The sequence below is a fragment of the Cynocephalus volans genome, chromosome 18, assembly GCF_027409185.1.
Source record: "Cynocephalus volans isolate mCynVol1 chromosome 18, mCynVol1.pri, whole genome shotgun sequence".
Taxonomy (NCBI): domain Eukaryota; kingdom Metazoa; phylum Chordata; class Mammalia; order Dermoptera; family Cynocephalidae; genus Cynocephalus; species Cynocephalus volans.
The window spans coordinates 16,437,380-16,581,558 of NC_084477.1; positions in this window are offsets into that span (position 1 = coordinate 16,437,380).

Here is a 144,179-nt window from a genome sequence, read left to right on the forward strand (position 1 = left end):
ATTGAGTCCCTCCAAAAAGGTATGTTGGACCCCTAACCTGCAGGACCCGAGCAGGTGACCTTATCTGGAGATAGGGTATTTGCAGATGTACTTAGTTAAGATGAGATCATAGTGGGGGAGGGTGGGTCCCTAATCCAAAATGACTGTTGTCCTTATGAAAAGGGGAATTGTGGATAGAGATGTGCACACAGTGAGAACACCCCGTGAACATGAGATCTACAAGCCGAAGAGAGAGGCCTGGAACAGACTCTTTTCTCAGAGCCCCCAGAAGGACCCAACCCTGCCAACACCTCGGACTTGGACTTCAGCCTCCAGAACCCGGAGACCATACATTTCTGTGGCTTAAGCCCCCCTAGTCCGTGGCACTGTGCCACGGCAGCCTGAGCAGAGTAACAACTTCTAAGCTGTAACAGCTCTGTGGCTTCCACAGGACATGGTTCTCCTGTGAAAACAGCCCTGCGGCTGGAATCCAGTCAACTGCTTCCAGAAGGAACACTGCTGAAAATGTACGTAACACAAAGAAACAAAGAAAACACGGGCACAGAGAGATGAGTGACGGTTACAGGCACAGGATGTCTGTAGTAGAAAGATGGCTGGCCTCAGGGTGGGAAGATACCGGGTCGAGTCTCAGTTCTGCCACCTGCTGCTGGGGCGACTTTGCAAAAGTCACTTCACGTTTCTCTGTTTGTTTGTTTGTTTGTTTGTTTGTTTGTTTTTCTCTCACTCTCTCTCTTTTCTTTTTAGCTTATAAATCACAGAAATTTATTTCTCACCGTTCTGGAGGCCAGGAAGACCCAGGTCAAGGGCCCGGCAGCTTTGGTGCCTGGTGAGGGTCTGTTCCTCAAAGACAGCATCTTCTAGGGCCGGCCCGTGGCTCACTCGGGAGAGTGTGGTGCTGATAACACCAAGGCCACGGGTTCGGATCCTGTATAGGGATGGCCAGTTAGCTCACTGGCTGAGCGTGGTGCTGACAACACCAAGTCAAGGGTTAAGATCCCCTTACCGGTCATCTTTATAAAAAAAAAAAAAAAAGCATCTTCTTACTGTGTCCTCTCATGGTAGAAGGTCCACTCAGAGGTTCTCAACATTAACTTTTTAAATTTTGTAAAATAGTGCTAAAATATTTCAACATCTGGGCTTTTCAATCTTAAATGTTTAATAAATGGTCAAGGATTGAATAAATGGCAGGTGTGACTGTGAGTGTGGCTTGGTGGTCAAGTCTTGAGTAAATGGCAGGTGTCACTGTGAGTGTGGCTTGGTGGTCAAGTCTTGAGTAAATGGCAGGTATCACTATGAGTGTGGCTTGGTGGTCAAGTCTTGAGTAAATGGCAGGTATGACTGTGAGTGTGGCTTGCTGGTCAAGTCTTGAGTAAATGGCAGGTGTCACTGTGAGTGTGGCTTGGTGGTCAAGTCTTGAGTAAATGGCAGGTATCACTGTGAGTGTGGCTTGCTGGTCAAGTCTTGAGTAAATGGCAGGTGTTACTGTGAGTGTGGCTTGGTGGTCAAGTCTTGAGTAAATGGCAGGTGTCACTGTGAGTGTGGCTTGGTGGTCAAGTCTTGAGTAAATGGCAGGTGTGACTGTGAGTGTGGCTTGGTGGTCAAGTCTTGAGTAAACAGCGGGTGTCACTGTGAACATGGGTGGCTGCTCAAGACCTTCATGGTTTCCCCACCCATCATGGAAGCAGACGTCTGCACACAGCGCTCGTCCCCGAGCCTCGGGGGGCCTCACACTGGTGAGACTCCTGGCTGCTCTGGCTTCTCGGTCCCTTCTTACATTCTAGCTGCAGGTCCCAAGATATCTTAGTTTATTTTCAAGGAAGAGGGACTTGTTCTGACTCGGGCTCAGTAGGATCCAGCGTACGAAGGGCTCTTCTTTCTCCAAATGCCTCTGCCAAGCTTATTCCAGAGGCAGCGTCTCGTAAAAGTGTAATTATGTCAAGACTACGCTTCAAAATCCTGTAAACAGAGAGTGAAAAGAAAATGTGTGCGGTAAGAGGAGGGTCTTCCCTGAGGCTTCCTGGGTGAGGAGAGGCAGGGACTGAGTGGGATGCTGACAGCCACTTGCCCAGTTTTGTCCCTCCAGGTGATGGCCTTGGGTCCCACGCCCCTAGGAGCAGCCTTTCCTGGGTAGCTAGGAGGAGGGGAGATACAGAGAGACTCACCGCACTAGGTGAGTCACATACCAGAAAAGTGTCCCGAGGGGGCACGGGGACTGCGCTCTCTGGGCAGCTGCGTACCTGTCTGAATTTTGCTCTTTCCTGCACAAAATCCAGTTGAGTGTGTTCTTTCTGGCATCTGGTTCGCTGTGAACCCATGTGCCTTCCCAGCTGAGGGTCCACTCCAGAGAGCAGCTGGTCCAGATCCTCCAACAGGCCTCTCAGGTCCGCTGGAACTTGTGTGTGTTTTCTCCGTGGAATGGCTGTGACCAGGTTCCTTGCAGAAGTGACTGCACAGCATGACCACTCCACACTAGTTCTCAGGTGAGCGCAGACCCTCAACACAGTGTTTGCTGGAAAGGGACACTGCCACGTGATGGCTTAATGCAAATCCCCACTTATTTACAGAATATCAAGCAAGCAGCAAACCAAATCCCTCAGACACAGGCCGGCTTTCTCTGTTCTCACACGGCCAGCCTGGCTCTGCTCATCGTCTCTCCCGCCTCCTACTTGCTCTGAGTCAACAAAGACTCTGCAAACAGTGATTCCACAACGGCCTTGTCTGGTTGTTCCAGTAGTTTCTCTGTGAGCCAAGGACGATCTGCAAGGGCACGAGCAGGTGACAGGAGATTGTCTTGGGACAGGACTGGCTGATGACCCTAAAGCTGAGCTGTGAGTCCTGCTGTTGGTGCCTCAACATGGGTTGCATCAGGCCAGTCCCTGGGGCCTTGCCCCAGCCCCCCATGGGGTCTTCCGTGTGAACATCACATCACGTATGTGGTGGGATCATGGTACGTGAGGGTGCACAGGAGACTGTCACTTGGTATTCCATACTGGAAATCCTAAAGCTTTCAGGAGAAACACGATGGAGTGGAATGCTCATGTAAGACCCGTGCACCATGCACAAATCCCACAGACCGGGACGGCTCACTTCACAAAGACCATGAGACTGAGACCAATGCAATCAAGCAAGAGGGACTTTATTCCAGCATGCTGGGGTCACTTAGTCTCCTGGACAGAAGCGACCCCGGGTTTACAATACAAGCACCTTTTATACAGTTTTTCTGAACAGATCTTTGTGACAGGATGAGTTGTTGGTTATCTGTGGCGCCTTTAGATTTACAGGTGGGCTTTAGCAGGCTGGCTGGCACCCCGATAAGGAACAGCGTATTTCTCAATCGTTTATCTTCCCTGGGGTCTGGCCAGGTGGCCTTTAGATAAGGAACTAGTCAGTTCCTGAAACCGGGTGGGGGTCACTCCCTTCCTGGAATGTTTAATGTGCTCGGGCCCGCTTGACCTCTATATGGGCCCTTAGAAGCTGCTTCACTTAAAATGTTTTTACAGAAGCAAACTGTGTATATTGAAGCTATATTTTTCTTTACACTCAGAAGGCTGACCTCACAGCCATTTCAACTTATACTTCTGTTAGGTTTCTTGTCATGGACACATTTCTAAGATATAATTCTGAGAAAATGGATTAGCTGCAAACAGTAAACTGTTAACTAATGTAGCGTTCCTTAGACCACCTACATAGGTATCTCCTGGAATGCTCATAAAAAAGCAGATTCTATTGCCCAGTTTTAGACCTTCTGAACCAGAATGCTGAGGGTGCGGCACCCCAATCTGAATCAGAGACAGGCTCCCCATGTGATCCTTGCTTAACTCAGAGTTTTAGAATCATTAAAGCAGCACATTTGACCCCCATCCTCAAACCCTTCTGAATAATAAAAGGATTTAGTGTACCTGGAATATAATGAACTTGCACACACAAGAAAGCTTTTTAAACAGATGAATAACGAAAACCGTCCTTGAGGAATCCCCACATGGAGTTTAAAGTGGCCTTGTGAAAACGTATCGATTCCTTCAAAACCACCCATTGGTTGAGAAGGACTGGACCTGATCAGCCACCCCTTTCACCTCCCAAAGCCAAGATCTCCAGCAGCTTGGGGTGTCGGGGTGCAGGTGGGGGATGAGGGGTTGGGGTTGGTGGAGGGAGTGCAGGCACATGGGTACAAGAGTGCGGCCAGCAGGTGGGATGTGGCCCAGACAGGGCTGCAAAATCAATGTCCAGGTGCAGAAACCAAAACTTCTCCCCCCACCCGGGAAGATGGGGACAGAGACCCTGGTGGGAAGGAAGGACCGTCTGCTGGGAAGTAGCAGTCAGTCCTGGGCCACGCCGGACTTTGAGGTCAACGTCTGTCAGTCAGAGGCTCTCGGGCAAAACAGCCCGAACTACTGCCTGATCTCACCCCACAGTCATCTGACCTGTCCCTCCCCGTGGAATCCGAAGTTTGTTTAAGGCTCAAGAGTCAGTGTGTTATCTTTTTACAGGGTATAGACAGCTGTGTTTGCCAAGGCCCCAGGCACGTGAAGGTAATTGAACAACCCATTACATTTATTATGGGACTGGGAAGTGACAAGATTGCCTTTGGGGCCAAAGTCTGATAAAGAAGAACAGGGCTCTGTTGCAGGTGTGAAATCACACCCCTGCCAGCATGTCGACAGGAGTTCGGAAGGTGAAGAGGCTGCTTTAAAATCCAGGACTGCTGAGTAAATCCACCCTTTCAGACCTTTCCACTTAGATCGTTAGGTTGGGATTACCAAGGGGTCTTAGCTGTGCTTTTGTATGTATTTGTGTGTGTGCATGTGTATGTGTATGTGTGCATATGTGTACATGTGTGTGGTGTGTGTGCATGTGTGTGGGATTACACAGGGATCTTAGCCATGCTTCTGTGTATATGCGTGCGTGTGTCTACGTGTATGCTTGTGCACGTTTGTTTGTGTGTGTGCCCCTTCAGTCTTGGGCTTTCAGTTTTCATGGTCAATGTTAGAAAAGTGTTAGAAATTGCCCCGAACTGTGCCAAGAGGGGTCTTTGAAACAGCAGTGAGCAGTCAGAAAAACTGGGAGAGGAATGTGTGGTTTCCTCAGTTTGGGGACCAAGTCTAGTTGTCCCAGCACCTCGAGCTTTCTAAGCCAGTTTGTCCCCAGGGTCAGAGCCATGGCCTCATCTCCCCATGTTGTTTTGCAGAGCAGGCTGCAGGACAGAGGAACTAGACAGGCTTTCCCTGGAGGGAAGACTCCCGTTAGCTCCCACCCTGCAAGCCCCAGCTGGAAGGAGCCTCCCCAGCCCTCCTTGTCCTGGAAGGCTCTGCATTGCGAGCTCAGCAAGCCCCGCAAATCAACAGAGCAGGGGACGAGCTGCCTTCGGGGGGGCATTAGTTGCCACTCTGTTCAGTCTGTGATGAAAAGCAAGAAAAAAGAGATGCATTTGCTGCAGAATCCAAGCTTTTCTTAAAAAGCAGAGCCGGAGGTCACGTTAGGTTTGGGGTGAGGGGGAGGTTGTATCCCCTCTTCCTTTACACTTGAGTCTTGAATTCCTTTCCAAACACCTCCTCCTTCTGTGAATCTAGAAAAGGTTTCTGGACCAGCTGCTTTCAGGCTGAAACGATGATGAAACCTGGGTTAGCACGTCATTTCCCTAACAGATCCCCAGGAGACTTGATCCTTATTTTCAAGTAAATCGCCATCTGAATAATTTATCAAATACAAAGGAGCAGTCTGTACCCCCTGATTTATTTAATATCCATAGTCCAAAGCACTGGGAGAGACCTGCCTTGCATCCCCCACCGATCACAGCAAAAACTAGTTGACATGTCCTGCAGTGACTTAGTTCACATCAACCCAGGTGACTTTGTCAGACCTTATGTGCCTAAAGGTCTCTGTCTCATTTGCGGTTAGCTGTTTTGCTGAAAGCCTTTAAAACGGGTGCATGTGGGGTGTTCGGGTTCAGTCTAACTTAGGAAGAGAATTCTCTTCAGCCTCTCCCTGGAGACCTGAACTTCCCTCTGCATCTCTGCTGATGTGGAATAAGGGAACAGTCTCTGAGATTCAGGAAAATGGTCTTAGAACAGGACTTCTACACCACCCTTTGGTCATGCAGCCAAACCTTGATACCAGCAATGACCAGCCAGTGTAGGACAAGCTCAGCCAATTGATGCTTAATAATTGTGAAACAGACCCTAGTTACTTGTATTAGGTGGTGCCGTCCAGAGAAATAGAACCAGTAGGATGTGTGTGCGTGTGTAGTGCACAAAAGATTGTGAAAAATATGTACATACACCTATATGCATACACACACACATATATCTATATATAGAGAGATTTATTTTAAGGAATTGGCTCACGAGTTTGTAGGAGGCTGGTAAGTCCATGATGTGCATGGCAGGCCAGCAGGCTAGAGACAAGGGAAAATTTGAATGTTGCGGTTCAAGTCCAAAGGGAGTCTGGAGGCAGAATTCCTTCTTTCTGGGGAGAGGTCTCTTTTTTCTATTGAGGCCTTCGAACGACTGGCTGAGGTCCACATGCATTAGGAAGCACAGTCTGCTCTATTCAAAGTCTAGTGATTTCATGTTAATGCCATCTAAAATATGCCTTCCCAGAAACATTTACAGTGACAGTTGACCACATAGCTGGGTACCGCAGCCCAGCCAAGTGGACACATAAAATTAACCATCACATTATGTTGCTGCTGATTAGATCACTAGACAAAGTCATTGTTCTTAAGAAAGTCACCGTCATTCCTAACTCAGTGGTTATTGTCCCAGACTGAGTGGCAGGACACAGCAGATTGCTAAATGGCTGTGGTCTAGGAAGGTGTGTTTTGTTCATGACAAATGGATCACAGAAAACATTTCTTGCTTTTCCTCTCTATTTCTCACTGACTCTTGCTGGATGGGCAGGGAGTGGCCTTTATCAGAGAAGCCATCTAGATCCTCGAAAACTTAGGGAAATCACAGGAAATGAAATTCCATTTTGGTATGGGGGTGTCAGGGACGGCAGGGATCAGATTCTTTTATTAAATAGAGTTGGAATTAAAGTGAGGTTATCAAGCATAAAGTGAGGTTATGTGTCAGAGACAGAAAGTGCGATTTCACCATCTTTGTTTATAGGCTGTGAAAGTCGTCATCAGTTATGCCTCTAAAAGTAGAAAGACTAGAGAGAGGGGACACAAAGACAGAAGGGAAACAAAGGAATGCAGTTAATGACGGAAAAACGGGCTCCCAAGGATATTAACATAAATAAAAATCCATCATGAGAAACAATGACCTCCCGCTGGCCCTCCCTCCAGTTCTCTTGGGCACGGAAAAATAATGGGAATGTTAACACATTTCTCACATTTCTAAGCTGTTATTATTTCTTGCTCACACGAAAATTACATAAAAGCCACCGCTTGGAATCTGGGAGCAGACGACATGCACTAGACTCAGATAAAAGCTTAACCGAAATAGAAAAAGCAATCTGGCATTGCTGACAATATTGTCACAAAAATATTACATTTTAAGAAGGGAATTTCTCAGACATCAACAACAACACGTTTAGCAGCTAAATGGAGTCATATGTATTTCACTGTGGCAAAGTGAAACTACGATAATCTCGTTTTTGCTGTCTGATAGGATTTCCCAGGGCTGGGTGGCTGGGAGGCATGGCCTAAGCCTCATTCACCTTCCTCTGGCTTCTTTTTCTGCAGAAATCCTTTTCTCCCGTTCTCCCCCACTCTATTCTCACTTTTCTCCCCATCTCACAATCTCTTTGCTTTTTTCTTTCCATTATTTTCTTATTCCTAAAAAGGATTCTGACTGACCACTTTTAACCCGTGCGTGAGTATTAGCAGAGAAAATAATCGCCATTTCTACCCCCCCTTCTTATTGGACCTTCTTTTACCTTCAAGTCTGGCATTATTATCATTCCTGTTGTTATTACTATTATTGTTATTGTTATTTCCCCAGTTACCTCTTTCTACATCAGCTCACAAGAATTAGTGAACTGGGCCAGTCTCTAGGAGCTGCAGATAAAATCCTGCCACGTTGCAGAAAAAGAGGATTGTAAGATTACTGAAGTCGTGTGCACACACGTGTTTTGGTTATCAGTTTCTCCCACTTTGCTGCGGTTGTTTGGATAATCACCCAAAACCCTCAGGACCAGGATGGCTTGTTGGTTAAGAGGACGCTCTGACATTTTCTTGCCTGAGCTCAACCTCAGGCTCTACCACGTATTAGCTTGAGACCATAAACCCTGATCTTTCTGTTCTTCTGTTTCTGTATTATGAAGTCAGAATGAAAATAGCCTCACCTGTGGTGCTGCTGGGGAGATTCAGTAAGATGATGAACCTAAAACACTTAACAGTCACCTTGCACAGAGTGGGCATGGCAGGTGTGAGCCCCAGGCCACTCACAAAGCAAGGCGTTTGAGAAATGTCACATTTCTCCACTTGCAAATAAACCAGCTCCTCTCCCTAGTCTGTAATTCCATCTCATATATTTGGACATAAAGTCCCTCGGGTTCTAATTTTAAGATTCTGGGCTCACAGGAGGAGCCAGGGCACTGATGGTCACTGCCATCTGCTCACCTAAGCTCCTGCAGGGTGTCCACAGTCCCTCCCGCCCATCGTGAGCTCCCCAGGTCAGGTGACTCTTAATGTGGAATCACGGGAGAAACTTGGAACCACTGCCCCGAAGATCTCATTTTGCCACTGCTTTCTGCGATCTGGTCACCCCTTGGAAGGTTGCTAGGTAGCAGAGGACGGGCATCCCATTGCCCTGTCACCTGCATGCCTCACCCCTCCTCCCAGTGTCTTGGGCAATGTCCTGCTATCTTTCTTTTATTAAAATCAGGGACAAGTGCCTCCCTCCTCTGAGCTTGGCCTGTTGAAAACAGCCCAAGCCACCTTGCAGGCCAGCAAGCCTCCCTGTGCCTGCTGCAGAGGTGCCTTGAAGCATGGAGCACGGGGCTTCCACCCTATCTGGATGGCTCAGGAGGGGAGGGAGAGAACACAGGGGGAGAAAGAGAGAAAATACAGGGGGAAACCCATAAATTAATTGCAAAATGCTATCCAGCCACATACGTGTTTACCAAATATTAGTTTTTATTTTTCACCTTGCTGAAACTGTCCTTGTCCTGAGCTTTTCTTAGGGCCTGTCTCAGTGTTATGTCACATGCTCTCCTTCTAGAAACACAATCTTCCCGTCTGCCACTTGTCCATCTCCTGGTTTCCTCTGACTGCCGTGGGTGCTACTTCTGTGTGTCTTGGGGGCTCTTTGGGGATCTGTGTGGGGCTCTGGATTCTGGGCTCGCTTCTTCTCCCACCTGCTCATCTCCCTGGGAGAGGGTGCCCGCTCCACTGCTCTGGTTATCCTCTGCACGCTGTGACCTGTATCTCTTCCCCATCTCTGCACTGTGTCACAAAGCCTGACTGACATATTTCCTGCTCCTGCATCGACAGGGAGAGTCTCTTTCTGCAACCTTCGCCTCTGGCTGCCCTTGGGGCTTGCCCTAGAGAACAGGATGCATCAGAAATGATGCTGGACAGCTCTGAGCTTGGACCTCAGGGGTTTTGCACACGTATGCATTCATCCTGAGCACGCTGCCCTGCTCTCCTGTCACAAGCTGAGCCATGCTAGTGGAAGATGTCCTGTCACCTTTTCTCACCATAAGCGAGCTGCCAACCCTGTGAACGAAGCCCCCTGAGAACGGATGGTCCCCTGCTGAGCCCTCAGCTGACTGGTAGGTACGAGAACCAGGTTGGCCCAGGTCAGCAGAGCCACCTGGCCGACATGACATTATAGACATTAGTAAAGGGGCTGTGGAAAGCCACTGAGTTGTGGGTTGTCTTGTCACACTGCAAATGGTACACGACACAAGTTCCAACAGCTCTTCTGAGCTCCCTGGGCCACAGGTGCAGTGGCTCATGGATGTCTCCACTTGGGTGTCCTAAATCCAACCTGTCCCCCACTGACCTCAACATCCTTCCTTGTCCCCTGCCCACACCCACTTGCACACAGAGCTGCTCCTTTCCTGTCTTCTTTGTCTTGGTAAACAAACTGTCATCTACTCAGAAACCTGGGCAGCATCTGACCCCCAATTCCTTTCCTCCTGCGTGCAGCCTCCACCGAGAGCAGCCTGTCACCCTTCAGGAGGCTCCCCTGCCCCTCCTCGCCTCCCCACCTGCCCCAATCCTTCATGGCGTCGGCTGCTCTCCCTGCAGCCTGCATTCCACCTGCACCGCTGCCTTCCCTCCAATCTCTTTCCATTTTCATCGTAGGATTACGATCTGGGGGCATCGGCTGACTAGATTCCTATAATAGCTGAAGATCTCTCATTAAGTCCACCAGCGTCCGCTGGACTCATGAGCCTTGACTTTCACCAGCATATAATTGGGAGCCATTGAAGATTCTTGAACAGGAGCACTAAGGTACCTGGGCCCTGCTTCAGGAGAAGAGGTCTGCTGTCATATTCAGCACAGCTTACGGGGGAACACTCGGATGTCAGGTGGAAACGAGGTCCTGCATAGATCCAGTGAGAAGGGGTGGATCTCGACCAAAACTGGGGGGAACCTTACATGTCCTTTGAAGGAGCGTCCTGGGAGGACAGGGTGGACACAAGTGGAACTTCAGAGGCAGGTTGTGCAGGCTCCGTCCCAAGCAGGTGTCAAGGGAGGGAAAGAGAGAAGCAAAACCTGCCGGTGATCTCAAGCCCGGCTGAGAGATGTGAGTGGGACCATTCTTTGAATAGCAAAGAACAGAGGAGAAGGCTTGTGGAGTGCAGGAACGGTGCACACTTGAGGACCATGTCCCCTGCTGTCTGATCCCAGCCGAGCCTATCACTTCTGCGTCTCCGCACATGTCATCTCTCCTGTCCAGTGTCCTGACCTGCCCATCAGAATCACACTCCTAAGACCTTTCTCGTGTCACATCTGTCTTGGCTACTTATTTGTGTAGTAAATGTTGATGGAGTGATTACCATATGTCAGCACTAGTGCTACCGTGGTAAACTGAGCTGTCCCAATGGTCCCCTGCCTTTCTCTCTGAGGATCACTTATGACAACTGCCCTGGGTCATAATCATCTCTATGGCTAGTAACAGTAACTTGGAATGACGAGGTTGGAAAAACCCTCCCCAGACACTAGATCCTAAGTTCCCTTTTGTATATCCCAGAGCACACAGTAGCTATACAATAAATATTTGATGAATTAATGAATAATAATGCTATAAAATATTCAGAGAGATGGTAATGATAAGATCTTATTTAAATGATTACTAAAACCACTATTTTCAATGTTAAGGCCTAGGGATGAAATAGAACTGAGGGTCTCAAGTTAATTAGCAAGTGAAAAGAACTAGTCTGAATTTCATTAGAGGAAAGAGACAGGTATAGATGACACGTATCAAGCCTGCACCTCACCCTAATTTTCCTTGTGGAAGTCCATTGATATCTTCTGGTACTTATTTGTTTTGATAGAAGGTTGAGCACTCCTAGCCCATGATGGTTACACGTGATGTGGTTTGAGAGGAGTCCCCTGATGCCCTCTACGCCCTACCTACCCACTGGCTGCTGTTTGAAATTTCGTTGTCACAAAGGACTCCGTCCTCTCAGTTTGAGGCTTTGATCCTTGTTAAACGACAGTCTGCATGGGACGTGTCACAAGATGAGAGTAAGGACTTGACAGTGGGCTTTGCAAGCAAAGGCTTAGAAGAAAACATTCAAGTTCATAGTGAAATGCAGCATGCCCTCTTTGGGAGTTAGTGAGTCTTTTCCTAAGTGGCTGAGAAGTTTGGAAGAGAGACGGGTGGCAGGTGAAGAAACGTCTTGACGAGAGGAAAAAGCGTTGTTAAAAATCGTCACTCGACTCTCTTTTCTGTGACTTCTCACATTTTTCCTTTCCCAGATCCTACCTGTGAAAACAGTAAATAATCAGTTCTGCAGTTGTTTTCATCTAGAGAGTGACTGTTGTATCGATAAGGACTCAGAAAAGTACGTGCATCTAGGTCTTAGTTTTTGTTCTTTTTCGGTCGTACAGACTTATTAAAAAATCAACATTGTTTTTGTGGCCTGTTCTTCAGCCAGTGCAGTGGGTTTTATTATAAAGAACACCTTATTGTAATAGTATTTCTTGCATCAACCTATTTTAGCAAAGCTCGTGGTATTACGTGCCTACCTAGTGAACACAAAACCCAAATTCCACAAAATTCAGATATGGTGGAACGTCTAAATAACACCAGGGGCATTTACATAAGACTTGGGAAAGTAATAACCCTCTAGAATGTAAGCACAGTACAAGCAGGAATTTCTGTCTGTTTTCACCCCCCTCTTTATCTTTTGTGTCTAGAGTAGCTCCTGACACATTAAAGGTACTCAGTAGGTACTCAATTTGTGGTCTTTAAATGAATGAATGAATGGAGTACTTTTTATGGTGCAGCTTTATGAGAAATACACTGTGGTGTAGGCACTGATGTAGAAGCTGGAGCTCTAGTGTAAAGTCCCGTTTCTGCTACTTACTCAGCTGTGGGACCTGGCACAGGCTCTTGAACTCCCTGGAATCTCGTGTCTTCATTTGGCAAATGGCTCTCGTGTTACATTACAAACTCCATGAAGGCAGAGACTGGACCTGATTTGTTTCCTGCCTATCACTGTCCCAGCATAATGCCTGGAATATAGGAAGTAGAAAAATAAGCAATCTATAAAGAGAATTGATTTACTCCTGTCATCCAGTAATGTTCTACGAGGACTGGATGAGAGTACCTAAATATAAAAGTGTTTTTAAACTCTGTGATGCATTTGGGTGGTGAGGGGAGATCTCGTATCGGGCTAGCTTTCTTGTAGATAACAATGATAGATGTTGGAAAAAATATTTAAGAAACAGTATTTTGAAGGCACTGGAGAATAAACAAAAATATGCAGAAGCTGGAGGGGATGTGGTCTTGAAAGAGGGGAACTGCGTGGGGGTAAAGGTTGTATTTAGGCAGCTTTTCCTCCTCGGCTGCTCCTCAGGACACACTGCTTTGGATAACTAAAAGTCACACTGAAAGTCACATGGTCTTACTGGCATGAGGAGTCAGAGGACAGAGTTCTAAGCTACCAGAGAAGCTGGAAAGTGGGGGGAGAAATGATAGGAAAGAGAAACCCACAGAAGGAGGATCCCCCAAACATGTATGTAAACAGTACCCACGCCTTGGCTAACTTCTGAACTACACACATCTGGTGAGCACTCAAAGGTCGCAGTGAGAAGTAACAGCTGTGAGGCTGAAACAGCTGGACAGTTCCCTGCTTCCACGGCAGGGAAGATTGAATGTGGGGTTTGAGTCCAGCATTTAAACTGTACTGCACACAAGAACAAAAAGCAGTATTCTTCCAAGGAAGATAACAGAATCCAGAGTCTGTACAATGTTTTGCCACAACATCAATATACAATAAAAACTAAATAGATGAAGCAGGAAGATATGACTGATAACCAAGAAAAAGAACAGTGACATACACCAACATGTGATGACCCTGATGTTGGACTTCGAAGACAGGGACCTTAAAAAGGCAAATATAAATGTGTACAGGGACCTAAATACAAATATGCTCATAATGAATTAATACATGGACATTTCTGCAGAGAAATGGAAACTATAAACATTTTAGAGTGTATATGCATAACAACTGAAATAAAAAATTCACTGGATGGACTAACTAAAGACTAGAAACAGCAGAAGCAGATAAATCAACAGAAATGATCTAATCTGGAGAACAAAGAAGGAAAAAAATGCAAAAAATGAACATAAGCTCCATGGAACTGTATAAAGCAGTCTAATACACATTTAACTGGCATACCAGATAGAAAAGCAAGAGAGAGAACAGGACAACAAAAGTAAATACAATGGCCAAAAAAATTATTAATTTTGATGAAAATCCTTAACCAACAGAACAAGAAAATTAAAAAATCCAGAGCAGGAAAATACTAAGAAAAACACACCTAGTCATATCATAGTCAAACTGCCGAAATGAAATATAAGGAAAACAAATCTTGAAAGAAGTTAGAGAAAAACAACACATAACACACGTGATAGGAAAAATGGCTGAATTCTCATCAGGAAGAGTGGAGGCCAGAAGACAACGAAATGAGATTTTTAAAGTGTTAAAAGAAAAAAAAAGTCAATTCAGAATTGTATCCCTTGCAAAAATATCCTTCAAAAATGAAAGCAAAATAAAGAAAAAAAGGGTCTTCAAAAGGTTCATGGAAAGATTATCTTTTAATTCTATTTTTCCATGAGTTTTTTGAAACACCCTTCTATTTTCACATAAATAAATACTGCTAAAATTTGTCATCAGCCGACCTTTATTCTAAGAAATGCTAAAGTTTTTCAGGCTAAAGGGAAATGACACCAGATGTTAGATCTATAGGAAGAAATGAATGAAACTGGAAATGGTAAATATTTTGGTTAAAATAAAAGGTTATAATTTTTCTTCTATTCCTATTTTTAAAAGACACATATCTACGTAAAGCAAAAATTGTAACTACATTGTGCATTTATAATATAAGTATATGTGATATATATGACAATGATAACACAGAAGATAGGACATAAATGAAATTACACCATCGCATGATTCTTACTTTCTACATAATATGGTACGATATTAACTCTAAGGAGACTGTGATCATTTAAAGGTACATATTAAAATTCTTAGAGCAACCACTAAAAAAGAATGAAATAATCAAAAGAGGTATTGTACAAAAAATACATTAATTAAAATACAATATAATTTAAAATATTTTATTAACCAAAATAAAGGCAAAAAAAAGGAAGAACAGAGAGACAAAAAAGAGATAGAACAGTTAAAAAATGGGAAGCAAAATGGTAGACTTATATCTAACCATATAAGTAATTGCACTAAGTACAAATGGATTAACCACTTTAATTAAAAGGCAGAGATTATTACACTGGATTAAAAATAATGCTCAACCGTAGGTTGTCTACAAGACATGAACTTTATAAAAGACACAAATAAGTTGAAAGTAAAAGCATGAAAAAAGATGGACCATGCAAATATTAAGTGCAAGAAAGCTATATAAATATCAACAAGGTGAGAACTATCACCAGAGATAAAGACAGGCATTTTATAATGATGAAAAGGGAAATTCAGAAGGAAAACAAAACTATAAAAAATTTGGGTGTGGCTAACAGGGTTTCACAATCCAAACTAAAGAGGAAATAGACACTATGTTAGTGAATTTATCTGTTTAAACACTCCTGTCTAGTAGGTGAAGAAAACCTGTACAAAAATCATTAGAGAAACAGATGAACTGAACCACTAGCAACCACCTTTACCAAATTGATATTCACAGAACATGACACAGGATATCTTTAGCAAGTTAGATTGTATGCTGAGCTGTAAAATGTCTCAATTAATTTCAAAAAATTAAAATATTGGGCCGACCCCGTGGCTCACTCGGGAGAGTGCGGTGCTGGGAGCGCAGCAGTGCTCCCTCCGTGGGTTCGGATCCTATATAAGGATGGCTGGTGCGCTCACTGGCTGAGCGCGGTGCGGCCGGTCACAAAAAGAAAAAAAAAAAAATTAAAATATTACAGAAAATAGTGTCTGATCCCCAGAAGAAAATTTAAAAATCAAATACAAGAAGATATTTCTTTAAATGCCCAAGTATTAAAGCCTACTTTTAAATTAAAAATGGGTCAAATAAGAAATCACAAGTGAAATTAGAAAATGTTTTGAACCAAATGGTACTGAAAATAACCTCATCAAAATTTGTGACATGCAGTGATACTGTGTTTATAGGGAAATATATAACACTAAGTGCTTATAGCAAAAGTAAGAAGTATTTCAAATCAATTACCTAAGTTTCCATTTTAAGAAGCAAAACAAAGGAAATTCACGTAAGTAGAAAGAAATAATAAGAGGAGAAATCAATAAAATGAAAAATAGAGAAAATTAACACATATCATCCTAATTAATAAATAATGTATAAATTATATAAAAGACTGTAAGACAGATCAAGAAAAGAAAAAATAGTAGACAAATTCCCTAAAAATACAGCTTAACAAAAAACAATTGAAATCGAAAATCTAAGTAACCTGTTATCTATTAAAGGCATCGAATTTGCAGTCAAAAACCTTTCTACACAGAAAACCCCAGACCCATATGGTTTCACTAGTGAATTCTATTAAACATTTAAAGAAGAAATTTATCAATCTTAGGGGGAAAAGTCTTGCAGAAAACAGAGGCGGAGAGAGCTCTCCCCAAATTGTTTTCTGAGGCCAGCCGAGCTCTGACAACAAGATGAGAAAGCTACAAAGTCATTCCTCGTGAACACAGACACAAAATCCTTTAAGAAATGCCGCAAATTGAATCCGGCAGTATGGAACGGAGAGAATGTTACGCCTGACAAAGTGGTTCTGCGGGAGAGTAAACCCTCCCAATTCTTGCAATGCTTTCCTAATCCACTTAGGATAAAAATACAGAGAATCTAAAAAACGTAGACAGACACTGCAGGACTGTGTTTCTGCACTACCACACCCTTGCTCAGAGTCACGCCAGCTCAGCCAGCCGTGGGGTCTAGCAGAAATACCCATGCCCAGAAATACCCAGGGACAAGTAGGGGCTGGGCAGCTCTTTTGGACCTCAATTCTAGATTGACACACAAGCCAATAATTCCTGTGTTCATTCAGGAAGCATTTTGTGAACTTGGACTACATTCTCATCTATGTGTTGGTACAGGAACAAAATTCAGAGTGACAAATACCCAATCTTTGCCCTCGTGATGCCCACACTGTGCGGAGGAGGCACGAGGATGAGACAGTCATTTGGATAAAGGTAAATGTCCAGCGGAGATGAGGGCCCAAGATCTTCGCAGAAGGGTGTCCAGAGATGGTGTGGGCGCTTCCCTGTGGAGGCCGGAATTGGCCCGGGGTGCAAAGATAAAGGGGGAGTTAACTAGGGGTTGGGGAGCCCTGAGGAGATCATGAGCTGGGGTGGTGCGGTGGAGAGATGCGAGGGCTGCCACCACCCTCCCGGGCTGAGTGCCACGGGGGTGTGGGGTCTTTATCCTGGGTGTTGCAGTGCAAAGCCACCGGGGATTTTAAGCAGCAGAGGATGGGGGTCAGGATGGCTTCTAATGTCAAAAGATAGCCCGGCTGCAGTGTGGACCTGGGCTGTGGTGCAAGGCTTGTTGGGCCAGCTGACGGAGTGGCCTGTGCAATGGGATGAGTCCTGCCATCCTAATCGAAGGCCGCATAAAAGTTACCATAAACATTAACAGCTCCATGCCTCACAGTTTCCACAGGTGACAAGTCTGAGCATAGCACAGCTGGGCTCGCTGCTCAGGGTTTCTCCAGCTGACATCCATGTGGTGGCCAAGCTGTGCTCCCACCTGGGACTCCGGAGCTCTTCCATGCCCATTCTGGCTGTGCTCAGGGTGCAGTTGCTGGAGGTGGCAGGACTGAGCCTCTGCTTTCTGGGTACTCTCAGCTCCAAGAAGCTGCCCTCGGTCTAGCTACGTGGCCCTCTTAAAACATGACAGCTTACTTTTCAAAGTCAGCTGGAGAAGCTTTCCCAGGCCAGCTAGGAATGAATCTCATATAATATGACGTAGGGGACGGGAGTAGGCAGGGTGCGTCCAGCTGTACAGCCGTGGGGTGCAGTCAAGGATGGACCTGGTTCCACAGGTCATAGTGGAACTGAAAATTCCTATCACCTAGTGTCACTGCAGCCCTTGTGTCACGATCACCTACAGTATTCAGTTCAGTAACATGCTGCACACGTGTGCAGCCTAGGAGCAGTGAGCTGCATACACAGCCCAGGTGTGCAGTAGGCTATGCCGTCAAGGTGTGTGTAAGCACACTCGGTAATGTTTGCACAATGATGGAATTGCCTAACACAGTTCTCAGAACACAGAACATAGTCCTCGCCTCCTTATTAAGCGGCGCATGACTGTACTAGAAACTCCAGACACTGTGTTCACCCTCCAGGGCCCAAATCTGTCTTAGAGGTGAGCCCAGTGATAAAGACCCTCTTGACACTGTGTCCTGGTCACTGAGCCTTCTGGATGGAGTCCCTTGGGGATCACGCTCCAGCCAGCTGGTGCGTTTCTCTGCGGCACGTTTCCTTGTGGAGTCGTGGGCTGTGAGCACACCCGGCTGATTTTGTGGGGTAAAGCAGCACTCATTACAGTAGTCCACTTTTAAAAACTGGCTTCTTATCACTTTGGCAAAACCTTTGGTTTGCAAAGAAACCATTGTAACTGAATTTCTTCGGATTAAAAATGCATGTTTTTCAATTTGTGTGTGTAGATATATATCTAAAAAATGCAATGCCAAATTGGAGTGCTTGAAAAAGTTACAACAGTCGGTTTCTTTCTGCCATTCAATTCAGGTTTCCTCTGGCTGGCCTGAGTACGTCTTGGCTTATTAAACTCAGAGGCTCTGCCCTTCCTCCTGAAAAGATTTCCCTGGCGCCGTCTTCCTGGAATTCTATTGGATTAAGAAACTTTCAGGGTTGCTGTTCCTTTGGCATTTATAGATACGAGGGCAGTTAAGAGAAAATCGACTGGCTCGCCTCCCACCACATCTTTCTTGGACGTGTTCACTCCTGTTTCCTCTTGCATTTATTACAGATGGAGTGCTTATTTTCACAGCTTCTGTGCATTTTTGCCAAACCCAATAAACAGCTCTTGCGCCTCTCACTTCCCAGCTGGTTTGCAGCCCCCAAGTCCTTTGGTCTCTGTGGGACTCAACCCAGGAAGAGACTAGGAGTAGTGTGGGGGAAGGGAGGATCTAGAGGCAGGGAAAGGGCTGAGGAGGGGTGGGAGGGTCCTCTGCAGTCATTCCAGCTGAGCACACTGACCAACCGTGACAGCTGTGCTGTTTTCAAGGCTACAACTCTCCCTGGTTAGCTAGGGGAATTAAATCAGAGCTCCTGGGAACCCTCGATTCCAAGCTCTTTTGTTTAGCAAAAGGAGGGTCTGGCAACTTGCCCTCCCTTGACACAGGAGAACTGGAAATGAATTTTTTTCCTCTCAGGGGGCAAGGAACAAAAGAGAACAAAGTCATTAGCTGGAAACCACCTAGACGTGCCAAAACCATCTAAGTACAAGAATGTTCAGGGATGTCTGCCATCCCCACCCCCCTGTGGCTCTCTTCCAAAAATATCGGGAGTTGAAACCAATTGGCAGAAGAAGGTGCCGTGTTGCCCCGGGTCCTGGTACCTCCCCAGACCTGTCTGCAGCAGACCTGCAGCCAAGCAACCCTCTGCATGGGCCGTGAATGTCCGCAGTGCTGTGGGTCTGGTGCCTGCTCTGTTGGAAGCCACGCCATGGGGACAATTTCCACCTGTCCCTGCTAGGAAGGGTCAGAGACTGCAGCACAAATGTGCTCTCTCTAGGCAGCACCTTGCCTCCAACTTTCGCACCAATACCTGGAGACCTCCTTCCTCGGGCTGACCACCAAGTGGCCCACCTGGCTGCCAAGCAGCAGGAAAACAGGATGTCATTTCTGTTCTTGGAGAACCAGGTTTACACCACACAGCGGGGAGTCTGGGAGGGGAGAGGGGCCTCCTCTGGGACGTACAGTGGTCGCCCCAGGGAGTATCGCTCTCCTGGAGGGGTGAATGAGGTGCTGAGGCCCCAGGCTGCCACCCAGTGCTCTAATGCAGAGAACATCCCTGGAGGTCGGCCAGACGTTAGCTAAGTGCCTGCTGGTCCCAGCGAAGAGCTGAGACTCAACTACCTCAGGCCAGGCCCACCCGAATGCCCCAAGGCAAGCCAGTCCCCAACCATATAAAAACACAACCCCATAAATAAAGTTCTCATGGGCAGCCAGCTCAATTAGAAACAAAAATCCCCTGGGAATGACTTCTCAAGACAGACACTGGAACAGAAGTCAGAGGAAGCTTTTAAAGGAGCAGACAAGAGTGAGCCCAGGGCAGGGCCTGGCTTCAGGGTTTGCCCCTCGTGTCCAGGCTCTGACCCCACAGGACTTCCTCTGGGAGCAGGAGGCTTGCTGGAATGCACCAGGGCCTCTGCATGCTGGCACACGGGGGAGGAAGAAAGGGGGAGAGGGTAGGGTCCCTGCCTGGGGATCACGATCTGGGATGGGGACAGGCAATAAATGGGTAAACAAACAAACAAGAGACTTTTTAGGGAGCATTTTTAGTGTGCTTGACCACACACACACACACACACACACGCACGCACGCACGCACGCACGCACACAGACCCCACTCCTCTGTGGGTGTTTGCCCAGGTTCGGTTTATACCCTGAGCATATACAAATGGACAGAATATCTCTGGGATTCTGTCCTCTAATAAACTGTGGAATCATTGACTTCGGTCCCCCCTGTTTTGCAGCAGATCACCACCTAAGAAATCCCCCTGAGTGCTTGTCACTTTAACAATTCAAGGTCTCCAGGGATAGCTTCCCCACTCCCTGGTTGCTGTCCGTCTGACCAACTCACCTTCCAGGCAGGGAGCTCTCCCCTGCATCGAAGACTCCCCTTCCTGCAACTCAGACCCACAACCCGACTCTGGTCCTCGCGGGGGGTGGAGGATAAACAGCCAGCTCCTGCTTCTAATGGTCCTCGGTGAAGACCATGGTTACGTTGCCCTGAACAACTTCACTTGGCTTCATCTTGCCTCCGGGGACTCTAAGGAGCAGCCCAGCCATGTAGGAGAGAACAGCGGGAGAGACAGGAGCAGAGATGGAGAGCGGGAGGGATCACTCCCACCGGGGCCATCTATGCACAGTTCACAGGCTCCGAAACCCGCAACGATCACAACAGCAGGCAACGCTTGTCCAGCACTGGCTCTGGGCCAGGACTTTGCAAGCGTCACATCATATCATTTGCAGCAGCAATATTTAGTGGGCACCAGGGTTCCCACTGTGCAGAGCTGGGACAGGGCGGAGGACTTTCCCAGCTGAAATCTGAACTTAGTTCTGCTTCCAAAGTCAGTTCCGTAACTGAGTAGTTTAAAGCCACAATTAGCCACTTGCCATTTAGAAAAAGTCTTTTATTTTTCCTTCCAGATTGCAGTGGATTGAATGTCCCCCAAAGTCACTGAAGCTTCTTTCCCACTGTAACTGTTGAGGGTGAGAAACCCTATATGGCCACTGAAAGGTGGGGCCTTGAAGAGGTGATTAGATTGTAGGACTGTGCCGTAGTGTGTGAATTAATGATGGTGGTCAGGGTGTGGTTCTGAGGGCTTTAAAAGGAGAGTCTCTCACTCCCTCTCTCTGGTCTACCATATACATCATGGGATACCCTGAGGTGCTGTAGTCACCACCAGGACAAGGCTCTCACCCTGCATTGCTGTAGAGTCACCTCACCAGACGTGTTCCCTGGACTTTGGACTTCCCAGCCTCTGAAACTGTGAGCAATACATTTTGTTTTCTTATAAATCACCCAGTTCCAGATATTTTGTTATAAGAAACAGAAATGGGCAAATACACAGATCCAGTATGCTGAGCAGCTTTGACAAAGAGGAACGTGTTGATACTAGACACTTAAGTATGAAAGGAAAGAACTCCAGCATTGGGATAATAGCTGCCATTTACAGAGACTCTCTTTAGGGCCAGGACTTTATCTGCATTATCTCATTTATGCTCTCGATGCCACAGCAAGGCAGACATCGCTACCCCCTTTTAAAGTAAAGGAAATAGGGCCGGCTGGTTAACTCAGCTCAGTTGGTTACAGCATGGTGTTATAACACCAAGGTCAAGGGTTCAGATCCCCGTACCAACCCGCCACCTAAAAAATGAAATAAAAAATAAAGACAAGGAAATCTGGGTTTCAGTTGGTTAAGTAACTGGCCCTGTTGAAGGGCTGCCACTTCTGCTCTGGAGGGGGTGGCTCTGAAGCTCTCAACCACAGCACTGAATGGCACTCAAGGTCACTTCTGGTGGAAATATGTGCCCCGAGTCACATTTTATCATCAGGACCAAATGCCACATACCAAGTCTGTGAAGACTTGCTGTTCATGCCTAGAAAGCCACACACACAGAGAAAAATTAGCATGAATGGACAGTGCTATGTACAAATAAAAGGAAAAAGAGTAACCACATTTCTCAGTGTGTGACTCTCTCTGCAGAAAACCCAGGGAGCCTGTCATTTTTCCTTGGTGTGACTCAGCACAGCAAACACATACGGACTCAGGGCTGAAGATCTGCTGTGAGTCCTGGCTTTGACACTGACTGACCATGTGAATGCGGGCAGGTTGTGCCACTTGGCCAAACTCTGATTTCCTCTTGGATAAAGTTGACATAATAATAATATTACATCACACTATTAAGCACAACATATTATTGCATAACCATAATAGATGATGATATTTGCCTTGAGTACCTCGCAGATTGTTACTAAGATTGGGTGATGTCATGTATATGAAACATGTTATGAGCTCGAACCAAATGTAAGAGGCACAGCCATCGTCTCCTCCTTGTCACCCCACAGACTGCCCTGGGAATCCGCGGAACAGAGGCCCCAGCAGGGGCAGAGCGAGAGCCCCAGACAGCAGCTGCCTTAAAGAGCCAGCCTCTCGCAGGACGTTGGGCGCAGCGCTAGCCCTGTCTCCTTTGAAGCCAAGTGTGTCTCATTGCAGGATAAACACTGTGTGAACACTGGGACACTTTCTGGTGCACCTGCCCTCAGTCAAAACCAAATCATAATAATATATTCCACTGTAGCTCAGCCTCCTGTTTGTTTTTCCCATTTCCTCCTCTGCCTCTCCCACACTCTTGCATCCACGTGTTGACCCATCTGTGCTGGATGGGATGTGCCTGGTCATCAGGAGCATGTTCATTTCAGTGTGCTGGTATGCACGCTTGCAGCCGTCAGAGGCTGGAGAAATAACCAGACTCAGAACTTACTACAAGGATTACTAGTGACACCCATGCCACAACTCACCTACTGTGTGTGAGATTGTGCTTCTGTGACAGGGCACGGATGGGAGGGCTGGGTGTCGGGCATGTGCTATGGGAGCTGTTACAGCCCTTGAAGCCAGGGAGACCCGGGTCACAGCCTAACTCTCAACAGATCAGCTTTGTGACTCAGTTACTGGATGTCCTTGGCTTCAGCGTCCTTCCTTTTGGATGCTGAAACCAGGCTCTTCTGATAGAGCAGAGACTCGAGCAAGATGACCAATGCCACGTGCCTGGCGGTGGTGGTTCTCATGGACATGTCCCTGCCCTAAACCCTCCAGCTGCTGCTGCCCTTGGTAGAAACGTCTGCTGCCTTACTCTCCTGAGGAGAAAAACCACGTACTATCTCCATTCATGTCCTCAATGTCTCTGCCACTATGGGAACACGTGGGGCAGGGACTGAAGTGGGCATCTGCAGAGACTTGCATGGCGGGCATTGGTTTGGATGGAGTCTGAAGTGGTTTTTCCAACTTTCCCACGAGCCTTCTCCATGACTAATGTGAAGTCACACGCTGTAGTTAGGTCTTGGCAGGCTGGAAGGGCAGCCCTCGCAGGGTGTGCAAGCCTCTCCGGGAACCAGGGCTAGAGTGCGACCCATGAGCGTGGTGTTGCCACCGCGCCGCACACAGGGGAGAGGGCAGTCACCAGTCCCAGCCCCACGATGCCCTCGAGGGCTTTGCAGAATGTGTGACTCAGATCATCGTCGTTACCGTTTCTCATGTTGCCCAGTCCTACCCATGTTCTAACACAAGGTTGTTGGGAGGGCAGCATTTGTGTGCATTAGTTATTTTTTCAGAGGAGGACTTTTGCCTTAACCCCTCTTAAGCATCCCGTCCCTTTTAAGCTTTCGCACCTGCTGAATCCGAGGGGTGGGCAGCCTTTCCCTGTCTGACCCCTCGATTTGGGAAAAGCTGGTGCAGCTCCACTGTCCTCCGGTGGCTGTTTTCCATCACAAGGTTCTCTGTCCACCCTGGTTTTCTCCTGCCATGTGATGCCTCACGGGAGGCCAGGTCCTGTTCAGGAGAAGCACAAGGCTGGCAAGTGGGTGGACAGGGAGGGTTTTTCTCTCTTTCTTGATCACCAGGTTTCTTTTCTTTTTAAGACTCAGCCACAGCCAAGCTGCGTGATATACGGACAGTTCTACGAGCTGCTGTACTGCTCTGCTTGACTTTTGAGGACGTTGCAACTGGGACTGTCCTCTCCCAGGCTGGCAGAAGAAAACTGTTCTCCTGAAAGCACAAAGATCATCATTCGGTCTTTTGCTCATTGCTGAGACAACAAATGATCCTTTTGGCTAAATGAAACAAAGTGGCGATGGGTTTCATTGATTATGATCAGACCCACCTAAGGGACTCGTTGCAGGAAGCAGCAAACAGTATTGTGGCAGTCCTTAGACTTCGGTGGAAGCCACAAAATGAAGCTATTTAGAGCTTATTTGTTTAAATATTTTAAAAATAATTATTTTTAAATTTCAGAAAGGAGATGGGCACGTCCCTTTAAAGAACCTATTTTTAGGACGCATATCGCAGAGCGGTTAAGCACAGAACTTGGAGGCCCCACTGTTTGGCTTAGGCACCTCTCTCTGTTACTTCTTGGGGAAATTACTCAACCACACTGTGACTCAGTTTCCCAAGCTGTAAGATGGGATGGTAACGGTACCTACTTCAAAGGGTTCCTGTGTGCTCTATAAGGATTTGCTATTATTGTTATTATCGTTATGGAAGATAACTAGGAATGAACAATTACTCTGAAGTTGCATCTGGAAAGATCTTTAGAACGTACCACTAAAAAATGGTTAGTCGTGAGATACTTGGCTTTTACTGCCCAAGAGTTTCAGATTAAGGACAGGAGGAAAGAAGGATACATGTTGTTTAAGATCTTTTCCAGGAAGGCAGAAGACAAGGAAACTCAGAGCTCCCAGCCTGCCCAGGCTCAGAGCTTCATGAAGAATGACACTGACCACGTTATGATTTGAGGGCAGTGCCCCAAGGACATTAAAACCGACACATGGATCAATTGCAGGCACTCAATACAGGCAGCAAAAGCAGAGACTCTTTACTTGATAAATCCAGTGGTCAAACGATTTGGGCCCAACACCTGCAAGACTAAGTAGTGGTTCTCTCACCAGCCACCGGGGTCTCCCATTGCTCAAAGTTTCATATCATCGCCGATTTTCCGTCTACTTGTTAAATCAATTATTGAGAGGGGTAATAAAATCCCCAACTATAATTCCGAATTTGTCTACTTCTCCTTGTAACTCTCTGAGGTTTTGCTTTATATATTATTTTTCTGGGTATTCTGAAGCTATGTTATTAGGTGCATATGTTTTCAGGATTGCTATGTCATTTGGGTGAATTTTCCCCTTTATCATATGAGATGATTTCTTTACCCCGGATGCTGTTCTTTACTTGACATCTACTTTGATATTAATATAGGCACTCTGACTTTCTTTTGGTTAGTTATAGCAAGGTCTTTATTTCTCCATCCATTTACCTTTCGTGTATTTGTGTCTGTTTATGCAGTTATTGAATACTTGCTCCATCTATAGCATTATTCTCGGGCCTAGGACACTCATCGTGAAGTGGGGACTGACATGGTCAAACTCCCTTTTAGACAGATCATTCTGACAGCAGTGCAGGCAGCGGAATGAAAAGGGACAAAATTTGAGGCATTAGGACCCATGAGAGATTGCCACCATAATTCAGGCTGGAGATCATTGTGGCCTGAACTAAAGTATCCACAGAGGGAGAGAAAGGAATGGGTGGATTATATTTAGCAGGTGAGATCACCATAATTCTGACAACCCTGTCTACCCCACTATGGATGACAGCCTGGCCTGAGCAGCAAAAGATTACTGCAAAATTCATGTTTTCTTGCCTCTCCTTTGTCTGGAGTAACGTTCAAGTAGATATAATAATCTCGAATCTCTCCCTCTCTCGCTCCCGTCCTATGTCTGTGGAAGGCTTGGACAAGCACGTTTCAGAACATGTGGTCCTCTCGGCAGTAGCCTGTAAGTTCATACTGAAGGTTCAATCTCTCTCAGCTAATTTCTCTTGTCTTACCCGCCTATCATTTTATCTGATCCTCCAAAGAACCCTAAAAATTAGGTGGGATGGGTTATTAGCATTATTCCCATCACCAGGTTGACATCGAGGCCTGATATCAAATAAGTAGTGTGGATAGGTTGGGGGTTGGGACAGAAAGATTGGGTGTTGGACATGTGGAGACTGAGGTGCCTTTCCAGATGAAGATACCAAGTAGGTAACTAAATGTGTAGACAAGATACGTGGGATACAGGTTGGATCTGGGGATAGAGATTTGGGAACAGTTGGTTTAGCAGAGCAGTTAAACAGAAAGACAGGAGCAAGCAACTGAAATGAAGCAATTTGCTACACTCATGTTTTCAGCTAAAGTAGAAGTAAAAACATGTGGCCTGTGGACCAAATTCTTCACACAGACATGCTTTCAGGGGTGAGATTGGAAGAGAGTTTTAAAAATGGAGAAACATCACATAGAAACCCAATTTCCAGCATTTCTTTGGAAGCAGAAGCTTTGGCATCATAGGGACCATGTTCTCACATCTCGGTAACATCAGGGGTTGAGTCACCTTCATCCCCTTTAAACAGAACGTTCCTGTTTGGTTTGCCGCAGTCCCCACTAGCCCTTATTGTGGGCTGCATCACTAATTTATCTTTCTTGAGTTTGTGATCATCACCAAGGGCCCTATTTGGTCAGAGTGGCCCAATTTGGGCTATTTTAGTTCTTTCTTGAGGTATATCCCAAGACCCAAGGCAGCTCCAGAAATCTTCTCCAGTTCTCTGAATCTCCAGAAATAACTCCAAACACTTAGCATTCTCATCTGGTGCTTAGAAATACTGTCTTAGAATGTCGATGGTCTTATCTGCATAGCCTGTCTCCCTACCTAGACTCGAAGCCACGTGAGAACAGCACTGCACTGATGACATTACAGCGTGTCCAGCATTAGCATAGAGATCTACATAGAACTGACATTCAAAACATGCTCATGTGCTATAATTGAACACGTGTCTGCAGTTCAGTTTCCAAAGGTCTCTTACACTCGCCAGTTTTTCCTCTTAAAGTGCCCAGGGTGACCCAGGTCCTACCAGGAGCCAGCACTCCATCCAGGGCTCTAGAGTCCTCTGGGGTCCTGACAGCCCTCAGCTTCGCTCTGTGGATCCCCTAGTGTGACAGTCACCCACGGGCTGAGACAGACTCAGAGGTAGGAGACTCTGGCCATCGGATGCCAGGGTAACATCAGGAGTGCATTTATCAGAGGTGGCTGAGATCACTCTCGATTCCTCTGAGAGAGGAAACAATTCAATTCATAAACATTTACTGGGGCAGACATGGCTGGTCACTCAGCAGACGGGTTTGTGAGCACATGGGACTTCTCTGAAAGAGCTGGGGAAGGGCTGTGCCTCAGAGTGGTCCCAGTCAGAGAGGAAGGGAAGGGACCTCACCTCCGGGGTCCTTTCCTCTCGCACTTCCTGTCATTGAGTTTCCTCCCATTGGGAATAAACAACCTGCATTTGTGAGTCACATCCTCTGGTCCCCCAGCGGCCATCAGGGAGCAGATCCTACCCCTTGCGGTGTGGTGATTTACCTAGTTCAATAGAAAGGACAGTCATTGCCCAGTGCCGGAGTCCAGCGTGGGACCCTCCTCCCATGAGGCTGAGAACACAAGTGAGACGGACCAGGATAAGGGAACTCCACCAATGTCCCACCACCCCTGCCCCTCCCAAGACTGCAAGGAAATTCCCTTGGCACTGAGCAAAGCAGGGGTTAAGACAAGAAAGTCCCCAAGAAGTTGTAAGTCTCTCTCAGGTACTTGCAGCCCAGAACCATAGCACATGTGAGGTCCCAAAGCCTCGAGCTATGAATTTTGGCACTGGCAGAGAGCTTCCTGGCATCTGGCAAAGCAAATGCAAACCCCTCTTGCAGAAGGAACTTTCTTTGTTTTATTTTGTTGTTGTTGTTGTTTATTGAAACATAATCGATTTTACATATTTGTAGGGTACAGAGTTGACCATTGGTATTTATGTACCGATATGTGAGGATCACATCAGGATAATTAGCATGTTCATGATTACAGAACATAATGACTCTTTGTGTCCAATAACCACTTTCTCTCTAAACCCTTTTCCCACCTTAGTAACCACAGTGCCACTCTCTCCTCCTGCAAGTTCAATGTGTTTATTGTGTTTGTTTGTTTGTTTGTTTCTTTCTTTCTTTCTTTCTTTCTTTCTTTCTTTCTTTCTTTCTTTCTTTTCTTTCCTTCTTTCTTTCTATTTCCCACTTATGAATGAGGACACTTTATTTCTCTTTCTGTGTCTGGTTTATTTTGCTTAACCTCATTTTCTCCAAGCTCATCCCTGTTGTTGCAAATGGCAGAATTTCATTCTTTTTTATGGCAGAGTAGTACTCTGTTGTGTGTGTGTGTACCACATTTTCCTTGTACAGTTGCCCATTGATAGGCATTTAGGTTGGTTCCATATTCTCCAAGGATTCAAAACACAATTTTCCATAACACTGAGCAACTTACAGTAATCAATAACCACATGCAACCATTCAATAATTGAAATTTCAAATACAATATATGCCTATAACAACATAAGAAATCCAGATAAAGAGACAGTTGGTAATCTGAAAGATGGAAGAAGTTAACTAGAATGCAGCCCAAAAAGCATGAGAGATTTAGAAGGTGAGAAGCCAAGAGCTGTGGAGCATGGAGTGAGAGGGTCTAACGTACATCAAGTCAGAGTTCCAGAAGGAGAAGAGAGAGACAAAGGGACACACACAGTATTTATAAAAATCATGCCCGAGGATTTTCCGGAACTGATTGAAGACACTTACACACAGATTCGAGTAGCCCAGCTAATTCCAGGTGTGACAAATAAAAAGAAATTGAGTCTTAGACCCATTCTGGTGAAATTGTGGAACCCCCAAATACAGAGGACCTTAAAAACCTCCAGGAAAAAAGATTCTCTTTAAAGGAGTGATGGACCAACACCTGATTTAACAATGACATCTTGAGAGTTACAATGGAAACCAGAAGACAATTGGAATTACAGCTTCAATGTGCTAAAAGAAAATGGCAACCATTGTGTAATTCTGTAAAGTAAATACATTGTTCAAAAAACGAGGACAAAATAAAGACACAGAAACTGACCATTTTCCACCCATAGACTCTAGTAAACAAATTCTGAAAGACGTATGGCAGACGGGAGGTCAGAAATACAAGAAGGAACCAGAAGCAAAGAAAATGGTAAATGTGGGGTGATCTGAAAAGGACACGGAGGGAAGGGAGGAAGGGGCAGAGTCAGGGGGTACCAGCGGTGGTTCTTACAACGGGAAGAAGGTGGGATCTTCTTGTTTGGCTACAGGTCACCAGGGAGGTTCTTCACAGGTGGCAGGTGGTGAAATGACCTAAACACACCCCAAGGAAGACAACCAATCAACGGAATAGAAAGTTGCCTTTCAAGTCAGGATTTTTTTTTAAGGTAGGTCCCTGCATTTCCCGTCCCCCCCAAATAAATCTGTCACACTTCATAGACTTTCTCTAGTCCTTTCGCCTCAGGGGATGGGCCAAAGCACTTGGGCATGGGGTGTGGGAAGAGAGTTGGCTGGTTTATCTGCAAAACTGGCTTCGTTCCCTTTTTCACTTCACTAGTAAAAAAGTCACATCTTTTGTCAGACTGTTGTTCGGGCACCGCGGCAGGTGGCCTCTGACACAGAACCGAAGGCAGCTCAGGTCCGGGCCTGCCCTGCTAGCAAGGAGGGCGTGGGGAACACACGGGCAGCCCCGCCTGGGCGCTGTGTGGCTGTTATTGGCGACATCCCAGCACCGGGCCCACGTTGTATTTGTCCTGGATCCTGTGGGGAGATCAGAGAAGCGCCCCAAGGAAGGCGGAGGATGTGTGTCTGCTGAGCACACCCGCGGCTTGTCCTGGCTTGGCTTCCGGCACCTTCTCTCCAGCTGAGGTTGAATGACAGGGAACAAGCGCCAGCATCGAGAGGGGTGGGCTCCTGCTCCTAGACCTCGGGGATGGCTGTTTTGGGTGATGCTGTCTCCCCTGGATGAGTCCTTCTTGTAGATGCTTTTCAATGGCAAGGATGAGACTGCACCAAAGAAGTGCAGAAGGGAGGAGCCGGGACGTGGACATGTGGACACCCACGGTGGGGACGGCAGAGGCGAGTCAGCCTCCCAGGGAAGCATCATTGAATGACTCAGGCAGGCCAGAGGGAGCCATCTGAGGGTGACTCTGGGAAGGGAGAAGGGGAAAGGACCATGAGCTCGGGCAGGGCTGCCTGAGGGTAAAGGAGTTAGTTTCTCCCCAACTGGGATCCGCCAAGAGCCCTGCAGAGATTTCCTCCGGTCAGAAGGAGGCAGTTTCCCATGCTGGCTCAGAAGGGAAGAGTTCTTTGCTTGGTGGCAGCTATACATGTGGCTTTGTCTAGTCCTTGTCCCCTCTTACCCACTTTCTGAACTCACACACAGGGGCTGCTCGTTAAGAACTTACGCTCCTGGACTGGCCGGTTAGCTCGGCTGGTTAGAGCACCCCCTTGCAACACCAAGGTCAAGGGTTGAGATCCCTATACCGGCCAGCCGCCAAAACCCAGCAGCAACAGCAACAAAAAGTAACTAAAACATATATTCACAGAGCTTATGCTGCTGACCACAGGATCTACTCAGAATTTCTAATTTGCTCCAAGACATTTTCTGAAAACATCCCGAAGGAAAGCATCGTATGTAAAAGAAAGACGAGCTGGACAGATGTTTGTATTTTAACTTTTTTTGGTGTTGTTCAGGAAGATGTGTTTATTTTAGAGGCAGAACATTTTTGGTACATGGACAAAAAATGGTGGATGGGATAGGGCTGGGCTTTTTCTGAACGCCTGATCTGTTGTCTTTGAACTAGCAAATTCACCATGAAAACAAACTTCTCAGATTGCTGAGGTTACATGTGAGCTCGGCTATCAGGACAATAATGTAAGAAATAATGTAAAGAAAATGAGCCCATATTTCTTTGGCTTTCCTCCAATAAAACTGCGATCCATTTTAAGGAAAATGTTATAAATGGAAAGGGAGGTGTATGAGTTGGCGGTCCATCATGACACACAGCCAGGAAGCGCCGCACGTGGAGGTTAAGACACAGAGAACACTTGAAAGAACCGGGGACTGGATCCCACATGGACAGCAGGTCAATCTCTAGTTTCTTCTCTTGGGTCACTGTGAGATACTATTATGCCTGTCCACCGTGGGGCCAGTGAGTCCCACACTCCATGAAAAGGACGGACTCTAAGTCTGGGTTTCCTGGAGGTATTTCTTGAGGCATTTGAAGTTCATAAATGAGTTAGGAGCAAGTATTGAGCCCTCAGCCTTGGAGGCAGTGGGAAGTGCATGAGCCACAGAGGGCTCCCAGCCTTCCTGCACCTGTCCCTCAGCTCTGCAGAAGTCCCAGGAGAGCCCACACCCTTGGCTGCCACTGGTAATGTAGGACGACATTGCCACTGACCAGTGACATCTCTGCAGCCCTCTTTGGGAGGTGACATGATTACAGACGTTCTTACACTGGACTTGGCTTGGATTATTGGCTCCTACTTTGTAAGTGGCCACTGAATTGCCACTGAAAACCAAATCAACTTGGACGAGCTCTTATGTACTCTTTCCTGATGATTACATGAAATGGGAAAGAGTATTTCAAATCATCTCCACTTTTCCAACATATAAACATCTGTGTTTAGTTCCTACCATGTGCTGGGCACTAAACTGGATACGGATGCTCCTGTCTAGACTATTGCTTATGTATTAATTCGACCAATATTTATTGAACATCCACTATGTGCCAGATACTTCTTTAGGCACTAAGGATATAGCAACAAAAACAACAACAACAAAAAACTGAACAGACCAAGTCCTTGTCCTCAAGGAGCTTATACAAAGGTCCTTCAAAAAGTTTGCAGAAAAATGGAATTAAAAGATAATACGAATCTTTCCACTAACTTTTTGAAGACGCCTTGTATTTGAGAAGCGCAAGACGGACAATAAACTCATGACACGTAACGTATCAGGGGGCAATGGACAATAAGGAAAATTATGGGAACGGAGGACAGAGTGACAGGAGTTTGGGGGCCTTCTCTGAGAGAGTAAAATTTGAGAAAAGCAGCAGAGCAGAGATGTGGAGGAAGTGCAGGGACAAGTGACACGGATTTGTGGGAAGAGCATCCTCAGCAGAGTGACAGGAAGTGAAGAGGCCATGCACGTGGGTCCCTGCTGGCCATGCTGGGTGGTGACCAGGGAAGTCAGCATGGCTGGGGCAGAGGGGCTGGCGGCGGGGAGCGAAGATGGAACCAAAGAGGTCGCTGGGGCAGCTCTTGCAGGGCTGCAAGGACATTGGCTCATGTCCCCTGGGTCCGAGGAGAACTGGGGTGCAGCTCAGTGTCAGGGGAACAGAGTCAGGGGAGGGGCCTTGCGTTGAGCAGGCCCTGTCAGGAGGCAGCACCGAGGGGTTCAGAGCAGTGGCCGGAGGCAGGTTGCCCGCATCTACCTTCTGCTTCTCACCTGCAGAGTGAGTTGCTCTGAAACTCATCACCTCCCGACTGGACTTTGGGTCTGACCAAGCTGGTTTCTGTTCCAACTGCAACGCTCACAGCTGGAAAGTGACCTGGAACACTGTGCTCACCACTATGAATCTGTGTCCTCTTCTGTTAAATGGGGGTCGTGGGGGTCGAGCACAGTCACACACGTGCAGTGCTTATCAGAACGCCAGGCCCACGGAGCCGACTGGAGATTCCAGACAGCACAACAAGGAGCCACAGCTGTCACACAAGCAGTAGTTGTCCATTCTGCAGGACACGCACGGATGTGTGTTGAATTTGACAGTATGCGTGGTGGGGGTGCAGAGTTCATTCTGCAAGGGGGGGCTGGGAGATACCTTTGCACACGCCATGGCACTGGGCCCCCGATGCACTTCTCCCATTAGACAATGGGACAGGCCAATGCATGGGTGCATAGGCTGGCCTCGACCTTAACTGCCTGGCCGAGCTCGGGTGGCGGGTGTCTGCGTCCCCTTGCCCTCCTTTGAAGGAGAGAGCTCGTGCTCCCGGCGGGAGGTGCCTGCATCTGTGTGTGTGCCTTTCCCAGCCTGGCCGGGTCAGCACTATGCCCGTGGAATGCCGGAGACCAAGGCCTTGAAAGCCTGCATCTTACGACATGAAAGGCTGAGGCGCTGAGGATATTCTGTCGCTCGGTCACTCTCATACCATGGAGATGCTGAATAAGACGATTATATAAATGTTTCCAAGTTAAAATTGGATTTGAGGCTTCATGGGACTCTCGCACCAAGTGCAGACTGTCCTCTTTCTCTTGGTTCACAGTCCCTTGGTCATTCTCAGCAATTTCAGTAGACACTGAAATGTCATCCTAAGGAGAGCTGCTTGAAAAATTTTATTAGTTTGGACAAATTCTTCCTTCCTTTTTTCTTTCCTTGTTTAAAATTGAGGGCACTTTCCCTGTCCTGCTTTAATCTCTCCACTTTCCACCGGGCAAAGACAGGGAGCAGCTTGCAGTGCACACTTTGTGCGGAAAGTCTTGCTTCCAGTGAAACACACCAGGGTCCCAGTGACTGCTATTGCTGATCAGGCCAACTGGACCAGCATCTCCAGTCTCCATGCCTCGGTTTCCTGATCTGTAAGAAGGAGCCAGAACTATATTCTCCCAGCTTCTCTCCTACAGAAAATGTAAAACATGGGCCTGAAAAATTATCCTCCATGAAGCATCCAATGCCTTGGAGGGTGGGACTGCAGCAATGAAATTAACTGTCATCCTTTCCTCTGAAAAATGTAGGAGGTTTGAAGCCGTCCAGCTCAACCTTCCCAAAGGCCTGCACAGCATATAAACATGAGTGTGACTCAGGGAGAGGCCACCAGCCTGGTCACATTTTGAAATTTAGGAAGATGCTCTCGCAGCACAGAAGAGAGGAAGCAGTCTGCAGACGCGGGATCCCTCATTTCCTCCTAGATAGAAATGGCGTGGGACCGATGCTGGAATGCTCCCATTTTTGTCTCCCCTGCAGATGTTCATATCTCGGGGTTCAGGTCTCCCATCAACGTGCTGTTGGCTCTCTTTGCCTCCGAGCCAGCTGCTCTGTGTCCTTCGTGGGTTCCCTTCCTCACTGTTCCAGCTCCTCCATGTGGTGGGTATATTGAGGGTTAAATACAACCTTGTCTTGTACAATGATAAGGGGAGGTTGAATATGGGGTTGAAGCACTTGGGATAGATTTATAGACTGTTAAGGCTGGAGGGGCTGACAGACGAGCCATCTAAAATTTGATGCGGGCAAGCTGGGGAGGGTGCTGGTTCTGCAGAGAACCTGGAGGAGGCACAAAGTGTGGGCAGCCCACTAAGGAAGGCCAGAGCCCTGGGGCCGGAGGAGGCAAGCCAGCAGGGGCAGCAGGAGAGGCAGGGCCCCACGCTGCAGCCGGGGGAACTTTGCCAGGCCAGGGGCTCGCCTGGCCCAGCTGCCTGAGCACCTGCCCCAGCCTCCACTGGCCAGGAAGCACTGGGCAGGGAAGCCAGGCTGGGTGGAAAAGGGATGGACCGCTGAGAGAAATCTCTTTCTTTGTGAGACTTACAATCTGGCTGTAAAGACAAATTTTAAATAAGTTGAGAGTCAAATCCATTCAAGAGAGGAAGGGAAGAGAAGTCATACAGGAATGTGGGATGGATGGCTACGTGATGGAGACAGAAGAGCCCTAGAAGCAAGCCAGTCCCTCCAGCATCACAGCTGAACCTGTGCAGGGCACAGACAGGTCCATCAACCAGGTGTGTTCATCTGTTTCTGTTGCTTATAACAAAATATCTGAAACTGAGTCATTTATAAAGAAATGAAATTAATTTCTTACAGTTTCAGAGGCTGGGAAGTCCAAGGTCCAGGGAATACATCTGGTGAGGGTCTTCTTGCTGTTAAGGTGTCACACGGCAAACAGGTTGAGCATGACAGAGATACTAACCTGCTCACGTGCTCTCCTTATAATGCCACCAGAACCACGCCCATGACTCCGTGACTGGGCGTGTCTATTTACAAGAGCACAGTCCTCACAATCCAGTCACCTCCTGAAGGCCTCACCTCTCAATGACCATAGTGGGATTTCCCACCCTCAACACTGTTACCAAGGAATCAATACATGAACCTGTGGGGACACATTCGACCTGTAGCGCCCAGGGCCACCTTCTTTCATCACAAGCAGTGGGAGCTGATACCCGGAGGAGTGAGCACTTCCTCAGAGAAAGACACTGTCTCTCATGGTTTTTCAGACTCAATGTGAAATCTCTGAATGTTTACATGTGGGCCTCCACGTTTTTTTCACTATAAGCCAAATAGAACCTGTCGATGGCCACCAGCTTGACCTGTTTTTGAGACAGTCAATCTAATTTGAGTTAAGAGATAAAATCTACACTCCAATCATAACGATAGCATGCTGCCCTAAAATGCGGCACCTTGGTATATTGAGTATTTTAAGCTGAAGGATTTAAGAAACAGCAGGTGTAGGAAGGACTCTGACCTTCCCCTGAAGCAAGTCATGAGACCCTCTCGTGAGAGGTGCCCTCTCTATACCTGGAGGAAAGGAATATCCTCGTCTCAAAGAGGAAGGAACACAGAAGATGTGAACAGACAGTCCTTGCTAAGTTCCCTCAGCTGACTTCACCTGCTTCACATGCTAATCCATCCTATCTCTCCACAACTGTCCACTCTCCATCAAACCTACTAGAAAACACACTCAGGTTTCCCTGTTTCTTTGGGTCTTCAGTTCCTTATGAGGACTACCGTGTCATGGAAAACCTATGTTAAATAAATGTGTTTGCTTTTCTCTTGTTAATCTGTCTATTGCTACAAGGCCCCAGCCATGAACTTAGAGGGCTAGAAAGAAAAGATATTTTTCCTCCCCTACAGCAGTATTGCCTTAGAAAGAAGGAAGGTGCAATGTAACTGGACACCAGCCAGGGACCATCCTGCTCTTTGATGTATCGGTGTAGGAACATGAACCAGACAATTCTATGTCCAGTGGAATTCCAACAGCATTCTGAAGATATCAGCAGCATAGGAAAAAGGCAGAGATGGTGACTTCTGTACGTGTTCCATAAATGTTAGATAAACGAATGAACACACCAGCTGCAGTGGGAAACTTTGTCTCCACAGCAACAGCTACAACAAAAGAATCACGCCAGGGATTCATAAACTCACCGGAGTTTCTAGAATATTCCAAGTGGTGAGAAAGGTCATATCACATGATATCCACATTCATTCCAGGTCCTCCTCTGCTCTGGCTGCCCCCACCTCACACTTTGCTCCTGTCCCCCCTGCATACCCTGGGGACTCCAAGAGCTTCCGTCTTTCATGCAGGGCAGCTCGGCTCTCCCGTCGGCAGCCTTGGTACCATGAACATGCATGTCCAAGGGGGTCCTGGGAAGCCTTTACCAGGGACCTTTCTCAGGTAAGGACAGTTCCCTTCCCAAGAGGAGTTCTTGGACCAAATATTCAGACAATAAAAACTTTCTTAACTCATTGCAAAAACTAACAGCAGACATTGTCACAGCTCATGGTCTTCACATTTTGATCCCAGTGGCAGTGCAGTGGGTTGAGGAAACACATGAGAAGATAGGCTCCAGATGTGGACATAAGTCATCAGGCAACTTACGTGAGGTCGTGCAGCTTATGAAGACAGATGGCCAAGCCACCAGTACAGGGTTTCTGATGTGATGGCTCCCGTACGGACCGCAGCTGGAACAAGACATTCAAAGCAGCAGCTTCCCGTGATGGCCCGAGCCTTGTCCTCACTTTCTCTAAGTCAGGGTGTGACTGTCTGTGTAGATCAAGAGTCGGCAAGGTCTCAAGGGGGAGCCTTAGGTGGGGCTCATGCTGTGGATTGATTGAATTGTGTCCCCAAAGTCCATATATTACAAGTTTAATCCCCACTGTAACTGTTGAGGGTGGAAAGTCCTATTATGGTCATTGAAAGGTGGGGCCTGGAAGAGGTGAATAGACTGTGGGATCATGCCATGGTGCATGGATTAATAATGGTGGCCAGGGGCGTGGTTCTTAGGGCTTTAAAAAGAGAGTGCATGAGATGTGAATCTCTCTCTGCCCCACCATTTCTGCCATGTGAGACCTCTGGGTCACTACCTTCCCACCCTCTGAAACTGTAAGCAATAAATTTTGTTTTCTTACGTATCACTCAGTTCCAGGTATTTTGTTATAAACAACAGGAACCGACAAATATAGCTCACAAGCAATGGTGGAGGTCTGTCCCGCTGTGCTGACCTGGCCCCACAAGTCAGCAATGGGAAGGTCCCATTAGAAGCTGACCCTGGATCGCTAGGTAGACACCCCCAAGTGCCAGGAGCCAACAATGACCCTTCACTACAGCGACCCTTTGCCTTTCCCAGTGTGTGATGCTAATGGTGGATTTGACACTGTTACATAGACTCTGTGTCTACCTCTCCCAATGTATTAGTTTCCCAGGGCTGCCATGACAAAATACCATAAATGGGAGCTTAACACTCCAGAATGCACTCTGACACGGTTCTGGAGGCTGCAAGTCTGCAATCAAGGTGTCGGCAGAGCCAGCCTCCCTCCAAAGGCTGCAGGAGAGGATCCACTCTTGCATTTTCCCGGCTTCTGGTGGAGCCAGCGGTCCTCGGTATTCCTCGTCAATCACCCTCCCTGCTGTCACACGGCCTCCTTCTGTCTCGAAATGTCCCTCTCCTTATAAGGACACCAGCCATTGGATTTAGGGCCCATCCTTATCTAGCATGACCTCATCTTAACTAATTACATCTGCAAAGGTCCTATTCCCAAACAAGGTCACCTTCCAAGGTCCTGAGTGGACGTGCATTTGGGTGACACCATTCAGCCCAGCAGCGCGGGCGTCTGTCTGCTTAGTTCTATCTGCTGAAAATGCCAGAAGCAAATTCAGAAGTGTCTGGAGCCCGCTTTTCAGTGAGGAATTCTTGCTTGAGGATTGGTTTTCCTAAATAACGTTCAAGAGCTGGAATCTACTGACTCTCCGGGCTGGAAGCCAAGCTTGTCTCCTTAGGGCTTAACTTCGGTTGGAATCATCAGCTCCAAACACATTTGGGTTGGGAACAAAATCTGTCTTACTCAGCAACACTGAGACAAGGTTATTAACCTCCACATTAGACTCACGCTGTTATCAGTGCTTCCAAAGTAGTTCTGGAAGGGCCAGAAGACAGCCCTGTGTCTCTCTCCTATCGGAAAGCCTCAGCGACGTTGATTTTTCTTGTAAAGGCAGGGACGTTGAATTAATGTGTGCTAACCCCATGTTACTAACCACACCGTTAATGAAACAGTTTTATTCCACAGAACTCGTGTTCCATGCACATGTTATGATGCGAAGCAATCATGAGAAGGATGTTTATGAATAAGCACTTGCCAGACTTCCTTCCACGGGACACCCAGACCAAAACCATGATTTAGATGTAAAAGACGGAGAGATTCTACTTCAGCGCCTGTCATCCCCCGGAGCTCCCACCCACGTCCCTCCCTTGTCCCCGCAGGTGGCTGCTTTTCCCTCTCTTTATTTTATTGTATGGCCCTCTCTCCATTCTCACATTATCAGCTCCCCTGTTCCCACCTCCGTGAGGGTTTGGAGATGGGAGAGAAGAGCTTATGTGCCAGGAGACCTGAGTCTCTGCGCCTATCCTGAGAAATTGCTAAAGGGGTATCAGGTGCCACGTGCTGGACTGAGCCTGTGCTGTAACTTGGCCTCCTTGACACGTATAAAAAATATGTTAAAATGTATTGTAAAGACACAGCCATGTGCTCCAACAAGGAAAGGAAACCTCTGCGCACAAGGAACAGGGTAGCCTCTCTAAGTGGCAGAGGCAGAAGGAAACCCTCAGTGTCAATGGGGGCCTGGCCCACGCTCCTCCAACAGGCGGGCCCGGAGCCAGGCTCAACCAGCAGGACAGGGGAGGGGTGGTCTCCATGCCGAGGTGGGCATGGGGGCTGGGATCAGAGCTCAGCTGTGTTGGCCTGAGCAGGACTGAAGCCATGTTCGTACCTAAAACTGCACGGGCTCGAAGATATTTTAAAAGGACACAGTTTTTTTCTTGGCATGCATTTCTCTGAGTTCCCTCCTTTCCCATAGTTGTTTGATATTTTGAAACTTGGTTATGGGGCAAGATGACATTATTTACATGAATGTAAAGCTGTTTTCCAGCCACGCTGAAGTTGCAGACTTGCATGAACTATCCAGATCCTCGAAAACCAAGGAAGACTCAGTAAAGCTGTGCTGATTCCACCCTCCAGCAGGACCCTGAGATAACAGCAAGGACAGGAGCAGAAACCAGATGGAGCCTGGGCAAAACCGTGCACCTGGCCCCTTGCATGGAGCCCCTGTGGCTCACATCCCCCTCCCTCCTGCTTTTCATGTCCCACGCTCCATTCCCTCAGCCCCCTCTTTAAAAACTCCTCAGTAAATCTGAGTCTCTGAGATGGCTTTAGTCTGGCCACCCTCCTTCAGGTTTACTGGAGAGATGGGTTAGCCCAACATTTCTCCCCAGGTCACCAGTATTCCTGAATGAAAGCTGACCTCCATTTTCACCAACATTTGACTTCCGAGTGGTTTACTTTTGAAAGGGGGCAGGCAGCCAGACCTGTGCCTGGTGACAGCTGGGGCTGGAGCATTGTTTCCTACAAGTTGTGGGAGCCCAGAATCCCGTCCTCACCTGGTCCATGCTGAAACCACGATGAGACCGTCCCATCAGTAGTCCTCTCATCCCACATAAGTAAGGGGAGGCCACCTGCAAAAGGTCAGCATCATGAGGGACTCACAGCAAGGCTGAGGACCCAACATACACCTGAGAGAAGTATCTTCAGATCCCCAAGGAAATAAAGCAGGAAACAGCATCCATCAAGCATGAATTGATGGTTGTAGGAAAAACATTAGAAATGTTGCAACTGAGGAATATAGCCACTGAGACAAAACCACAGTAGATTTGTTCCACATTAATTTGAGTTCAGTTCAAGGCCACGTTCATAAAACAGAAGATCGAACTGAAGCAATCTTTCAGAATGGATCACAAAGAATAAGAAAATATAAAAAAAAATATTAAGGGACATGGAGGACTGATCTGGACTTTTCCATATTTACCCAATGAGTTCTACAGACGGAAAAAAGAGAGGATCCTCGAGGGTCAATGTTTGAGACGTAATGCCTAAGAACTTTCCAGAAGAAAAGAACAAGGCCTAAGTCCTTAGAAAAACAAATCTCACAAAGTGCCAAGCAGGATGAATTTTTTTTTAAACTCCACATTTAAACACATTTTTGTAAAAGTTTGGAACATATAAGGGTAAAGAGAGAATCCTAAACTCTGAGAGAGAGAGAGACAGATACGGGCTGGGCCTCATAAAATTTCCTCTAAACGCGCACATTTAAAAAGCAAACAATTCCTTTGTCTCGAAGTTGGATCTTTTCAGGGAAACATTTTGCAATTTAACGACCCAGTTTCCGGGTCTTGAGTGCACGGGGCCACCAGCTGTCTCATGTCCTCAGCCTCTCTGTGAATCGCCTGCTCCGTGTCCAAACACCCCCCTTTCCCAACACGAAAGGACACCTCCTGACCCTGAGCAAATAAGTACATAAGTGTCCCGTGAATTGCTATTTTATCAAAAACAGCATTTTCCCTTCAAAAGTTCCGAGGACCATTCTCTTTTCTTCTCTACTGTAAAGAGGTCCTGGATATATTCCTGAAGGCAACTTCCCCCCAAATGATATCTCTGGAAAGCTTTTCTCTCATTTTTTCTTGCTGCTTTCTCTATAGCAGAGTGTGGCATGGGCTCTGTAAGCAGTTTAAGTAAATCTAAATTTAAGCACATTTACATAAAAATTTAAGATGTCATTTTTCTTCCAATGGTCCTATGAACTTTTATCCTAACGATGATATCTAAAATCATATGTCAAAGAGCACATTTTCAAAGGGTGCGACAGACCTAATATCTCAGCTATAACACTGAGGGACTTAAACTTTCAATGAGCTTTGTTGTGGGACCACTGGGGACACATCTCCATCTTCTGATGATAGAGGAAAGATTGAGTGGATTCCAGGAAAAGCCACACAAGAGGAATATTGGCCAGTGCAGTAGTGACGGTGTCACTTGGGAAGCGACACCTTCCTGAGCTCAGCTGTCTGGAGCATTCCCTCTGCACCTATGCCACGCTTCTTGGGATCACTCGATGACAGCATGGCCGAGTGACCATGACCGTGGGGAGATCACTCTAGCAGGAACTAGGGATCTGGCACCCACAGAACATTTCTCTCCTCGGCCCTGCTGGAGATTTTTTGTTCTTATTTTCTTCTCTTCTGGAGGTAAACACAACAGGAATTGAAACTCAAAAATGCACAAGGCGTTTGTTCAGGCAAATAAAGGATCCCATTTAAACATCCCTCACGCCAAATTCTCTCTCATTCACACAATCAGCTCGATCCATAGAGGAGAATTCAGTTTATTTTGCAGATATGATGCCTCTTGGGTTTCCTGGACCAGGCTTGGTCTGAGCCAGTGCCCTTCCCCAGAACCATGGCTTGGTCCTTGTTAGATTCTCCCTGTGGCCTCCACTGCACAGTTGGAGAACTTGGGCCCCCGTGAAGCCAGACCACTGACTGACCCTAATGGAGACCCAGCTAGGCTGAGGCCTCTGGAAGCCACTGAGAATTTGCATGAAGTCTTAAGAACCAGAGGATCTGTCATAACTTTTGGAAGATTCTCATTAGTTGTACGTAATCCTCACCACTCATGAAACGCCTGCTCCGTCTAAGGACTGAGGGGGTGGTCAAGAAGACAGACCAGGGCCATTCAGTGCTCAGACCTGGTGAAGCAATCAGCAGGACTGCTTTCATCAAATCCTTTCAACATCCTCTTGTATTCATCAGGGTTGAGAAAATAAAACCCATCCTAGGTCCATGGGCAGAAAAGGAACTTATTAATGGATATTAGGAAACTCATTGTATGAGTCCGTTTCTGTTGCTCATAACAAAATAGCTGGAACTGGGTAATTTATAGGAAAATGAGATTTATTGCTTACAGTTTCTGAGGCTGGGAAGTCCAGAGTCCAGGGAGCACATCTGGTGGTGGTGACAGTGACCCCTCACATTGCAAGGTAGAGGCAGAGAGAGCAGAGAGAGAGGCAGACTCCCCTATTCTTTTAAATCCCTCAGAACCAAGCCCCTGACCACCATTTTTAACCCATTCACTACTACATGGTCCTACAATCCAATCACCTCTTCAAGGCTCCACCTTTCAAGGACCATAATAGGACTTCCCACCCTCTTAACAGTCACAGTGGGGGCTAAATTCCTAATACATAAAACTTGGGGGAAACAATTCAAGCCTCAGTGAGTTTGGGGGGACATTATTCAATCCTCTATACCCATGGAATCTCCAGAGATTGGAGCTGGGAGTTCTCACAGCCAGGACGCTTGTGGATGTGAAATCACGGTCTCTCTCCGGTGCACTCTACCCCCTTTGCTAGAAAATGACACTTTCTGGGCACCTACTTCCTGTCTTTTAGACGGATGCCCGATTAGCCAAGAGTAAGTCATGCGGCTGCAGCGTAGGTGCCAAAGAGGCTGGGAAAGATTTCACTTTGATCAAAGTCCCAGCTTCCAACTAGAAAAGGCTGGCTTCATTCCAATGTTCCCCAAACATGGGAAACTGGCAAGGATTCTGGCACCCACGCAGTGACAAGCATTCCCCTGTCCACTGCAGTCGTGCTGGCTGACGACCGTGTCACTTCATTCCTGGTTGAATGTGACAGCCTTCCAAATGTTCCCCCCTTTCTCACTCTTCTTTCTGTATTCTTGACTTGGTGCGATTTCTAGATTCATTTTTCTAAAATGTAGCTCTCCTGTCCTTCAGTGACTCCCTATCAAAATGACAACATTGCCAGCAGGGCTAAGCGTTAAACAATAACATCACTTGAGCCTATGGGATTAATCTAGACAGCAGGCTCCACCCGAGAGAATGGAACACAGCATAAGTAAGATTTGCAAGAGGTGGGCAACAGCCCAGAGGAAGGCACGGACCCCTGAGCAGGGGGTGGAGAGAGTGCAGGGGGCAGAGGCCTGTCACCGGGCACGTACTTGGCACTGAGCCGGTTCTGGGACCACAGGTGAGCGAGACGCAGTCTAGCCCGGGAACCTGGGAACAGGAGCTGGCAGGGTCAGTCGAGAGGAGGACAAGCCACTCAGTAACTCCTAGTTAGTTGCTCCTAGAACTCAGCTGTATGTTGCACCACTGCCCGTGTCCCCACACCAAAGCTATACTTGGAGTCAGAGTCATTTTGTAGCCCAGGAGGAAGGCATCCTCGATGTCTGGCTATTTAGGTCAAACATGTTTTTGCAGAGAGGGGCAGGGACGCATGTCCATGAGTGAGGAAGTTGCATGCTCCCTCTCATTACATGCAGGATCTAGGGCATAATTTGAGTAACTCTTCAATTGATTCCGTTCACCTTTTACTCCAACGTTTGCCAAGACAGAAGCTGTAGCTTATGATCGCTCCACCTTCCTGTGGCTTGGTTAACACTGAGACCAGAGTACGCTTGGATACTTGTGCCGTGTCACTCCCCGTGGGAAGGGCCAGGAGGAGCACACCTTGACTCCATAAGCACGTGGAGAGGCAGACCTGACTGGCTGCCCTGTGGCCTGCCCTGAGCCTCAGGGTTTTTCTCAGCCTTGGTGGCCAAAGCAGCTGCTCTCCTGTGGCTGCAGAGGAAACTGAGAAGACGTGTCTTCAGCCTGGACTGGACAGACCAGCCCCGCTTGGCTGCTCCTTAGCTAGAGGCAGGGAGGGGTAAGAAAGATCTTCCAGAAGCTCAGCCTGTTCTCTTCGTCTAGGGCGTTCATTCATTCATTCGACAGACCCATCTCCATTTGTCACCAGCCCAAGTGCAGCTGCCTGCTGCAGACAAAAGCAAACCCCTCAAGTCAAATGTAGGTGAAAATGGAAGTCAGCTTCTATTCAGGAATACCAGTGGCCGGAGGAGAGATGTTGGGCTAACCCATCTGTCCAGCAAACCTGAAGAAGAGTGAGCAGGCTAGAGCTGTCTCCCCAACTCAGATTTACTGAGGGGGTTTTAAGAAGGGGCTGAAGGAATGGAACATGGGACATGAAAAGCAGGAGGCAGAGGATGTGAGCTGCAGGGGCTCCGTGCAAGGAGCCAGATGCACGGTCTCGCCCAGGCTCTGTCTTGTTTCTGTTCCCATCTTTGGTGTTATCTCAGGGTCCTGCTGGAGGGGTTGAATCAGCATAGATTTATTGATGTCTTCCTCAGTTTCCCAGGGTCTGCAACTTTGCAGCTCCAGGCTGGCTGGAAAACGACTTTGCATTTGTATAAATAAGATCATCTTGCCCGGTAACCAAGGTTCGAAATCTCAAATAACCATAGGAAAAGAGGGAACTCAGAAAAGTGCATGCCAAGGGGGTGGGGGAAACTCTATCTTTTAACATTTCCTGCTGCTCAGGTGGCTTTGGGTCCCAACGTGGCTTCAGTCCTGCCTGCTCCAGCACACTGAACATCCCTATTGTCAGGCAGCAGAGTAAATAAGGGAGCTGCAAAAGTGTCCTCTCACGCAAGGGGAAAGGACAAGGATGCTTGGGCAAGGTGCTGGTGGTGACCAAAAGGAGAGATGACCTCAGACTTGCAGGTGAGCAAAAGAGAAAGAGCCTAGAATGTTACTCTCCTGCACTCCCCCTGAGCAATTCTGAAGGTTCCCCCTTATTCCAAACTCCCATCACTTACTCATGCACCCTCTTCCCACACCCGCACGTCCTCCTGTCTCCACTGGGCTCAGGATTAAATAGGGGGAGAAAGGGGCCAGGGGGAGGGAGGGGACGATGGTGTCCTCAGCAAAGAGTAGGACTCAGAACCTGGGGCGGGAGTGCTGGGGCCTCCCCACCTTTCCCCCTCTTAGAAGTCGTTCCTGCCCTGGGGCAGAACCGTGGACCTCCCACCTCTACCTGTACAGGTGAGCAGCTGTCACCCTCCACACCCCAGGTGGCTGGCTGGTGAGTCTGAGTGTCGCTTCCCTTGCTGACCTAGAGCCAGAACTTCCTTGATATGTGTGACCGGAACAGGGCTTGGCACATGAGAGACTCATCTATCTGATATGCCGTCCTGGCTTCTTCAGAAATTCCCCCCTGTGAACGTGTTAGCAAAGTCCACAATGATAGCAGGACAAGCCACAAAAGACCACGGACAGGGAACTCTTTAGTCACCCAGGAGCCTTCTCTAGTGACCCCAAAAATGTGTCTTCACCTCAGGGTGCAAGAATGCAGGGCTCTCAGCTGAGGTTTCTGAAACAGACCTGCCCCCGAGCCCTTGAACCCACCCTGGTGCTTTTGAGGGAACCTGGGCAGGATGCTTTGCTGCCATGTGCCTGATGCGCATGGCTATTTACCTGGCCCCAAGGGAGGAACAAAGATTGGGGTTGTCTGCTTTGTATAAAGTGCTCCCACATCCCAATTCTAGACCTGGCCACCCTTGGCTCCTTTACCTTGTCAATAAGTCGGCCTCTTTCCTTGTCTCATCCTGACTGCGGGGAAAAGACTCTTGGAATCACTTACCTGTTGGGTCCATTCTCCCAGAACTCAGTCCCTGCACAGGTGAAGCTCGTGTGTTTTCTCCGCCACAAGCTCTAAGGAGCTAAATGTCTTCTGGTAGACAAGAAGCACAGGTTACTTGGGGTAGACAAGACGGGTGGGTGACTTGGGGTAAACAAAAGGAGCAGGTTATTTGGGGTAGACAAGACGTACCCGTCATAGTTCAAAAACCTGATTGTACACACTTTTGCCTCCTAATCTTCCTCCAGACTTGAAGTAAATGTTCACAGCTTGAGTTTCTGTATCATATAGGAAAATATCTGTCCCGTAAAAGCAACATCAAGCTGTTATTTAAAAAATAAACGTGTCTCTCACTCCCTCACTCCAAAATCCATACACTTTTTTTTAAAGCACTTCTATGTTTGAGATGTTTCCAGCTTCCCTTCACTGTCTTAAACACCCGTTAAGTTGTCTCCCTGCAGACAGCCACTAAATAAAATGGTTTATTTGGGGGTAGCTGATTATAGGAAACCTTCTCATACATCTACCAAATGACGTTTTTAATCGCGTCTTCTTTTCAACTTGAAAGAACCAAATGATTTCCTTATCTTGACATGATTTATCGTTTGAGCATGAGCCAGGATATTATCTGTGGCTCCTTTGCATGGAGCGCTCTTATCAAGCAAGGAAAGTTTACACTCTCAGCTAGAGAACAGACATAAAACAAATGGTGTGGTCAATAGTTCTCCATGTAAGATTGTTTTCACATGATCTTATCTAGTAAGCCTCTTTCCAAAAAGCACACAGACTATGTGATTTTTCCATTAACGGCAGAGATATTGTAAGTGATGTGGGTAATGTTTTGGATTTTTTCTCTTTTCATTGACTCTCAGCTGAGGTCCCTATTTTATTTCTTTTTGGACATTAGTTTAGGGGGTTTTGTTTCTTTGTTCATTTGTGTGTTTTTGTTGGGTTTTTTGGGTCTGTTTTTTTCCCCATGAGCTCAAAGCCTTTGTTGCTAAAGATTTTCTCTCATGACTGATTGTTTTTGATCAGAATCTTAAAAACTGCTACTGGGCCCAAGTCTGGCTGCCTGCCCCCAAACAAAAACAAACCTCTCAAAAGTCAAATGTTGGTGAAAATGGAAGTCAGCTCTTACTCAGGGATACCGGTGGCCTGAGGAGAGATGTTAGGCTAACCCGTCTGTCTGGTAAACCTGAAGGACAATGACCAGGCTAAAGCCATCTCAGAGACTCAAGGTGACTGAGTGGTTTTTAAAGAGGAGACTGAGGGAATGGAACATGAGAAATGAAAAGCAGGAGAAAGGGGGACGTGAGCCATGGGGACTCTGTGCAAGGAGCCAGGTGCAGGGTCTCGCCAAGGCTCCTCTAGTTTCTGCTCCCGTCCTAGCTGTTATCTCAGGGTCCTGCTAGAGGGTGACATCAGCACAGCTTTACTGATGTCTTCCTTGGTTTGCCTTAGATAGTTCATGCAAGTCTGCAGCTCCAGCTGGAAAACAACTTTACATTCATGTAAATAATGTCGTCTTGCCCTGCAACCAGGATTCAAAATCTCAAACAACTGTGAGAAAAGAGGGAACTCAGAGAAATGCATGCTAAGAAAATACTGTCTTTTAAATTTTCCTACAGCCCATGGCACTTTTAGATTCCTGTACTCTAATAAAACCATCATGAAAAGATCACCCCTTTCCCCACTTTCCTGCTCTCCTGGGATTTGGAGAGCAAAACTCTCACTTTGCTCCCAAACCACCCCTTTCCCCAGTCTTCCTATCAGCTGACCTTGCTTCCTACGTCACTCTGGGGACCAACTGTCCCAGTTTTCCCAAAGCTGAGAGTTTTCTGGGACATGGGACTTTTGGTGCTGGGACTGTCCCAGGCAAACCAAGAAGACTGATCACTCTAAAATTCCATCCTCAAACCTGGAGGACATTATGCTAAGTGAACTAAGCCAGACACAGAAAGAAAAAGATACTGCATGATCTTATTTACATGTGGAACCTAAAAAAGTTGAATGCATCGCAGCAGAGAGTAGAATGGTGGTTGGCAGGGGAGAGGAGGTGGGGGACATGGGCAGATGCTGGTCCGAGGGTACGAAGTTGCACTTATGTGTGATGAATAAGCTCAGAATACTGTATTGTATACTGTAAATTTGCTGAGAGATTTCAGGCGCTCTCGCTAGACACACACACAAAGGTAACTACATGAAAAGATGGTTATGTTAACTAGCTGACTAAAAGTAATCATTTCACCATGTATATGCATATAAGCGCATTATTTTTTTATACCTGAAACATACACCATTTTTATTACAAAATACAATAAAATTCCATCTTCCCTTAACCTTTCAGGGACAACATTTCAGTATCTTCCCTCTGTCTCTCCCAAATCATGTCCTCTCTTTCTAGTGTATCTTTATTTTTATCATAAAAACAAGCTTTTATTTCTCACATTCAAAATCTTTATTTTTAGCCTACGGACAAGCTCTTCTTTCTCGCATTCAAACATAGTCACGAAATGAACAAAACTCGGCCCCTGGTGGGCTGAGCCCATTCTCCACTCCCCTTGCACAGAACACCTGGGACTGTGGTCTGTCCTGGCATCTCCAGCTCCTGTCCAGCCACCGAGTCTGCACCTGCTCTGATCAGCCCTCGCCCCCACCCTGCCACCAGAGCTGCTCCTGTGGGGGTCACCAGGAACCGCATGCAGCTAAGTCTGATGTCCTCGGCAGAACTGACCAGGTGACCCCTCCCCGTTCCTGGATGCACTTCCATCCCCAGGCTTTCAAGACACCACCTTCTAGCTCTTTCTCCCCCTGCTTGGCCCCGCCTTCCCAGTGCTTCCTTCCCAGCCCCTGAGGTCTGCCTTGGATGGCCTCAGGGCTCAGCCTGGCTCGTCACCACCACTGGTAACACCCTGGCCTGAACATCATGCCTGAATGGTCATCACAACAAGCTCATCTGGTCTCCCTGTGTCCACACTCGCCCTCCCTCTACCTGCAGCCGATTTTCAACTCTGCAGCCTTTGTTATCAGTGCAGTCAAAATGTCAGGTTACAGCATTTCTCTGCTGAAAGCCCTCAGAGGGCACCCCAGTCACCAGAGGAAAAGCCAAAGGCCCTGCCCAAGGTGCCTCCACCCAGGTCTTTCTGACCTCCCCTGTCCCCTCACTCATGAAGCTCCGTCCCCTAGGCCTCCTCGCGTTCCTTGGAAGGGCCAGACACCACCTACCTGCCCAGGAGAGGGGCCGTGAGGACGGGCTGTGCAGCGGGTGGAGCAGGGACCACAGTGGATCGGATGCACCCGAGGCCTGGGAGAAGGCTGAGCTCGCTGCCTAAGGACTCGGTATGCCGTCGTGGCTCTGCCTGCCCTCACGATTCCCAGCCCTGCCAGCGGGGTCCAGCCAACAGGGCACCGTGGGGAGAGTCTGGAGGGTGGGGGAAGGGAGAGTCAAGGATTTCTCCCCACCTACTCTGCCTTGGAGTCTTCTCTGCCCAAAGCTGCACCTCCTGTGGCTCTGGCTCTTGTTAACCAGCCCACAGGGTTCCAGCTCACATTCGGGGCCTTGACCCCTGAGCTCCAGGAACACCAGCCCTCCTTTGGTCTCTCCAAGCAGGACATGGCAGTGGCTTCCTGCAGTGGCTAATACCTGGGTGACCTCATTTTCCTGTATTGGCTTTCCAGCTCCCCCATGCCCTGTGTAACCAATTCCCTAGATTATATTTTTTTGTTTTAAATACTCAGCACAGATTCTGTCTTCCTGGATGGCCCTTGGCTGACACACCCAGCCCAGACAGCTGGCACTTGGCTCAGGTCAATTCATTGTAGTCCAGATCAGATGCCTGAGAATCAGAACACTCACGGCCCCCTGACTTAAATGAGCTCACATTTGAGATGGGAGATGGGAAATGTTTTTATAAAGAGAGTAAATGCCAGTTCAGGGTAACATATGATTAAATGGCAGGATGCATGGTAAGAACCATCTGTGCTGTGTTAAGACATTCTCCACATGTGCATTTTCCACCTGTCTGCGTATGAGTTGCTCTACAATCATAAAAAGAAATTCATGGAAAGGCCAGAGCTGAGCTGCAGAATATCTTCAAGGGAACGCTGTTGTGTTACTCTCAATATACAAATCTGACAACGTTGAAAGCTGAGCAGTGGACTCCTTGCAATTTCCCGAGCTGCTTCTCACAACCCATGTCTCCATCCCAAGAGAAACAATCATGAACCAGCATCCATACGGACGGTGCGTCCCTTGTTTGAACCATCTCTTGCCTTCCTGCGAGGATGCTGGAGCCCAGGCCTACCCTTAGAACTACTTCAAATGACAAAGGGTTCTTTCCCTTAATCATTTACTCACTCAACAAATGTCACTGAGCACCTGCTTAGGTCTAGAAATGAGTCTAGGTCCTAGACACACAAGGGTGAACCCAACAGACAGTCTTTCCCCCATGGAACTGACGGGGGAACATTCTACAGGTCCTTTTCATGGAGGTGTATTATACCCAGGCATGAGTCCAGCACAACATGGTCCACTGAATGGAGTTGTTTTTTTTTTTTTCTTCACATTGGAAACTAAATTTGACTTAATTCAATACCATCAATTTATGTTTTCATGGCCAAGAAATTCTAGGAAGAAATCCAGGAAGAAATTTAAATTTAGTTTCATCCTACGTGTGATGAGCTTTTATTGATGTTTTACTTGAGGTACAACATACATTTAGAAAAGTTCAAAAATCATAAAGTCACTGGTTGATTTATGATTACAGAGTGAGCACACCCAAGTAACCACCTCCCAAGTCAATAAATTGGACATTATGGGGACCCTGAAAACCCCTTGCTCCCCTTCCCAGAGTTACCCTTCACCCCTACCATGATCCTGTTATCCTGACCTCTACCACAATAGCTTATCTGTGTTTGAACTTTGTATTAATGAAATCCTATGGATGCATTTTCTTATGTCTGACTTGTTTTGCTCAACATGTTTGTAATCTTCATCCTAATGAAACAGTTCGTTCATTTTAGTTGCGTATAGTATTCCATTCTATGAATATACCCAAATTTGCTTATCAGTGCTAATGTTCATACTTATTTGGGTTTTTTTCCAATTTTTGATGACTGTGCACAGTGCTGCTATGAATATTCTTACGCGTATTTCTGGTGTAGATGTGTATACACTTCTCACAAGCATAGATTTAGGAGTGAAATTACTACAACACTGTGTATGTGTATGGTGACATTTAGTGTATAATGTGATTGACTAAAATGGTTATAAAGGTCAAGCATTCCTAATCCAAAAATCCAACATCCAAAATTCGAAACTTTTTGACCACTGACATGACACTCAAAAGAAATGCTTGTCAGAGCATTTCTGATTTCATTTTGGGGTTAGGGATGCTCAGATGGAAGTGTAATGCAAATATTCCAAAATATGAAAAAAAAATTCAAAATCTGAAATATTTCTAGTCCCAAGCATTTTGGATAAGGCATACTCAGCCTGTACCAATATATACCAATGTGTACAAATATGCTCCCAGGCTTGTATAGGAGGTCCCATTGCTAATATTCTTGCCAATTCTTAATATTTTCAGATTTTCAAGTTTCGGTCCTTCTAGCAATTATGATGATTACTCATATTTAAATTATATTAAATTTCCCTGATGATTAGTAATGAGGCTGAGCAGCTCACATATTTAGTGGTCATTTGAACGCTATTTTTTAAGTGGCCATTCAAGTTTCTTGTCCACTTTGGTACTGGTGTGTAATTTTTTCTTATTGATTTACATATTCTTTGCATATTCTGCAACATGTCTCTTTCAGATGTATATGTTGCATATATCTCTCCCACTTATGGTTTGATTTTTTAAATTCTCTTGGTTGTGTCATTTGGTGAACAGTTTTCAATTTTTATGTAGCCTAATTTGTCTGACAAATAGTTATTAGAGTAAAAATTCTTACAAGAGGCAGGAGTATTTTGTAATGAAAATATGTCTGACAAACAAACAAACATGTAAATTCCAAATCTATTGCAACCAATAATATAGTTTCAAAATATATAAAGCAAAAATGTACAGAATTGAAGTAAGATATAAAAAAACAATGATGTTTTAGCAGTAACTGAGTTAGGTTAAAACATAAAACCTCACTCTAAGTTGTTTATGAAACTCAATTTAAATATTAAGACACTGAAAGTTAGAAAATAAAAGGACAAAAGAGCTATATGATTCTAACATTAATCCAAAGGAAGTTGGTTTTTAAATGTTGAACCAGCCTGGCAATAAAGAGAGAAGATCCAATTTGTCATGACACATGATGTTTTTGTAAACTGGTATATTCAATTTGCTGAAATTTATTGAAGTTTCTTTAAATCTATGTTTGTGAGGGATATTTGCCTGTGGTTTCTTTTCTTGTAATTATTTTGTCAGGTTTTGGTATAAGGATAATATGGGTCTCATAAAATGAGTCAGGAAGTATTCCCTCCTCTTCAGTTTTCTGGAAGAACTTGTGGTAAACTAGAATTACTTCTTTCTTAAATTTTTGGTAGAATTCACCAATGAAGCCATCTGAGCCTTGCATTTTGCTTGCGAGGAAGTTTTAGCCAATAATCCAATTTCTTTAACAAGCATAGAGATAGTCTGTCTGTTTCTTCTTGAACGAGTTTAGTAGTTTGTGTCTTTTGGGATATTTACCTATTTAACCTAAATTGTCAAATTTTTTTTTTTTTTTTTTTTTTGTCCTTTTTCGTGACCAGCACTCAGCCAGTGAGTGCACCGGCCAGTTCTATATAGGATCCGAACCCGCGGCGGGAGCATCGCAGCGCTCCCAGCGCCGCACTCTACCAAGTGCGCCACGGGCTCGGCCCTAAATTGTCAAATTTATGGGCATAAAATTTTTCATAATATTTCTTTATTATCGTGTCTGGAGGGTCTGTAGTGATAGGCTCTCTCTCCTGATATTACTGGTTAGTTAGTGGCCCAAGTGAGCCACAGGCCAGCCCTAGAAACTTAACTCTTGATTTCTTATAGATCACGGGAGACATGAGCTTGGGGCAGTCAACGCCATCAATTGGAAAATGACAGCTGCACTTAAGGAACGAGTAACACTTCACAGCATTTGAATAGATTACTCACTCGATCTGCCTTTGTGACTATAAATTCAGTGACATTAGGTCTAGTCAATTTAACACACATGTCACTTTTTAAACTCCCATAAACCTTATGAATTGATATCATGTTCCCAGTTTTCAGAGAAAAAAGCTAAAAGTCAGAATGAGAAATTTACATATTAATCACCTGTTAGAAAGTTGCAGACTGACTTGCAAGCGAGTGCTGATAAACACTGCGTTTTACCACCTCCAAAGCAAAATCATCTGGGGTCTTAGGTAATTTAAACAACCACTTGGGAGACTCTGTTTTTCCTTTTGCGTCGTGGCCCAGTTAGAGGTGGTTTTCTTGCGTTCCTTTGATAATCAAACATCTCCATTTCCCATTTTGATTTATTTTATTGCTATTTCACCCTCACAATCCACTTGAATTCCTTTTTTGCAAGACATTTAGAAATTATAACCTAGAATCATTTTGCTTTATTTCTTTTTAGTATATACCTGCTCTCTGGAGACATGCAAAGGCACCCAGGTGAGAACTTACCAATAACAGTAGTTTCTTAGCTTTAATGGGTCTGGGCTCAGAGTCTACCCCTGCACATAATCAGTTATTTTCCTTTGGACAAATCATTTCTCTGCTTTTAGCTCCGCCCCCCACCCTCACCCCATGAGGGGGTGCAGGAGAGCCCGCCAGAGCTCCTTTGAGGTTGAAAGAAAAGAGTTTCTGTGAAGTTGCTTGGAGATGCTTTGTAAATATTTGTCCTTTCAAGAATTGCATTCTTTCTTCTATGAACACAGCACCCTTCCTTTTCTTTTCACTCTTTACCTGGTAGTCCCCTGAAGCTATTTCTACATAAAATATACCATGCACATCTTTGTCAAAGACACATAAAAATGTGAAAAGATCCTCAATTCAATTTTAATAAAATTTTGAAAATCATTGGGGCCAATTAAAGGATAACTTACTGATAAATTTCTCTGTGGGTTTACTTTTGAACTTTAAATTAAACCAAACTAGATTACGATATATATATATATAAATCCACTAACAGAACATTCTATTCTTTTAGGTCCAACTTTCTGTGAAAATACATACACTCGATTTTGGAATGCCTATCGTCAGTGAGTGAAAAAACAGCTACAGTCTCCCATTTAGTTTTCAATCTCTGTATCAGCGATTCTGGGACAGAAGGTGCAAGATATCTTAGTTACTTATTATAATTTTACCTACTGTTTGTTATCGTATTGTTTTTCATACCTGAAAAATATATGGCCTGAAAACCTTAACCTTAAATCATAGACGATACTCTGATTTGTGTGCATTCAGGAGATATAAAATGTCTATTTCACCCATGAACACGTGATCGTGCAGGATATTTCTGTCAACTATTTCAACTTTGTTGATAATATTTACATGACATGGACCTGTGTCGGGGCCTCCTGGGGAAATGGGACTGGGAAGGAGGGGAGGAAAATATCCCAGGAATGTAGGGGCAGCATGAAATCCAGGGATTTAACCTCTTAAGCTTCCAAATACATTCTCAATTCCTAAGAGAGAAACCCATAAGCCTTTTAGCTGCCCAGGAGGAGACTTATAAAGCTTGCTCCACTCTGTATTAATCCCCATCCCCCTCTCCCCTGCAGGCTATTCCGGGATGGCCCGGGCCATCTGTGTATCCTGACCACAAGGAGGACACCGTCCTGAACCTCCGAGGCCAGGTGGCCCAACACTGAATGGCAGAGATTTGGTCGCTGCTCCGGGGAGAAAGTTCTCGTTATGGCAGGTGTGTTTCCTCCCAGAAGCCCTTGGAAATGGTCAAACCACTTTACAATATCAGTTCTGCCACGGGGACAATCACGTGTGACATAATATCGCTGCCAAAACACTTGGTCTGGCAGTTTTCTAAAGAGACTCTTCTGATTAAAACACTCTTTTTCGGGGCAGCATGTGAGATGTCACCTACATCTTTTGCCGGAGGGAGTCCCCAAGGGTCAATACCTCCTTTTTTCTTCTTTCTTTATTAACTCAGCAAATAAAGAACGGACATGAGTGAGCCAGGCTGGGATAAATGATCACACGCATGTCGGGATGCGTGTACATCTGGGAATAAATGAGAGAACAATTAACCTGTTGTTTTGCTATGCGAGTTATATTACTAATCAGTTCCCTACAATGTGTTTTAGCTGAAAAGTAATAACTCATCATTAGGGTGCTGCCCGAGGGTATTAAGTTACCATGGAAACAGCCCATAATAAGAGACGATCTTCCATTTTCCCTCAGAGGTCCCATTTCATCAGATGTCTTAACATTCAACATTTGAACAGAAAAAGAAATACGTGTGTGCACATCTATAATTACACGTATGGGTGTGTGTAAATACAGACGTGGCGTAGCTGACAGACAGTCCCTGATAAAGCATCTGTCTCCAAGCATCCCCAGGCAAACTCCTCTGGCCCTCATGTCCCAATAGCAAAGCAGCCATCATCAAAGGAATCACCAAACTTTCCACACTGGCTCCACACCCAGGAAGCCAGCAGAGGTGGGTTCCCTCTGAACTGAAACAGAAAGGGATTTGGAAGATGCACACACCCCCAGCCTCTGATGCACTGACATCCTCAGTGGGAACCCCAGCCGGGAGAGCAGCTGTGGCCGCAGCCAAGGTCCCAACAGTCGGGACAAGGAGGTGGGCAGGAGGGAGACCCCCACAGTTCCAGACAGGGGGCCGCTTACATGGATTAGGGCTGTCCTTCAAGAGGTTACTGTCTTGGTCCTTTGCTGGTCAAGAGCACAAAAATCAGGTGTGCTAATCCATTTTGCAAAAGCCAAGCCTGACAAGTCAAGGGGATCATAAAGGTAAAACCCAAATTATAAGACTTCAAGTAAAACAAAGGTTCTCACTCTTGAATAGTGCTTTCATCTATCAAATCTTGAACTTGAAGAAACAAATTTAAAATCTTGAATCAAAGCAAGAATCTAAATGTTACCTTAAGGATTGGGTTCTGTGTGTGTGTGATGACAGCCTGAGGCGAATCTATCGGTCCAGCCTCACTGTCACAGCCTAGGGACCTAGGATCGAGCATCTGCAGGTTGCACTCCAACCCAATCAATTGCTCCCCAAAGCGGACAGATGAGTGGTCATGTCTTGGGGTTAAATCTAGCTCAGTAGAGGTCTTTTTTTTAAGTACCCAGTTCAGAGCAATCTTCCCCTTTCCTTGATGTCCTGTGGTCACCACTATCCATTCAGCATTTATCGGAAGTGCCACCACTGATTATCTTTTCCTCTGTGTCTTCCTTTTCCTTCCTAGACAGCAAGTTCCTTAAGGGCAGGCACACAGCTGGCACAGCACGTACGGTGCACCAGGCAACCTCCTCTACTGTTCTCAGTGCTTGACCCTTCACAACGCCGCTAAGAAGCTGGCACACTATTACTAGTCTACGTCTCAGAGATGAGAAAACTAAGGCAGGGGGGTTAAGGGGCTCTCTCACACAGCTGGGTTGCGGAGGACCAGGGTTCAACCCCACTCGTGGGTCTCAGAGTACTGAAAGCAACACTGCACCTGCCACCCCATTAAGTCATTGGCTGTCAGTCAGAGGAGAAATGGGCTCGAGGGAAGTGGTAAAGATAAACTCGAACTGGTCACCACTGCAGGAAAACGATTCAAAGCACATGCTACATCCATGGTGAGTTAGTAGCATCATTTAATGTCTGAATGTCAGACGTTATGTCTATCATTTTCAGTCTCTTTAAGAACCATTCCTAGTGTATTTTCTCGAAGGACTTCAGAGGGAATGTCTGTGATTACTTAAAATGCTAGATTCTGTTGGAATCTGTGCAACCCACACAGGCTGGGATCCAGTCAGCAGGATGCATAGAACGGGTGGAGCCTGCGTGTCTGGAGGACTGGACGAAAGCCCTTACACAGACCAGCAACCTCTTCAGTGCCATCTCCAGGGCAAGGCTGGTTAAATCCCATATCTGGGTTGCTACCTGCAGATGTTCCAGAGAATTCAATACCCATCCATTGAGCACGTGCCATGCATAGGCAGCACTGTCCCAGGTTCTAGGGCTTCCAGGTGACCAGAACGAGGGATTCTCTTGCTCTCTGCTCTCTGCAAGCTTGTCAGGAGAAACAGGCACCGCGTGAGTAAGTGACAGTCAGGGAAGTCATTTCCAAGAGTGTGCACAATGAAGGAGGTGACCAGGGCAGGCGGGAGATCGGGCAGTCCATGAAACTCTCCCTGAAAAGGTGATGTTTGAGCAGAGCCTGAATTACGAGAAAGAGCCAGCAACACAGAAATACCTGAGAAAGACGCTTTCAGCAGAGGAAACTGAAAGGGGGATTGTCTGAGGTGGGGACAATCACAGCTCTGCAGGGGACAGGCAGGTGAGTGGGGACAGGGGAAAGTCTGTGGGCGAGCGGTTCAGATTTGCTCTAACTGCAGCAGGAGCTCCTGGGGGTGCTCAGCAGGAGAAAGACAGATCCAATTTGCTTTGTTAAAAGACCACATTGAACTATGGGACGAGCTGCATCCAGGGCTCAGCGTGCACCTTTCCTGGTGCTTTTCTTTCTTTTTTTTTTTTAAATTTAATTTAATTTAATTTTGTCAATATACAATGTGGTTGATTATTGTGGCCCATTATCGAAACCTCCCTCCCTCTCAACAACCTCCTTTCTGTTTGTTGTAACAACTTCAAGGAATTGTGATTGTTGTGTCTTCTTCCCTCCCCCACGCCCCAGTATATTTGTGTATTTATTTATTTATTTTTAGCTCCCACCAATAAGTGAGAACATGCGGTATTTCTCTTTCTGTGCCTGACTCGTTTCACTTAATATAATTCTCTCAGGGTCCATCCATGTTGTTGCAAATGGCAGTATTTCATTCATTTTTATAGCTGAGTAGTATTCCATTGTGTAGATGTACCACATTTTCCGTATCCACTCATCTGATGATGGACATTTGGCCTGGTTCCAACTCTTGGCTATTGTAAAGAGTGCTTCGATGAACACTGGGGAACAGGTATACCTTCGACTTGATGATTTCCATTCCTCTGGGTATATTCCCAGCAGTGGGATAGCTGGGTCGTATGGTAGATCTATCTGCAATTGTTTGAGGAACCTCCATACCATTTTCCATAGAGGCTGCACCATTTTGCAGTCCCACCAACAATGTATGAGAGTTCCTTTTTCTCTGCAACCTCGCCAGCATTTATCGTTCAGAGTCTTTTGGATATTAGCCATCCTAACTGGGGTGAGATGGTATCTCAGAGTGGTTTTGATTTGCATTTCCCAAGTGCTGAGTGATGTTGAGCATTTTTTCATATGTCTGTTGGCCATTTGTATATCTTCCTTGGAGAAATGTCTATTTAGCTCTTTTGCCCATTTTTTAATTGGGTTACTTGATTTTTTGTTGTAAAGTTGTTTGAGTTCCTTATATATTCTGGATATTAATCCTTTGTCAGATGTATATTTTGCAAATATTTTCTCCCACTCTGTTGGTTGTCTTTTAACTCTGTTAATTGTTTCTTTTGCTGTGCAGAAGCTCTTTAGTTTGATATGATCCCATTTGTTTATTTTTCCTTTGGTTGCCCATGCTTTTGGGGTCGTATTCATGAAGTCTGTGCCCAGTCCTACTTCCTGAAGTGTTTCTCCTATGTTTTCTTTAAGAAGTTTTATTGTTTCAGGGTGTATATTTAATTCTTTAATCCATTTTGAGTTGATTTGAGCATATGGTGAGAGATATGGGTCTAGTTTCATTGTCCTGCATATGGATATCCAGTTATCCCAGCACCATTTGCTGAAGAGGCAGTCTCTTCCGCAGTGTATAGGCTTGGTGCCTTTGTCAAAGATCAGATGGCTGTAGGTGTGTGGATTGATTTCTGGATTCTCTATTCTATTCCATTGATCAGTGTGTCTGTTTTTATGCCAGTACCATGCTGTTTGGGTTATTATAGCTTTGTAGTATAGCTTAAAGTCGGGTAGTGTTATGCCTCCAGATTTATTATTTTTTTATTTTTATTTTTTAAATTTTTGCTCAGCATTGCTTTAGCTATGCGTGTTCTTTTGTTATTCCATATAAATGTCTGGATAGTTTTTTCCTTTTCTGAGAAAAATGTCACTGGAATTTTGATGAGGATTGCATTGAATTTGTATATCACTTTGGATAGTACGGACATTTTCACAATGTTGATTCTTCCAATTCAAGAGCATGAGCTATCTTTCTATCTTCTTGTGTCCTCTTTAATTTCTCTCAGCAGTGGTTTGTAGTTCTCATTACAGAGATTTTTCACATCCTTGGTTAACTCTATTCCTAAGTATTTTATTTTTTTAGTGGCTATTGTAAATGGGCAAGCTTTTTTGATTTCTCTTTCTGCATGTTCACTATTGGAGAATAGAAATGCTACTGATTTTTGTGTGTTGATTTTGTATCCTGCTACTTTGCTGAAATCATTTATCAACTCCAAGAGTGTTTTTGTAGAGGCTTTAGGCTGTTCGATATATAGGATCACATCATCTACAAACGGGACAGTTTGACTTCATCTTTTCCAATCTGGATGCCCTTTATTTCCTTCTCTTCTGTGATTGCTCTGGCTAGTACTTCCAACACTATGTTGAATAGGAGTGGTGAGAGTGGGCATCCTTGTCTAGTTCCTGTTCTTAAAGAAAAAGCTTTCAGCTTTTCCCCATTCAGGATGATATTGGCAGTGGGTTTATCATAAATGGCTTTAATTATGTTGAGATACGTTCCATCTATACCTAACTTATAGAGAGTCTTTATCATGAATGAGTGTTGAATTTTATCAAATGCTCTTCCAGAATCTATAGAGATGATTATATGGTCCTTGTGTTTGATTTTATTGATATGGTGTGTTACATTTATTGATTTCTGTATGTTGAACCAACCTTGCATCCGCGGGATGAATCCCACTTGATCATGCTGTATAATTTTACATATGTGTTGCTGTATTCTGTTAGCTAGTATTTTATTGAGGATTTTTGCATCTATATTCATCAAGGATATCGGCCTATAGTTTTCTTTTTTAGTTGTATCTTTACCTGCTTTTGGTATCAGGGTGATGTTTGCTTCATAGAATGAGTTTGGGAGAATGGCCTCTGTTTCAATCTTTTGGGATATTTTGTAGAGAATTGGTGTCAATTCCTCTTTGAATGTTTGGTAGAATTCCACTGTGAATCCATCTGGTCCTGGGCTTTTCTTTATTGGAAGCCTTCTGATAACAGCTTCAATGTCTTTTATTGTTATTGGTCTGTTCAGATTTTCTACATCTTTTTGGCTCAGTTTTGGTAGTTTATGTGTGTCCAGAAATTTATCCATATCCTCCAGATTTTCAAATTTGTTGGCATAAAGCTGTTTGTAGTAGTCTCCAATGATTCCTTGTATTTTAGAGGTATCAGTTGTCATATCACCTTTTTCATTTCTAATTTTTGTTATTTGGCTGTTCTCTCTTCTTTTTTTAGTTAGCCAGGCTAATGGTTTGTCAATTTTATTTATCTTTTCAAAAAACTAACTTTTTGATTCATTGATCTTTTGTATCATTTTTTGGGTTTCAATTTCATTAAGTTCTGCTCTGATCTTAATGATTTCTTTCTGTCTGCTAACTTTGGGTTTGGATTGTTCTTGTTTTTCTAGTTCTTTAAGGTGAAGTGTTAGGCTGTTCATTTGCTGTCTTTCCATTCTTCTGAAGTAAGCATTTAATGTGATAATTTCCCCCTTAGTACTGCTTTTGCAGTATCCCACAGGTTTTGGTATGATGTATCATTGTTTTCATTAGTTTCAATAAATTTTTTTATTTCCTGTTTGATTTCTTCATGGACCCATATGTCATTAAGTAGAATGCTGTTTAATTTCCATGTATTTGTATAGTTTCCAGAATTTCATTTGTTATTGATTTCTAATTTTAATTCATTGTGGTCTGAAAAAATACATGAGATAATTCCAATTTTTTAAAATTTGTTGAGACTTGATTTGTGACCTAACATGTGATCTATCCTGGAGAATGATCCATGTGTTAATGAGAAGAATGAATATTCTGAGGTTGTTGGATGGAATGTTCTATAGATATCTGCCAAGTCCAATTGGTTTAGAGTGTTGTTTAGATCTTGTGTTTCTCTGCTAATTCTTTGCCTAGATGATCTGCCCAATATTGATAGTGGGGTGTTCAGGTCCCCTGCTATTATGGTATTAGTGTCTATTTCCTTCTTTAGGTCTAATAGAGTTTGCTTTATAAATCTGGCTGCTCCGACATTGGGAGCATGTATATTTATGATCGTTATGTCTTCTTGATGGATCAATCCTTTTATCATTATGTAGTGGCCCTCATTGTCTCTTTTTATGGTTTTAGTTTAAAGTCTATTTTGTCAGATATAAGAATAGCTACTTCAGCTCATTTTCCTTTTCTGTTTGCATGGTGGATCTTTTTCCATCCTTTCACTCTTAGTCTATGTGAGTCTTTATAGGTGAGGTGGGTCTCTTGAAGGCAGCACATAGTTGGGTCCTCCTTTTTAATCCAGTCAGCCAGTCTGTGTCTTTTGGTTGGGGAATTTAAGCCTTTTACATTAAGAGTTGTTATTGAAAAGTGTTGATTTACTCCTAGCATTTTATTGATTTTTGTTTGGATGTCGTAAGTGTCTTTTTTGTTCCTTTCTTTCTGATTTACTATTTGTCTTCTGTATTTATTGGTTCCTTGTGTTGTAGATAAACTTTTCTTTGTCTCTTAATTGTTTGCATTTTTATTTTACTAGTGGGTTTTAATTTTTCTTAAGTTTTTATGGCAGTGGTACTTATTTTTCAGGAACCAAACCCAGTACTCCCTTGAGAATTTCTTGTAAGGGTGGTCATGTAGTGGTGAACTCCCGCAGTTTTTGTTTGTCTGAGAAATATACTATTTGCCCTTCATTTCAGAAGGATAGCCTTGCGGGGTAGAATATTCTTGGCTGGCAATCTCTGTCTTTTAGTATTTTGAATATATCATCCCATTCCTTTCTGGCTTTTAGGGTTTGTGATGAAAAGTCTGATGTTAGCCTGATTGGGGCTCCCTTATAGGTGATTTGATTCTTCTCTCTTGCCGCTTTTAATATTCTCTCTTTGTCTTTGAGTTTTGCCACTTTGACTATAACATGTCTTGGGGAAGACCTTTTTGGGTTGAATACGTTTGGGGATCTTTGAGCTTCCTGAATCTGAAGATCTGTGTCTTTTCCTATACCTTGGAAGTTTTCTGCCACTATTTTGTTGAATGTTTTCAATGCAATCTCTTTTTTTCCTCCCCTTCTGGAATACCCATGACTTGGATATTTGAGTGCTTAAGGTTGTCTGATATCTCTCTCAGATTTTCTTCAATGCCTTTGACTCTTTTTTTCTTTTTTTTGTCTGCCTGTGTTATTTCAAACAGCCCATCTTTAAGGTCAGAAGTTCTCTCTTCTGCTTCTGCAAGCCTGCTGGTTAAACTCTCTGTTGTGTTTTTTGTTTCATTGAATGAATTCTTCAGTTCAGCAAGCTCTGCTACATTCTTTTTCAGGGCATTGATTTCCTTGTACGTTTCCTCTTTCAGATCCTGTATACTTTTCCTCGTTTCATCAGGATGTCTAGCTGAGTTTTCTTGTATCTCATTTAGTTTCCTTAGAATTATCACTTGAAATTCCTTGTCAGTCATTTCAAGGGCTTCTTGTTCTATAGGATCTAGAGCTTGAGAGTTATTACCCTTTGGTGGTGTACTTTCTTGATTTTTCATATTTCTGGTATCTTTCCTTTGATGTTTAGTCATTGTGGCAGGGGATTTCATGGTTCATTGGTTTGACACTATTGTCCGGCTAGGATGCTGCTGGGGCTGCCAATTTGGCACAGCTGCCTCAGTGTCTGCTCGGTTGCCCACTGGTGCCTTGGGTGCATGGTCACCTCAGGTCTTAGGCCTCTCTGGGGAGGCACCTCTCTGGTCTGTGCACCCTCGGCCAGGCTGCGGATGGAGTCAGGCGGTGGCGGCAAGGCCTACCTCCTGGGTCACGCGCTGGCACTGCAGGGTGTGTGGTCTCTGCAGCTCTTGGGCCTCTCCAGCTGCGCACCTCTCTGATCAGTGCGCACTCAGCCAAGCTAGGCTCCTGGCACTTTTCATGGTTGCCTTGCTTCTTGAGGCCTGGCCATCCCAAGTGGTCAGCATGCTGTTTAGAATGAAATTCCATCAATGCAGCTGGTGACCTCTGTCCCCTGCAGCCAAGAGGCCAGGACAGAGAGAACCAGCAGGGACCCACTTGCATGAGTCACTTTGGGGTTTCACCTTCAAGGGTCAGATTGTGGCAGGGCTTGAATGACACAACCACAGTATGAAAGTTTGAGAGCTTTTAGTCCTTACAGACCCTGAGGGCATGCTACACTCCTGGAGGTGACACATGCACAGAGGTCAGGGAGCACAGGCAGAGAGAGAGAGACCTGCAGCCCAAAGGCTTTTTTGGGTCCAGGGTGTTATCTGAACAGGTCTCCCATGGGAAAGCTATAATTGGTGGGTTTGAAGCAAGAAGGCACTAGTTCCAGGAGGTCACACTGTGACCGAGAGATGATCCCTTTAAGTTCAGGGGCAAGTGTCTGAACAAACTATTCAAAGGAAGCAGCAGGAAAGTGTAACCCAGCCTGTTAGGCAGGTGGGATGCCTGCAATCTCTCTGGCCACCGGCTGCAGCCGTGCAGGAGGGACATGGTACTGAAACCGAGTCTAGGGTGACTGAGCCCGGCTTCTGCTATGAGAACGCTGAGTATACATTTAAAAGCGGGTGCCCAGGCAGCATAAAATGATAAGCGCTCGCTACACGTGTCCTAGACAGAGAAACCAAGGTCACCTTTAGCATGGAAAAGCACCCCTTATCCCCATGGCTTGCTGTGTTGCCAAAATAACGCAACGGTAATACATAAAGCTTATGTGTTACAAGAGAGTTCTGCCTCAGCTTCTCCTTTTTTGTTTTATTTCGCACTTTAAAAAACACTTAACGTTACAATTAGCCATGCTTTTTGCTCATTGTGCATTTTTTAATTAACAAAGTATATCAAACACAGAAAGACATCAGATCAAAACAGGCAGGAAGCCTGAGCTTACTCGGGTTGGAAACTATTTTAGTCAATGCAATTTGCAGCCATGTAAATATTTCATGTCTGGTTATTAACACTGAGGGGACAGCAGGCACTTCACACTGACAGACCAGTGGGAAGGGAATTGCTGGGTTTGTGATTTTCACCTACTCAGTCTAATCTGGCCTGGGGTTCGCCAAGAGTTGTGTGGGTCAGGTGAACACTGTGTCCTCAGCAGACAGAGGACACGAAAGCGATATTTCATATTTAAGACCAACTGCAGGGGGTTGGACAACAGGACTGTACAGACTGCTTCTAAAGGCATTTTCCAAAAGCCGCAGTACAGAAAAATTCTGTTGAGCCTGCAAATGTTCCCTGATCCCCCAGGCCCATGTCTCTTTCTCTCTTTCCTCACCAGGACGAGAAAGCACTAGCAGCTGCCTGGAGCCAAAGCAGACAGATGCTTCCCCGTAAACGCAGGTTCTCGTAAAAGCACAAATGGAACGGAGGGTGGAAGCAGGATGCTGCGTTTTTCATCAGACCCCAGACATGCAAGTGCTTTCGTTCCACAATTGCCCCAGTCACTGGTTCTCAAAGACCTGATGTCTAGTTAGTCCTAACCACAGCTGGTCATCACAGAGGCCAGTCTCAGCACGACGAGGCCAGTATTCATGGCTTCTGCTCAGAATCCCAAAAGACTCGGACCTGAATGCCACCTGAGTGTGTGTGTTCTGTGGAAATGGCATTCTCAATGCCCTTCCTCCAAATCCAGTAGCTGAGGGCTTCGGGGAGAAATCAAGAGAGATGCTTTGGGCTCTTACCACCTCTAGCAGAAGACAATAGTTATATCTTGAACACATATGAATAGGGTTCTCTTTGAAAGATAAATTCCTCATGCACTTGTGTAACATATGAGGGTACTTCAAAAAGTTCATGGAAAGATTTGTATTATCTTTCAATTCTACTTTTCCACAAACTTTTTGGAATACCCTCGTATCTTTAGTGCCATAGATGACATGAGGGCCAGCTTTGAGGACAGGAGTTTTCTCAGAATCTATGGCTAGAAAAGTTGTCCAAATCTATTGCTACATCTGGATTTCTTTTCATGAATAAGTTTGAAGGCTATAGTTTACTTAAGTTTCATTTATTATTTTGCTTAGGGTCTTGTTTAATTAAAGCTCCAAGAACTTTATTTTTATTTTTTAATAGTTGACTCTTTCCTTCTTTTTTCACACGTGCAGTTTTCTGCATGTAATTTTTCCATTTCTGTTTAGGGATCGTATGAGAAGTCTAGTTGTTTTTTTTTTTCTAAAAGTGAAATCTGTGGAACTAGGGTCATTGTTTGCAACTACCTGGAATCACTCCAAAAATTGTGGGGTGTCCTGGGAGGGGACCTGTCTAGATGTCTCAGCTGTGACTGTTGGAGAACATCTGGCCTCATGAGACCATCACCACACACACACACACAGGGTCAGTACTGGGCTAAGACCTTCACTAGGACTAAAGGTGCCCACTGAACACTCATCCAGACCCATTCATCGCTCCAAAGTCACGGTGAGGAAGCAAGTCAGCCACTGAATGTTCCTGGAGTGTCTGTATCACCTGGGCACTGCAGAACCGAAGTATAGATTGGCATCCAGGGTTGGTCAAGACCAGCCTTTGCCAGCACTGGCTCCCAGACCACCCTCATTTTCCAATTTAATTGGTTCAGTTTTGCTTAATCCTACAAAGGGCAGTAAGTCATGACACTGTGCTAGCCAGAGACTCAGGGATCATCCCTGCATTGGGTGAACTTTTTATGAGAGGACGGGACATGGGAGACATGGGAGAAAAAGGAGGGACTCTGAAATAACAGAAGTACCAAGTATGCATTTTGTCATTTTATTCTCATGAGTCACCTGGACAGTGTCTCACCTCCTTTCTACAGATGAGGAACAGGAGGTGGAGGGAGTTGAACTCCCCCAAGGTTGCATGGCTATGAAGTCTCAGAGGTGGTTCAAACGGGGTCTACTAATTCAAAGCTCATGTTTATCTCCCCAGCTACTGTGGATCCTGGAGCCACCTGCCCTGAAAGGGTCTCAGCAGGGGAAGGGGCTCTGAGCAAGTCCACAGGTCAGGCCAGAGCCAGATGGAGGATTCTGGAAGCTGGCATTCCTCAGGACAGGTGATAGTATCCCATGGTAACAAATTAGCCCCTGAATTACACAGAGTTAGATGCAAGTCCCGTGCCTCTGCAGGGCATCTGTCCATCTCGTGGCTCTGCCAGCTGTGCAGGGAAGGAGAGGGGCATGGAAAACTCACACCCACTTGCAACTGCCTCCAGCTGCGAGGGGCTCCTCCAGTTCCACTCAGAACCTGACCCACCGAATGGCCCCAGCAGGACTGTGAGGAGTGGAGGGACTCTTTCTGCTTAGCCCAGAATGACCTGGGGGCTGGGGAACCCCAGCGGTAGCTTCCCTTTCCTGGGTTGCTGCCGAAACACACCATTGCTCTCAGTGACTCGTGCCAAGTGAAACTGAAAATTGACCCAATAATCTAAATAATAAAGAGCAAGAATTTTATACTTTTACTGAAACAATCAAAGAATTAAGGCAAAGTCATAAACCTTCCAGGTGCCTAGATTACTACTGAAATAGAGGCTTCTCTTTACTAGTATAGATCTGGCCTCTCCATCTGCCAAATGAGCTCCCATCTTCCACTAACCCTTCTGGACCACCTGCTACTGTGCTACATGCTGGGGACACCAAGCTGAGTTGGATATAGATTCTGTACTCTTGACTCTTGCTAACTAGTGGAGCAAATACAAATATACAAATAGCTATCAACAAGAAAGAATGTGAGAAGTTCTAGGAGATCAAACAGTAATATGGTGCATGTATGAGACATGTATGATGGTGCATGTATGAGACATACACGACGGTGCATGTATGAGACATGCTATTCCAGGCCACATTCCCACATGGTCCAGATTCGACCAGGGCTGGGAAAGGTGAGCAGGACCAATGTGTCCATTTGGAGCTGGAGTCACCACCACAGTTCACGGGCAAGCTGAAGTTAGAAGCCAGGGAGCCAACAAGAGTGCAGAAGCCGAGAGAGCAGGTGCTACTAGAGGGGACCGCGTTCCCCTGTGCATTTCAGCAGCCTCCTGCTCTTCCTGTGTCCGTGGACATCCAACGAGTTAGGAGCACAGCTCTGCAGTCAGACAGATCCAGATTCCTATTTTAGTTTGGCAGTAATATATTAGCTGCACGATTCTGTAATGTACTTAACCTGCCTAAGCCTCCATCTCCTCAATTGTATAGTGAGAAAAATAATTCACAGGTTTGTTGTAAAGATTAAATTAAATAATATATGGCACATAGAAAAAAATAACAGCTAAAGCAGGACCCAGCCACAGTGTGCTGGTAAATGCTTAACAACAGGCTTTCTAAATGCACACACACACACACACACACACGCACACCCCTGATATTTAGCACTTGCCAACTTCTGAAGTGTAAATACTCCCACTGTGTCTTGACTTCCCTGCCTGGGAGCTGGGCAGACATGTGCAGTAACACACTGTTACCGTGTTTCCACCTTACAGACATAACAGACAGATGTATGTAATGGCAGAGCATAGGTAATAGTAAAATCCAGCACATGATGAAGAAATGAAGAATTTTGAGCATTTAACTTTGCTTTTCTAACATATTTTATTTAATTGTAAGTTTGCACAGTTCGATTTTGAATAATAGCTGTGTTTAACAACAGGCTCACAAAAGTCCTGAAAATGTAGCCGTGAACCCTTGCGAGCTGGTGGCAGCCATCCTTGGCACACAGGTGGGCTGGCTGTGTGCCTTCGTGCCCACCTTCATCCCACTGTCCAGCCTGCGGGGATCGATGAAGGGGAAGTTACAGAGATGTTGTAACCATGGCTTTCAGTTAAAATTTATTCCCTGTTTAAATTGCTCATTCTTTCAGTAAAATTCCATAACCGATCTCTAATTCTGGTTCTCCTTCCTACCTGCCTTTTTAAGATAACGCCTCTGGCACAGAAGTCATGAGTGTGTGCCTAAGGTGTTTTTCAGGATCGCCAGCGTTAGCTTGGCCCAACACCAGCTGGGCTAGGCTGGCTGAGCCTGCAGGCTTTGCTTCTGAGCCTATGTGAATGTCCCATGGTGCCAAATCCTGCTACACCGCCTTCTGCGAACATGCAGATATGCATGCAGATGCTTTGCACCTGTGCAGACCACCAGGGACCCCCTCAAACCTTATAACCATCATGATCCCCATGCCTTGCCCCTAACCACTTCCCCACAAATACACCTCCTTCCCCACTGTGGACAAGAAGGATTTGAGACCCAAATATCTTCCGTCTTCTCTCTTGGCTTCTGTGTCAATAAACCTTTTTCTCTGCTGCAAAGGCCCGTGCTCCAGTGTTTGGCTTCCCATTGTATGCAGGCAAATGAAATCCACTGATTTCAGTAATAATCTGACCTCCTGCCACACATCCAGCCCACCCCCTCCACCCTCCTGAGCCGTTATTGAAAGGAAAGAGCAGGTTTTGATCAATCACTTCCTTCCCCTTCAGGGTAGGATCCAGGATCCCCCAGTGAGTGCTGCTTCTATAAACACTTGTGCAGTGTGTTTATTGTGGCACCTGAAGTATAGGGAAGGTAACACTTGTTAGGCACTGAATGCTAAGACAGGCTTCCAGTCCTGCCCATTTGGAACCACACAGACTTCATGAATATAGGCTTATAAATTTTACAACACCCATGAATTATTGCTCCTGGAGTAGGAACATTACAGAGATGCTTAAACCAGACCCCTAATTCCCTCGAGGACTATTTTTATAGCTATTAATCTCAGTATCAGGCACAATTTACAGCCAAATAGCTATCTCTTTGCCTTTATGTCCATACATGAACAAAACTAGTATAAAAGAGGAGGTATTTAGATACAATTAAAGTGCCAGTTTGCTGTGCACATTTATGGCGGAGAACATAGATGACTGACTTCTCTCAAAAATGATTACCTTTAGCAGAATTTTTACCTCACTAAATTCTGCAAAGGGTAGTTTGAAAATAGCAATCAAAAAATTCCCCAAAGCCAAAAGTAACTTATTTCACAATAAAGAGAAAAAGCATCCCACTGGAATGATTAAGTGCCTGAGAATCCCTTTAAATGCTGGAAGCCATAGTCCACCAGTACTTGTCTCTGGGGCCCAGGGGAGTTTATGTACTGCAGCTGAACAAAGCATAAAATGTTATAGTATTTTCTAGCATTTAGACTGTTTGCCCCATGTAAAAGTTTATTGATAGCCACAGGGATTCGGATAAGTGTTGCAAATTCTCACATCCCACTGCCTGTGTTGCAGATAAGCTTTGTTTGAAACTCCCTAAGTTTTGCAGTATTTGTTTATTGAGTCATAGACTCTCCAATCTCTGTAACATGTTGTGGTGCCTAGCACCAGGCTTGCAAATAGTGACTCATCAGTAAGAGTTTGCAGGAGGAGGAAAGAGGGGAGGAGAGGGGACAGAGAGATAAGATTGGACCCACAATTGTTCTAGAGAAGATTGCTTAAGTGGGGGGCCCGGTTTTCTCCTGTATTTAATTACTCAGACTTAGGGCTCTGAGATTTTTTCCTGTTTTGATTCCTAATGTAACATTCAAGGTTGTGATGCATGGAGGCTGCCCGTGCATGGATTCTCCATGGATCCATTTGTCCCTCCCAGAAGAATCCAACACACATGAGCCATGCTTGAGCTGCTCCTATTATGATCTGGAACCAATGAGCCGAGCAGGAGGAACCGTCCTATTTCCACAGACTGGAGGGGAGGTGTGCAGACATTTACAAGGCCCCAGCCTTGAGTGCCCACCTCTTCTTTCCTCCTGTCTTTCAGCACAGCATAGATTCCACCTCCCTGCTCATCTCCCTCCTTGAAATCTCATAATGGTCCCTTACTGAGGCAGTTCTCCTGATGTCTGCAGAATATCAAGTGACGACAGCTCGGCTGCTCACATCTGTGTGACCTGAAGCAGGTTTCTTGACCTCTCTGAGCTTTTGTGTTCCTTATAAAAATGGGGCTGAGAAACCACCTGGGAGGAGTTTTGTGAGGATTAAATCCACAGTGCGTGCAAAGTGCACAGTGCCTGGCACATGGCTGCCTTTTAATAAAGGTCAGTTGTTATTAGGGCTATTGCAATTTAAAAATTAAAATTAAAATTAAATATACTCCCAGAAAAGTGAACTTGCTTGTGAAATCAGCTCCAGGCACTAAGAAATGGAAGATTACCTGCACCCCAGGAGCCCCCTCTGACACTTCCCGGTCCCTCTCCCCAGGGAATACACTTTCATGTGGTTAGTTCTTGAACTTTTTGAAAATGAAATCATAGGGCTTGCATCTTTCTTTCACTCAGTATGGTCTGTGAGACTTGCCCATGCTGCTGTACTCAGTTGTAGTCCATTCATTCTTGCTGCTATAGAATGTTTCATGGCACGATATACAACTTATTCTTTCCATTCTATTAATATTTGTATCACTTTGAGCCCAGCTCTTACACCTGTTGCCCAGGAATGTCCTTGCGCATGAGTTCTCTGAACATGCACTTGGCAGTCCGGGGAGGCGAGGCTGGTCACCAGGAGCTCGGCCCCAGCAGATGCGCTGCCAAAGTTTGCAGTCAGGAAACAGCTCCCTTCCCCTACCCCTCATGCACCTGCACAGTCAGATTGAGCAATTATTTGTAAATTGATCTAGACACAGAACAAAAGGCATATTTGAAAAGCTAAAGAGCAAAGCATTTATAAATGGTTTGACTAGAAAATAAAACTTTTTCTTAATAATAAAGTGCATGTTTTACTCTGGAGCTATTTCAGATGATGATGTAAATTGGCAGTCCATGAACAAAAGCCAAACATTGTATGCTGGCTGTTCAGTAAATAAAGTTTTATTGGAACTCAGCCACACCATTCATTATAGCATCTCTGGCTGCTTTTGCACTGCACTGGTCCAGTGGAGTATTTGCAAAGGCACAGTTAAGTAGTTGCAAGATCATGTGACCTACTAAGTCTAAATTATTTACTATCTGGCTATTTACAGAAAAGGTTTGCTGAACACTGATGTATTTATTTAAATACTCGAATGAATATTTAAAGACATGAGAAAGATAATTCTGCGCTCCCCCGATGCCCTAGGCAATGTCTTCAACTCTATAATGTTTATTTATTCCTCGCTACAAGACAGATATTCTCTTTGTGCCCATTATTGTGTGATTATCTCTAGATGGTGGGAATTTTTTACCTGCTCCAAAGGTTTTATAATGATCATATATATGTGTCTTTGGTCAGAAAAAAATTAACAGGACCAAAGAGCTGTTACAGAAAAAAATATAGAAAATATGCAGTCAGAAAGAAGGGAGCTAGCCAGTCAAGAAAGTCCAGGAAAATGAGAAATGGGTGAGTCTCCTGCTGGCGAGGGACCCCATCCCTGATCCAGGCTCCTCTGTGGGTGGCACCATGGGAACAGTGCAAAGTCGGGTAGATCAATGACTTCAGCATTTAGAATCATCCAGATCCCTCCTGCTCCTCAGATGATGAAAAATTCTGATTTTAATTTGGTTTCTCCGGTAAACTTGCCTGCAGGGTAGAATAAATTAAGCAGCTAACAGGAGTGTCCGATCTGCTCGCCGGTTTCATTTCTCATTATGGATGGATAAACCGGTGCTCTGTTTTCTAGAAAACATTCTAAATGAGAGCTTTCATTCTTGCTTAATATTCGGTGTGGTCAGGGCCAACACAGGACATGCAGAACACATGCTTCCTCTGCTCTGCTAAGCCATGCACGCTGGTTTATTTGTTTGTATGCTTAAGAAATGAGATGCGGTTATCATAAGTGTATAGATTGCAAGCACCTTGCTCTTTCACCCCATCCTGCTCTTTCTCCTTGTCTGTTGACTCTAAAGAGAATCAAAATCAATAGGAGATAGATATACATATAAAGAGAGAGAGAGAGATTTATTATAAGGAACTGACTCACACAATTATGTGGCTGAGAAGTCCCAAGAGCTGCTGTTGGTGAGCTGAAGCCCTGGGAGAGCTGATGGTGTAGTTCAAGTCTGGGTCCAAGAGAGCCAGGAAAGCTGATGGTGTGTGTGTCAGTCTGAATGCCTGGGGGCTCTAGACCCAAGAAGAGCCAATGATCCGGTCCAAGTCCAAGGGCTGAAAAAGAGCACATCCCAGCTCAGTCAGCCTTTCTATGCCGGCCTCAACTGACTGGGTGAGGCCCACCCACATTCAGAGGATGGCCTGCTCTGCTCAACTGACTCAACTGTTCATCTCATCTGGAAGCCCCCATAGACACACCTAGAATAATGTTCAGCCCAATGCCTGCACCCTCTGTGGTCCAGTCAACTTGACACATAAAATTCACCATCATAACTTTCTAAATTGTATTGCATCCAAAATACATACTCACTCCGATTGACCACTCCTGTTGCACTGATTAACTTGGCAGGAGTGACAGCTGCTATTTTGGAGTTAGGTTTGCATTCTGAATCTAGGTGATATCACCTAACCCTTTTACCCTTGGAACGTCTTGGATATAAATTTTGCACAGAGAAGATAAACCAAAATCTTACTGTCTCTCAATGCTTATTAGTAAAAATACCTCCTGTGCTTTTCTGAGGGGCACTTGAGTCCAGACATTGACATCTAACTTCTTGTTCATGCAAACAACGCAGGCCCTTGCAATGGTGTCTTAGGCCGGGTTTCCCAGAAGCAGACCAGAGCCAGGGGTGCAGGTGCATGTGGCCTGTAGAAGGTGTGCTGTCTGCAGAAGGGACAGGGGAAGCAGCAGGAGGTAGAGGAAGGAGCACTGTGGTCTGAGTGTTTGTGTCCCCGCAAAATTCCCATGCTGAAACCTAGTCCCCAGTGTGATGCTATTAGGAGGTGGGCCTTGGGGAATGGGATTATAGCACCCTTATAAAATGGGCTCAGTGAAGCTCACTCATCTCTTCTACCACGTGAGGACACAGCAAGAAGGTGCTGTCTACGAGAAAGCCACCCCTCACCAGACACTGAATCTGCTGGCACCTTGACCTTGGATGTCCCAGCTTCCAGATGGTGAGAAAAAAAAATGACTGTTGTTCATAAACCACCTGGCCTACAGCATTTTGTCAGAGCAGCCCAAATGGACTAAGACAAGAAGTCAAGCCAAGATATGGCCTCAGCTGGAGTCTACCAATGGCCCGATCCCATGGGGAGCTCTGGACCAGGGACCGCACCATACAATTGGTTCTTTCTTGAGTGGGAGGTGGGGATGGAGGGTGGTCTTCTGCACCCTGATCCTCCATCAGTTCCTCATTGCCTATGGGATGAATGGAGCAAGTCAGGGGAAGAGGGCGTCATCTCCTGGACTGGGGGTTCCCGTTTTGGCCACGGCCATTTCATGGAGAAGGGGCAGTTTTGAGCCATTAGCAGACAACACTCCTAGCAGTTGAGGGGTGGGTGATGGCCAGGGAAGGAATCCGAGTGGGTCAGAAACAGCTTCCCCTACGCAAGGAAAAGAGAGAAAGTACAGCATTCCGAGAAGCTTCATTTTTAAAAGAACTGAAGGCTAATTGGCCAGAATCTGGATTGTCTGTTTAAAACATCAGGAAAAGTCTTCCAAGAAAGATATACAAAAAAATATATTTGTTGCATATTGTACACACATACACGAGGGTACTTCCAAAAGTTCGTAGAAAAATAGAATCAAAAGGTAATGAAACTCTTTCCATGAGCTTTTTAAAGTGCCCTTGTATATACGTTTCCTCTGCCGTAATTAAATTTACTAAAATAAAAAGTGTCCTTAGTAGATGTGAGAACTGTACCCATGAGAGTTAAACATAGGCATGAGAATTAAAACCGTGTTCCAAATCCATCTGGGTGTCAATGGTGCATGGGAATCTATTAGGAGAACTAATCTCCATCCACAGGATAAAAACCCGTCGGTGAGTCTACAATTGCATGAGGCCCATCTATTTTCCAGGAGTTTCATTAACGTTACTGAGGAAAAACACCAACTCTGGCATCACACTTACATTAAAATTTTCTTTCTTATCACTTGTTGTTAAGCCTTGTCATTATAAATGTGTAGACTTGGGCTGCCTGATACGATAGCCATATGGTTATTTAAATTGAAATTAAATAATTATCACTTAATTTTAAAAATTACATAAAATTAAGAATTGAGATTCTCGGTCACATGAAACAAACACGTTTTTCGTGCTCAGTATTCACGTGTGCTCAGTGACTACCAGATTGGATAGCTCAGAGATAAGTCATTTGCATTGTTGCAGAAAACTAATTGGATAACGCTGATACAGACACTCAAAAGCCTTCAACGGATAACGTTTTTAGAAAATTTAAAATGTTTGTAGATAATTGTCCTTCCAAATGTCTTGTCTTACACATTTTTAGCTTTGTTGTTACTGTTAGATTTTGTTGAAAAGACGGCTAGATAAGTAGAAAGGCTAAGTACTTTGGAGCTGAGCAGCCCTGGGTTCAAATGTACTTACTGTCTATTGACTGGGTAAGTTAGTTAACACCTCTGAGTCTCAGTTTCCTCCTCGGTGAAATGGGGAGTAACATTTACTTTAAAAGGGCTTCATGAGGATTAAATGAGTTAGTGCCTCTCCAAAGTCCAGGCTGGTGTTTGGTGCTTAGTAAGGAATCTTATAATTATTACTGTTTTCTTAGAAAAAGAGTTTGCTCTCTCTAAGCAAGTTTTCATAAAAATTCCAGCTTGCAACATTCCAATTTCTCCCTTTATTTTGATGCATTTGTCAATTCTCCCATCTGCACAGGTCTGAAGTCATTTTTCACTTAACAATTGTTTGGACAGTGGCAAATTAGTTGATTTTTCTCTTCACTTTCCTCTTCTTGGTTAAGTTTCCAAGATACTTTACTGAAAAGGAATGAGGAGAAATTCAGCTAAACCTGGATCTTAGTGTGTAATACAGGAGACAGAACGCTATAAATCTGGACCAAAGCCCACTCCTATTATAGTTAAGAGACTAATCTCTTTCCACAAGGGTCCTTGACTATCATTTATAGAAGAGGCTTTCAAGATGCTTTAAAACATCAGAAGGAAACTCATCCAAAAATGAGTTGGCCCAGAAGTGCCAATTAGTCCCGCCTTGGATGTGTATCAGATGGCAGGATTTCCACCTGCGGGGCTGAGTCCGCTCCCTACCCAGAGGCTGCCTGAGCCCCACTGGGTGGGCTTATGTAGAGTTCCAGGCTCTGCTGGCTTTGGCTGAAAACTCATAGAGGGACAACGCCTCCTAACTCCTAAAGATCCTGGGTGTGTAAGCACAGTCACAGAGAAGACAAGAGGGCATGTTCAGCAATGCTGCCTTTTGGGCAGCTGGCCAGGGATTTAAAGGCCATGGTTCAAAGACCCTAACAAAATTCTCTTGGGATACCAGGAAAGCTTAGAAAATATCCCACTCTAACCAGCTGTCCATTAACACAGCAGCAAACGCAGGACGTACTACGACTAATAAGGCGACTGTGGTCATTTCTTTCTTGGTTTATTTGTTTTTAATGTATTAATCTTGGTTTGCCCAGACACTTGCCTTGGCCCTGGTTCTGATTTAAGACATCTACCTGTGGGGGCCTCCAACCAGCAACTACCCATCCCCCCTGAAGGCCCCAGAGAATGAAAACATCCATAGTCACCAAAATCTTGATCTTAAAACAATTATACTGGAGGGCAGATAAGGTGACGACCAATTTGATAAAATGTATGTATACACACACATCTGTATGTGGCTCCTGGACAGAGCTATTTTTAGTCCTCGTAGACAATGATTTTCTTTCAGGAGTAGAAAATCCACCTTTGGATTTTCGGGTGGAGATTGCAGTCAGTCCCTGTCCAAAGCTGCTGCCTAGAAGCAGGAGAAAGCCCTGAGACCCTCCCCACCAGGGACCGGCCCCCACCAGGCACAATCTACACAGAGGCAGCTAAGTAGATGGACGTGTGGCAGCTCTGGACAGCAGTGCCGCTCCTGTCACCTGCGGAGCTTCTGTTTCAGAAAGGGGCTTTTCATTTGACCCTTTTCGTCTGTGACCCTTTCTGCAGCCGCTCCTCCCCGGATTGCACGAGTTTTGATGTGGTGACGAGAGGAGCCAGGGAAAGACACTCCCGTCCCACCTAGAGGATTAAGGAGGTCACCACCAGGACCGTGCAGAAGGGCAGGGTGGCCGAGGCCCCAGGGCACCTTCTCAAGCTGCTCTGCACCGCACGTTCATAGGCCCCAAAGTCCCCTCTGTTCAAGGACCAGGAGATGAAGCTGAGCCCTGGGACAAAGGACTCCGCGGGGAACTCAAGCTATTCAATGAAAATTCAAGGGAGAAACATGGAGGCCAACGTGGTAAAAATGGGTTTTAAAGTGAAAAGGCTGACCGGTGACCGTGAGCCTGAGATGAGCACGCACAGCCTGCAGAGACACACGGCCTGCTGAGGAGCTACGCACTGGGAGCGCCTCTGGGGACATGGGGACAGCGTGGCTTCCAGGGGGACCGGCTGATAGAACTGGCTGCAGAGGGTCAACAGAAGAGCATCAACTAGGTATCAGGCATTGTCACCTTCCCGGGGCCCGCCCCTGGCCCCCCTCTGTTCTAGGCCCTGGGGAAATAGCACTGATTAAACTCATGGGGCTCACATTTTAGTGCGAGAGACAGAAAATACACAACACGAAGAAATAAACTATATCACATGTAAGACGACGATCAATAAAAACGGAAGGGCGGGCGCGGGATGAGATGCTTCTGTGCACATTATAGAAGTCTGCTGTCTAGGTTCCTGACGGAAGAGTTAAAACACAGCATCCCCTTCATGTGAGGACACAACTTGGCCTTGGTGCCCAGTAGAAGGCCCCCTCTGGGGACACCACCCGCAGGTACAGGACTGGGTCTGGGGGAGCCAGGGCTCCATTCAGAACCCACTTGTGCCCTGGTCCAGGTGCCACCACCCGTTGTGCTGCAGCCCCGCTGTGAAGCGCCTGTGTGTGGGATTTCACAGAGGGAGGCTGGGTGGCCAGCTCTGGGAAGGTGACATTGGAGTGAAGGCCTGTAGGAGGGAGGTGGCAGCCTGTGACACCATGTGAGGACATGGTGATGATCTGGGCTCCAGGGAGGGCAGGGTCAGGTGGAATGAGCGAGGGGAAGGGGACAGGCCTGGGAGTCCTGCAGGGAAGCCAGCTGTGGCACTAAGGACATTGGCCTCCATGCTGTGAAGGATGCACCATCCGAGTCACACTGCGTCCGGGTCTCCAGGCTGTGATCTGAGGAAGGACTGATGGGGTGTGGGTGGGAGCAGGGACCATACAGGAGGCCACAGCACCATCCAAGCAAGGGACGCTGCAGTGTGGCTGTTCTCTAACTCAATCCCCAGCCAGTATCATCTTCCTACAGCCTCCTGTGACCATTGTCTTCCTGCAAAAGGATGCCTCAGTGGTCCCCAGTGCCCACAGAATAAAGTCCCCTACACAGGCTCTCAGGCTGACGCTTGCCAGGCCTTCCTCTCCTCTCCAGCCTCACAACCTGACCCCTTCTCCACTCCCCCTGGACACCAACCCTCCCCACACTCAAGGCTCCCACACCCTGCAGCAAAGGCCTCCCGAGTCTGCAGACTGGAGTGCTCAGTGCCTCAGGTGACAGGTTGCGGAGGGTTAGAAATATTGATTCTCATTTGATTTTAGAATAGAGTTTTTAGGTAAATGCACATATGGGGCAAAAGCCCTTGCATAGGGGGGCCACAGCCCGCAGGTAGCTGGACCACAGCCCATCTAATCAACTCTACTGGCTGCTTAGGTATGGGATTGTATAATTTAATGAGCTAACAGGTGGTTGTCATACCAATCCTGTTAAGAGATAAGAATTACTGAAGGGAAAGATGTGAAAGAAATGTTTGCTAGGGGCAAGCTGTCTGTTGGGGGAAACTTAAGAAATAATTGTACTTAGATTTTATCATAAGAATGCAACTTTTGCTTAAGGAGAGGTTATACTTTAGATAAGAGCCAGTTTGACCAACTTAGCTTTTCACTAATTCTACTTTGGAATGTCACATTGTTAATTTTACTGATGTCACCAGTTTCCATTGCTTAAGCTATACTTAGTCATAGATAACTTTTGTAACACTTCCCATGTCCTTGTGTCCTTTTGTAATGATCAAATCAACTGAATTTTCTTGTGAAACTTCCTTGTCTTTACAATAAAAAACAGAAGTTAACTTTGAATGGCTGCTGTACCCAGTTTTCTCTGGGATACAGACCCTCCGGGCTTCTCAACGCATTCATGGTGCTTTGAGTCATGCTTTTTTCATCTCATTAAACAGTGGGGAGTGTAACAACCGCTGAGTTCCATGGGTGCAGGGCCCAGGGCCTGGGATGAGGTGACGTTCTGGAAACATCTGCGAAGAGGAAGGAATGCAGGCTGGGGAGGTAGAGGCACAGGGAGGCAGGGGAGGGGCAGCTTCTCGGCCTCTCCTGGGTTCACCCCCACATTAGGGCTGACCCCGCAGCACCCCCTATCCCAACCGTGCTGCCTTCCAGTCCTGAATCCTGCAGACTCTCCTGGCTTCCTCCATCTGCGGAAGTGGCCATCCTTTAAGCTCCCCTTCCAAGTCCTTCCCTGTGGAAGCTTCTAGAACCTCCAGGCACTCACTCATCCTGGGGAAGCTCTCCTGTGGGGAGTGGGGACTCAGGGAAGACAGGCAGGGCTGCGTCTGCTTCCTATGAGGTACCTTGAAACGTTCGTGGAAAGATTAGTCTTTTAATTCTATGTTGACACGACCTTTTTGAAGTGTGCAGGTGTTTGTTTATCAGTTTCTAGCACAGGGTCTGGCTCATCGTGGGGACCTTGTAACTCTTTAGAGGAAAGGGGTGTAAGCTGGAGGAATGAGACTGCAGAGTGATAACACTACAGAGCATCTCCTTGGAAAGAAGCTCGGCCTGCTAGACCCTGTCAAGGTGGAGCTCCAGGGACAGGGGCCTCGGAGCTGGTTCCGCAGTGTCTACCTGCTTTTGCTCAGAGAGGTGAGGCAGCATGCCCATCACACAGCAGGTCCAAAAGCAGCGGAATTCAGACAAGAGGAGGTGCCCGTGAGCGTACTGAAGACATCCCCAGACCAGCTGCCCAGGTCTGATCCTCGTGTAAATTTGTTTTTGCTATAACCAGTACACACGCTGTTTGCAGAACGCTGTCAAGGAGTGAACAGGCCTCTGTGGGAGGAACAGAGGCGGAGTTGAGGACGTTTCTCCTGCCACCCATGATTGCACCGCCTTGGGGCTGGGTGACAGAGAGGCCAGGAGCCCGCAATGGCCTCTGAAAGGGGCCTGGGAGCAGGCTGGCTGGGCCCAGGCAAGACCAGGCTGATGTGTCACTGCCACCCACAGGGTGCACATGGTTTCAGCCCACCATCCAGGACGTGGGCCCACATTTGGAATATTCAAAGGCGGACCACTGACGTGCAGCAGTAGCGGCCCAGCATTAGAGCCCACGGCAGCAACACCTTGAGGTGCACAGGTAACCTGCTCTCTGCAAACCTCGGAGCCCTTTCCAAGCACATGTAACTTGATCTGCTCACTGTGACAGCCCTGTGTGGGTTAGGGCACCTATGTAATGTCATGTGCTCGAGGTCACGTGCTGCATGCAATGGGTATGAACCAATGACTTAGGACCCCAGGACCAGAGCTCCTTTAGCAGAGTGAGGGGCAGGTTCTGCCTCCCCAGGGGGACCCCAGGCAGCCAGCCTGGTTGCTCCAGGGTGGAGTCGGGGCAGCTGGGGGTCGCCACCCGTTTCCCACCTGCTCCATGCTCCTTGGGCTGCACTAACAGTTGGCAGCAGGCTGGTGCCGGCTGGCCGGCCTGTCGTCCGCTCTGTCACCTGGCATTAGGCCCTTCCTGCCCACCAGCCTCTCCCCTGCTGGGTGGCTAGGCCTGCTGCTCCTGTCTGGCAGAACCCACGGCAGAGGGTTGGCTGCGAGGCCCTGGGTGTGATGGCCCAGTCCTCCTGGAAGTCTGCCTGCTTGAGCCCTTGGCCCAGGCCTCCCACACCCGCTACCATTGAAGAATGGGATCCTGCTGCCCAGAGAGGAAAAGCCTGGGGCTCTGTGGTTGGCATCACATCCTGAAAACCCTGCATGGCCTGTACTTTGTGTTATTCTGGAGTTCATTCCGAAGAGCAGACTGTATGAGTAGGGAGAGGGAAAGAATGAGGAGCTGGTCATGCAAAGACTCCCCTGAGCACACAGATTTGTCCTTTGCACGTCCAAGTCCCACATGCTTGTGCAGAGAGAGGTAAAACGCCTCTGTGGTCACTGCTCCATGGGATCCTGTAGCCCAGGTCTCAGAGGGCTTCGCTGACAACTGTGTGCTTGTATGTTTGGGTGGTCAGGAAGGGAGGCTTAGGGCTCCTCTGGGAGAAAAGAAAAAAGTCTCTGCCACTGTGGAGCACACGGTTTCCTGAGGCAGTGGATGCAATGAAATAAAGACACAAATAGACACACAGCTGCATGTGGCCCGGGTGACCTCGGGCGACTTTCTTGACCTGTCTGTGCCTCAGTTTCTTCATCTGTCAAATGGATTGTGTGAGGGTTGCCTACATTCTGCAGAGCACTTCGGACCAGGCTGGGCACGTAGGAATGCATCCGTGCACATTAGCTGTGATGAAACCGGGCAGGTGCCATCAAAGAGAGGTGCGTGGGCCTTCATGGCTTACAGTTGAAGGATTTGACGCAGTCACTTGGGAGATGAAAGAGGGATTCCTGGAGGAAGGGACTTGAGCTGTCATGTGAAGGAGTAGGTTTTAACTTAGATGAATGGCTGGGGACGGCGCTGCCAGCAGAGAAAACGGCGTGTGCAGAGTGGTCCTGGTATTGGGGGAGTCTGGTCTGAAAGACGTCTGGGACAGAGGACTTGGTGGCTAACGTGGCAGTCGTAACAGGTAGTGACCAGACTATACTGAGCTTTGAAAACCGTGTGAAAGAATTTGGGGAAACCACATTAGTTATGTATTGCTATGTAATGAATCACCCCAAAACTGAGTGGCTTCAAGCACTCGTGATGTCACTCAGTTTCTGAGGGTCAGGAATCCAGGCACAGCTCAGCTGGGTGGTTCTGGCTCGGGGTCCCACATGAGGTTGCCATCGAGCCCTCATCTGAGGCTTGACCAGGCTGAGGATCAATGTCCAGGGTCACTTAGGACGTCTCTGCTCCTCCTTGTGGGCCTTTCCATAGGGCTGCTCAGTATAGAGCAGCCGTGTCCCCCAGAGCAAGAAAGAGGGGGTCTGAGAGAGCCCATGTCAGCAGGGGAAGCATCTTTGATAACCTGATCATTCTTGACCAAATCTGTTGGTCACACGAATTGACTCATATAAAACGTGGGAGGGGATTACAAAGGGTGTGAACCACAGAGACGGGCTCACTGGGGCCATCTTACTGGTTGCAGTGGGAGGAAGTAATCAGATTTGCCTTTTGAAAAGTCCACTCTTGCTATAGGGTGTGGATGGGGTGCACGTGGCCTCGATACATGGAGAGAAGAGCTGGGAGATGATAGTAGGTCAGAGTGTCTGGGTGTGTTGGCCACAGAGAGAGCTGGTGGATTCGAGAGATTTTGAAAGAAACAAGAAAGCACGACCCACACGCAGGGAAAAAAGCCATCAATATAATGTCCCTGAGGAAGCCCAGACATTAAAATTATAATGCAAAGACTTTAAATTATCTCTTTTAAATATGTTCAAAAAAAAAAAGGAAACTATGCCTATAGAACTAATGGAGAGTCTGAGAACAATGTCTCACTAAATAGAGAATATCGTCAAAGAGACAGAAATTATACAAAGAAACCAAATAGAAACCTTGGAGATGAAAAGTGCAACGACTGAAATAAAAAGTTTACTAGAGAGGTTCTACAGATTTTATGCCTACAGTTGAGCAAACTGTCCACTCAAATAGCCAAGGAAATCAGTATATCCAAGAGACATCCACACTCACATGTTTACTGCAGCACTGTGCATAATAGCCAAGATACGGAATCGACCCAAGTGTCCATCAACAGATGAATGGATTTAAAAATGCGGTGTCTGTGCATGCATGTAATACTATGCAGCCACGAAAAGAGCAAAACCCTGTCATTTGTGGCAACATGGATAAGCTTGGAGGATATTATGTTAAGTGATGTAAACCAGGCACAGAAAGAGGAACACCGCGTGTCCTCACTGATCTGCAGAAGCTTAGAAAGTTGATCGCATAGAAAGGGCAGGGAAGTGGGAGCAGTCAGAGGTAAGTGAATGGACCCAAAGTTGCAGCTCGATAAGAGGAGTAAGATCTAGTGTTCTACAGCAGTGTAGGGTGACTATAATTAACAATTTGTTGTATACTTTCAATTACACGGGAGGATTTTGAATGTTTCCAACAGAAAGAAATGATAAATGTTTGAGGTAATAGAAAAAAAAAAAAATCACTCTTTGCCAGGGTTCCAAGGGAGGAGGGAAGGACAGAGAGATTAACAGGTGGAGCACAGAGAATTTGGGGGGCGGTGAAACTGTTCCCTATGATACTGTCACGGTGACTACAGGACATTTGCATTAGGCAAAACCCACAGACCTGTAATGCAAAATTGAGTTAATAGTAATGTATGAGGGTTGGCTGGTTTGCTGAGTTGGTTAGAGCAGAGTGTGATAACACCAAGGTCAAGGGTTTGGAGTTCCACACCATCCAGCTGCCCAAAAATAATAACCATCATCATAATATAGCAATATTGGTTCATAATTGAAACAAATGTACCACACTCATGGAAGATGTTACTAATAAGAGAAACTGTATATTTCGAAACTTTCTATGCAATGTGCTCAATTTCTCTTTGAATCTAAAACTGCTGTAAAAATGAAGTCTACTGCTTAGGGGGAAAAAAACACACTGAGTTGTATATTTTAAAGGGATGAACATTATGGCATGCAAACTACATCTCAGAATTTTAAAATAATAAAAAATTACAATTTTAGCTGTGTTATTACTCTGTCCAGAACATGTTCCCACCTCTCTCCGTCTCTCAGGGTTGGATTTGGTAACCCTTTTCTGTGATGCCACAATTTCTTACAGATGATTTGATGATTCTGTATGTCATTTTCCCATTTTTTACTCTACCTTAATAGACTGTGAGTTCTTTGAGAACAGACACATCCTTTATGCACCTTATAATTGCTAAACTTCAGTATCTGGAGCCTTGTAGGGCCTCAGTACACAGCAGGTGAATGAATCAAAAGAATGAGATTCTTAAGAGAAAACTGTCCTGTCCTGAGGAATTCTCGCTTGTTTTAAATTGGGTTCCTCGGATAATTAGACTCTAAGTGGACATTTGCAGAAAGGAAGTTCACAGAGAAAGTGAATTTGGATTGTGGAGAGCTGGGAATTTACTCTAAATGCCTTCACAAAGGCCCAGCCAATCCTTGAACTTGACCCTTCAGAGTTGTCCTGCCTTAAAACACAAGGCCTGTTCTTGACCCCCTCTGCACCAAGACATCACTTGTCCCTCTGCAGGAGGCACGATGTTGTAGCTCTGGCTGTCAGCTTCCAAGAGTCAGCAGCTCGCGAGTGTGTGACAGCCTCAGCCCCAGAGGGAGGTCCAGGCAGGGCACCTCGGTGCCCAGCAAACTCGGTTCCAATGTGGCTTGTCCCCTGGTGCCCTATCAGTGTGTGATCTCCGAGGGCAGGTACGAGCAGAACAAGGCACATGGTGGGGACCATCTCAATATGCAGCTTGTGTCTCCTTCCTGCTAACCTAACTGGACGGCTCAGATCAGAGTTCATCTTCCTTGGGCCTGGTTCTCCATCTGTGCCGAGGGGGATCCCTCCTTCAGCACTGGACAAGTCACTGCCTTGCTGGGATAACATGGACAGGGGTTCGAAGTCGGGTGGGCTACCTACTGCCAGGAAGGAAATCCAGTACCTCCTAGTGCCTGGAGGGCAACTCCACCGTGCTCCTCCCCAAGTCACGCAGGAGCTCTCAGATGTCTGCTGGCAAAGTACAAATCAGGTCTAGATGCCCCTGCAGAGTGCTGAGAAATCGATCAACCATGTTTTGAGTTCGTGGGACCCTGATAAGGATTTTACATCAGGCTGTTATTAGTTTTGTTCTTTTTTCTGACAGTGGCCAAAGAAAAATCACAGTGGAAGAAAATGATGTCATTCTTCAAGCTGGTATCAAGTCGCACACAGGTTAGTGACTTGTTAGGAGCTAAAAATGAGTCAGCAGTCGATAGTCAATCGCTGCAAGTGCTGTGAAGAAAGGTGAGAATCAGAGCATCTTGGGTGACGTGATTCAAACCTCTGCATTCAAGCAAATGACTTCTCAAAGTCTGCAGGGGAAACGTATCAGAACGTCAGGCTCCTGTAGTTTGGAAAAAGACATCTGTTTTCTACCCATAGGAAAATTTTGTGCAAAATTCTTATCTGTTGTGCATATGCAGAAAATAGTGTGAGAGTGTTCTAGAGAATGAAGGCTAAAAAAAATAGTTTGGGAAGTAGCTTTGGGGGCCAGTGGTTACAGGATGGCAAAGTTACTCGTCACAAGTTTTTGTTTCTATCAGCATATCTGGCATAACGTTACCCGATGGCTCTTTGCAAAGTCATTAAGTAAGGAATGTAGCTGCCCCCTGCTACAAAGGAGAGTTCCAAAAACAGTGAGCATAAAATTAGGGAGCCTCTCAAAACTAGGGATGACAAGACGGTAACAGGCACCAAAGGCTATTTGAGGTTTTCTCTTAAATTAAAATCACCTGGATTTTTTGGCAACTCCCGTTGGACTTTGACATGTCACCGAGGGACATGAATCACTGTCATCTCTGTGATTGTGATGAGGCCCAAACTTTACTTTAAAGCCCACGAGTAAGGAAATGAATAAACAGGTCCTTTCAGGAGAACGGATTCCCCTCAGGGAAACGAAGAGGTGGCATCTTTCATACCACCGTTATCTGAGGTCTCTTTAACTCAGTTACAGCCTCGCCGGGAATCGCTGCTGTGACTGACAGCCCCCAACAATGCCAGAACCCACATTCCCAGCTGCCCAGCCCTAGGAAACTGCAGATGGATGCAAATTCTCTCATGTCTCTGGCAGCAGGATGTCTCAAGGTTCGTCAGTTTAGAATGTGAATGCAGAATATTTCCTTGATGTCAGCAGCTGCTGCAGACTGGATTTCAGGAGCAATTAATAGTCTACAGATTAATGCTTTACTTAGAGACAAGGAAGGTGACGATAAATTCTACCGTTGTCTATTAACCCTGTGTATGTGTGTCACACACACATGTATATCTTAACATCTCCTAATCATCTATATCTTTTTGCACCCACAAAATGTTTCTTGCTAATTTTTTGAAAAACTACCTGGTTAGATTTCATGTCACCAAATATGCATTAAGATCATTGTCACTGCTGGGGCTCGGAAAACAGTACCCCAAAGGATGGCGCTTTGGCGTGCTGAGTGCTTTGCTCTAAAGGAGATCGGAGGGCTCAGAAGCAAAGCCTCTCTCTGACCCTTTCCCTCCCCTCTGGCTCCCACTCCCAGGCAGGTCATAGAAACTAGAAATGTTACTCTCACCTCTCCCCGCCTTTCTGTGTAGGAGCTGGCCATGAAAAGTTCTCTGACCTGCCTTGTCTGCGAGTTGATCATAAGACCCTCATTCCAGAGTGGTCCTGCCCCCGGGAGAAGGAAAGAATGCTGCACAGACAGCCAAGAAGAATCTGGACAGACAGGTCCCACTGGGGCCCCCCAGTCTATTCCCACTAGATCGCACCCGTTGTCCAATCACGTTTCTGCACAGCTGCTCTTTCTTGGTCAAAACTCAGCATAAAAATGTACAGTTTTCCCTGGGTCTTTGGATCATCATTTCTGAAGTCCTATAAAACTTTGATTAAACAGACTTGTGATGCTTCTCTCTTCTGTCTGCCATTAAGGGAAGGCTGGCAAGTGCCCCTTATGATGGGTGGGCAATCAGCCCCTCTGCAACCAAGTTTAATTCCTCGGTTTTTCTTTCCAGAAGCTGGGCTAATATTTAACCGTCTGTCTTGTGGTCTGGCACAGGGGTCGGCATTCACAGCCCGCTGGCCAAGTCCAGCACACAGCCTGCTTTCATAAAGCCCATGTACACTTTAAAGTGATTGAAAAAAAAAAAATCAAAGAAGAGGAATAGCTCAGGACACTTGAAAATTGTGTGAAATTCAAATTTCAGGTCCCACAAAGAAAGTTTTATTGGCACACAGCCTCACATTTGTTTGCAGATTGTCTGGGGCTGCTTTCTTGCAACAGAGAATGCATAGCCCAGAAAGCCTAAAATATTTACTGTCTGGCCCTTTAGAGAAAAAGTTTGCCAACCCCTGGCCTTGAGCATTTCTGTATTTGTTGATAGTTGTTTTAGGGCCTCCTGAGGTCACTGCCTGGCCTGAGATGAGTCCTGCAATTGGGGAGTTCTTGCAGAGGGCACCTGGGTTCTATCTCTATTAACATGATCAATCGACCAGATCTTCTTTGCATTCCACACCCACTTATGGATAAATAACACTGTTAATCACATGTGACCACACTACTTACTTTTAATGAGGACTATTGAATTCTATTGGAAAATAAATTCTCACCATCTAATTTATTTTTTGGGGGGGGGGACAATCAGATTTATATACAAGGAGGCCTCCAAAATTTCACGGAAAGATTTGCATTATCTTTTAATTCTATTTTTCCATGAACTTTTCGAAGTACCCTGGTGCAATGGGTTTGTTTAAAGTAAGATTATAAACTACTATCAGCAGAAAAAGAACTTTCCTTCTACATATTAAAAAATTATCCTCTAATTAGTAAATTAGTGGTAGAAAACAGAACAAGGAACAATGCTGTCGTATCCTGTTTAAGTGTCAAATTTTGTTGGCTCCAGCGGGGACACTGAGCCCTAGAGATCAGCGGAGTCGCCAGGAATTCACCGCTTCGGATCAGGACAGGCACAACACCCTGAGGGACAAAATTATATTGATTTTAACTCTTTATATTATCATTTTAACTCTGAACTGTTTGGTGGGAGGGAGATGGTTGCAGGAGGGGGATGGGCAGAGGCCTCCACCAGGGCAATCAGTTACCAAAGAGCAGATACACGAGTTCTTTCCTTTAATGCTTCCCAAAAACATAACCTCACTTAAATATGGTCAACTGATGTTTTAATTAAACTTCTATTTTGTGATAATTATACAGTTTTGAGACACAGGTACAGTTGTAAGAAATAATATGGGGAGACCACATATGCGCCTCCCTCAGTTTCCCAAAGGGAACATCCGTCAAAACAGTAGTGTAATATCCCCACCAATGTATTGCGGCGAATGCCATTAGCTGATATTCACATTCCCCACTTTTATTTATACATGTGTTGTGTGTGTGTGTGTGTGTGTGTGGTGTGTCTTCTGTGTGTGTGTGTTTGTGTGTGTATCCTGTGTTGTGTGTGTGTGTGTGGTGTGTCGTGTGTGTTTGTATGTGTGTGTCATTTGTGGAGTGTCGTGTTATGTGTGTGGTGTGTCTTGTGTATGTCATTTGTTGTGTGTGTGGCGTGGCGTGTGTGTGTTGTGTGGTGTGTTTGTGGAGTGTTGTGTGTGTGCAGTGTGTTGTGCTGTGTGTGGTGTGGTGTTTGGGGTGTGTGTGTGTGTTTGTGTGTGTGTGTCATGTGTGGAGTGTCATGTGTTGTGTGTGTAGTGTGTCTTGTGTGTGTTTGTGTGTGTGTCATATGTGGAGTGTCATGTGTTGTATGTGTGTGGTGTGTCTTGTGTATGTTGTGTGTTGTGTGTGTGGCGTGTTGCGTGCGTGTGTTGTGTGTGGTGTTTGTGGAGTGTTGTGTGTTGTGTTGTGTGTGTGGTGTCATGTGTGTGTGGTGTGGTGTTTTGGGGTGTGTGGGTGTGCGTGGTGTGTGTGTGCATGCGTTTTGTGTGTGCATTACTTCTATGTAATTTTATCACATGGGGTGTGTGGACACATCACCACCAATAAGATACAGAACAGCTTCATCACCCCAATGATCCCTCCTGTTGCCCTTCTAGGATGACACCCACTTTTCTCCCACCCCATCACCTGCATCCCTAGCCCAGGACAACCATTAACTAATCTGTTCTCTGTTTCTAAGATTTTGTCATTTCAAGAGCATTACATAAATGGTGTTGTGCAGTATGTGACCTTGTGGGGTTGACTTTTGTTCTGCCACATAATTTTCTGGAGATTCATACAGGTCGTTGCGTGTGCCCATAATTCTTTTCTTTTTCATTGCTGAGTAGTAGTCCATGATCTGAACTTTTGAATGCTGAACCCGTCTTGCACTTGGTCATGGTGTATAATTATTTTTATACTTGGTTGGATTCAATCTGCTAATATTCTGTTGTGGATTTTTGCATCAAATTCATAAGAAATATTGGTCTGTAGCTTTTATTTTATTTTATTTTATTTACTTTCTTTGTCTGGTTTTGGTATCAGGGTGAGACTAGCCTCATAAAATGAGTTTTAAAAAGTTCTCTCCTTTTCTATTTTGTGGAAGAGATTGTGTAAAATTGGCATTAAGTCTTTATTCTTCTGCCAAAATCTTTGGTAAAATTCTCTAAGGAATCCATCCAGGCTTGGAGATTTCTTTTTCAGGAACTTTTCAATTAAAATTTCAATTTCTTGAATGGCTATATAACTATTCAGATTATCTATTTTATCTTGGTTGAGGTTTGTTAGTATGTGGTTTTTGAGGAATTCATTCATTTTTTCTAAGTTGCTGGATCCATGCTCATAGGGTCCCCTTGTTACAGTTTCAATGGTTTCAGGATCTGTACGTTAGCACTTAATGCTATGAATTTGCCTCTGTGCACTGCTTTTGTTGCATCTCATAACTTTGATGTGTTGTGGTCTGGCACAGACCATGTTAATTTTACATGTTTGTCACTTTTCGAGACTTCTTGTTTAGCCTATGAATCTTGTAGAAGTCTCTTGTTTAACTTCCACACGTTTAAAGATTTTCCTGCTGTCTTTCTCTTACTAATTTCTAATTTGATTTCACTATGATCAGAGAACAAACCCTGTGATTCAGATTCTTTTAAATTTGTTGACGTTGGTTTCATAGCCCAGGATATGGACTAGATTGGTGAATGTTCTACGGACACTTGAAAGAAATGTGTGTATTCTGCTGTTGTTGGGTACAGTGTTATATGTGTGTCAATCAAATGCTGCTGATTGAGTGTGGTGTTCAGATTTTCTACACCTTTGTTGACTTTCTGACTAGAACTTCCATCAGTTTCTGAGAGGACAGCTTGAAGTCCCCAAAGATAATTGTAGATTTGTCTATTTCTTCTCTCCTTTCTATCAGGTTTTGCTTCATGTATTTTGAAAATCTGTTGTTTGGGGCATGTACCTTTAGAATCAATATGTCTTCTTACTGTATTGATTCTTTTATTATTTTGTAATGTCCTTCTTTGCCTCAACTAACTTTCTTGTCTCTGAAATCTAATGTATCTAATATTAATATACAAACTCCTGCTTTTTTTAAAAAAATAGTTTGCATGCTTTATTTTCCCCATTCTTTTACTTTCAAGTTATCTATATCAGTGAAGTTGGAGTTTCTTGTAAACAGCATATAGTTGGGTCATGTTTTATTAATCCACTCTCCCAATCTCTGTCTTTTGATTGGTATAATTAGAACATTTGCTTTTAAGGTAATTATTGATAAAATTGTAATTTTATCATTGATTTTCCATAGGTTTCCTCTAGATCTTGTTTTGCTGTTTCTCTTTTCTGGCTTTCATTTGGGTCACTAGAATATTTTTTAGGATTATATTTTGATCTATTTATGGTGTTCTTAAGTCTATCTCTGCGTGGTTTTCTTAGTAGTTACTGTGGGTATCACCAACATTTTACCACTTTTACTAAAGTCTGGAGATCTTACCATTAGGACACATTTCTATTCCCCACTCTTAAACATTGTTGTCTTTAGTATCGGCTGGTGTTATAATTTTTGCTCCATTCATCACATATAATTTAGAAAACATGAGAAAAATGATTAACTATTGTATGTACCGCTATTTGCTCTCTTTTTGTTGTTTTTTCTTTCTTTCTGATGCTCCAAGACTCCTTCTTTTATCATTTTTTTTCTGCTTAAAAAACTTCCTTCAGCCATTGTGTAAGTGCAAGTCAACAGGCAACAAATTCTTTTTGTTTTCTTTCATCTGAGAATTTGTTCATTTCCCCTCATTCCTGAAGGACAGTTTTACCACATATAGCATTTGCAGTTGACAGTTCTGGTCTTTCAGCATTTGAAGAAAATGTTGCATTCTTCTTTTCTGGTCTCCATGGCTTCAGGTGGAAAATCCACTGTCACTTGAGTTGATGTTCTTCTATAGGTAGTGTGTCATTTCTCTCTCTGGCTGCTTTCAAGATTTTTTCTTTGCCAGAATTTTAATTGTAATGTGTCTCACCATGGATTTCTCTGAGTTTATGCTATTTGAGATTTTCTCAGCTTCTTGATTCTTATTTCTGCAGTCACATTATTCAATTGTGTAATTTACACTTTTCTTTTTATGGTATGACTTCTACTTCTTTGCTGAGTTCCTATTTTTTGTTTGTTTCAAGAGCATTTGCACTTACTAGTTCAAGCACTTTTATGACAGCTGTTTTAAAATTCTTGTGAGATAATTCTAACATCTCATTCATCTTAGTGTTGGTATCTGTTGATTGCCTTTCCTCATTCAGGTTTTGCTTTCCTGGGTTTTATTATGATGAGTGATTTTCTGTTGTATTCTGATCATTTTGGTTAGTATGTTAAGAGACTCTGGGTCATATGTTACTATTTCATTTTAGCATGCAGTCACCCTGTTTAAGTTTAGCAGTTCTTGACCTACTTTGTGAGCTGCAGTTCCAATGACAATCTCATATTCAAAGCTCCTGTGATGTTATTTTGGTCTGCTCTGGCCCTCACTTTTCCCTACTTTGCTGCTGGGGAGTGTGGAAAGAGTTTCCCCACAAGAATCAACTCCATGCCTCCAGGTAGGGCAATGGATTCTCTGGCCTGCAAGGAAGAAAAGTTCTGCCAATACTCCCCTGTGAGCCCAGCAGCACCAGCAAGTTGGATCTATTGGGAGCCCTGCTGACAGTAAGTGGACTCCCAAATGCACATGCAAGGGATTTGGTATACAAACCCCTTACCCAGGAAATGCTCTTCTTCCTCAGAAGCCTAAGACTCTCCAGTATCTAAATTTTAAAATAAATTATTTTATTGAATCCCTTCCATTTTTCTCATTGGGCCATTCAAATTCTTCTCCTTTCCCAAGGTCCCTGCCCTGATCATTTCTAAATGCTCATGTCACACTCTTCCACACGTGCTTGCTTCCTTTACCTCACAACTATTCCTGATGAATGGCCCACAACTTGCAAATGTTTATGTGCAGTACAATTCTTGGGCACAAAGTCATTGCACATCAGGGAAATGCTGAGTTAACCTGTTGGACCAAACACAGAGACGTGGTCACCTGTTCTGTCTTTGAGTCCCTCTGTGGGATGCATTCTTGTTTTATTTAGAGAGCCTTTTTAATAAGGTGAAGTCACACTCTTTGAAGGAAAAGAATTCTTTCATATTCACTTTATTACACACCATTCCAGCAGGCTGCTTATGCCTCTATTTAGCACTTATGTTGTTCTTAGGATGTGCAATTCTGGCTCTGCTCCATCTGCAGTTCAACACCCCTGCTGGGCCCCTGGAGTTTTTGAAGTGTTGATTTTTCCTTAAATGAATAATATTCCCAACACTTGAAAAAGAAAGCAGTTTCTCAACCAGCATTCCCCAGAAAGAATCAAGTCTGAATGCCCAGCCTAAATCATCCTTAGAATGCAATAAATAAACTTCTCTGTATCTAGAGGGTAATACTCATGGACTATTTGACAACTGAGCCAGTGATCAGGCAACTCATCTGGGTTCTGTGGCTCCATGTTGGAGCCTCTTTCATGGACATGTGGCGCCGACAGAGAGTGGAAGACACAGGATATAGCCCAGGACTCCTGCAGCCCTGCAGACTGGTGTTTGCATGTGAATGGCACCTCCTCTTCTCCTTGGGAGGCCTTGACAGGTGCTCCACGGCACCTCCCATCCTTATTCCAGCCAGCTCCCATGAGGAGCACTTTGGTAAGTTCTAAGTTCTGCCTCCTAAGTGGGAGGCCTTCTGGAATATCTGGAGAACGGGCTATTGCATGAAGCCGAGGTCTTGCTGATGGTCTTACTGCTCTGAACATGGTCCCCTTCCTCTGCTTTCTTCCACGTTGTCCCAGTGGGTGCTGTGGCCAACACTGGACACGGAGGCTTGCTGGTTCACGTCACTGACTCAAAACATACCCACCATGTTTTCTCTTAGGTACCTTGTCTACTCACCCCAAAGCTCTTTTATGGCTTTAAAAACCCTTTATTGTAATACTAGGTGGGTATTACATGAACGTAATACCATGAATAATACCATTTATTTCAGCCATGTCTCAGGCAATCTGAGGATGGATCTGGATGTCCAAAGGGCTTCTTTCCCCATGGAGTCTCTCCTTAGTGCTTTTTAAATCACTGAATCATCTTATTAGCTGAATGAACAGAGAAACAGAATAACAGATTCTTAGGGCCCAGGCGGTATTGGGTGGGAAGATGAGAGTATTCTGGATCTGGAGCCTTCACTTATAACTCTGTTACCATATTACCCCTCAATTTCCCAGGAAACCATCAGCCCTGCCCACACCCACCTATCCTGTACCATGTAAGGGTGTATACACACCATAATTAAGAGTGGCTGGCCAAACACTGTCCACTTTACAAGCTCCCCATCAGTGATTGGTGGTCAAGTTTAAACGCCCTAACATTTTCCACAATGAAAACAAATGCATAGCAGGGGAGCCCTTCAGGGCTGCTTGGCCTGGACTGCCCGACTCCCTGGCCCGTTCCCACTCTAGGACAGGTGCAGCTCCCTGCCCCGCAGCAGTGCAGCACACACATGTGCACGCACAGGCACAAGCACCATCAACTGTCCTCAGCCGGGGCCAGCCACCTGCCCTAGTACGCATGCTGTGTGACTCACAGGAGAGGAGATGGCACGGGCAGGGCCGTAGAAGTGTGATCTAGGAGCAGGAGTAGGCAAGGAAGACGCTGTTTTTATAAAAGGTCCCGAAAAGCCTTTTTGGAGGATGTTCAACCAAGATGTTCCCCAGTGTCCAGGAAGAAGCGGTCGAGAGACAGCCTAGGTTTGTCATCGCACCTTCCTCTCTGTGCCACGGCAGCCTGTCCCGGGAAAACCACAGAGGAGCCACCAGCTGCTGGCCTCACTCACCCTCGCCCGTGTCTTCTCACCATCTCCTGTGCTTGCAGGTGGATGCTGCATGCGGTTACTTTCTCACTCCATCCCCGTGCTCCGTGCCACCCCAGTGTACCGTCTCAGCCACGCCCAGGGTCCTCACTGGTGCCTTCACAGTCAGGCAGGACCCCCACCATGCAGGCTTTTCCAGCAGCTGGATGCGAGGATCTGTCCTCGGGGGACCTCACCCCCATCACAGTCCCATGCCGGCCACGCCGTGGTGGGGGGGGGGCTGCTCTTATCCATGATGGCCACATGGCTGGAGGGTCACAGGAGCTCCTCCCTGGTGAAGGTGAGTGCACAGCATGAGCCCCTCTTGTGACTGAAGGTGCCTTCCCGGTCCTCCCTGCGTCCCCCTGGGAGTGGGATAAGCAGTGGGGGCACTGGGAAGGTTTTAGATGAGCGTGTGTCATGCCGTCCCTTCAGGAGCCGCAGAGCCTCGTGGTCATCCTCTTTAACCAAGTCTCTTGCCCTGGCTCCCTCTTCTTTAACCAAGTCTCTCCTCTTCTGTCCTTCTCCATGGCACACCTCCAAGAGGGACACTGGATAGAGATTGTGTTTAGGCTAAAAGGAAAAGGTACAATTGGGGGGAATAATAAAGAGCCACCCCGAGATTAACCACAGTGACATTTCATTTTGAAACTGGCTGAACGTACAGCAAGGGGATACTGAGGGACATGCAAACCAGAGCAGCCCTGGGCAGGTGCATTTTGTAGGCTTCTGTTGTTTGTACCTGAAGGGAGAATTGGTAGCGCCCAACTGAGAAGCACTAATGTAGACGAAATAAAAAACGTGATAATTTGACCCAGATTTAACTGCAACTTTAACCCCTGCTACAACATAGTGTGAGGAAATTTCGATGGCTACCTTCTGCCTACTCCACTATGTTGGAACTTTTTATGCGTTACCCCAAGCCCTAGTCCTCTGTCCTTAAACTGCTTTTCCATTCCTGTCTCATCTGATTCCCCTTCCATACGTCATTTCCTCAAGCCAAACTAGATTGTCACTAATCTTCCAGAATCTGTGTTCCTGGCCCCCATCCCACCCAGGCACGTTCCCTCGTGCTGTCCTCTCTGCCCTGGATAACGTCACCCTCCATTGCTCCTTGCTGAAATCCGACGTTTTAAAAATATATAGACTTGGGTTTTTAGAGTAGTTTTAGGTTCACAGCAAAATTGAGCGAAAAATACAGGGAGCTCCCACTCACCCCTGCCCCACAGCCACCCCAACATCAACACCCCCAGCAGAGGGTCCATTTGTGACAATCCATGACCCTACACCAACAGGGCATCGTCACTCAGAGTCCTAGGGCTCGATTAGGGTTCACTCTTGCTGCTGTACATTCTATGGGCTCTAATGACACGTACCCGCCATTACAATATCATGCGGAATAATTCTGCTGCCCTAAAACCGACTTACCTTCCAAGGTCAAAAACAAAGCCTTCTTTCTTTAATTCAGAAATTATTCAATACGCCTTTAGCGAGTGCTGACTCTGTTTAGGCCCAAGGGATGTAAAGCCGAATAAGACCCAGGCTTTGACCTTAGGACATAAAAGTCCAGAGCCACAACTGTCATACAGTAACTGTGTATATTACACATTGTGACACAATGTGTCTCAGAGAACATTGGTTGGAACGAATATTCCTTCAACAATATCTAAGTATTTTTAGTCTTCTCCACACACTACAACTTTTGATCCATAATTTTATCTGCCCCTTGGACCTCCTACCTGGAAAGGAAACGATGTCTCAGATAAATGACCAGCATCAATTCCTAGGCTGGCCTCCCAATATATGTTAACAAATCATTCTTTCAGAATCAAAAGTATTGGAAATCCTCTTGACTGCAAGTTCAGTATCTTCTAAATTGAGACACTAGTCTTGGAATTTGGTGGTCCCACCTCAAGCCTGGAGTCCCGTATCTCAGTCAAGGGGCAACACTCCCTTGAGGCAATTCCTCCAGGTATAAAGGCCTAAGGAAGCCTCTGCAATTTGCTGCCACTAAAAAACCCCTAGAGGACACGTGTGTATGCATCAATATGCAGATAAGTAGAAAATGAAGGTTCTCCATCAGCATGGAATGTTCTAGACCCAGTTATCAGAGACACCTTCCGGGATGAGAGCTGGAAAAAGTCTAACATCACCAACAAGGGGCAGAGGGCTTGTTGGCTCCTTAGCCTGGAGTTGAAAGGAAGCTAGTTCCATCAGCCTTTAGGCTTGCCTCTCAGGTCTCCGCATGAATCTCAGTTCCCACAGAGCAAATTCCCGTGATTTGGTTTCAGAATGAGTCCCCACCTCACTCAAGTCTCTTCTCAGGCTACATAATTGCTGCCCCCGCAGCCTGCCTCCACATCCTAGCAGTTCGTGAAAGCCAGATTAAATTGATGGCCCCTTAACATTCTTGGTTTGGTGTTGGCTGCAGAAAAAGAAAAGAAAAAACCTCAAAGAGAAAAGAACCTATTTAGCCTGCCAAAAAAAATCTCTCTCCTCCTGAAGACCCGAATTGCTGAAACACTGTGGCCTAAAGGGGAAATTCTGGTGAACTGATGTGGATACGTGCCTTGAGAATAATCCCACCTGAGGCGGTAGCTTTATTAAGTTTCGCTGCTTCCCGTTGGTTCATAAAGTGTTCTGGTGAAAGGCCTGGAATTTTGGACCCTAGCGACCAATTTAAGATGGATTTGTTTCATTGACTTGGAACAATAGCTTCTTCTAATGGGATTCCTCATTGTAAACATTGTCCCTCTGGTGTTTCACAATTCCATCCTGCAGTCGTGACAATCATGCAGCCGGAGGGTCCTCCAGGTAATGGTCTTTGAAGGATGGCCCTTGCTATTGGAGAGACCAAATGTGCTGGTTGCACAGGACTCCTGTGGAGCGCGCAGTGCAGGTGAGCCACGCGTGTGGTGTGCACTCCACGAGCTCCATGGGAATCCCTGGGGCAGAGAAACCTGGGCACTGCCTCAGCCTCCAAACCTGACAGGTCAGGGAGCAAAAGCTTGACCAACATCTTGGATAAATATCAAATGTGATTAAGGCTCCTAGCGAGAACGTCTACTTTCCTGCCTGCTACGTTCCATCCTAGAGGAACAGAGGTGGACCTGGAATTGGCTCAATGCCTGAGAGATCTGTTCACAAGAGGCAGACCCTCCACCCCGAGAGGAGTTCTGGGAAGACAGAAAAGCGACATGTGCACCTCGTGGAAACCAAGGAATGGGCAGATTATTAAGACAGAAACCCAAGCACAGGACGCGGGGCATGGCCCACTGACCGAGCCCTGGCCTCAGATGGAGGTTGGTCGTGAAAACCCAAGGAGAGCCTTGCTGGTGCAGCTGAGACTCGGCTCAGAATGGGCCAGAAGCAAAACGTCGGGGTACCGACCGCCCCCCATGGTTGACTGATGGGCAACTGTTCAAGTGGGGTCCTGAGACCCACCCAGCATGTCACACTGCCCGTGCCCAGGAATGCAGCTGCTAAAGCCCACCCAGAACCCAGACATGTCTGCGGCTGCCTGTAACCTCTAGACACCAGAGCAGGCACACAATCAAAGCCTCTGGTGGGGAGGAGCCCAGAGGCTGCAGGCGTGGACGCCGTCGGCTGCAGGCGGGGGTCGCGTCTACCCGGCTGCTGCTGCTGTGGCCTGAGAACTGGGGGGGATCGTAAACCTACTTCAAACAAATAAACTGGTTGCTTGAACCAGTGCCTCTTTTTAACCTAATTCCCAGAGACACAGACAGACCCTGCCTGTTTCTCCAAGTGTGGCCGTGGAGCACCTGATCAGAACCACCCGGACAAGGAAAATTCAGGGACCGGACTCAACTGAATTGGAAGCGGTGGGGATGAGGCCCAGGATGCAGTTTAACACCCCCCTGCAGGGGACTCTAACGCAGGCTCAGGACCGAGACGCTCTCCTTGGGGCGCAGGCACGTCCCAGGCCACAGCCCTGGCATGGCCCCCTTTGCCTGTCGCCCATTCTTCAGTCCAGGCCACGGAAGTACGGGCATTGCCAGGTAGTGAATGCCACACCAAGGCCGGGTAGTTTGCGTTTGATTTTCTGCCTTCGCTGCCAAACGTGAGCCATCCTGGGGCACCCCTGAAGCTCCCTCTGCAAACTCTGCCTCCCAGAAAGCAAAGGGCAGCAGATCATCCACTCGGTTCTACGTTCCGTGGAGCTCAAAATATTTCCCCAGATGCACCTGTTTGAGGGAGAAGCACAGAAACGAACAGTGCTGCCATCCCTCCTGCCTGCTCCCCAGCTCACGTCCCTTCCTGGGAGCTGCCATCACAGAGGCCGGAGTACATCAGATGTCACTGAGGCATGAGCAGGGATGTCAGCTGATTAAAGGAAGTGAGTCTGTTATTTCCACATTCTTTTGGAACTTAAGCGGACCTGGAGGGGAAGTGTGCAGGTCCCCATGCGTGCGTGGGGTGTCGCTCCTGGTGTGGCATGGGGCACTTGATGAGTGGGAGCTGGAGGAAAGCTGGGAGCCACCCATGGCTGTGGAGCCCCACGCTGGCAGGATGTGGTTATGGAGGGAAACTCTCCTGTCTCAGTCAAGGATCACCTGGCACAAAAAATATTCTTACCAGCCCAGGTCAAAGTGGGCTTACTGGAGGCTGCAAGCGGCTCACAGAGCCCAGGCAGACCGCAGGGCCCACAGGAGCTGGAACCAGGGCCCTAGGTCCAGGAACAGGGCTTCTCAGCCCACGTTCTCCAGGGTGGCTTAGCTCATCTCTGCACCTCTGTCTCCACCTTCTTTGTGTCTCTCTCTGCAAACCGAATGTCCTCATTTCTCTTTGTGTTTGGAGCTAACGTGTGCCCACATCCCACAGCCCGCCTCTGTTAAATTCCTTCACATTCAAGACCCCAGAGAGGACTACACAAGTTCCTTGGTCCAAATTCCATGAAAGAAGAAGAGAGAGGCCCATCTTAGTGGGGGTTGGGGAGCCGGTGTCCAGTGTGGGTCCAATCAGTGGTGGTCGGGGCTGGTTCCCTTGTCCCTCTGTCTGTCCAGCTAGGGCTACAGACGGCCCACTGGAAAGGGGTCTGGCAGATTCTGTAAGAAGGGGACCAGTAATCTGAGGGAGACACCTGCCTGAGAAGGTGAGTAGCATCTCTGAGGCACTCACAGGTGACCATGACTCTCAATAGGGCCACACTGGTCCTGGCTGTCTCTGGCATCTCTCTATAGAGGAGAGGCCTCGCAAGTCTACAGGAGCTTCTCACCAACAGCAGGACATGCTGCTCTGTAGAATTAAATGCCTATCATCTCATCCTGTCCTGTGCATCCTCCCCTGCCCCATGTCCTACCTCCCCCCACGGATCATTCTATTAACCTGGATTCCCCGGCATGGCCAGAAGTAAGGCCTGTGCCCCTTTTTTGTACCTGAAAATAGCTTTCAGACAAAGCCTTATCTTCCATCCTTTTTTCTTGGCTGAGACTCCCCCCGTGTTTTGTTACAAAGAAACCTGGATCAGTGTTTTAAAACAGCGTGGGGCCCCCCTTTGCCAAGCGACCGTCCACAGCCAGGGCCCGCTTCCGTTCATCTCAGTACCGGTGGCCCCGCTCCCGTGGCTGGCTGGAGTCCACAGCCGGGCCATGAGAGTCAGGCATGAATGGAGATCGGCCCCGGCCCTCACTCTGCGGGTGGAACCTGCCCTCACCATTTGGTCCATGTCCCCGTGCTTCTGTACTTTATGAATGACACCTGCCAAGATCTGCTGGCCCGGCCTGGACTGCCTGCCTCACTGACATCCTGGTGCACCTTCAGGAAGAGGCGCCGCACACCGAGAAGGGCCAGATGGTCCTGGCTTCCCTCCCCAGCTCCAGAGCCTCGCCAAGCTAGAAAAATGCAGGTTCCCGACCTCACCCAAGTAGGGCTCTTGGAGTGTTTTGTCTCCCTGTGCAACATATGCATGACCCCCCACTTGCACAGCATGATCACGGGGGCTCCTGGGCACCCAGGCTTCCCGGGGCTCGTGGCCTCCACGTGTCAGCTGGATTGGACTTTTCTGCAGAAAAAGCATGCCTGCTAGTGCTCATCGGATGCTCACGAGGCCTTGGAAACCACAGAGCCTCAGACTGATGGAGACAACACAGGGATGAGATGCAGGCTCAGTGCTCCCCACCTTCCCAGAGCCCCAGTTTACTCCTGGAGCAGGGCTGCCGGGAGGAAAGGCCCGGCCGCTGGAGCAGTGGATGCCACCTGGAGCGTGGGCAGAGATGGTCTCCAGAGGGAGCGTGCCCGGCCCACCCAGGCGCAAGGAGGGGGTGTGGGAAGGCCACTCATGTTCCCTGTCCTCATGTACACTAGATGACACTGAACGCACACGGTGGCAGGAGCGCACATACAATCTCTATTTTTAAATTTTGCTCCTTTTTTTTTTCTCTCTTCTGAGGGAGACCAGAGATTCAGAGCAGGGTCTGAGTCAGACGGGGGGCTCTGCGTGCCCATTCTGCTGCCCCCTCGGTGTGTGACCCTGGGCAAGGGGCTTGGCCCCTCGGAACCCCCATCTCCTCAGTTACAGAGTGAACTGGCTGAAGACCCCCCACTCATGGACTCTCGAGGGGACGGATGAGTGGGTGAGGCGTGAGTTCAGTGCCCGGGACGCGGCTGTCACTTCCAGCGGACAGTGAATGCACGTGGCTACAGCAGACACCAGAGGACGAGCCTGCCTAAGTGCGGGTGGGTCCATCTTTCTCTCATTCCCCCTCCCAACCTCCCTCCCTTCCTGCTGTCTTGTCTGCTTGGTTTTATGTTTGGTCACTCCAGGTCATGCCCACTTAGGTCAGGGTGAGAGTCATTTATACCCACACAGATAGGTGAGGTAGGGCTTGGAGACCTGAGCTGGCCAGGCCAATGTCGTGATGGTTCTGTGCCCTCGAGTGGCTGCCCATGGGCACGTCCCTTCTCTGTCCATGGTGCAGGGACCCCTCCCCTGCCCTCCACTCCTGGAGCCCCCTCTTCACTCCAGTCCTTGGGTGACTGTGCACAGTCTAGGCACGTGTCCCATGGTGAGCTCCTGAACCGAGTCCTACCACTTTAACAGCTAAAGTAGAGGAAATGTTGCTCGCCTGGATTCAAATGGGCCTAGCTGGACTCCAGGCTCAGCTGTGTCCTGGCTGTGTGGCCTTGGCCGGGCATTTGGATCTCTGCACCCAGGCGCAGCCAGCTGCAGGAGGGGTGCAGCTCCCCCTGCAAGATCACCCAGGAGATTACAGTAAGCCCAGTGCCCAGCGCCCAGCGCCCAGCAGGGTCCTAACGTGGGACACAATCCTCGTACCTTTCCAGGCCCAGGGCTGTCTTCCTCGAGAGTGACATCAAAGGCCCTGCCTTTCATGTAAAGATCTCCCGCTCTTAACTGATGTCCAGGAATAGAGACATCAGCTCCCAGGTCCTCCCTTCAGTGGCCACTGTCTCAGGAAAGCCACGTCTCGACCCCTTTGGGTAGAACGAACAACAGATGGCTCCTGGTCAGCATGGAGTAGGGATGGGACACTTGCTGGACACACCACCCTGGTGGGGAGCCCTGTCTCCTGCCCTGGTGGCATCATGCCAAACACACCAGAGGAGAGAGATGACAGGAGCCCCACAGGGGACGAAGGCTGAGGCCACCTGGAGTCACTTCTGTTCTCTCTGCCATCCTGTGACACAAGGAACTTCACTCTCGCTGCAGCGTGGTCCCTGCCCGGTGTCTCTCCCAGCCCCCCAGTTGCCCTACGCTTGGCATGTCCATGTGCCACATCCTCCCCGTCCCCTCCCTGCCAAGCCTGGCCCATTGCTGGTGCCTCTGCGTTTTTTTGAACTTACGCCATTGGCTGAATTGAGAGTCCACCATGTGGCTACAGTTATTCCCTGGGGGCTGGACAGGACACCATCATTTCTTTAAGAAGTATTCAGAGAGGCCCGGAGCCGTCAGACAGCGTCACTGCAGGCCTGACCCTCTCTTCTGAGAGGCCCCTCAGATCAGCGCCCCAGGCCACCTCTAGAGAGACTCCTGTCCTGTGCTGGCGGAAGCCCTAAGGCACTTACAACTGGACAGGGGGGACTAGAACAAGATGCTGGACACTGGGAATGGAAGATGCCCGAAGAGGACAGTGGGGGACAGGTCAGTGGTGGGTTTTACGTATATTTCTCTCAGTTGCTAAACAAGGTCCTTGTAACAGTTGTGGCTTCTATGGCTTTATAGACGGTGGTTAAGGGAGGGTCAGAGGCACAGCAGACAAGTGTCCCTGCTGCCCGGGGCTGTTTACTCCAGAGCTGGATGGAAGAGGCTCCACGATGATCCGCATGTCACCCACCCCGTTGTTCCGATGCCGAGCAGAGCTGACTCCTGAGACTGCCAGCTGCCCCCAGAGGACAGGCGGCAAGGGCCCTGTCCAGAGGCCCAAGTCCCTGAGACAACAGAGCAGAAGCGGTATGTACCGCCTTTCCCACAAGCAGAGGAAGCCACCAGGGCCTGCCGGGAAGACCAAAGTGTCTACCAGAATAATTAGGTGTCGGAAACATCACCGTCCTACCAAGGAGAGACAACATGAAGACCCCGGGAACCCTTGCTGTGACCTGGGGAATGATTCCATGGGGATGTTCTGGGGAGGAAAGTCCACGTTGAGACTTGGAGGGAGGGAACAGAACAGCGTCGTGTGTGGCTTGCGGGGAAGTCACGGAGATGACACCCCAGAAAGGGTTAAAGGAGCAGGAGGGTGTTGTGCAAAGGCAGCGGGGAGAGGAGACGCCAAGATGGGAGCAGGAACACTGATGAATCAGCGGGGCCTGAGATCAATGATGGGTCTGAAAGGGCCAAGATATTAACTCATTCTTCAAGCCTGTCTTTAGCAGTAGATGAGAAAGGGAAAAAAAATAGGGACAGTGACAGGCAACAGAAGCCTTTGGAAAATAACCACCGGCGGGAGCCAAAGCTGGACCCTTAGAGCATCCTGAGCAGGTGTAGACGTGCTCCCCAGGGGCTGGGGATTTGATTAGTGTCCACAGCACATTTGAACGGTGCCTGCGAATCGGCTTTGCTCTCATTATTGTTATTTTGAATAAATAAAGTTAGGGAGGCTTCTGAAAGAAGACGCCTGGTATTCCTGATGGGAACATGGAAAGGAGGTGACAAAGGAACTCGTGGTCCTGCTTGTGACGCCCGATGTCCGTTGCAGGGGGAGACCGTGGCACCCAGGTTGAGCATCACGTAAATGCTGAAAAGGCTAAGCATCCGTTCCATGTATTTGAATAGGATTGTGTTTAACACGTGGTTTCACCTCCCCTGTCTCACCTGAAAAATTCCAAATTGGTGGAGAGAGCAGTGCTAACTGGATCTCTTCGTGTTGTCGGTGCATCTCCACGTGCACACCTCACAGGGCACGGTGGCTGGAAGGACGTCTTAACAGCGCCCGCAGGTCCACGTGAAATCCTTGAGATAAAAGCTGCGTGCACCGTGGACAGCCACTGCCCAGGTCCGGGGCCTGCTCCAAGTTGGGGTTTTATACAGTTTCTTTCCACCGCCTTCTCTTCCACCCCCTCTTTCCTCCTATTCGCAGGCACGTGCGCAGCGCTCAGTTTTCCCCGATCTCTCCCCACACAATCGCTCCCTCAGTCTCCCCTCTGCAAGCACCCCAGGCTGGGCCTTTCTCTGTGGTTATAGCCTCTCAGGGCCAAGCTTGCTGGGGGGGGACAAACTAAATTATGCACATAGGGACTGAGCTAATGCTCCAATGTTGGCAAGGCCCTTAAGCGACAAAGTCTTAATCCAAACAAATAATTCCTGGTGGCAATTCAGGATCTGTGACCAGGTGACGTAGATGGCTTAGGGGCAGCAAGCCTGTGGCAGACTTTTATGTCACACTGGAAGAGACAGTTGCTCTTGAGTAGGGTGGTCCTACTCAGGTGACAGTCTTATTTGTTGTGACATTCTAGTTGGGGACACATGTACATATATTAGGAACACAAAGAGTAAATCTGACTTAATATCTCCATTGAGTCCTACTTTACATCCCAATTATCACATTACTAATCTTTCAAAGAAAAGAGATGGCAGGGAAATCATCTCATTTGTGACAATCTTTACGTGTTATTATCATCCAAAATTGCTATGTGATGTCATACATTTATTTGGCTACAAAGTATGGAATTAATTTTTCTAAAACCCAATTGGCTGTGCATGGAAGATCTATACACACACTTGAGCTTATTTACTGATAAAAACTATTACACCTAATAGATGCACTTTGGAAAAGTTGTTAAGTATAAATACATACCATTTTTTAAATGCACTAAGGGATACTGCTCTCTAATGAAAGGCTGTAATGATTCCTATTTAAAAATAAGGGTTCTTTATAAAATGATTAACCACCTCTAAATTTAGAATCTTTAGAATCTTTAGACTCTCTGTTATTTATGGTACAGTTTACTTGAACGCACTCACAGTGTACCATGACTACACACTTTATATGCATGTGTAATATGTAATATGCAGAAGCTACAATACTGAAACCAGCATTTTTAATTCCTCCAATCTGCAGCTGTGAACAATCAGGTCCTCCTACAGGCCAGTGTACTTGGCCCACAGACCCTCCATAGGAAGGATGTGAGTCAAGGTCATGCAAACATAGCAAGATCGCTCCTGCGGTAGGTAATTCTAAAGAAATAGCACCTTCTGGAATCGTTTTGTTATAACATTTCCTTCTGTGCAAATCATTTTTCTTCTTTTGCTTATGATTTTGTCTGGGACCAGGGAGACCGAGCGGACCGTTTCGGATGGAAATGTTGCGGGTCAGCTTGGGTGCAGAAGGGAAGATTGTAACCTCACAGATTTGACTGCAGTTTCCTGCCTCACTTCCCGAGCAGGGACGTTCAGATTCTTTTAGCACAGTTATTTATTATCCGAGCTGACTGTATTTGTAGGTCATTGACCATTAACTTCATTCTGTTGCTGATTTTGTGAGCAAATCCAAAAACTTCCAGTCTGAAAAATGTGGAGCAATTACGTCTATAATTTCTGTGCTGGCTGTAACTGCCATATAAGAATGTGTTCTAGGAACGCTTTTAACATAGAATTAAGATGTTTGATTTATAGAAAATACTATGTGACAATCACAAAGTCAGTAGAGGAAAGGAGGAAAACAGCTGGTTCTTTTCTTAGATCCTTTATTTCTCTTTTGACTTAATGCTAATATTCTAGCTTTTTTCTGGACAGAGAGTCTCTGCACCCTTGGAAGATATTGTCTTCCCATTAAGTGAACTTGTCTCCCCTGCCTGTCGTCTCTTGTTGGTTGCCATGGAAGGCCACCCTCGGTGACCATTGCTCCGAATGTATGTTTGGCTCTTTTCTCATCTGCTCACATCTACCCCCATGTTGGTCTCACAACTCCCAATGGCCCACTTCCTAGTAGCAGCTGATGGTATGAAAACCAGGGAGCTCTTGTGAAATACACCCTGATTCTAGATTCAGAAAGAACGATCACAATATCTATAAGCACAGAAGCTCAAAGGTGCACCAGAGGCAGGAGAGGCCACTCCCAACAAAGAGCCAGAAAGTGCACAGAATCGTGCAGCGTGGTGTCAGCTGGCCCTGCACTTCTCTCTGCTGCTACGCCAGATGGTGGTCACCACGGCCAGCTCCAGCTGACTCTCTGAAACCGACACTGAAAACAAGCCTGCAGTTACGTGACCATCAGAGCTGGAAGAGAAATTGTCACTTTCTCCCTTGCACATCCACAATGATTCCCCGAGGGCATCTAACATAATGTTCTGAATAAGAGGGCAGGAAAGCTAATCAGATTTTTGTTCATAAATTGTTGAGTTGGTGCATTTATTTGTATGACAGAGTTAAAATGTTAATGATACTAAAGTGGATGGCATGTAATGAATTTATAAATCATCTCGTTTATATTTCATAGGCATTGAATTTGGCTCCTTTCTTCCCAACTGTCTCTCCTTGATGTAAAAGATCCATAATGCAGCAATGGTGGAGAATCCCAGCTTGGCCACTGCACTTCCCTTTTTGGATACATTCATTGATTTTGCTCTGATGCACGTTGTCTCCTTCCTTGATGCAATTCTGATGAAATAGGAGCATCTGGTCATAATAGTGGCTCCCAGATGTTTGCGAGCATCTCCTGCTGGCTCAGCCAGGTCCTGGTACTAGAGAGACAGGAGACAGACTGTGAGAGAGACTCAGAAAGAAAGCTGAACTCAAAGGCAAGAGCTCCACGTTGGAATCCTGGCCCTACTGTTAATTAGAGGGGTGGCTCTGGACAAAGTCGTCTCAGTTTCCTCATCTGGCAAATGACAGGACAGAAGATAGTCTCCAAGATTCCGTACAACTCTGTATTAGTGCATTCCGTTGCTTATAACAGAAATACCTGAAACTGGGTCATTTGTAAAGAAACAGTATTTATTACTTATAGTTTCAGAGGCTGGGAAGTCCAAAGTCCAGGGAAGACATCTGGTGAGGGCCTCATTGGTGGGTGGTGACAGCAACACAAGGTGTCACATGGCAGATGGCTGAGCTAGAGAGAGAGAGATCTTCTCATGTGCTTTCCTTTTAAAGCCCTCAGAAACATAACCATGACCACCATTAAACCATCAACAGATTAATCCATTCACTAGGGCATAGTCCTCACAATCTAATCACCTCTTCAAGGCCCCACCTGTCAACTGCCATAATGGATTTCCCACCCTCCCAACACTCAATGAGCTTTGGGGGGACATCCAATCCACAGCCTTTCATGTTCCAACCTTTCATGTTCCCATGACATGCAGTTCTAATAGCAGGGTGGATGGAAAAAACAGTAGTGGCAAAATGTCACCAATTTCCTTTCAGGAGACCAGGGAGAAGCAAGTAAGAGAGTCATTTGGCCAAAATGGGGACATCTAGGGGACAAGCTAAATCAGGAAGACTCACAAAGATGGGGAAAGTGGAATTAGTATCAAGGGAAGCCAAGGTTTAGACGGGAAAATCAGCATGAAGCAGCAAATTGACACTGGTGGTACAAGAGCAAGCCTGGGCTACTAGTCAGTAGCTGGGGGACCCAGATGGTGTCAAGCTCGAGAAGTGACTCCTGCATCAGAACCAAGACAGCAGATGATGGGTGTATCCCAGACTTGCCCTTTAAGCAGCCCGGGTTGGCTACACAAGCACAGGCATGGCTGCTCAGTAGAATTGCCAGAGCTATTCAGTAACATCTTGTTCTTTTGAAATCCAAAATGACAATGCCAACCAGGTTTTTCAGGGAATGTTTTCAGAGCAGTCTTTCAGCATCGGTAGTGACTGCACCACTCTTCTTGCAGATGGAGCACATGTATACAGCAATTAGTCTTCTGAGGGGAGAATGAATTATTCAGTAAACGGTGCTAAGATTTGGAAGAAAAAGCCTAAGCATTTGAGAAAAAAATAGATTCCCTACTTTATATCACATGCCAAGATAAATTTCCAAGAGAATTAAATATTTAAGTGGGAAAAAATGGCAAACTGGAAAATTTTTTGAGTTATTTCTGGGGTAAAGTTTCATATCCCTAATAGACAAGTATAAAACTTGCCTATAAATAAAACAATAAAGAAGAGTTCCCTAATGAAAAAAAAAGAAAGAACAGAAACAAGGAATTCATAAACAAAGACATAAAACTGACCAGTAAACAGATGAAAAAATGTTTAAGCTCATAAAGAAATCAAAGAAAATGCAAGTTGAAGATATTTGAAATACCACCTTAGTCCATCAAAGATTTTAATTTAAATGGTATTTGGTGTTGGTGAAGACTCAAGAAAAGAGTGCATCCACTCTGTGTACATTGCTCTTTGGGGGTCAGGGCCCCTGGTTGATCGATGTCAGGAGCACCAGGAGATGCTTTTCCCATGGAATGCACTGGTACCCTGGGATGGAGACTAGATTCCTCTCCTCTGGGCTTACAGCTAGACAACATTTCCCAGCCTTCCCTGAAGAGAGATGTGGTCATGGGAGGTTAAGTTTGTTCCATGTGGAAAGGAAATTGAATAACTGCTGATCAGAAGTATGGACCATGATCTAGACTACTAAGTTCTGTCCCAGATCCTTCCATGTTTTCTGGATTCACAACTAACAGGTTTCCCAGTCTCCACGGGCAGCAGACATGATTGCATGCCTGAATTCAAACCAAGAGGTGGGGTTAAAAAGATGTGTGTGACTTCCAGCCCTGGTCTCACCTCCTTGCTCTTTCCTTTAAGTGGCAGGTGCCTACAAAGCATTCAGGACAGGAATCTGAGGCCCTAGAGATGTAGAACCACAGGGTAGAAGAGGCCTGGGTCCCTGAGTGACTGCATGGAACAGAGCCTTCTCTGCTGCCAGCTGGACTTTATGTGAATGAAGCCATTATATCCCTCAAGTAGTGATACATGGCAGTCCTGGCAAGGACAATCTGGAAATACATCACCCATATTAGTCTGTTAGGGCTGCCATAACAAAATCCCATAGACTTAGTGGCTGAAACATAGAAACGTATCTTCTCACTGTTCTGGAGGTTGGGAAGTCTGAGATCAGAATGCCTCATGTCAGGTCCTAGTGAGGGCTCTCTGCCTGGCTTGCAGATGGCAGCCTTCTAGCCGGGTCCTTGCTTGTCAGAGAGAGAACTCAGATGTCTCTTCCTCTTCAAATAAGGGCACCGGCCTCCTCCTGGGCCCTGCCTCAAAATATAGTCAAACTGGGGGAGAGGATTTCAACATATGGATTTTGGAGGGCCACATTCAGTCCATAATATCACAAGCCTAACAACTTGCTATATTATTTGATTCATTGCACTGTGGTTAAGAGATGGCCTGGGTATGAATGAAAACCCCCTGCCATGTCCTAGCCATGTTACCCTCAGCAAGTGACTCAATAGCTTCATGCCAGTTTCCTCACTCACATGGTAGGTATTCAAATGGTGTCTATGTCAAAGGGTGGTTGTGAAAATTAAGTGAATTAATATTTGTAAAGATTTTAGAACAGAGCGAGGCTGTAAGGTACTATATAAACATTAGCTTTTATTTAATTAGCAATTCCACTTGCAGTATTACCTGAAGGTAGTAATTATAGATTTATTTACTTACTCAACAACATTAAGGGAGCTCTGGCCATCTGCCAGACTTTCTGCCAGGCACTAAGTAAACAGTGGTGAAAAATTGTTGTGACCAAAGATTTGCAAACAGGAATTTCATTTTCATATTGTTTGTGACAAGGAGAAACAGGGAACAATTTGGATGTCTCCAAATAAGAGATTAGTTAAATAAATTATCCTGTATCCATACAAGGGAATAAAATGTTGACACTAAAGAGATAAAGCAGAAAAAGCTTCTAAATGCATAGAAAAAAGGAAAGATACTCTCAGTGTAAATGTCTGCCTGCGGGCCTGCGTATTGGCTGATCTTTCTGCCTGGAAAACCTGACACATAGTAATTGCTCAATAAATAATTGTTGAATGAGTGAACTACTGAAAAAGATAAACTGTAAAACAAAACAGACTATATAATTCTATGTTCCAAATACAGCCATAGTAGAAAGACTTGAGAGTTTACACCAAAATATTACAGTGACTATGATTGATTGATAAGGTTGTGGGTCATTTTTATGTTATTCTTTTTGCGTATCTGTATTTTCTAAATTTTATATAACAACCATGTTTGTTTCTTATTTTAAAAGGCAATTTATTTTCAAATGGAAGTCTGTGCATAAAGGACCCAGTGCTGTCGTTTTCTAAGTAAAAATAATAACAATACTGACCCCAGAGCAATAATGTCAGCTAACGTTTCCCCCATGCTGACCGTGGCCAGCCACTGCTCCAAGAGCTTCTCATGCAGGATCTCACTGCAACGTTGCCACAGTCTCATGTGGTAAATACAACTGTTACCCGTGGAGTCTGACAGCAGCCATCCCGAGAGTCCTATTCCTGGAATAACTTCTCCCCAGAACTACACTGATGTGATCTTAGTTCATGGTCCTGCAATTTTGTTGTTGTTGTTAGTAATATGTACATAACATAACATCTACCATGTTAACCATTTTCAGTGTACAGTTCAGCAGCATTGAGTACTTTCAGAGTGTTGTGTGACCACCGCCACCATGCATGCATCTCCAGAACGTTTTCACCCTCCCAAACAGAAACGCTGTACCCATTAAACACGAACGCCCCACCCCTGGCCACCACCATTTAACTTTCCGTCCCTATGACACCTACTCTAGGTACCCAGTATAAGTGGAATCACACGGCATTTGTCCTTTCATGTCTGGCTTATTTCACTTTGCATAACGTCTCTAAGGTCCATCCATGTGTCAGAATTTCCTTCTATTTAGGGCTGAATAGCACTGCATTGTGGGGACAGACTGCATTTTACTGTGCACACGTCCGTCGGTGGACACTCGGCTTGCTTCCACTTCTTGGCTGCTGTGAATAATGCCGCTGTGAACCTGGCTGTACAAATGTCTGTTTGAGGCCCTGCTTTCGGTTCTGTTGGGTAAATTCTCAGGAGCGGAATTGCTGGATCATGTGGCAATGCTGTTTGGCTTTTTGAGGACCTGTCATACCACTTTCCTCAGTGGCTGTGCCAAAGCCCCGGGTCTCAAGAGTCTGGGGCCACTTTCTTCAGCACCTTTTCCTTCCTGCTTGTCTGAACACCCCCTGTCTTCTCTCTTGAGCACCCCATTGCTCCCCTTTGCCCTGGGACAGGCCTCAGAGGAGGCAGGAGTGTTAAGTAGTCACAGGAGCCCAAAGCCAAGTCTCGGGCAAGATGCTTTCGCAGGTACTTTCTTCCTGCATAGAGGGGCCAAGACCCGTGGGTACCTGCGTTGCGTGAAAACGGTGGTCGGGTTTAGATTCTCACTCTGACTCCACAGATTCCTAACTGCACAGCACCCCCTGGGAAAAGTCACAACCTCAGTTTTCTTCTCTATAAACACCTTTTCTTTCTGGTTCTCAGAACAAGTTGATTACTCTAGACATACACATGCTCCGATGAGAATAAAATGTTACGCAAAAGTATTTTGGTTTTGGTGAAATGCTAGTATGAGCAAGCAATATCGTCTCACTGTGGGGATAATACTTCTAACCACAGATTGTTCCCCTCAGGGGACAGCCCAAGGGGTAATGACACAGCCCAAGGCTCCTTCCATCCTGCAGCCATGGAGGGCAGAGGATCGGGGGTACTGCAGACAATTTTCTCACCTTCAGTAGGAGGCTCGCCTTTCTCTTCTGCCATAACCAGTTGCAGCCTTACAAGAAGAAACTTCAGAAAAGACACTTGTAAAACAGCTGAATCAGAAAAACTTCAGCAACAAAGCTCCGGCAACCTAAAGGAAAATGCATCTTCTTTATACCTGATGGGAGGCAGGTTTCTCGCATGATCCAGAGCTGAAGTTACACCTGCCTCCCAGGGACTGACCATCCCAGTCCCGAGAGAAGCCGGGCAGCTTTCCTCTGTTGCAGGGGATTGATGGATTCCTATCAGGTTAGGGGCAGACCATCCCAAATGACCTCAGAAGATGAACCTGGGAAATTTCCTGCAGACTGCCCCAGCCCTGGCCCTGAAGGGACATAGTTTGGTGGATGATTTCTCCTACAGACATTTATTCCTCAGATTTACTCAAACTGATCTTTCAAATGTGCAGCTGCCTGAACTGTGAGCACCCTCAGAGCAGGGTGTAAACCAGATGACCTGCCTAACCCATCCCCTTGGGTTTACACCAGCAAAGAGATGAACCAAGCAGTAGTTGAGCGAGGTCGTCCCCCGTCCTTTGTGTCATTCTTACCCTTTTATGCCTTTGCAATAAATTGCACACTCTATTCCCTCACCCCTAGTCAGCCTCGTTTCGATGCCAGGAACAGAGAAAAGAGAGAAGTCTGCAGTCGATGGAAGATAATGCCCTAAAACTTGGCGTTCCTGGTTCCTGCTTTTCATACATCACTCCATGGCTGACAATATCCACTGGCTCCCCATTTTCATAGGTGATAATGTCCTAGAGCCACAGCTGGACTTGAGGGGCTGCTTTAACTTGCACGTTTAGCTGGACCCTACCCCTTCCTGTCCTATTGGACTTGACCGTGAGCTTCTCTGGGGGAGGGTCTGTCTTGCTCATCACTGTGCACACAGCCCAGAACAGATGCCAGGCACATGGCTGTTGGGACAACCTCCATCATCTCAAATTCAACACCCAGTGGATCTGCAAAGCGTCTGGAAGTAGACTGGCCTTGGAATGGTGAGCGGGGACCTGGGAACTCCGTCTCCAGTTGTACTGTATGGAGTGGAGCCCTGCGGTCTCTCGTGGTAGCCGGTGAGAAGAGGGTCTGGCTTCTGCTTGTGAACGCTTCCATGCCAGAAGTTCAGACGCCCGTGCCAATCTTGTTCAACGCAGCCTTGAGCTTTGCAGTGATGAAGGCTCCGGGTTTTGCAGGGGGTCCTGCTGCAGGCAGGGAGCAGACGAGGCCACGCGCTCCAATCCTGTGTCATTTTCTCCATCTCCTTTCAGGGTTCAAGGAAGTGAGCCCGAATTGCTATTTATGTTTTATAAATGCTAATGCCACAGATTGTCATACAAGATGTAAAGCAAATGTGTTTACCAGTCATGATGCATTCATTTAAGTTAGATGCTAAATAAGGTGCTGCATGTTGAAAGCAAATCCTTAATTTCTCACAATTGTTCAAGAAGGAAATTACAATAAAATATTACCGCTTTTTATAACGATGACATTGTGGGAGGTAAGCAGAAAGCTACTATTTCCTCCTAGGATATCATCAGTCCCAATTCAATACAATAACATCAATTAAAGGCCCTAGTGCCATTTAAAATATTATTCTTCTACCTAAAGTTTTGGCACATGAACAAGGTTTTTAAGCTTCCGTGTGGATTCATGGAGTTTTAGAACTAGAAAGAACCACAGCGTTCATATAACCCAATAGCTATTGCAGATGAGGAAACAGAGGCCAAGCAGTTAAATAACCTGACACAGCACCACAGGTGACACAGGTATCTAGTGACAGAGCAGCGTTATGACACATTTTAGGAAAGAATGTTTAGAGAATTGATTTTCCCACCTGGCACGTATATCATGAAAGATGTTGGAGATCATAAAAGAAAATATTTTCTCTGGGTTAATCAATCTTTAGCTGAAAGGACGTCTTTAATGTGTATCTACACAGCACTTCTCTGTTACGCCAGGCTGATCTCTCCGCACACAGTCACCAGATCTGATCTTTCTCAGACACCCTCAAAGTGTTGAGGACTGTCTGGGGTTGCAGACTTTGTGGAAAGGATTCCTCGGGGGAAGCAAATGAGCAGGTGAGAAGCAACTACACAGTGTTCCCCTCCATCTTTACATCGTGGGCCACCTAGACTGCTTTATAGGACACACTACGGTGCATACACCCGTGAACCTGCTCCTGGCTGCTCCTGCTGGGGCACTGGCCGCCCCGGGCCCACCTGGCACACCTGCACCTGTTCCTTAAACACCACGTGGACAGCGTGGGTCTACATGAGGCACGGCCAGAAGACGATGCCCTGACAACTGAGGCCTGTTCTGAGGGGTCACCACAAGACACAGCTCACTGAGGCATGCATGGTATGAATTTATTTCCTGTCCCCTATGTGTCCACATTTAGCCATCAGCAATTGAATGAAGGCTTAAACGTAACCTTCACTCAACCAGAGCCAAACAGCTCGACTTGCTGCAAGGTCATGTACAGAATACCATTCTGAGGCTGACTGTATCTAAATATTTCATTATTTACAGAGACCTTGGGTATGTCAGAATGACAGCCAAGTGAAAGCACAAAAAGTTAACCCTGTGGGGGAATTTCTGGACAGGTTCTCCTCTGGGTTCTTTTGGTAAGATATATTTTTAAGCATTTTCTTAGATGAGTCTAGCCAAGAGAAACCAGTGAGATAGTTAAGATTTCATTTGCTTTGTCCTAAAAGAGATAGAATATGGAAAACATTCAGCATGAGATGTGGCCTCTCACTGGAGCTCTACAAATGCAAATTTTCTGCTTTCCTTTCTGTCTGCCTCTTTGTATAGTTTTTGATTTTTCAAAAAATTGTATCCTTTCTCTTAGGGTCGGTCCTCAATGATATCAAGAAGGGTGAAGTAAGCAGTAAAATAGGTCAGTTTGACCCAATAGAAAAACAGTACATAAAATATTTTAGATCTTATCGAGGGCTTGCTGCATGCTGGCCACCATTCTAGGTACTATGCATGTTGTCACAGATATTACAAGCTGGTGCATTCGACACCCATTTCAACTTCTCTCTGTTCTATAGAGGCTGGAAGGTAAACTTGGTATTTGCCAAACTTCCTTGCAGGTGGGGTCTCTGTGTGGCCTAGGTTCTAATAAACAAATGCACCAGGTAAGTCTGCACGATGGCAGTGTGCAACCACGGGAGGGCAGAGCATCACCTGCAGGAGCAGACAGACCTTTCCAGGCTGGCATGGCAGGGTTTCTGGTGTGCACGGTGCAGCGTCGTAGTTGCTGAGTGGTCAGAGCTAACGGTAGCTGTGTTTCTGCTAGGTCAGTCCCATGCCCCTTTGGGCACTTTTCCCAGTCACACCTGGTTCTCTGGTACTTCCAGAAATCCTCAAAGCTAAAAAAATAACTTTAATTTTCCCTTTGCTAATGTTCATTAAAGTTGACTCTGTTGTCTTCAATTGAAAACCCTAACCAGCACTACAGTTAGTATCAGAAGTCGTAGTAGGGGCCAAGCCTGTGGCGCACTCAGGAGAGTGCGGCGCTGGGAGCGCAGCAACGTTCCCGCCGCGGGTTCGGATCCTATATAGGACTGGCCGGTGCACTCACTGACTGAGTGCCGGTCACGAAAAAGACAAAAAAAAAAAAAAAAAAAAAGAAGTCCTAGTAGGTAATAGAGCCTTAGGAAAATAGAAATCTAGGATTGGTTGTCTAAGGAGCCAGACAACATCGAAGATGCGACAGTCCACGGGGTGCCATGGAGAAACATGTGCTTAAATCACTGTCTGTGTTCATCTGAAACAATGAGCTCCTGGGGGCAAGGCTCCTGCATGGACCACTGGCAGGCACGAAGAATTCAAGAACTGTGAGGTGGGCAGGCTGCTTCCAACTGCGGGGAAGCCCAGTGAAAGAAGACAACAAACTCAAGGCTGCAAATTCTCAGCTCAAGGCATGGTGTGGTAGGCAGCCTCTCAGATGGTCCCAGGGATCCCCACGTCCCAGTACTCAACCCTGGGTGACCCCTGCCCCTTGAGCGTGGGCCGGATTTATTGACTCACTTCTAATGAATGGCAGATGGCAAACTTGATGGATGTCACTTCCAGGATTAGGTTATAAATAGACTGTGGCTCCAGTACATGTGTGGTCTCTCGCTTTCTCTTGGGTGACTCATGTGGAGGAGGCCAGCTGACGTGCCACAAGGCAGCCGTGGAGAGGGCCCATGTGGTCAGGGACCATGACCCACCAACAGCCACATGAGTAAGCTCAGAAACAGACCCTTCCCTCCTGCCCTGGTGTGTCTTCAGGAGAAACCACAGCCCAACCCATGGCTTAACTGGGTCCTCATGAAAGACTTGAACCAGAGCGCCAAGCTAAGCCACACTTAGATTCATGACCCGCAGAAAAACTGCAAGGTAATGAATATTTGTTGTTTGAAGTCACTAAGTTTGGGGGCATTTATTACACAGCAATAGATAATGAATACAGATTTTTTTTTTTTTTTTTGAGGACCAAGAAGTTTCTTTGATGGTAAAAAAGAATCCACTATCTGTAACCAAAAATCAGATTCTGAATCTGATTCTGCAGGGTGATGGATACAAAGTCTTCTAATTATTTCAAGCAGAAATGGTCAGTAGAGGCTAAAATTAGTGTGCAAGTGTATGAGAAACAGGATCCTTACATAGTCTCAACATATCTCCCCACAAGATGCTTACTAATTACAAAGAGAAAAATAATCTATTTACAGTGAAGGAGGCTAGCAGACACGTAACCTAATCAGGTGACCAAAGTCACCGTCACCAGGAACAGAGCAGGCACATTGGTAATGTGTGCACTGATGTGTCTGCCAGAAGCTCCTAACCTGAACCTAATCACAAGGAGACATCAGGCCAACCCAAATGGAGGAATGTCACCCTAAAGAAAGAACTGGCCAGTATTCCTGAAAAGTGTCAATATCGTGGCAGACAAAGAAAAACTGAGGGACTGTTCCAGATTAAAGGACACCGAGGAAATTTGACAGCTAAATGCCTTGTGTGATCCTGAATTTGATCCTGGGTTAGAAAAAGGGCATTCATGGGACAATTGGTGAAATTTGGATGTGGTCTGCATATTAGATAATAGGACTGAGTTGGCCTCGACATCCTGATTTTGACAGTTGTCCTGTGGCCGTGTAAGATATTAACAGTTGGGGAATCTGGGTGCTATGGATCGAATGTCCCCCCAAAACTCATTTAAACTTGATTTCTATTGCAACATGTTAAGTAGGTGGAAAATCAATTATGGTATTTGGAAGGGGGGCCTTTAGGAGGTGACTAGGCTGTGAATGGATTAATCCATTGATGGTTCAATGGGTGGTCCTGATGGAGATCTGGTGGCTTTATAAGGAGACCGAGTGATCTCAGTCCATTCTCACCATGTGACTCCCTACATTGCTGCGGAGAGTCACCGCCCACAAAAAGGCCCTCGTCTGATGTGTCCCCCGGACTTCGGACTTCCCAGCCTCCAAACTGTAAGAAATCAATTTTATTTATTTTTTATAAATTACCCTGTTTTAGCTGTTCTGTTATAAGCAACAGAAAGTAACTAATACGCTGGTGAAGGCTGTAATAAAAATCCCTTCACTATTTTGACAACCTTTTTCTAAATCTGAAATCATTTTAAATGAAAAGCTAAAAATTGTAAAATATTTTAAAAAATATATCCAGAAACAACTACACAAGAGGAACCAAATTCTGGCTACCTGGTTGGTGGCTGCTCTCATGAAAAGCAGGAGGAGAAAGCCAGCTCAGAACCGAGGGCCATTATGACCGACCCGTTCCTCCCTGCATGTTATGAGTATTTGCAGGGAAGGGGCACTGATCACAGCAGAATCTAGAGACTGGACCTTCCCGAAGACAAGGGAGGAAAAGATTCTTATATGTCCTAAGGGTACCCTAAGGGGTATTTACATTAGAGAAAAGAAAAGTACTTTTGAATTTAAAAAATATTTTTAAAAGTTGCATACTAAAAAAAATTGTAATACCAGCTACCAGAAAACCGCTCATGACGTTATGTACTTTGAGGGTATATTGAAATGCACAAGGCAGCTCTTTTGATGAGCTATCGGGTGTTCATTTTTATTTTCTGCAACTTGAATGCTATGGTCTGAGTATTTGACAATATCTGGAGTAAGGGATATTTAGAAATCAGGCATAGGTTAGATTTACATTATGAAGAATAAGACTTTTTTTAAGCATGAGAAAATGTTTTCTGAGTTCAGGAATTTGTAATAAAATGCAAAATAGTGCAATAGCAATATTGTTACTAAATTCTTGAATGGAAATCTAAGGGTCCAAAAGGATCTTCACTTTGATAGTTTTTGATTATTGCAAGGTCCATAAAGGGGCCCCTGGGAGAAGGAAGCCCTCTGCTCGGCCTTTCCTTGAACTCTTCCTGGTGGGGCCGGGATTCCAGACGTTCCCTCCCGCTCCAGTATGTCTAAACATATTCAGACTATCATTTTTTACCTTGTAAAAAAGGGGCCCTCTCCCGTGCAGAGTATACTTAACAAGATCTGCAAGCCAACTGCTAATCCACAGGTTGCACACAGGATGTTTAACATATTCCATCTATTACACACCACAGAGCCCATAGACCCTGCGCGTTCAATCCTGCGTGTGCTCACTGTGTGTGTGACTCTATGTGCTTCTGGGCACACAACCAAGAATGAAGTGGTCGGAGCTTGCAGCGCTGAGGTGGAGGCTTTGCTGAAACCACAGTGCTCAGCTAATAATACGACTATACAATCCCTGACCACACACAAACGCTTCAGTGAGAGCAAACGCACGTAACACAAATAAGGGGTGGATAAATTTTAAACGGTGGAGGTGAGCTCTGAGGAGCAGAGGAAGGAATACTGGACTTGCATCTAAAATATGCAGATTCTAATCCTAGTTCGACCACATCTTACAGTCACCGAACTTTTCTGAGTCTCAGGGTTTTTTTTAATGTATACGATGAAGTACATATGCTCTGTTCCAAGTTTGAGTGGATTGAAAAGAACATAAAAGCGGCCACTCTTTGTGAATATTAAATTGCTTTATTCAGGCATTCTTCAAATATGCGTTGAGTGCCTCTGCATTAAATTTTGGGGACACGGGTATGAATAGGTCAGAAAGTGGCCCATCCTGACAGCTTATACCTTCTGGCTGAAGACAGACATTCAACAGCTAATTGTGTAACATACGGTTTAATTAGTTCTGAAGCTTTTACCACCGGGATCTTTCCTGGCCCACGCCAGGGAGTCAGAGGAAGCTTTCTTGGGTTGGTCCACACCGTGCTGAGTTATGGGTGGAAGTGGGAGGAGGGAGAACATTCCAGACACAGGAGGCAGCACGTGCACAGTAATGCACCTGTCCCCAGTGCAATGGGAGGCCGTCAAGTGCTGTTTACTCTTTTTCATTGACTTTCTTTTTTAGGGATGCTGTCGATTCACAACAAAATTGAGGAGAAAGTAGAGAGTACCCACATGCCCCCGACCCCCAGACATCCACGCATAGCCTCCCCGACCATCAGCGTCCTGCACCCGAGGGCACATTTGCTCCCATCCATGAACCTCCATTGACTGTAACCATCACCGTAGTCAACGCTGGGGTTCACACTTGGTGGCATACGTTCCATGGCTCTGGGCAGACGTATAATGACATGCACCTACCATTGCAGTGTCACAGACAGACGTTCTCCTGTCCTAAGAGAGATTCTAACAAAGGGAGAAACGTGCTCAGAACAGCAGTTTAACAAGATCTCTCCAGCAGCCGTGTGGAAGAGGGACTGAAAGTAGCCACAAGTGAGTATGGGAAGTTGACCTAAAGTGGAGAAGCTGTAGGAATTTGTGCTAAAAACTTTGGGGATCGATGGGCAGGAGAAGAAATCCAGGCAGAGGAAGGTTAGACAGGAGCAGAGCCCAGCAGGGGATGGCAGGAGGTGGCCAGGGTGGGAGGTGGCCTCGGTGGGAGGTGGCCCCGGCGGGAGGTGGCCAGGGTGGGAGGTGGCCTCGGTGGGAGGTGGCCCCGGCGGGAGGTGGCCAGGGTGGGAGGTGGCCTCAGTGGGAGGTGGCCCCGGCAGGAGGGTCCAGGCTAGAGCCAGCTGCCCATCTCCCTGCAGTTCAAACAGAGCCCACAGATCGGGTAACTCTGTGCCCACGCGCTGGCACGTCTGCTCACGTTGAATAACGTCACCGTCTCTCACACCCATGTCCTCACGTCTTTACTGTTTCAGACAGCAGAAATGTCTGGAAAGCTCTTGGCTTTCTTAGGCGTGACTTTTCCACCTCATTCCCTAGGTCAAGAAGCCCTAGGCCTTGAAGGTGTTTTTCTTCTTTGCGCTCCGGCCTCCGCAGACAACGGGGAGGGGTGGCAAAGTCCCACACGCAGGACGCCGAGGAGGGACAGGGTATGACCCAAGACTGGAAACATCTTCATGTCGAATTTCAGACTTTGTAAGAAAGACTCAACAGCTGGGCAGAAGGTGTCTGGCCACAAATGCAAAGCTTTGGAAGAATCAAAAGAATCCCCCAAATTATACACCTGCCCCAAGCGTCATCCAGCTCCAGAAGGAAATATATTACACTATTAAATGTGCAACGACACTTGGCTTTTGGAGGGGCCGTCTGTTGAGCAGGTATTTATTGGGTGACTACAATATCTGCTTCTTATAGAAAGGCTTTTAAAACTTGAGTAAATGCCAGGGGACCTCCTTCCTGCCTGCCTTCCATCCTCTCTCTCTTTTTCCATTTTTCTCTCTTTGCTTATGTTCATTCAAGGATTTGGTGTTTTAATATGTTTTGTCAACTCCTGCTTTTCATTCAAAATGTTCCAAATATGACTGACAAGAGATGGTGCAGGGGGCCAGGAGGCGAGGTCCAGAGATCTCGAGGAGATTCTTCTTGCGAGTAAGATTTCATCATCCTGACTTGCCTTTGTCGTTCTCCAACGCCCCACGTTATCACTAAAACATCTTTCCCCCTTTTTTTCACATCTTCAGTTGGAGAAATCTGGAAGGGAGTTGGGACGCTTTTAAATAGAGGAGACATAAAAGAAGGAGAAAATAGTTTAAAACACTTGTTTTAATAGCAAAATGTACAAGAGACGGACTACAAATTGGTTCTGAGGCGCAAATGCATAGGCTTGTAATTCTGCCCCCTTCGGTTGTCAACTGTGTGGTCTCGGGTACGTTACTTAACCTCTCTGTGCCTCTGTTTATTCATCAGTAAAATCAAAATGCTTGACACAGGTATTTCTGCCTCACCTGGTTACAAGGACAGCTCAGGCATTACCGTCCCCGCTGGGACTCACCACCTCAGTGAACTGGCCATGATAGCAAAGGGCCACATCAGAGCAAGGAACTGTGTCTCCCGTGTCCACACCCTAAGCTCTCCCCTGCCACCCCCGGCTTCTGCATGAGTTGAATCCTCTCTGGGAGACGGTTGGGAGTCAGAACTCTGAACATCTCCATACATTACTTAGATACAGATGCACATTCCTGTGTCTCTCCTTTAGACCATCTTTTCCTTATCATGTTTTACTTTTTTGCATTAAAGTGTATTTTAAATCTAAGTGCCACTTGATAAAAATATCACAGAGAGCATTCCCCTGTTGAGAAGGAATTTATTCAGTTCGTACAGAGAGAGAAATACGTGGCTAAGGTCCTTGAACGGCTGTGTAAGCAGACATCTCCTCGTTAGACCACAGAGGCCTCTGTTTGCACCTCTTATTAATAAGTCAGCCATTCTTCACTGGTGCCAGTAATCTAGAAGAATTATTTTTTAGTTTGCATCTTATAAAAATGTTGGAGGGAAAAAGGAAACCACATTCATGTGCCAACGACTGTAAACACAGTGGGACCCTAGACCACCCTTGTACGGTCCCAGTGGAAAAAGACGCCCCACCAGCTCTCCAGGAAGCAGTTGGTGTCACCATGTGAACCCCACATTTTTGGTGTCTTGACAGTTACTGCATCATCCGTCTTCTCAGTGTCCAGGCATTGTCCCCATGGAGCCTAGCCAAATGATTGCCCGTGGCCATCAGTGGAAGGGAGCACGTGGGTGAGAAAACCTTGTGGTGGGGAGCAGCGCACCCCCAGTGAGCACACAGGGGACACAGAACAAGCCAGCAGCGCTCAGGGACAACAGGAGCCCCGGCCCTGCTCTTGTGCCCACTCGGCTCACCAGCTGCAGTCACCACATGGTAAGGACAGATTAGCCAGAGGCACACAAAGCCATCTTGCTGGCAAATCAGGGACCCCAAAGAAAAATGAGTCAGTATTACTGGAATAAAATTTGATGCAGGATATTAAAAAAAATAGACATCAATGTCATCAGAAAGGCAAAATTTTGTTCAATTTATTACAGTGTATTTTAACTCTAGTTGGGGGGACAGCGTGGTTTGCCACCTGACTTCCCGTGTGCTGGACCGGTGGAGGCCAGAATGAACAGGTGGGACAGCAAAGGACTGGCGGGGTGTTGGTGAACGCTTAGGAGGTCACTGTTCCTCCAGAGGTGTTTATGAAGACTCTGAGCGTGCTGTGTGCTGATGTGGGGTCACTGTGACGGGAAGACCCCCCCATCCGAGGACATTCTGGGTGATAACCTGAGTTGGATGCTCTGGAGACCTCACCTCAAGGCACAGGTGTCCCATTCAGTTGCAGGAGGCTGCGCATTGCCCCAGGTGCAGGTCAGCCACCCCCACCCCAAACCCACCTCCTCCCAAAGGGGCGAGGCCACTGCAGGCAGCAGGTCTGAGGCAGTTGGCTCCGGCCTTTTCTGGTTGTGCTGCCCCGTTAGTCAAGCACCTTCGAGCCTGTGCCCCCTCTGTATTACGAATATAAACAAGTACATTACATTACACATATTTGCTGATAAATGGGATATCTGATAGAATGAGATCAGGAGGATGTGAACCGTTTTGACTCTCCTGCCTTCTGGGTTATGTTCCCTGGCTGCAGGCAGAGGCTGCGAAGTTGCAGCTTTTGGGGGAGCCATTGGGCAGGACCTGGCTCTGCAGGTCACTGTACTGGGCTGTGGAAGCCTGGCACCTGCCCTCTGGGATACGAGGGATGGCAGGGGACTTTGGGAGTGAGGGGCAGGCCCTGGCGCATCAAAGCAGATGCACGTAGCAGGATCTGGTATCATCTCAGATCGTGGAGTTTGGGAAGAGACACTTACATCGTTTTTGGAAAAGTAAATCCCATAGCCAATGAAAATACTTCCGAATTGCTCTCTCTATAACCTGAGTTGCTTCTGAAAAGTATTTCCCTTCTTCCTGTTAACTTGTCCCCTCCATAGTGCATGTGGGCATGTGTTTCAGTGTGTATGTTTTGCTTTGTTTTCCAAAACATCAGTGCTCTAGTGACGATGACATCGTCATGAAACGTTCTCCAAATTCGGAACACTTGTCTTTTTGTAAATGAAAAAATTTCTAATTCATCATTAAACTTTGCAATTCCAATTTACTTGCCCTGAGATAACTTATGAGCCTCTAAAAGGTACAACTTATATTCATGGTCACTCCCTCATCTCATGACAAAATATTACAATGAGAGTCTATGTTCTAAGATAGTATCTGTGGGACTTGTGACAAAGACTCTGTCCTGGACCGAGCCTTAGCCAGGCTCCTCCAAGCCCCCTTCCCCAGTCACACTCAACCTTGATCTGTCAAGACATGAACAAACACGAACATAGTTTCTAGAGGTCAAGGCCACATCCCTAGGATGACCCCACCCCCTTAAAGTGCCTGCCTGGGAAAACTCAAGGCTGCCCAAAGAGTTTACTGCTTGCTCCAGCCACACCTGAGACAGGGCCCTGCCGCCCAGCCTCGCTTGGCCGTAAGCACCAGTTGACAAACCCAGATGGCGTCACATGGACTAACCCCCGCTTCCCACCTTTTGGAATTTTTCACTTCCCTGACTCTCCTGGGGCCCCACTCACCCACCTGCCCCTTCCCTGACGCTCCCTTTAAAACACCCAGTCACCTCTACACAAATCAAAGTTGAGTTCCCTTCACGGCAGACTCTTCATGAGTTCCGTTCACAATGGACTGATTAAATCTGTCCTTACCACGTTTTCTAGTGTCTGGTTTTCTTTCCCTTTGACACTGTTTCAGCCATGAGTAGTTTAACTGCAGCAGATCCCAACATAGGAAACGTAAACCGACGTAGGAGGTCGTCCCCGTCAGTCCCTGTGCCAGTGGAACTTCCAGGGAAAAAGAGACACCTGCTACAGGCTGAGTCAACACACCCATGTTATCTGCACATTAAATATCAGCAAAGCTTAATTTCCTTCTTATTTTCATTAGACCAAAAACTAAATGCAGATTGACCTTCTAGTATTCTCCTTCTGCAGTCAGTGGACTATCTTGCCCATTCCCGGTGCACACACCAAACTTTGGGGACCAGTGATCTGGTGAGCAAACTTCAAGAGAGGCGGAATGTCCACACCTCGTAGGGATGGATTCCATAGGGGGTGAGGCAGACTTCACCCCCGCTGGCCCTGGCTCAGCCCTGCCAGGCCCAGGCCTCTCCAGCACGGATGGAATTCCCATCTGACAAGCAGGGCTTTCTTGGATTCTCTGGCACTGTGCCCAGTGGATGACAAACGCAAGCAGGACAGATTCAAGCCACTCTTGTCTTCTTAAAATAAGCAATTCATTTTTTAGGGAGCCAGAGCTATTTTTAATAGCATTAGTTACTTGGCAGCTGTTTCCAGAATGGCTTGACAATTCTAAGAAGCTGTGATTCATCCTCGGCCTGGCAAGGTCCTGGGCACATGGAAATTCCAGCGGGAGTTATAAATGTCACCGTTCATGCTTGGAGCTCACAAAGTCTTCTGTGAGGCCAAAAGTGAGAGTCGGCAAATTCCATGCTAATGGGAGACAAGAGCCACTATTCAGCTACTTGCTGGCCAAATGCTCTCGTGTTCCCCAGCGTGGGGGTCACGGGCCTCCGCAGCTGGAAGTCACCAGGGTCTTCAAGCTGCTCCCTGCAGCCTGGATCGAATCAGCTCCTCACGGTTGTTTTCTGGCAGATACTTGTTTTTACACCTGCTTGTGCTACTTTTCTCTTTCTTTTGTTTTTATGATGTGTGCATTTCAGCAAATAATAAAGTACCTGTGAAATGTTTTGGTTTCTGGATGTTTTCGTTATTTCTACTTGCTTTGCAAACTTAGTATAAGAAATTTCAAACCCTACAAAAGTATGGCTGATGAAATGAGTCCCCCAACCAGCAGCACTCATCTTTGCCAGAATTAATCACAATTTTGGTTTGTCTTATTTCACTTTTTTATATATGAATTTACTATGCCGTTGTGTTGGAGTGAGCAGGACCAAAGCCATGCTGGGACCTACAACTGCACGGGCTCTAGAAGATTTTTAAAAGACACAGTTTTTTTCTTGGCGTGCATTTCTCTGAGTTCCCTCTTTTCCCATGGTTGTTTGCTATTTTGAACCTTGGTAATGGGGCAAGATGACATTATTTACATGAATATAAGGTTGATTTCCAGACAGCCTGGAGGTGCAGACTTACCACGAGTCATGTGCTAAGCAGACCCTGGGAAATCAAGGAAAACATCAATAAAGCTGTGCTGATTCCACCCTCCAGCAGGACCCTGAGATAACAGCAAGCACAGGAGCAGACACAAGATGGAACCTCAGCAAGACCCTGCACCTGGCCCCTTGCACGGAGCCCCCACGGCTCACGTCCCCTCCCTCCTGATTTTCATGTCCCACGTTCCATTCCCTCAGCCCCTCTTTAAAAACCCCCCAGGAAACCCGAGTCTTGGAGATGGCTTTAGCCTGGCCACTCTCCTTGAGGTTAACTGGAGAGATGGGTCAGCCCAGCATCCCTCCTCAGGTCACTGGGATTCCTGAATAAAAGCTGACTTCCCTTTTCAACTACATTTGACTTTTGGGTTGTTTTCATTTGGGGGCAGGCAGGGGGACCTGGTTTCAGTAATGGATTTTGGCAAGCCTAAGTCAGGAGCTGAATGCCCTACAGTGACAGATTTTGGAAAGTCAAGCCAGGGTTTTTGTTTAGGGCAGGCAGCCGGACTTGGGCCCAGTAACAATTATATTAGTTTGTCCTCTGTTGTTTATAACAGAATACCTGAGACTGGATAATGTATAAGGAAAAGAGGTTTATTTCTTACAATTTTGGTGGATTGGGAAGTCCAGGGTCCAGGGTACCTCTGGTGAGTGTCTTCTTCTTGGTGGGGACTCTCTACTGAGTCCCACGGTCACACAGGGTGTCACCTGGCGAGAAGGGCAAGAGCAAGAGAGATCCAACCTTCTCACTGCTCTCCTCATAAAGCCACAAGTGCCACTCCCATGACAACCCACTAACCCTCTAGCCCATTACTCCAGGAACGGATCAATCCACTGACAAGGCACGATCCAAGCACGTCTTAGAAGCCCCACCTTTCAAATACCGTAGTCTGATTTCCCACCCTCTTAACGCTGTTTCAGTGGGGATAAAGTTTCAATGAGTATTGGGGGGATATTCAATGCACAGCAGCCATATTTAAGACATTTGAGGTAACCACTATTACTGTTTTGTTAGCTATGCTTCCAGAAATTTTCCAAGCATATCGTATTAGTCTGTTTGTGTTGCTTATAACAGAATACACAGAACTGGGTGATTTATAAAGAAAAATAACATTTATTGCTTACAGTTTCAGAGGATCAGAAGTCCAAAACCTTCCGGTGGTGGGGATGGTGACCCAGGGGTCTCACATTGCAAGATAGCGGAAGCAGAGAGAGCAGAGAGAGAGAAAGGCAGACTCCCCTCTTCTTTTAAAGCCCTCAGAACCACGCCCCTGACCACCATTATTAATCCATTCACTACTGCACGGTCCTACAATCCAATCACCTCTTCAAGGCTCCACCTTTCCATGACCATAATAGGATTTCCCACCCTCTTAACAGTCACAGTGGGAGCTAAGTTTCTAATATATAAAGCTTGGGGGACAAAATTAAGCTTCAGTGAGTTTGGGGGGGACATAATTCAATCCACTGCACACATCCATGCATACACATGTATTTACACATTTATTTTTGTTTCTCTGTTTTCAGCGGGATCCCACGACACATGCTGATCTGCATGTCTCCCTCTACACATCTTTCCACACTGGCACAGCGGCCTTTACAATGGTTGCACAGCATTTCTTTTATGGACACACCATCATTTATTTAATTGCCCCAAATCAATGAAAATTCAGGTTGCTCCAGATTTTTACTATGACCATGTGGTGCACTAAACACCCTCACGTTTAGCAATCTTAGCAAATTGGTAAATTCCCAGCCATGGGATTACTAGCATGTGGATTGTAAATTGGCTAAACGTGACCCAACTGCACTTGGAAAAAAATTCACCTTAACAGCCCCACCAGTCCTCATCCCTACCAGCACTGAGAATTACATTTAGTATATTTTCTAAAATTTTTTAAATTGTGGATAAATACACATAACACAAAAGTTACCATCTTAACCATTCTTAAGGGTACAGCTCAGTGGCGTTAAGTACATTCACGTTGTTTGACCATAACCATCATCCGTCCACAGAACTCTTTCCTCTTCCCAGACTGAAACTCCATGCCCATTAAACACCAACTCCACATTCCCTGCTCCAAGCCCCAGGCACCCCAGTTCTAATTCCTGTCTCATGGATTTGACTATGCTAGGAATTCATATAACTGGAATCGTACAGTGTTTGTCTTTTCATGACTGGCTTATTTCACGTAGCATAATGTCTTCAAGCAAGTGCCAGGATTTCCTTCTTTTTAAGGCTGAATAATATTCCACTGTATGGATATACCACGTTTTGTTTACCCATTCATTTGTTGATGGACATTTATTTCATGTATTTTAACAATGGCTTAATTGCAAATTTTCTGAAACTTTAATCGTCTGATTTAAAATCAGGGAACTCGAGGAAAACACGCATGAGTGATACAATCACAGGGCTACAGTCCCACTGCCCCCCTCCCAGGTGAGGAGGCACGTGAGGTCTGCCCTGCTCCTGTGGACGTCACTAATACACCAGAAGAGGTTGTTGGAGAGCGTGACCATTCTGGCATGGTATTTTTGCACAGTTCTTTTTTTAATTTTCATAAATCTTTGTGGAGAAATTTAAGACATGTAGTCAAAGCATCTGCAATTAAATTTTGAGCTGTGGCCCATTTATAGAGAGAGGCTGTGGGTTAAGTTACTGCATGACTTTGCCAGGTTAGATTTGGGGAACTCAGTTTGTCAAAATTCCTGTGGGATTTTGTCTGGATAACCTGAATTGATTCTCTCTTTTTTTTTTTTTTTTTTTTTTTGTCTTTTTGTGACCGGTAAGGGGATCGCAACCCTTGGCTTGGTGTCGCCCACACCGCGCTCAGCCAGTGAGCACATCGGCCATCCCTATATATGATCCGAACCTGCGGCGGGAGCACTGGTGCGCTCCCAAGCGCTGCACTCTCCCGAGTGCGCCTAGGGGCCGACCCTTGATTCTCTTTTTAATAGAACATTCTCCCCATAGGGTGAAATTGGTAAAGGGCCACAAAAAAATGTTTATATTGCATAATGATAAAAAAAATTAGAAATAAATTAAAAAATAAGACTTTCCCCCCAAATAGTTGTAGAACACAGAACCTTGGTTTCTTCTTATTTACTGCCCCCAAACTCTCAATTTCACCTCATGGTCAGACTAATGAATGGCACGGATTGAGATGGGAACCCGTACCTCTAATTTTTAAATAGAGCAAGGAAAATTATCATTGGGGTATCACTGAATAGAAATGGAGTTCTAGTTGCATTCTTTTGGTTGTTGTTAAAGCTTGAGCTTTCTACGGATGCTGCGTCACAGACCTTCTCACCAGTCCCGACATGACAGGGTCCATGGGCGAGAGCGGGCACAGAGCTGCCCACTGCAGAGATCGAAATGCAGCAAGCCACGGTACCAGCTCCAGAGTCATTTTTCCCAGCTCTCCCCAAGAAACTTTGTATTTAAAGCCCACAGGCTCTTGTGCATATACAGCTCACCAAAGCAGAACAGTGTGAGTAGTTACACTATTTTACTAAAAAAATTTATAAAGGATGTTTAGAGAAAAGAGACTCCCAGGACATTTAAAATATTACTTTGTATAGTTTACATACATCTGTTTTTCAGTGCCTGAAACAATATACCATTAGACCACATTTCCTCACAGAACGTTTCCTGTTTTGTTTTGCTTTTTTGTTTTTGTTTTTTCTGGTTACCATTTTAATCCCTTATTATAAAGTTATCTTAGAAAACATGTGGCCCTTTTTTCAGGGAAATGGACAAAGTATAATATATTTTTAAAGGGTTCGGGCTACAGGGAATCAAGAACTTCCTGGGTAAAATTAGAAGCATTTATTTAGCTACAGGGATAAAAAATAAATCCAGAAATTATAAGGTAAATGGTTTCTAAGGTCCGCGTGGGTTAAGTTACTGCATGACTTTGCCAGGTTGGATTTGGGGAACTCGGTTTGTCAAAATTCCTGCGGGATTTCGTCTGGATAAACTGAATTGATTCTCTTTTTAATAGAACATTCTCCCCGTAGGGAGTGTTCCAAGGTTGGATAACCGGAGTCAGGCAGAAAGAAAACAAAATACTGGATACGAAACTGACAAGTGCCACAAATAAAACAAGAATCAGCAAACGCCACTGTCCCCTCCCTCAGGCGGTCTATGCACAGGTGCACGTACACAGTCTCTCTGACTTTGGATATTGGCAATGATTTTCCAAAGTAGCCCCAAAGCCAGCAGCCCTGGAAAGGCAGAACTGGAGGCAGGTGCAGGGACCGGGGCTCTGGAGTCTGTGGAGAACTTTGAGGTGACCAGTGTAGTGGAATTTTCTCCCCTCGGATCATTGCGTGGCAATGCAGAGACAGTCCAGCCGGCTGATCTTTGATGGCAACTAAACTGTCACAAGGACAACAAAATAAAAGAGAAAGAGGAAAAGCACCACCTGTTTCAAACCCATTTCATTTCACCTGCGTTTTAGAGCAGCCTTCTATTTTTCTGCGTGGTTACGCAGTTAAAGGCATATATGAAACGTTGACTCAAAGGCTCATTTTTCTGTACACATCAGGACGGATCAAGGCACTGTTTAAGACAAAAAGAAGAAATGGACCGGTATTAAACAGTCAGGTGTTCTTTGACCTCACCGTGACAACCTTTGGGGAGCCACACTCCACAAAGACCACAGAAACTACCCTGGGCAGGAGGGGTGACAGTGGACCACGTCCACCACAGGGACCCAGCAGTGCATCCCCGGTCCCCTCACTACCTTGACTGTAACTTGGGACCCTCTCTCCAGTTCTTGTGGCATGGGGACCTGAGCTGCATCTCAGCGGTGGGGGAGAAGGGCTTGTCTCCAGGAGCCTGCAGCCTGCTGCGCAGCTTCTGTCTGCACGTGGGCTCTGCCGCCTCTGGTCCTTCTTGGGCTCTGCTTAGGGTTTGTGCTCACCAGGAGATGGGAACAGACCTGAACCCATGGCCCTTTCCCTCCCAGGACATGTGAGGCAATAGACACAGTGGCACTTCTGCAAAGCTAGTGACCAAATCACCATCATTAGAAACCGCTCTCGATGGAAAGGGCTGATGACAGTGGGATTGGGAGGCAAGAATCTCCATGCGAGGGAGTGCAGTGGCCACCCCCAGTGACAGGCACCACAGTTAAGTTCCTGGAAGGAAGGGGACTGACCCAATCCTCTGGTACAGCAGGCGGCTCTCTGGCCAGCTCACCCTGCTCTGTCTCCCGGGATGGTCTCAGCAGTACTGGTGAGCACGCAGCACACAGGCCCTCTGCGTCCCTGGCCAGCCAGTCTGAACTTGACTTCCTCAGAGCACACCCCCCACCCCAGGACTGGGAGGGCAGGGGCTGCAGGACTCGACTCTCCACCAGGGGCAAGCAGACCCTAAGACACAGAAACTGGCTCTATAAGTGCTTAGAACCCAGCAAAGGCAACAGGGACCTTCTGAATAGTAATAATTTTGTCTTAAGTTTTTCTTTCAGGATTTTACTTGCATCTCAGAAGAATGTTGTGTTAGCCACGCCTTTTATTTTCTGTGTTCTGATACTTTGATATGGGGGCCTTGCTGACCTGGAGGGACAACCCCTCCCACTGAATTAGCCAATTCCTGGAGACAGTACACAGCTCCCCGGTGAGCGCATCCTTCACATGCAAACCAGCCAGTCCAGAGCCCTCCCCTGCCTCCTCCTCTATGGGATCTCACTCTCTGGCCCACTCTCCCCTGCCCTGATCATGCCTGGGCCAGGGACAGACAATCAGGGGCAGCCTCTGTGCCCCAGAGCCCTGATATTATTCACACCGGCCGACCCTAAGCCTGCTTGTCCTGTCTCTCCTGCTCCTTCCTGCAGAAACCACAGCAAAGACACTTCCTGTGGCTCCCTGTTTTCTCCCCTGCCTCCTGGACAACCCCTGAGCTTCCCTGTGTCCCCCACCCAGGGGCGAAGTGTGCCCTTCCTCTCGGGGACTGTGAGTAACAAACTATCTTCTCCGTGGCAATAGACTCCTGATCTATTGGCTCTACTATACCTCAATTTGTCATTATTATTATTATTATTATTAATACACACTATTTTAAAATAAGCCCAGGTAAGGAGACCTCATCAATACCCATTTCAGATGTTGCCCTGGAGAAAAATGGACACACGAGTTCTTTCCGATGAACATAATCAGGGTTAATCAATTAAGCTCCCTACCCCCAGGGTGGGGCACCTTTATCATGCCTGTCTGGCAGGACTTCCGCATTGCCATGGAAAATGGCTGCTCTGTGACAAACCAGCTACTCAATGGCAGTCATCGCCTGATCTGTGGGCCTTACAATACCTCAAAATTCTTACTAATATAGTATAGTTTAGAACAAATATCAGCCAAGGTGTGCCCTGAGGACCACTGCAGATTGCTGCAGGAGCTGAGTCCAGTCTCTCCGTGTCTCAGGTTTAGAATCTGTCCCCTAACAGCCAACACCGAGAGAAGAAAACCAGGAACATCAACAGGGCCAGACCCCAGAATGGCCCAGTGCCTGGTGTGTGCCCGTCACCAGTACCGGGGCGAGGAGATGTCAGTCTCTGCTGAGGGACCCTGTTTTAGTCCTGGCCTCCACCTGCTTTCAACAAGGGTGTCAAAAACATTCAATGCAGGAAAATTGGTTCTTCAATAAATGGTGCTTGGACAGCCACATAGCCACATGCAAAAGAATGAATTTGAAATTCCATCTCACACTGTATACAAATCTTAACTCTAAATGGATCAGTGGTCTAATAAATGTAAGAGCTAAAACCAACAAAGTCTTAGAAGAAAAGGTAGGGTAGAGTCTTCATAACCTTGGCTTTGGCAATGGATTCTTAAGTATGACAACCAAAGTACAAGCTGCCAAAAAAATGAACTTCATCAAAATAAAAAACTCCATGCATCAATGGACATTGTCAAGAAAGTGACAAGACGTCGCAGAGAATGGGAGAAAATATTTGCATATTACATACAGGACAGAAGGTTAATATCCAGAATGCATTAAAAAGTGTATGAATCAACAGCAAAAAGATAAAGCAATTAAAAAAATAGACTTACACAGACATTTCTCCAAAAAAAGATGTGAAAATGACCAATTCTCCAAAGAAGATATACAGTGGTCAATAGATATACACACACACAAATCATTCATTAGTCATCAGAAAATGCAAGTCAAAGCTGAGATGAGCTGTCACTTCTCACCAACCAGAAATGCTAAAATCAAATGAAAACACTGATGAAATTTGAAGACTGAGAAATTCGAAGCCTGGTACACTGCTGGCGAGAATGGAAAACAGTGCAGCAGATGCAGAAAACAGTTTGGTGGCACCTCCCAAAGTGAGACATAGAAGCACCACGTGACCACAGTAGTCTACTTTCAGATGTACGCCCCAAAGAATCGAACACAGGTACGCAAACAAGTACACACGTTAGTAACAGCGCTCTTCACCGCAGCCCGAGAGTGCACACAGCCCACACGTTCATCCGGGATGGATAAAGAAATCATGGCATGTACACACAATGGAATATTATTTGGTCATGAAAAGGAGTAAAGTACTGATACACACTACAGTATGGACGGATCTCAAACGTGAGAGTAGCCAGACACAAACCGTCCCTTATCGTATAAATCTATTCGTATGAATTATCCAGAATGGACGAATCCAAAGAGACAAAAATGCAGATCGATGGTTATTCATCCAGGTTTTACTTTGGAGTGAGGGAAATGTTTGCAACCAGACGGGGCGGTGGTTACACAACACTGTGAATGTATAAAACTGTGGAACGGCTCGCTTTAAAATGGTCCATTGTATAAGAATTTCACCTCGATAAATTATTTTTTTAAAGAAATGCCACTTTTCTCGAGTGCTTCTTGTAAAATCAGTTGTACTCGTGTTTCTATCCAATCTGTAAAGACAAACCAATAATTTTACATTTAGCTGGCTAACGTTCAGACCATCTCTTCAGCCAATGTGTGCATTATCTGATCACATTTGGGAAATCCGTATCTTTCATGTTGTCATTTGGGACCCTAGTTCATAATTTTGAGTAACCAAACAACTCTAATAGTAGCTGGATCTGACAACAGATGTCCGCCACGTGTACCATTCCATGATCTGTGGTCTGGGGTGGGCACAGACAGAAGCAAGCCTTTGTCAACATGGCTCAGAATAATTATCTGAAACCAGGAAACACATTCACCGTGGGCCTTTCACTCTGGTGAACGTCTTCTGTGAGTTTAGTTCTGTTTCCATCTTCTCGCTTGCCCTCTCTAACCTTCAACCCTTACTGCCACTATCAGTAGAGACACCCCTTAACCTCATGGTACCTGATATAACAGAGAGCAGAACGGCGTCAGGGGAGACCAGGGCCGTACCTGGATGCTTGCCTGTGGCATCTTGTCACCTGAGTCTGAACCCATGACCTGCTCTGCTGTGTTTATTGAGAGTGGAGTTAGTGCTGTTGCCAAGACAGGAACGAATTAGATGCTTTCAATTGATAACTCTTTAATCTCTTTATAAAACAAGTGGTCCTCTCTAATTGTTTCCCTAGTGCACATCACCATCAAAGTCAAGGTAGTGGGGGAAAAAAAAAAAAACTAACTTGGTAGCCAGGATGCTAAGCCCAAATTGAATTATTAATGGACTGCAAGTATTACGTCAGGAGTCAAAAGAGCAGTTTACTCAGAAGGAGGCAGTGAACGAAACTCCTCAGCAAATTGCCTGAACTCATCCACTCGGGTAGGAATATCTTATGGTGGATAATACAACAATAATGACCATTCATTAAAGTCTTACAAAGTGCTGGGCCCTGGGCTAAATGATTTATTCAGCCTGATTCCATTTTACGAGGAAAGAAACAGAAAGGTTAAATACCCTACTATTTTATGGCAGATCCAGGATCTGGACCCAGGTCTGTCTGACTCCACAATCTGGATGCGTAACTCCCGCCATGTCCCAGAGCTTCTCAGACCATAAGGTGGCATGCCTTCAGTCCCCAGAGGGATCGGGCATGAAATGGAGTGAGACCTTCTCCTTTGCCAATTTCAACTCGATTCAATGAAAAACAGGAACTAAAGGGGTAATTATGCAACTAGCTAGAACATTTAAAATATCTTTAAGATTCCTCACCAAGCTCCTGACACAGCATGGATCAAGAAAAAAGAAAATATTTAGCTTGTACTGGGAATTAAGCCTCCCGTTCATCAAGTGTTTGGTTTTGAAAAGTCCACAGGCTGTATTTTCGAGCCATCACCTTTCAATTTGGCCCTATAGTACCTCAGTGGGTGGAAAAGAAAGGGGTTCACTCTCATTTTTGGTTGTAGATACAGGCTGAGGGCATCTCCACAGGCCAGGTAAAGAGCAACTTAGCAAGTGACTTAGAATTCCTGTTACAGAAGCCGTTGAAAGGGGGATCTAATTCTCAATTCAACTCAACTCTAATTCAACCAAATGCAGTAAACACTCACTGTGTGCCTGTGTAGTCTGGTATCATACAGGACAAAGCTTTAATAAGGATAAGGTCTCTGCTCTTCAAGGACCCACAGCAAGTGTCCGAGACAGTTAGCCCACACGAACACCACTCCAGGACGCAGGGGCTGAGATCAAGGCACAGTGCACACGGAGAAGCGTGGTAGCTGACCTACCCAGGAGAGAAGATTCCAGAGAAGGTCCTCAATGACCTGCGTTTTGTGTCTTAGTCCCATCTTGCACGGAAGAGAGGACAACGCTTGTCAGAGGGGACATGTGTGCACAGGCAAGGACACATGCTGTAGCATGCAGAACAGGGCTGTCCAGAAAACCATGAGGCGTCTGGAAGGGATTCTGCTCACAGGCTCCTAACCCATCCCTGTACCTCCAGTTGCGATTTCCCTCCCTCCATGCACACCTGCACTCCACCTGAGCACACCTGGTCTCCACCTGCCCACAGGTACTCCTTGGCTGAGTCTATCCACGGCCACTCATATCGGCTCATGGGTTGGAAATGGAATAATAAAGACCCAGGGCTCCCAACGTGGGGCTGGAGAGGTTAAGAGAAGCTTTATATTCTATTTTTTCTCACGAAGCCAAGATAAAAAGTCTTTCCCAGCAAGATACTCTTATTATTCTTGGATGGGTCTCTATTTTTAAAATTTGGGCCAGATCAGGCCTCTAGCTTTGGAGTTGGGTCAACTCAAATCATTCCTCTTCCCAGCCCACTTTATTTTTTAAATCTCCATCTGCATTGAATTTGAACTTGAGCAGAGTCTGGCTCTGAGATTATCTTGTCACGGTTGACAATGCTCTCATGAACCCTCTCTTGATGTGGGTTGGTTTATAGGGTTTACGGCCAGGTTTAAAAGCTAACTTTCTGGACTTTTATCTCTGTATATTCTTGAAACAAAAACTCAAGGCAAAAAGGATTTTAAAAAAGAAAAAATAGTGTTCCAGAGAGAGAAAGAAAAAAAAAAGATGAACAGGCTGTTCATCTCAACACACTTAGCCTGATATCAAGTAAATATACAGTTCAGGGGAGGAAGATTTCAGTATAAACAGAAACATCTCAGCCATCTGTCCGCGGCTCTTGCAGGATAATCACATCACACTGTGGCTAATGGCTGGCTGTTGATCCAGATATTTGGCGGAGAGGGTAACACCCTCCTGGGACGTCACAGCCCGTCCACAGCTTCCTGCCTCATTACCGTTTACCAGTTTCATTTCGACAATTAGGATTAGCAGAGGATCTAAAGCTTCCACCAGGATAAACAGGCTCTGACTCTGTAAGTAAAATCGGGAGCGGAGGACGCCTCAAACCAGCAACCTGCGAGGTTTAAGGATTTCTTTCCTATGGTAAGAGGAAACAAATTCAACCTGGAAGAAAACGTGCAGGAAAACTGTCGGAGAAGGATCTTCCATGACTGCAAATCCCAGCTACCGAGCTGCGGTGTCTGCACACTGGAGGCCTCAGCCAGGCCCCAGCTTCGTAACATTTACAGGCTCCTGGCTCTGCTCTGCCTGGGAGAAGAAAGGTTCATGCTCCAGTCCTGGGGACACGAAGACGGTGGTCACTTCGCTCCTTCGTCCTGGGACTGAGGGCCACTCTCTGTCCTCACCTCCCTGCGCTCCTGCAGGCGCCTGTCTTCCTTCCATGTGGTCTGCTGGGCTGATTGTCCCCTGGAAATTCAAAAAGGAAGCACCCCCAGTTCTTCTGCCTCCATGAAAGTCACCTCCTGCCTGGCCTCGTAGCACAAACATTGAGCTAACATTTATTCCATCATCTCCACCTCTCTGTTGACAACTGAACTTATCTGAGGTGACCCCTCTAGGTGAAGTTGCTTGTATCAATGAAAAGCATGGGACCGAACCTCAGCCCCTCCTGAAGCCCCAGGACCCAACCTTAGGTCCCCCTGAGTACACAGATGCCAGGTGGCATGGAGCTGGTGACCAGTCTTTCCTTCTCCACCCCTGCTCGGTTCCTGGCTCTGCACACCCACTGTTCTCACAGACCACACCTGGGAATACAGATCGCTCAGGACTGGGAGGTGAGGGGCCAGGCTGGGGTCTCCCAACATCCCATTGCTGTCCCCTCTGCCCGCTCCACTCCTCCAGGGTCTGTCACCAACGTGAGACACTGCTGGCGACTAGCAGACCAGAGTCAGCGTTCTCTGTTCCAAGGCCAGCACTTACTGGCTGAGGGTGATGCAGGGGGCCGTGCCAACCACCTGCTCAGAGGCGCCTTTTGAGGACCGCAGCTGCCAGTGACGGTGAGGAGCACTGGCTGCCTCCCCAGGGCAGGGAAGGGGAAGGAATTGACGTCTGAGCCAAGAGACCACACCTGTGGCCCCGATCCCCTTCCTCAAGCTGCATCGGTGGTGTCAGGGCGATGGCCGAGACGTAACCAGCCCTGGGGCCAAGGTGTTTCTGCTGCTGCATTTCTCATGACTGGACCTGAACGGGGACATTGTTCCTTAGCCCACATGGGGTGCAGATGTACAGGGCTGAAGGGAAATTTTGTTGTTTCTAGAGGCTTTGGGGGGATGGAGGAATTACTGGAGATGCAGCGTGCTGTCCACGTGCATTCTTCAGCCCTGCGCAGCGATGTGACAGGCGCCCCGGGAATGGGACGCGGGTTCGTAAAGGAGCGGAGCAGACCCAGGTAAAGCAGTGCAGAAAAAAGAAAGAGACTGAAAAAGTTCTGAGGGCTTGACTTGGAGACAAAGAGCAGTCGGGAAGAATCGAGGCGGAATCTGGGGAGACGCTGGGTTTGGTCGGCTGTTTGTACAATCGATCGGCATGAATGACAGTATCGGCTTGATGGGGAGACAGGAAAAAAGATGTTTTAATGGACATGAGCGTGCAGGCAGCCTGCAACCACGACCGTCGTCACCTGCTTTATTCGGGTTCTGTTGCTTATAACAGAATACTTGGAACTGGGTAATTTAGAAAGAAATAGAATTTATCTCTCACAGTTCCAGAGGCTGGGAAGTCCAAAGTCCGCGGAGCACATCTGGTGAGGGTCTTTTTCTGGGTGGTGACTGTCTTCAGCAACCCAGGGTGTCACGTGGCGAGAGAAAATGGCCTGAGCAAGACAGAGCTGAGCTGCTCACTTACTGTCCTTATAAATCCATCAGAACCATGTCCATGACTCCATGAACGGATCAGTCCACTCACAAGGGCACAGTCCTACAATCCAGTCACCTCTTAAAGGCCCCACCTTTCAAATGCCGTCATCAGATTTCCCACCCTCTTAGCACTGTCACAGTGGGGGAAAAGCTTCAATGGGTTTTAGGGGACAGTCAACCCACAGCATCTCTTGTTTCCATAGACTTTAGGGTACAGTATCTCATTTGCCACATCCACTTCTCCTTCCCCACCCCAGGGCTCAGAAAGATGTTTGGGCTCATAGGAAAGGCAGGACTGACAATCAACAGACCTTAGTCCAGATCTCTACTTGGTGACCTTGCAAATTACTAAATCCTGATCGTCCTCAGTTTTCTCATCTGTGAAATGGGGGGAAAACACCATGCACCTCACATTTTTGTGGGACGGCTTGGAAGAAACATGGTAGTAATTGGTTTCTCACTCCACTTTACACCTGGGGCAGTTTATCTAATGTCACGCACAACTCTGGACTCTGAGCCAAAATGGCTTATTGAAGTCTGATGTCCCCCACCCTGCAAATTAAAGTACGAGGCACTCCAAGGAACATTGCAGAATAGCACGATGGCATGGGAGGACTGCAGAGACCCTGACTCGTGCTGGCTCTCAGGGAGTTTAGAGAATGGAGATCGTTCCCATGAAGTGTCCTTCCATTCATGCTCCACCTCCGGTGGGGCAGGAAATCTGTGGTCTCCACCGTCACGTGCGTTCACGCATGTGCGCACTCCAGCCCTGCTCTCCACCCTGCTGCCACCTGAGCTAGACATGCCAGCTCTGGCCTGGATGACCAATGACAGCCTCCCGCAGGCTCCCTGTCTCTTCTCCGCCCCCCTGCTGTCCAGGCATAACTTTAAAGCATAATTCAAGCCATGCCAGGTGCCGCCTGGAGCATTCCAAAGGCTCCTGACTTCACTCAGAGTAAAAGCCAGGATCTACCAGGCCCAGCCTAACCCGGCCCCCTGCCCTCCCCCAGCCTTCCCATCTCTGATCTCCAACCGCACCTCTCCCCGGACTTCCCCTGCTCGCTCTGTCGCCCATCCCAGGCCTCCACAGTGGCACTCAGTGTGGACAGGTCCCTCAGCAGGGCTCACTCCCACACCTCCTTCACATCTTTGCTCAATGTCACTTTGTCATCAGGCCTACATGAACACTGAAAATGGTATCTGCTTTGCTCCCAGCCCTTCTGGTTTCCCTTAACCGCTCAGACTCCCCAGGCCACCACCACTAACCCACCGTGTAAAAGTGGCTTATTAGTGATACATGTCGTCTGTCTCCCTTCTGAGACATAAGCCGCATGAGGGCAGAGACTTTTCTCGACTGTTTTGTTCACGGCTATATCCTCAGCAACTAACTAAAGCCAGCACCCAGCAGGGACTCCATAAATATTTGCTGAATAAATTACCACATGGTCATCTTTTGGGAGAAGGTCCCCACCTTTGAGCATTTGTCATTCTTTTTTACAAATATGACCTCCAAAATTTTTCTCAGCTCTAGAAGTCAATTAAAATCACTCATCCATCAATATATTTGTTCATTAAAGAAAGATTTATTGAGCGTTTACTAAATGCTGGGAATACCAAAAATGCAGATGCAGTAGATTCCTTAAAGAAATTCCCTGACGAGTGAGAGAAACAGACTTGAAAACCATTATGGGAAAGACACGGAGGTTTTCTACAGAGAGGTGTGGACGGATTCTGAGAAAAGGGTCCCCAAGTCTTCCAGACGCCCGTCATCGGAAGGCAGGAGATGGGGGTAAGGAAGAATCGATCTGAGACGACTTCACGGAGAGAATTTGTCCACGGAGGCTGGAAAGGTGGATGAGGTCACAGACTGACACAAAGGGAAGGTGCTCCAGGCAGAGGCTGCAGAGGGAGCTCAGTCTTTACCACTGTGGGAGCCCCTGGTTTGATTTTAAGCAGGCAAGTTACATGCTGGTATGTTCATTTCCTACACGTGACTCTGTTGAGAGAGCCTGGAGGGGGGGGAATGAAACAGGAGCGGAGGCTACGCGGGTGAGTGGCCATCCAGAGGGAAAAGCCTCGTCGAGCACATCCTAAATGCACTGTTTTGTAGCTGCTACTCTCTCCGTTCCAATACTATAAACTTTCTTCACGTCTGTCTCTACGGATACAACCCCATTCCCACCCCTAATGACGGCTGCGTTCCATTCTCTGCTGTACCTAGTATATTTAATGGGTCCCTTCCTTCATATGAAAGTATCTTATGATTTTATTTTAGCATCTCTGCCTGTTTTTATCGTCATGACCATGACTGGATGAGAGTGCAGTCTGAGATAGTCGGAACTAATTTTCACAGGTAGCAACTTAGAAATAACTCTATATGTATGGTAGGTATCACCCCCACTTAACAGACGTGGAAATATGGTTTAATGAACAATCCCTTGCCTGCAGCCACAGAGCTACACTGCAGGTGCATGCCCAGCCCATTTCAATCCAACACACGCATGGCCTTTCGAGCTCAGCCTGTAGGGTCACCAGTTTGCATAAATACTCATGGAATCTTGTGGCTGGAAAATACTCCGCAGCTCACCCTAAACTTCTATCAGGGGGGCCAGGCTCTTTTTAACCAAGGAGTCAGAACTTTTGTATCTCACCGTCCTTCGTAGAGCAATTTTACCATAAATTAGGCAGCCAGAGTCCAGCCCAGAGCACGGCCTTTCCTACGCCTCAGACAGATGGATGTCATAGAAGGAAAATATGCCCTAACTTTTCCAGCACCCTGACCTCAGAGTCCCTCCTCCTCAGGCCCAGGAAGGCATGTGTGGTGGGGTCTTTGTGAGCGCACGTGCCCACCACAGCTTCCAGGCATCTTTGTTGGGTGCTATGCCTGTCTGGCCCCTTACTACAAAGTGCTTCTTAGGAATGATTCTGTCTGATCTCAGCAGAAATCATGGATCTGAAGACTGTGGCTAGCTGACAGCATACCCTGAAATGTGAAGGAGGAACAGTCCATTTTCATCTACTAAATGCCAAGCAACCAGCTTAACCGATTGTTTCTACTGACTTGACCAAGTCGATATGCTGGGAAGTCATCCTGTTGAAACTGATTTAATCAATACAGTGTGATCAGGAGGGAAGAAAGCAGGTAATGCAAGCAAACATCTGAGCAGGAGCATGAGATGCTTCTCGTGGAGCGTGCTGCAGCCCCAGTGCATCAGCAGGTCACCTCCCGTGTGCACCTATCCTGCCAGGGGGCGCTCCCCTGACCCCATCTTACATGTGCCAAAACTGTGCTTGAGAGAAGTTACCCATCTCGCCCAAGATCATCCAGGTAGTGACCCGGCTACAATCTGAGCCTAGTGCTTAACCATTACACTCTCTGCTACTGCTGATCGCTTGACAAATGCTTCAGGTCCCAGCTCTGGGTGGAGGCACCTGGCCCCCTGCTCTCCAGGTGAAGGGCAGAGAAGGGCTGAGCCTTGGCTGGGCCTCTGTTGATGGTGAGCAAATCACAGTTGGAGCACGTATGCTGGGCTGTCCCAGGGTTTCTTTTGTCCCCTGCCGACAAAAGAGTGTCCCGGGAGTCACACGCACAGCTAGACTGGGCTTATTCATTTGGATTTTTATGCTTCGATGCTTTGAGGTTGGGGGTGGGGACAGAAGAGCTTAAGTCCTGCAAAACTCACTCTGCTGGGCGCCTCCGGCACATGGCTCTGGCTGATGTGTGTGTAGATATTTATTTCCTTGCCTGTGTCAGAACCATCTGAGCGCCCCTGTGTTTTGTACTTGAAAGGATCTTCAAAGGGCGACATCCTCTCAGAAGTCTGGACATAAAGCTTCTTTCACCGGCTCTTTCCCGGGTTGCTAAACATCGTGGCAGGTTTAGACGGATTATCTTTCCTCTCCCAGCTGTGGCCCAACCTTTCTTGCAACTGCAGACCATCTTCATGTTCAGTGCCTGACCGGATCAAACTGTCCCCATGTCGGGTGTGCTCCAGCAGAAGGAAAGAAAAATGGTGTCCAAAATTCTGAGCCATTTAGAAACTTTTATGTACTTCTTTCTTGCTCACTATTTCTATTTCAACAGGCAGAGATTCAGTACTTCGGAGAAGCCAATTTCTCTGCAGCATCTCGATGTGCCCCTTGACACCTGTCTCTCTTCCACCTCCCAAAAAGATACCTTAGAGGAGGACAGAAGGGGACAGCCTAATGGAACCTGTGGGACAAACAACGTTTCCAATAAAAGTAGAGTTCTGATGCTATTTCTGCTCATCAAGGAGTCCGGTGAGAGGTAGGGGCCCCAACGTTTGACCGTAAGAACAATCATCTGGAGCCTGGGATGGTTCCCTGAGGACACCTGCTCTGCAGTATTGCCATGAAGAAACTTTGCAACGGGACATACTCTGCAGTCAGACCCAAGGCCATGACCAGGAGAGAGGAAGGGCATGCCACTTGTGGAGCACGAGTCAGGCAGGAGGTGGGTCACAGCGGGAATAGAAATGCATAAGGGACAGAAGACATGGAACCGGGTCTGGGCTCGCTGTCCCTGTGCTCCATCTGCAAAGCAACGTTGCTCAAGGAGTACTAAGTTTGATATTTGAAATTTCGAAAAACAGAACAGTAAATGAACGCTATATGAAAAATCAAAATTTTGTCGTGCTTTTTCATGCTAACGTTATGATTTTGCACTGCATGTATGTTTCCTTTTGTGCTGGGGAGTTGAGTAGGTGGCATGTGGACATTTTGACTCCTGGAACATCTAAAGGTCAGACTCGCCTGGACTTTAGTCTGGAATCTGCCGCCGTCCGTGTGACTTTGGGCAAATTCGTTTGCTTTTCTGAGGCTCAGTTTTCTTGTTTGTTGTTGAACAAGGTTTGGTAGAGTCAGGGGGATGAGATGGGGGGTCAGATGAGCTTTAAACTCTTTAAAAAACTGGGATCCCAATTAATTTTGACTCTTATATGCTTCCTCCAAGAAAGAAAGATTGCTAGTATACACCATAGACTGGTTAAAAGAAGAGCCATATTCCAGAGGACTAGACTGAGTGAAAAAGCTTTCTTCTGAAGTCAGTAAACCATTTTAACCACAGATAAAGGAGGCTGTGTTGGAATTTGGAGTCTGTAAAACATGAAAAGGAAATAGAGTGGGTCTAACCTTAGAACTATTCCCAGAGATCTCTTAATACTTTTAGTGAGAGATGTGGGATGATAGTTTCAATATGAGAACCTCATTGCAATTTCATGTTTAGAAAACAAAAGAACACTTGAGACACACACACACACACACTTGAGACACACACACACACACGCACAGACCCACAAATGATTTTTTTAAAGTTTGTTGTTGCTATGGTTTGAATGTCCCTCCAAAGCTCATGTTGAAATTTAACTGCACTGTGACAGTATTAAGAGGTGGGGCCTTTAAGAGGCGATTAGGTCATGCAGGTGCCTCCTTTGTGAGTGGATTAGTCCATTATCGTGGGAACAGGTCAGTTGTCATGTGGTGGGCTCCTGAAAAAAGCATGCATTTGGCCCCACTCCTTCTCTCTGTCTCACGTACTTGCTCACAATCTCGTGACCCTCACCAGATGCCAGCACCATGCTCTTGGACTTCCCAGCCTCCAGAACCTTGAGCCCAACACTTTTCTGCCTGGCTATTTAAAGGTCACCCCACCTACCCACATTTGTCAAATTAGCAAGGGGGGGTGTCTCTGCAGCAGTCCAGAACTCAGAAAGATCTCAGTAAAGTTTGGCTCCCATTTTATTGTTATTTAAGATGTTAACTAAAATAAAGTGAAGCTATGACAGTTGTCACCACTTATCATAAAATACCCTTCACTAAACATATACACCATTCTTGTAGCAACAGAACCACAGATGTCTTTTGTTTCCCTCTCCAAACTGAATGCTGGATCTCAAACGGCTTATTTACCTATTTCATAAATATAAATTCTGTAGCCCCAAAGGCAGGATTAACTTCCTGATTTCAGGAAGCGTGTCTTGGGATTTTTCTGTTTGCCTCAAAGAAATGTGTATGATGCTTGGTACATGAACACTAGCTGAGATGAAATTATCCAGAGCTGGTAATGAGAGAGGGTCTCAAACAATTGTGGTAAATGCTACCAAAGCTAATTAGAACTTAATTAGATAGGACCACACAATATCTGATGATTTTTCCATGCATTTAGTCAAATCCTCTTTATTGCTTCCTAAGTCTCATGAGGGTGGACTTTCATGAGGGTTCTTCGTACAGTTTTGGGTCCCCCTTACTTACTAAATCTATTAAACATACACATAAGTACGTAATAAGTACTTAATAAAGCCCTTTTCTCGGTATCCTAGATTTACCACGAAAATGTTGTTACATCCTGGTAATTTAGAGAAGAGCTCTTTGAATTAGCCAGCTCACTAAAAGAATGCACTTGACCTGTGCAGTCACACGCAGATGGAAAGCTGCCAGTGACTCCTCTCCACGCTGCAGTTCTGTACTCTGACGCCTGCATTTCGCGTTGGGTCCCAGTTTAGTTACAGCTCTGTTTGAAATAATTGTAGATGCATCTTGGCAAAATACCAAGTCAAGAAACCAGTAAGTGAGAGAAATCAGAAGTCAGAGGATGTAAGCACATACGTACCTATCATTGTTAGATGCACTTGGCTTTAGAGCCATAGACCATGAGAACTATAAGACCATAGACCGTAAGACCATAAGACATATTTAGAGACATAGGAACGGGACAAGTCCTCTTCAACAGTGGAGCCTTCATTAGAGGGTCTCAGGCAAGAGGCTGAAGTCCCGTTTGGGACTGTCCCTGCTGAAACAGTACTAAGAACATAAGTAGAGTAACTGATGTCTCTCCATTACGGAGACACTCAAAACCGTGTAGTCCATCCTAGGCAGCATGTTATTCTCTCAAGAGTTCCACAAGTCGGTTTTATCATTCCGTTGTCTGGTTCACGCCGAGCTGCACTCACACTAAAGTGACAGATGCTGCCTAACTTGCTCGAGGTCCCAGGGTTAGTAGGTGGGGACAGGATTAACCCACGTCTGTGCCCCTCCAGTGCTCTTTCCAAAACCTTTTCTGCCTACTTCTTAGTGACCCTCTCCATCTCACCTGTCAGGTGTCTACCAAGCAGCATTATGAAGTGGAGGTAGAAGGAATTATACGACCTGCTCCGTGTGGGACATTCAGATGTCATCTTCATCTGCAAGTCAAAAATGTTCCAACTCTGCAATACAAAATGTATTTTAAAACTATTTTTCCTGGAATTATTATACTTATCTGAGAGTCAACCCATTTCTCCTTTATAAGGGATTAGACCACAAAAAGTGAGATATTTCCTCCTTGGCTTTTTTTTTTTTTTTTTTTTTTGGCTCTTTTCCAGCTGTGGTGATGCAAATTCTACAGGGAACTATACCACTGAGAAGGCTGCCAGGTGACCTGCCCGGCTTCTCAAGGGAGGCAGTAGGCATCTCTACTAGGGGCTCAATTGGTCTGAGCCCCTCTCAATCCCGTTTCCTTGACTTTGGGAGAATGCGGAAGGGACGATGGGCGCCTTTGCCCCTCCTGCAAGGCATGGAATGAAGGGTGGCAGGGATTGCACCGTGAGGATCATGGTCACGCTGTAAACTTCCTGAGGCTTCACTCTCCACCTGCATGGCCCCTTACGGTCCCCAGTGTTTTCTTAGATCCGCC